The sequence below is a fragment of the Puma concolor genome, chromosome B2 (genome assembly GCF_028749965.1).
Source record: "Puma concolor isolate L17-30 chromosome B2, mPumCon1.1.hap2, whole genome shotgun sequence".
NCBI classification, from domain to species: Eukaryota; Metazoa; Chordata; class Mammalia; order Carnivora; family Felidae; genus Puma; species Puma concolor.
The window spans coordinates 90,939,318-91,069,839 of record NC_141671.1 but is presented as its reverse complement, the minus strand read 5'-3'; the positions used below and the strand labels follow the sequence as shown (position 1 = coordinate 91,069,839).

Genomic DNA, 130,522 nt, shown 5'->3' with positions numbered 1-130,522 from the left:
ATCTAGCAATTAGGCTATGCTGGGGAGTTTAATCTGCAGACCTTCCCTGAGGAACTCTGGGTTCATGAGAATGTCCTGCAAGAAAAAATGATGGAGACTTTACGACTCAGAGTCCAACAAAAGAGACTGTAAACCTGTCTTAGAATGAAAAAGAACAAGGCTGAGAGAGTAAGAAGGTGAATTGGCAGGCAGTCTTAGTTTGGGGTGAAGGGAACAACTGTGGGAAGCTAGGAAGTCACCTGGACCATGGACCACCTGTGGTCCTGGAGGGAGTCAGATTGCTCAGTGAGACTACAATTATCAAAACTATTAGACCATTTAAGGTTGGCTCAAAATGCTACAAGCACTAGGAGAACGAAACTTTCAGCACTTAGAAGTAGCTATGAATGATGGCAGGAACATGGCAAGACAGGTGGTGACAAAAGAGAGGTCAAGTAGTGTCGCTTTTCCCAAAACTTGCACAAGGAGCAGTGGGATCCAGCACCCAGCACATACATGCTAAACCCCTTTGGAACCTGAAAGAGCCTTCTAGAGTCAGGATTCTAGAAACTAACGTGGTTAAGAGACTAGAATAAAAAGCAATGGCAGTTGTTACTAAAGCTTTGATTTTTCCCAAAGTTACTGTGTTCTGGGGAAAATAGGTGCTATGCAGGGATGTAAAACATTGCTGTATTTGTGTGGTCTATATTTTTCCTGAGGACAAAACATAACAAAAGAATCTTCTTTAAATCTTTTAATTTATGTCTGGACGTTTGCTTGAGGAGCTAGAAATGCTATCACTTTGTCCCCTAAATCATGCCTGAGTGCTCTCAAATGAAAACGTCAATATCGTTGCAACTTGTGATCTTAAGAGACTTTCTATTTTTTGATGAACGTGTTTGGATTTGGAAAACGGGAGGGGTGCCATTTGGGTACTAAGGTTGAACATTTTGTTTGATTATGATTTGTTAACAGAGTCATTTTGTAGATAAGCTTCAGACTCCACAGAGAGCCATTCTTTGTAGGTATCTTGCTTTAGAAAATTTGTTCAAGGTGTTCCCACTGTTCCAGTTGATTTCACAATGGATAATTGGAAAGCTTACAGAATGATGTCTGTCCTATGTTTCCTTCCCCTCCCCAACACAGCCACACATATCAAAAGAGTTGTCTCCATTTCCTCATTCTGTAACTTCTCAGCTTACTCTGGTCTGCCTTCCTCCATTATTGTTTTATTGAAACTGTTCTCACCACAGTCACAAATTGACCAGGTGACTATCCCTAGAGACCACATTTCAGCTTTTACTCATTGACTTTGTTGATTACCTCCCTTCTTTTACCTTTCTCCTTTATTTTCAGGACTTCACCCTCTTTGACTAACTGCTCCTTATCAGCTTGAGTTCCCTTTTTTTGCTCTACCCACCTGTTGGCTTTAGTTGGATGGCTCCCTATACCCACACTTTTATAGTCTTCTGTAAATAAATCTTCCTCAAATTATCTTATTTCAGATGTGCCATCTGTTTCCTGTTTGGGCCCTCACTGATGAACGAACTCAATGCCAGCCTCTTCTTAAAACCCTTCAGTGGTTTTTCATTGCTCCTAAGGTAAAAGACCTAAATCCCTCAACATGGCTACCAAGTCCAGACATGATCTGGCCCTGCCTGCCTCTCAAGCTTCATTGTTTATTTTTTGACAAGTATATGCTGGATTTCAGTAACAGAAGAGTCTGTTATAGTTCTTTCGCATTATCTTAAACTTTGCATTTAAAAATAATTAAAGGGGCGCCTGGGTGGTTGAGTTGGTTAGGCATCTTCAGCTCAGGTCATGATCTCACGGTTCATGAGTTTGAGCCCTGCATCAGGCTCTGTGCTGACAGTGCAGAGCCTGCTTGGGATTCTCTCTCTCTCTCCCTGTCCCTCCCCTGCTTTCTCTTTCTCTCTCTTTCTTAATAAATAAAACTTTTTTAAAAAGTTTAAAAATAATTATAAAATAATTTGAGACTTACAAAAAAAGTTCCAAAAATAATTCACAGTGTTCCGATATACCCTTCATTCAGCTTCCCAAATGTTATCTTTGACCACAATACAATAAACCCAGAAAATTAACTTTGACACATTTCTAATTTGTAGATTACAACCTAATCTACAAATCTTATTGAAGTTTTATTAATTGTCCCATTAGTGTCTTTTTTAGGGGGAAACAAGATCCCACATTGCATTAAATTGTCATGTCTGAGTCTTCTTTAATTTGGGACAGTTCCTCTTTCTGTCTTTGTCATTCATGACTTTGAGACTGACATAGCACTGGACATTTGTTTAAAATGTACCTCAGCTTGTTTGTTTTTCTGATTTTTCTTCACAATTAAATTCAGGTAATGTGTTTTTGGCAAGAACATCACCGAAATGATGTGCCTTTCTCAGGGCGTCCTGTCAGGAGACACATGATGTCAATATGTCTTGTTACTGGTGATGTTAAGCTTGATCATTCAGCTAAGGTGGTGTCTAGCAGATTTCTTCACCATAAGTTATATTTTTTCCCTGTATGATGTATCTCACCTTATTGTGAGATACTTTGAGAATATGTACATACTCTGTTTTTCATGCTTCTGCCCGCTAGTTTTATGGTCCATTGATGATTCTTGAAACACTTATGACTGTGGTGTTTGTTTAGTGGTAATTTTCATCATCTACACTTATTAATGGAATTCTGAAAGAAAGAACTGTCCCTTCTCCCCCATTTCCTCATTGATTTAATTATTTATTTTTATTAGTATGGACTCATGGACATTGTCTTATATGGGTTATAACCTATTGCTATCATTGTCATTACTTAAATTGTCCCAGATTTGGCCATTGGAAACCCTTCTCATGTCCTTTCATGTCCCTGCAATTTTTCAAGCACTTTCTCACGTCTGGTGTCACAGGTACTCCAGGCTCAACTTGTATTTGTCCTGATCTAGCCCTAGCATTCAAGGAGTCCCAATTCCTTTTCCTGGAGAATAGTATTTAGAAACCAAGATCTGAGCACTAAGTGTCCTTACATTACTGGGTGTCATTGCTTCTAGATCCCCTCGGCAGACAGAGCTAGGTATATGAATATATATTCCTGCACACATCTATACTTGTTTCTCTCCCCACTCCCAGGAGCCCCCCGTGTGTGTATGACTGTGAATTCATTCTGATACCTCTGATGGCAGTCCAACATCACAGGATTTATTCTAGAATTTCTTCTTTCTTTATTTTACTTATTTTCTCAATCCTAGAATACTCATCATTTCACAATTGCTAACTCATACTCCTATGAGAAACAATTTATTATTATTTTAATTTTAGAGAGTGAGAGTACTTGTAAGTGGGGGAGAGAGGTAGAGGAAGACAGAAAGAATCTCAAGTAGAGGAAGAGAGAGAGAATCTCAGCACAGAGTCTGACACAGGGCTTGATCCCATGACCCTGGAATCATGACCTGAGCCAAAATCAAGAGTTGGCTGCTCAACCAACTGAGCCACCCAGGCACCCCAAGAAACAAATTTAATTTAACCTTAGTATATATAGTTAAAATAGTATTTTCTAAAGTTACATTGAGTTAGTTCTTTTCTTCCCCATCCACCTCAGTCTGGTTATGTTGTTCATTGTAATTAGTTTCTAATCATATGTCTTCAGTTAGGTTCATGTGTTGCTATTTGTATTACTTTTTGGGTTCTCCCTCCCCAACATCCTGGCTGACTTAAATTATTTACTTTTAGGGTATGTGCCATTAACATGTCTCTAAAAGTCAGAACTATACAAGCAGTTCTACTCTGAGAACTGTTACTCCCCCCTGTCCTTTCTACTCCCATACCTCATACATCTCATTCTTTCCACTTCAGTCCCACTTATTCACGGCAGGTACCCAAGTGCATTATTTTTTTGGTTTGTCACATATGCGTGTACATACATGTTTTACACAAATAAACAGATACATGCATATTTTCTTACTTCCTGTCTTGCTTATAAGAAAGGTAGCCAGCCAGAGTAGCGTTTCACTCTTTGTCTCAAGTCTCGGTGTGGTTACATTCCTCTCAGTTCTCCCTCCGCTCAAGCACATTCAAACTCCCTAACCAGCGTCCTGCCTCCCCCACTTAGTTCATTGTACTTCTCCTTCAGGCCTCAGCCCAAGCATCACCTCCTCTCGGAAGCATCACCTCCTCTGGGAACATTCCTGACTAGGGCAGATACCCCTTTTAACATTATACCATTTTCCCTTTTTTTTGTAGCACTTAACATAATTATAGACTTAGATTTATTTGTGTAAATAGTTGATTAAATTCTGTTTCATATACACACTATGTGGGCTGGACCATTGTCCTGTTTTACTGTTATATGCCCTGACCTAGCTCAGTGCCTGGACCTTGATATTTGTTTGTTGAATGGGAAAATGAGTGAATGAAATGCTGGTAATATATTTCAGTGAAATTTCAATGAAGTCAAATAATTTGGATAATCCAACAGGTTATTACTGGTTATTTTTAAATGATAAGCTGTGCACATTTACTTTACCTTGGGGCTGATACTACCTTCACAAAAACCCAAATAAATAAATACAGTTTTTCTTGAGGTTCTGTATTTAATCTGCCTCTCTTTTTAGTCTCAATTTCCCTTATCTTTTCCTAGAATATGGTCTGTTTTCATTTCCAATGCCTGAAGAGTCTCCCTTTTTTTCTTCCCTGTGATGATTTCTCAGTGACCCTCTTTTTTATTTTAATTTTTTTGATGTTTATTTATTTTTGAGAGAGAGAGAGAGACAGAGCACGAACAGGAGAGGGGCAGAGAGAGAGGGAGACACAGAATCTGAAGCAGGATCCGGGATCTGAGCTGTCAGCACAGAGCCCGATATGGGGCTTGAACCCATGAACTGTGAGATCACGACCTGATCTGAAGTTGGATGCTTAACCGACTGAGCCACCAGGCACCCCTCTCAGTGACCCTCTTGACCACCTGCCTCTGTTAATAGAGTTGGCCAAGGCTAGTGAGTGTCCCCTAAATCTCTTCTTCCCTCTGTAGCAACAGGACCCCTTATTTTAGCTACATTTCTTGACCTTCCCTGAAGCTAGATGTGGCCATATAACTTAATTATGGCCAATGAGATGTGAGTGGAAATGGTATGTGTAACTTCCACGAAGTGTCAGTAGGGAGAGTGCACTTTTTCTTGCCTTTCCTCCCTCCAGCTGGCTGAAAGGGGACATGGTGGCTTGAGTTGGAACAATCAGCTCAGACCCAGAGCTGGAGCACCAAGTCAGAGGAGCCTGATAAGTGCATTACTGTATCAGCCTGAGGCTGTCCTCCTCCAGACTTTGATGAAAAGAGAGAGTGGAGGTAGGGAGGAAGGGAACAAGAGAGGAAAGGGGAGAGAGAGAATGAATGAATATCAGCTTGTTTAAACTACCCCTGCAAGGGGCGCCTGGGTGGCTCAGTCGGTTAAGCGTCCGATGGCTCAGGTCATGATCTCGCGGTTCGTGAGTTCAAGCCCCGTGTCGGGCTCTGTGCTGACAGCTCAGAACCTGGAGCCTGTTTCAGATTCTGTGTCTCCCTCTCTCTCTCTGACCCTCCCCCGTTCATGCTCTGTCTCTCTCTGTCTCAAAAATAAATAAACGTTAAAAAAAATAAACTACCACTGCTTGTGTTTTCTATCACAGCTAAATCAAATCTTAGTTTATTATAGTTTGCCTTACCATAACATCCGAACCTAGAGTCAATATTACCATTTAGTGGGTGGGGGTAAATAACCTAAACAAATATTTATTGAAGGGAAGATCCCATGCAAAGGAAAGCAGTGATTTAGGGATCCTTACAAGAGTGGCCGACTTTAGGCACAGGGAATCAGGACTACAGGGGCACTGGGAACAAGCTAAAAGAAACTGCCCATAAGGGAAAAGTCAAATCCAAAATGTGAGACATTCTACAAGTTACCTGACCTGTACTGGGGTGTAGATTGAAAGTGATCAGTGCAATGCAAGAACTTTGATTGGATTTTGAATAGAACAGCAATCACAAAACACCTATAAAATATTTTTGAGACAATTTCATAAATTTGAACATAGACTAGATCTGAGATAACTTTATGGAATTGCTATGAACTGTTTTTTTTTTCTTTTTTTTTTTTTTTTTTAGAGAGAGAGCATGTGTGGACAGGGGAAGGGGCAGAGGGGGAGTAAGAGAGAGAGAGTGAGAGAGAGAGAGAGAGAGAGAGAGAGAGAGAGAATCTTAGGCAGGCTCCATGCTCAGTGTGGAGCCTGATGCAGGGCTTGATCCCGTGACCCTGGACCCTCGGATCATGACCTGAGCCAAAATCAACAGTCGGACACCGACTGAACCACCCAGGTGCCCCCATTATGAACTTTCTTATGTGTGATAACATTGTGTTTTTGAAAGACAACGTCCTTATTCTTAGGAACTGCGTATAGTAGTTGGATATGTAAGTTCTGAAAAACAAGATATCTGCAACTCTCATCCAAAGGATTTAAAAATAAAGGGGTGCTTGGGTGGCTCAGTCAGTTAAGTGTCTGACTTCGGCTCAGGTCGTGATCTCACAACCCATGAGTTTGAGCCCCATGTTGGGCTCTACGCTGACAGCTCAGAGCCTGGAGCCTCTTCAGATTCTGTGTCTCCCTCTGTCTCTGCCCCTCCCCCACTCACAATCTCTCTCTCTCTCTCTCTCTCTCTCTCTCTCAAAAATAAATAAACATTAAAAAAATTTTAAAAAACCCAAAGGGTTTAAAAATGAAAACAGGCCGTATTGTTAGAAAAGGATAAGGAGAAAATGAGAACAGTGGATAAAGACAGGTTAAATACTTTTCAGGAGTTTGGAAAAGCTATATTTATTTAGGTTTCTGGGAGTGTGTGTGCTTGTGTATAAACACAGAGAAAGTATATGTAGTAACATTACCAAATGGTGAATTTTGATGAAGGGTGTACATATAGTCATTGTACTAGTCCATCAATTTTTCTGTCATTTTGGAAGTTTCAAAATAGAGAAAATGTTAATGAATATTGTGATACTGAATTGGTCTAGCAAAGAAATTCTTCATCAACTAATGTGAATCCTGTCTCATACTGTTTTTTAAAAAGGATCCATAAGTAATATTGGCCACTTATTGTAATCTTTTGCTTTTATGGAACACCAGACCTTGTGTGAAGGCCTCTGTGTGTATTATCTCATTTAAACTTCACAGCAGTCCCGTGAGGTAGGGACTGCTGTCCACTCCAGTTTCACAGGGCTATTAAACTGTGTTCAGCATTACACAACTATCAAGATGCAACTAGGATCTCAACCCAGGCAGTCTGATTCCTGAGCCTGTGACCTTCACTACTTTTATACTTGTCCCTGATATCTGTGACATTCTATGGTCATAGTAGTAGTATGACCACACACAACTGGCTTATTATCACATATCTGAATTGTCTGTAGGCAAGGTAACATCTTCAAGCATTTCAGTCAAAACAGAGCTTCACAAGGTCTGTAGTCTGGGCTATTTGCCTTAGTTCTCTTAGAGCTTTGTTACATTTCTGTGACTATAACTACAACATGCTACTAATTGCAACTTGATAAAATGCTTTAAAGACCCAGAATAAAATTATATCCTTACTTTCTATATTATAGCTACAGGTTTTGCTACTGTATTAATGATAAATTGAAGAAAAGTATTAAAATACTACATATCAAAAATATCTTAGTCAAGCAAAAAGTCACAGTGTCAGACACTGTTTGGAATGTCTTTATGATGTATACTAGGGACACTCGAGAGGGTTTCCATGCTACTGTTGACCTGGAACAACATTGAGAGGCATCAGGTAGAGATTTAGGGAGACTGCTGGTAACCAGGCACAGGGGCAAGTTATGCTTACTGGAAATACTTTTCAAACTTGGACTGGTGCGGTCCCTGCAATTCCATAAAACATATTTGTATCATTATAGGCTTACAGAAATAAGTCCAAAATCTAAGAATCCTAAGAAAATATGGATGTAGAAATAAAGATGGAAATAAGACCAAATGGAAGGAAGTACAACCAACACGTAATTGCTTTTATTAACAATGTGACTTTATTAGAAAGATTCTTAGTTGATTATAATTAATGAGATGGAAATGCCATGCAAGCCTTCTCTGTATCAAAAAAAAAAAAAAAAAAGAAAAAATCCTGACACTGAAGATTTGCATGAAAATCAAGCAAAAGAATTTATTGTGAGATCAATAAAGCCTTTGTGTCCCAGCAAGAAAAGGATGAGCACTTATAAATGAGCCACTGTTTAGGAGCTAAAAGGCACCAGTTGGACCCAAAGAAAGAAAATATGTTCTCAAGATGATGTGGCAGAGCTGAGGGGGTGGGGGGGTGGTGCGGGTGAAGAGTTTCAAGGTAAATATGGATACCAGATGTTTCCATTTTGTTAGATTTGAGTTTTCGTTTCTTGTTGACAGAACCTAATGGACATAGAGCTCACTGATATCATGTGAGATCTCCATTTATTTTCCTAACTCTAAGACAGTCTCTGTGGTGTCTGAGGCCTACAGACAGGCTTCTGAGGTTCCAGGAACCACCTGAAATAGGGCACAAAATTGTGTGTGTGACGAGGGCAGGGGGGTGGCACCTGGTTGTCTCAGTTGGTAGATCATACAAGTTTCGATCTTTGGGTCACGAGTTCAACCCCAGGTGGGCATGGAGCCTACTTAAAAAACAGACAAACATTTGTGTTTGTGTGCATGTATTTTTCTGCTGAGGATGTTTCTATAGCCCTCATCAGAGTCTCAAAAGAATTTATGGCCACACAAAAAGGTTAAAATTTACTGTAGTAAAATACTGCAATGGGAAACATAGTCTTTACTTGGCAGAGTATGTCAGGAAAAGAAAAATATGGTCACTCCATCTTTTGCCTGTACCTGTAAAAGTGAACATGAAGACTGTCAAAAGTTGTGAAAGGCAAAAACTGGGATATTTAAATTGCCTCTTTTTGTTTGTTTGTTTTTTTTAGTAGGCTGTATGCCCAATGTGGGTCTGGAACTCACAACTCCTAGATCAAGAGTCGTGTGCTCTACTGACTGAGCCAGCCAGGTGCCCCATTTTTGGTCATTCTTTGATATTGAATCAAAGAGATGTTCTGGGATTCTGGTTTTTAGACTTAGTTTGTCTGGATGGCATGGTGGAGGGCCAGTCTGAATTAATGAACAATCAGATTTCTGCAATATTTAAAGAATTCCGACTGATAAAAAAGATTGCTGATTTTAAATAGAGATAAATAGATTAATAGGTAGATGGCTAGGTGGATGGATGAATGGATGAGAAACACTCAACTACATTATCAAAGAGCTTAAGGGAAGAGCTTTGATGCAGTGTGACCCCCAAGCAGCTCACCTCTCTGCCCTCAGCCACCCCACCCTCACACGTACCACAAGGAGGCACGCAGACCCACCTCCTAGTGACAGGCCTTTGCCCTTGCAGGCCACTGTTTATTTACTTGAGCACCCACAGACCCGTCAGTTTAGGATCCAGAACTTTCCCTGAGAACCAACCAAAGGAGGCTGAAACTTAACCCTTCTAGAGGCAAATCTCTCTGTGCTCCCGAGATGACAAACTGACCCGTTCCAGCCCAGGTGTTACTGCTCCAGGGACCTGCTGGGGACAGACATTTTTAACATTCATTCTTGTAGCCCAGTAAGGGTCCCTGCTAACCACAGTCACTGCCCAGGATTTAGACACCCCATACCGAATCTTTTCTATAATCTGTACTCAAGACTGTTTCTTGAGTTCTTCTTGTCTGACTTAACCTCCCCTCTTCTACACTTCTGCTGCAACCTCTAAGCCACCTTTCATGATTTACCAATTACCCTACTTCTCAAGCCTTCATCGAAGTTTTCTTTACCTCCTACTTTAACTGACCTCTGAGGACTTGATTTCATCTGGAGCCATTTTGAGAGGAAGTTTCCCATTCTCAGAGTTGAGAGATGGGAGTTTGTGTCCTCTTTACTCATGGCCATTACTCTGTGTCACAAAGCTCTTGTGTCTCCAAGCCTCAAGTCTAGCTGTCCTGTCCTCACTACTCTGCTGCCATTCCCCACTTCTGGTCACTCCCTTCAATCACAGCATCTTTTTTTTTTTTTTTTCCTTCCCCTTCCCATGTTCTCCCATTTTCCTGAGAAACTTCAATGTCTATGTGGATGGTTTGTGTCCTACCTCAGCAGCAACAGAACCTTGTCTCTAGAGGCTTCTACCTTCATGGACACCCCCAGCACTTGAAGTCACCTAATAGTATCTGAAATTGTGGACTGAAACATCCCAGTCTGAGGAGGAAGCCTGTCTGAAACTATGATAGAAAACCAAGAAGCCATAGAAGAAAAAAAAAAAAGGAAAAATAACAAGCTGGGAAAATATTTGCAAATCAATTCACAGAGTTTTTTTTTTTTTTTCCAATTAGAAGCTCATATAAATCAATTAAAAAGTTCTTATAACCCAGTAAAAAATGAAGAGTTCACTGAAAAGTCAGTACGAATGTATTTTAAAGAAATGCACCCAACCTCACACATAACAAGAGAACGTAAATTTAAAGCCAAAATGAGGGGCACCTGGGTGGCTCGGTTAGGCGTCTGACTTCAGCTCAGATCATGATCTCATGGTTCGTGAGTTCAAGCCCTGCGTTGGGCTCTGCGCTGACAGCTCAGAGCCTGGAGCTGCTTTGGATTCTGTGTCTCCCTCTGTCTCTCTCCCTCCCCTGCTCACACTCTGTCTCTCTCAAAAATAAATAAACATTAAAATAATTTTTTTAAACCAAATGAGACACTTTTCTCACCTACCAAATTAGGAATGATCAAAGGATTTAAGAAAATGTGTGGTAAGGGGACATATGAGGAAACAGTTTCAAAACTATTGAGAGTTTAAATTGCCCTCTATGCAGGGCAATATGGCAATATATATCATAATTACAATGCATGGCTCCTTTGACCCAGAAATTCCACTTCTAGAAATATAAACGTATGCAGAAGTGTGTATGTGCATGTATAACCACTATATTCTGTGCAACTATAGAAAAAAAGAATCAGGAAGCTTAGAAGTTCCATATTTAAGATAAAAAGGAAAGAAAGTAATGTGCAGGAGAGGCAGTTAATGATACAAATTTGTGTAAAAATAATTTAAAACAATATATGCATATATATAGGTACATGTATGTATAGAAAATGCTTTTGTAATGCATGGAATATCTCTAGGAATAAACACAGAAGGTGATGGCTATATTTGTGTCTGGGGAGGAGAACTGGGTAACAAGAACAAAGTTAGGAGGGCGACTGTGTGTCTTAGAATCCCAGCAAGAGGGGCCCCTGAGTGGCTCAGCTGATTAAGCGTCTGACTTCGGCTCATGATCTCTCAGTTCCATCATCTCTCAGTTCAAGCCCCAGCACACTTCGGGATCCTCTGTCTCCCTCTCTGCCCTTGCTCTGCCTCACACTCTCTCTCTCTCTCTCAAAAATAAATATTAAAAAAAAGAAAAGAATCCTAGCAAACAACTGAAAGCACACTTAAAGTGGGTATTTTGAAGAGGGGCAAAAAAAGGACTATTTACAAAACTGCACCCCAGGGAAGGCATCAGCAGAAGTCATTACCATGGCTCCTGCTGAAGGTGTGTGGAGTTTCCTGAAACCCACAGAAGGTGGCAATGTAGAGGGACCTGCGTGATAGGAGCCATGGCCCTATGGTGACTACAGGAGAAGACACTATGGCTTACTCACAGCTTCCCTACTCTCCTCCTGCCTTCCAACCTCTGTCATGGAGCAAACCGTATGAGGGACGTTTCTATGCATACAACCAAAAGCCACAGTGCAAGGAAATCATTGATGTCCTTCATGAAGTCCAGCCTCTGGGGCGAGGAGCAGGGTGGAGAAGAGAGCACATCTGGAGGCAAGGGGAGAGTCCTGGCAGAGAGATCTACCTTTCATTGCATTCTTCTTTGTAGCTGTTGAATTTTGCACTGTTTGTGTATTTATATTAAAAATAAATGACATAATCTCTTAAGGAATGGAGAAATATTTATTTCCCCCTCACCTTTGCTTTCCACTTTCACGGCCAAATTCATGACGGGTGTTATCTACACTTACCTGCGTCCCTTCATTTTTCTTTTTTTTTTTCTTTTTAATTTTTTTAACATTTATTCATTTTTGAGAGACAGAGGGAGAACCAAGTGTGAGTGGGGGAGGGGCACAGAGAGAGAGGGAGACACAGCATCTGAAGCAGGCTCCAGGCTCTGAGCTGTCAGCACCAAGCCCAGTGCAGGGCTCAAACCCATGAACCGTGAGATCATGACCTGAACCAAAGTTGGATGCTTAACTGACTGAGCCACCCAGGCGCCCCATCATTCCTTCATTTTTCAAACCTAGCTTCTATTCCCTTGACACTTGAATGTGCTTGGCCACCAAGGTCAGTAATGTCTGTGCTGCTGGCTAAATTTATTTTACTCTATTTTTTGGGAACATGTAACACTACTGATCCCACTTCATACTTTCTTGAGACACCTTGGTTTTTGCAGCCCCAACACCCATCTGGCTTCCTTCCTGGCCCTTTCTCCTTCTCAATGTCCTGGATGGGTCTCTCTTCCTTAGGCCATCACTAGATGTGTTGTTTTCAGGGTTCTATCCTTGGCCCTCTCTCCTCTCACACAGCATTGAACTTCACATTCTCATATCTACTCTTTTTGCCTTTAATGACCCCCAGACATTTCTATCTTGGGCCCAAATCTCTTTTCTAAACCTCACAGTTGGAGACATCTCCATTTGAGCATTCTATGGGTTGTTATGGGCTGAATTGTGTTCCCATAAAATCCATATGTTGAAGTACCTCAAAATGCAGCTGTATTTGGAGATAGATCTTCAAAGAGGTAATTAAAGTAGCGTGAGGTCGTTAGGGTAGACCTAATCCAATATGCCTAGTGTTTTTATAAGAAGAGGAAATTAGGACAGAGACATACAGAGGAAAGACCATATAAAGACACAGGGAGAATATGGCCATCAGAAGAAATCAACCCCACCAACACCATGATCATGGACTTCTAGCCTTTAGAACTATGAGGAAATAAATTTCTGTTGTTTAAGCCACCCAGGGTATGGTACTTTGTAATGACAGACCTAGCAAACTAATGCACTGCCCCAGCTCAAAATCTCTAAACTCTTTCCTTCTTTCTTTCCTTGTTTCCTCCTTTGTTTCTTTTTTCTTTTCTTTCTTTCTTTCTTTCTTTTTCTTTCTTTCTTTCTTTCTTTCTTTCTTTCTTTCTTTCTTTCTTTTTCTTTCTTTCATCTTTTTTGAGAGAGAGAGAGAAAGTGCTGGAAGTGAGTAAAGGGCAGAGAGAGAGAGGGAGAGAGAGATAGAATCCCACAAGACGCAGAGAGAGGGAGAGAGAGAGAAGTGGGGCTCATCTGAAGTGGGGCTTGTGTTTGCCTGAAACAGGGCTCGAGCTCAGCTGATGGGGGACTTGAACTAATGAACTGTGAGATCATGACCTGAGCCAAAGTCAGATGCTTAACCAACTGAGCCACCCAGGGGCCCTCCAAACCCTTCTTGTGACCCACCTTCTCAATTGCCCATCACTCATCTGAGCCTAGTTATTATTTGCATATCTTTTCTCAGCATCAACTCCATTTTGCAGAAAATGTTTTCTAATAGTTACATAAAGATTTAGAAGATGCTCACATCCAGCTAATCAGAAAGTAGACAGGCAAAGTCACCTTATGGTGTTATACTGGCTTTCAGCTTTAATGTCGGTGAAGATTCAGAGTATCTAGGTAGGGTGGTATTAGATCTCTTCTCCACAAGTCAAGCCAAGAAAACAGAAGCTTTACAATAAAATCTAGGGTAACATTATCAATTCAATTGTTTATTTTTTGAATAACATTTTAATTTTTAATATTTTAGAGATATTTTAATAAAGTGGCATCTTAAACTTTATTATGTAAAACCAGCAATAGTACCAACATCACATCCACTTATTACCCCAGCAGCAAGGCCTTAAATCTTTTAAACTATATTTTGAAACATAAAGTATCATACTTAAATGAAAATTTTTTCAAGTGTCAATGAAATTTATAAAAACATTGTATTCATTTGTTTGTGCTCTTTGTGTTGGCACCTGAAAAAGGTGCTCTGCTAACGCTAATCTCCTAGGATCCTGTCTCCTCCCCCTTTTCTCCCCTACCACTCCCCCCCACCCCCAACTCTCCTGCCCCGTGACTTCTTCTGTCACCTCATAGCACTTAGGCTAGGACCTCTCACAAGGGATATGTATTACTTTCTCTTCTAATTGCTCTTCTTGAGTCTTGATTCATTTTCTCTCCATGTCTGATTCTGCTGCATACACCCTTTTATATGTATGTCTGGTGTCCAAACTCATCATGAACTGTGACTTGATTGAGTTGGTTAAGAACATGCGTCATCCCAACAGGTGCCCTCCTCAATACCCATCACCCACCCTCCACTCCCTCCCACCACCCTCCATCAACCCTCAGTTTGTTCTTGGTTTTTAACCAATTTGACAATAAATTACATATTAAAAAAAAAAAAGAAGGAAACCCTGTCACATGCTACAACATGGATGAACCTTGAGGACATTATGCAAAGTGAAATAAAGCCAATCACAGAAAAAAAAAAAGAACACGTAAAAGATATGAAATCCAAAGGAATGATATAAAATTCAATATTTTTGCTTTGGAAGTCCTATTAAACTGCTTTGGAAGTCCTATTAAACTAATATTAAAACCAAAAATAAACACTTGCCAATTGAAAAAAAAAAAAGAACATGGGTTGGGGTGGTCCCTTTTGGGCAGACTCTTGGATCCTCCTCATAAGCCAGTGGTCTAGACCACTGTTGTTTTTTTTTTAACATTTATTCATTTTTGAGAGCGAGAGAGACAAAGCATGAGTGGGGGAGGGGCAGAGAGAGAGAGAGGGAGACACAGAATCCGAAGCAGGCCCCAGGCTCTGAGCTGTCAGCACCAAGCCGGACATGGGACTTGAACTCACAGAGCCCAAGATCATGACCTGAGCTGAAGTCTGACACTGAAGTCTGACGCTTAACCCACTGAGCCACCCAGGCGCCCCTGGTCTAGGCCACTGTTAATCAAAGTATGGTTTAGTCTTACCAGGAAGATTGTTAAAAATACAGAATTTCAGACCTCACACCAGAACTACTGAGTTAGAATTTGTATGTTAAGGGACGCCTGGGTGGCTTAGTTGGTTAAGTGGCAGACGCTTGATTTCAGCTCAGGTCATGATTTCATGGTTCATAAGACTGAGACCCTGTTGGGCTCTTTGATGAAGTGTGGAGCCTGCTTGGGAGTCTCTCTCTTTATCTGCCCCTCCCCTGCTTCCTCTCTCTCTCTCTCTCTCTCAAAATAAATAAAATAAACATTAAAAAAATAATTTGTATGTTAAAAAGATGCCATGTATTTCATATGCAAGCTAATGTTTGCACACTAATGTTGGAGAAGAACCGATCAATTGTTTCTTATTTGATCATAATGGCAGAGCTCCAGCTGATACATATACAAGTTCAGGAAGCACTGATTTACTTGTCCCTTGTCATATTGTCATGGCGAAGCATAACATAGGCATAGCAATATTGGCGTAAGGAACTGTCTGAATCCACCTTTCTCAAAAGGTGACAGTATAACTGGTAGGCATTGAGGCTTTAGAACCATCGGATTTAGACATAGTTCAGAACAGAATGGTGTAAAGAAGGATTGCCATGGACAGGGCACCAGCCCTGGCACTTGAGAAATACCCCAAGTGGTAGGAAGCTCAAAGAGCTCCTGGTGTGAGACACTGGGTTTGAATCTTGGCTGTGAATCATTACCTAGCTGTGGGAATTGAACTTGTTAATTTATGTCTCTTTGCCTCACTTTTCTCATTTGTAAATGGAGATGGCAATACTCATCTAATACAGGTTGTTTTGAAAAGTTACTGAAAAAAATATCGACAGACAGGGGTTCAATAAATATTAGTCCCTTCCCTTTTCCTATCTTGTAAAACCTCAATTAGAGTTAGTGAAACAAAGTCCTTTAGAAAGAAAAATAGTAAGATCCCTCTAGTGTGGAGCTTATATCCATGGTCATGACACCAAGGCAGTCAGAATTGATGGCGGTTGCGGAAGGGGTGGAGTGAAGATGTCCATCTGGCTCCCACGGTCTTCATACCATTTCTGTAGCTGAAGGAGTCCTAGGAGGGGAGCTGGAAGTCAGACATATTTAGTTCTCTATACCTTCACCCTGTAGGGCACGGTTCCTACACAGCCCCTGGGGATTCAGCCTGGGATCTGGCTCTACACAGGGGGTTCTGAGCGGCCATTCTTTGAAGAGTCCATCTCCTCAGCTCTTCTGTTAACCCAGTTCTGTTCAGTTCCCCTCTGGCTGTTAGTTACACCACCACCACTGCTCTGGGGCTGAGTCCCTGCCTCCCTTCCTTCTCTTTGTGGCTGGATTGCACCCCTTTGTGGAGCAGCTTTTCCATGTAGGACTCAGTCTGATCTTGCACAAAGTTTGGCTAAGGCTTGCATGGCTGCTGTGCCTTCACAGCTATAGATGCTTTCCTTTTCCTCAGAGCCTTGTTCTCACGTTCTCATACCAAACTTTTGTCCACCTCTTGTATCTATTGACTCCTCAGAGATTCCTGCCTCCTTTCACCTTAGAGAATTAAAAAAAAATTTTTTTTAGGGGCGCCTGGCTGGCTCAGTCATTTTAGTGTCCAACTTCGGCTCAGGTCATATCTCACAGTTCACAAGTTCGAGCCCCGCGTCGAGCCCCGAGTCGGGCTCCGTGCTGACAGCTCGGAGCCTGGAGCCTGCTTCGGATTGTGCCTCCCTCTGTCTCTGCCTCTTCCCCTGCTTATGCTCTATCTCTCAAATATAAATAAACGTTAAAAAAAATTTTTTAACGTTTATTCATTTTTGAGAGACAAAGAGGGACAGAGCATGAATGGGGGAGGGGCAGAGAGAGTGGAGACACAGAATCCGAAGCAGGCTCCAGGCTCCGAGTTGTCAGCACAGAGCCCGATGCAGGGCTTAAACCCACAAGCCTTGAGATCATGACCTGAGCCGAAGTCGGACGCTTAACCGATGGAGCCACCCAGGCGCCCTTAAAATTTTTTTAAAGTTTATTTATTTTGAGACAGAAGGAGAGAGCATGTGCGTGTGTATGCGTGTGTGCTTGCACACACCCCCACACACAAACAGACACACACATGTGGGGCAGGGGCAGAGAGAAGGAGAGATAGAATCCACGGCAAGCTCTGAGTCGCCATCGTGGGAGAGCCTGATTCAGGGCTCGAACTCAAGAACTGTGATATCACGACCTGAGCCAAGATCAAGAGCCCACCACTTTGTGCCACCCAGGCGCCCCTGCCTCCTTTCACTTTTATACAAGCTGAGTTTTAATAATCTTTCTTCTCTGTCACAGGTCTAAAAGCTAACTTTTAATCTGCATCAGATTAAGATTATATTCTAGTTTTTCTCACAGAATTTATTTATACATGCATCTAAAAATAGTTCACCTCATGGTGTCTCTGAAAATGTAAACCACACTTGAGCCAAAGGCCACATAATGTTCAAAGAGGATCTGACAAGTCCAGGAATGTCCACAGGCCCCCAAGAGTGAGTGGGGTAGGTTGGCCTACCAGAAGAGCTGTGACAGTAAAATGCAGTAAGTGGCTCTTGGGATCAGACCATTCAACTTCGTCTGGTTTCTAACTTGTTTCCCAGACACAGATTTTGCCAGTATTGATTCTCTCTTTTGCCTTCCATGAAGGCTTCACTGAAGGTAACTTATGCTCATCCCCGTGACTGAACCTAAACACTCAGTCATAGAGCTCAGTACCGAAAAACAAACGGTTACTTCTTAAATATTGGCTCCACATTTAATGGGAGCAAAGGCTGAGTGCTCTGTGGAAGGTCACAGAAGAAGAATGAAGAATAGCTGGTGTCAGCTCCTTGTCTCATCTGGGCACAGAGCATTTCTGCTCTGATCCCGAACCTGCCCACTCTGCTTCTTGTGAACGAGGCCCCGAAGCCTTCTGGTCCTTCTCCCTGGAGGAATCTGGTGACCACCTGTGTCACTCCAGCAGGCCCTTGGGTTTCACTCCCACAACCTGCACAAAGGAGTTCCACTTCTGAGTACACACACTCCTTCTTCCGGAGAGGTCAGGGGTACCTACACACTGCTGTATGGGACCCCTCCCCAATCCTGGTTAGTACCTTCAGGCTGGCAAAAAGTCCATGTTTTAGGAATATGACAGCATTCCCTGCTCTTCTAAAGGGCTGATGTGGCAGCGGAAGTAGAAGGGAAGGGGGAGCTTTCCTTCACTCCAGCGTCAGCCCTCTCAGGAGAAAGCTTGGAGGGTTCCCACATCCATCCTTTCACCTTGGGAGTGACAGATAAATCCCCGACTTGAATTTCTTTTTCAGTTCCTCCAAACAATTTTAAGCTATCCATGCTCTTGCTAAAATTCATGTGTATATCATAAAACCATGAAACATGACCCTATTGTTTGGACTTACGATCTTTTTAAGTTTATTTATTTTGAAAAAGAGAGAGAGAGGAAGCGCACAGAGACAGGGAGAGAGAGAATCCCAAGCAGGCTCCACGCTGTCAACTCAGAGCCTGATGCAGGGCTCAAACCCGCAAACTGTGAGATCTTGACCTGAGCCCAAGAGTCCCATGCTGCATTGACTGAGCCACCCAGGTGCCCCTAGACTTACGAACTTTTAAAAATGAAATTAACCATGAAGTTAATGGAAGAAAATTGAAAACACACACACACACACACACACACACACACACACACACACACACACACACACACACACACACAGAGTTTGCGAGATTTTCTGCACCGAAAAGAAAAGGAAAACAAACCAAAACACCCACCTCTGCGGGTTCTCCCCATGACTTCAAAGGGGGAAAGACTTGAGCTGGGTCTGCCAGAGGGGAAATCTCTCTAGGGTGCATTGTTGCTGTTACTTGTCAAACCAGACAAGCTCTCCTCTCCGTGAGCACATGGCCAAAGCCTAGGTAACTGTGCCCTGTAATAAGAGTGTTTTTATAAATTATGCAAATACACAGCGCCTTCCTGATGGCCAGAACAATCTTAATTCCCGACCTTAATCCGGGCGTTCGTTCCCAGCCCCCGCCGGGTGGCGTCTCCTGCCTGCCACTCGGCGCGGCCTCAGGTGAGTCCCGCGCGCTCCCCGCTCTCCGGCCTGCGGGAGGGGCTGGACCGACGGCGGAGGGCGGGCCGGGGCTTGGGGGGGGACCGAGATCCGGGCCCTGACTGCAGCTTCCTCCCGGCGGAGCCGCATTTCCAGGCACCTCCGCAGCCCTAGCCCTCGCGCGCCGAGCCGTTCCCGGCCGTGCCGCCTGGAGGCGCGGAGCCCGCCGGGCGCGCCCAGCCCTGCAGCTCCGGCCGGGGCGGAGGCCGCCGGACCGCGGAGATGCGGGGCGGGGGCAGGGCGCGGGGTAGGTGACTTTATCCCGCCTCTGTTTCCCTGCCCCGGGGAGCAATGACATCACGCGGCCTTCTCCAGGCGCCGACACAAAGAGCGGCGCGGAGAGGCCGCTGCGGGGGGAGCCGGCGGCCGCCGCTGCCGCCCAGGGCCCCGGGGCCCCGCCGGCCAGGCCCGCCGCCCGCGGCCCTCGTCCTTCCTGCTCCTTCGCCGCCGCCGCCGCCGCCGCCACCGCCGCCGCCGCCTCGGTCGCCTCCGCCCGCGCCGCCCGCGCCCCCAGCGCGCCGCTGAGCCCGCGCCGGGCCGCGCCGGCCTCTTCCCATGCGGGCGGCGCGGGCCCTGGGAGGGGCGCCCGCAGCCAGCCGCGCAGCATGCACTGGGGGGTTGGCTTTGCCTCGTCCAGGCCGTGCGTGGTGGATCTGAGCTGGAACCAGAGCGTCTCCTTCTTCGGCTGGTGGGCCGGGTCCGAGGAGCCCTTCTCCTTTTATGGGGACATCATCGCTTTCCCTTTGCAGGATTACGGTGGGATCATGGCAGGGCTGGGCTCCGATCCCTGGTGGAAGAAAACACTTTACTTGACCGGGGGAGCTTTGCTGGCCGCAGCTGCGTATCTGCTCCACGAACTCCTGGTCATTAGGTGAGCCGGAGAGAGGGCCCCGCGCAGGGGCGCCGAGAGGGGCATCTGGCCAGGGCAGGGCTGACGCGAGGGGGGACCGTGCCAGCCTCTCGGTCACGCCGCCCAAAATGCCCAAGAATCCTGCCCTTACCTTTCCCTAGAGGCAGTCCGTGGTCACCTGCCCTGAGGGGCAGTTCGGAGTTAACGGGAGAATTAACCCGGTACTGGGAGGGAAAAACATTGGTCTCCCAATCCTTCGGCGCTAAAAGCAAAAATTCTCTGGGTTGTTGTGGAGCAAAATAGTCTGTTATGAAATGCCCTTAGTAAGATCCTAAGTGCAATGTTTGCAACAATAGAACTAGGCCTTGTAGAAATATTAAGTTACACTTTTATGAAATGCCTTATTTGTTTATTGGTAATAATGCTGGAATGTTAACCACTAACCTTATCTTTTACTAGTTCTCCACTATCCTTCCCCATCTGTCAACATCATCAAAAGGCTGAAATTGCAAAAGCTTCCAGAGACCTCCGGGTCCCTGTTAAAGAGGCATGGTCAATTGTAGTGGTGTGCAGGTTTGATGCAGCCTTAACCTGGTTATCTGCTGATCAGGTATTTAACGCTAAGCACCATATTCCGGTTTCAGTGCCATTGTTGTGTGAACAGTAGAAGATCCGAGGGCAGCACTAGCACATGGGCGTGTTTGACAGGAACACGGGAGTCACCCAGTGCCGTAAACAGTTTCATCCCCTGCCGCAGAATGTTTACAGGACTGACTCGGAAATACCAGGAAATGGAGGCCCCTACTGTTGGTACATCCAGAACGACATGAGATCTTTGAGTAGGGTAATACCATAGGCTCCTGGGATGGTCCTTTGGCTTGTGGATACATCGATTTATGGTTAAAATTTCCATGCGCTTGAGCCCTCTGTCCCCGGGAGAAGGCCAGAAGCAAGCGGTTCTCAGTAGCTCAGAAAATCCTTCGGCCAGTATTTTTTAAATAGCGAGAAATGTGTTCACACTGCCCTTTTCCAGCGGGGGAATCCTACACAATAGGCTATAAACAAAGACAGTGACAGGTGACCTTTAACAGGCCTGCGGGGATTCCTGGGCATGGTGACAGGCTAACGTAGGTATTTTGAATATTTCTAGTCTTTGAGAGGGTGGGAAATCATTTAGGTCTGAGGGAAGTACTGGCTTTCACTATTATTTAGCTATAATTGCGAAGTTTTATCTTGAGCGTATTATATACATTGAATTCTCTCAGCACAGTGCCTTGAATCATCTAGTTGAACCAAGTAAAAAAATTGTAAGTGGATTATTTCTCTAGATCATTTCCTACTAGTTTTAGAACTCTATTCCAAGTTAGGAGGCAAGCTGTATGAACAACTAAAACATTTGTGCAGTACTTTAAACAGTAACCCAGTTGTTTCTCAGTTATCTTCCAGCCCAAAGCCTTTTCAGGATCCAGAACTGTGTGACTTCTCACCGGTTTAACACTTTGTGGAGGGGGTGAAGGCACAGCTTCATTGAACCAGCTCTAAACCTTGCTTTAATGACCTTGCAGAAATAGGGAGTAGCCCAGAGCTCATCCTGGGAGCAGGCCACGCCCTGGCAGGTGTGGTTGCTGGACAAGGAAGACTTTCTGCCCACAGAAGTGTCCTTCCCCACTTAGTGGACTACTTGGATACTTACTTAGATCGAGGCGTGTTTAATCCTTGGTTGATTCACTTTTGTTTCTTGACAAATGTTTAAACCCTGGGTAGGAAATATGTTATAATGGGGTAGACAACCCTGTTATTATGCACATGATAAAAATGGCTGCCTGTTTTTGATCCCTTAGTAGGGACTCTTCATAGAAGTGCTTTCCTTGCACTCATTTATCCCTCACAGCTCTCGTTGGATGTTTGATTCCCATTTCGTAGATAAGGAGAGTACAGCTGAGGGAGGTTAAAACACTTGCCCAAGATCACACGGTAAGAGTAGTAGAATCCAGACCTGGGAATGTGTGTCTGTGGAGTCTGTACTTTTTTGCCACTGGCTCCTAGAAAGTACCGATGTGAAATAAACTTGGATGGGGGAAGAGGAGGAGAAATGTAGAGAACTGGGGCATTGCTCAGGCAAGCGAGGCCTGTGGCGGGGACCAGAGTTTTTGACAGCCTCTAGTGGCACAAAAAGATAGGGGGGAAAGACCGAGCAAGGTCTGGAACTGACCATCGGAGGTCACAAGACAGAAACTTCCATTTAGGATGAACTTTAAGTTTCAGTTGTCTCAGTTTAAGCAAAACCAAACAATCCGGAATATGCAGGATGGAAAATACACCTGGAAAAGATCACAATGTCTGAGGTCATGGGCAACGGTAAAGTCGTGACCACTTGAATTTTCTGCTGCATGGACTTAACCCCAGTGTATGGCCAGGTCTCTAGTGTCTAAAGGAAAGCTGGCCAGTGAGAATTATTTAGGGAGTTAAATTCATGAGTATAAAACCAAAGGAGTAGTTTGGATTTTGTGCATGCTTTTCCCGCTGCAGTATTTTTAAACAAATATTGCCTCAACCCTCTACTTTATTTATTTCCTTGAGTGGGGATAGCCTAGCAGTTATCTTAAATTCAATCCATTTAGAAATGTGTTGTGTATAAAGTGAATGACTAAGTGATGATTTCGTTGTTGGTAGCTCATTTGCACGTTGGGCACTTGGGCTCAGCCTGCCCTAGAGAACTTAGGGAATGACAGCAGCCCACAGGTCCACCAACACCTGACCTCCACACACAAACCGCTCACCAGCTGTACACAGAGGCATTGTCATCTGTGACAGCCTTCATGTTGGGAGGAGGGGCTAGTTTTGCTGCTCTGTGGGTATTCTTTATTTTTTAAGATATTGTATTTTATCTATTTTTTAAAGCTTGTTTGTTTGTTTGTTTATTTGTGAGCGCAAGCAGTGGAGAGGAGCGGAGAGAGAGAAAGAGAGAGAAACTCCCCACACAGGGCTCTAACTCACGAAACTGTGAGATCATGATCTGAGCCGCAGTCAAGAGTCGGATGCTTAACCGACTGAGCCACCCAGGCTCCTGTAGATGACCTCTTATACAGCTCTCATTATAAGGCCACTTTAAATTTTTTTTTTTTTCAACGTTTATTTATTTTTGGGACAGAGAGAGACAGAGCATGAACGGGGGAGGGGCAGAGAGAGAGGGAGACACAGAATCGGAAACAGGCTCCAGGCTCTGAGCCATCAGCCCAGAGCCCGACGCGGGGCTCGAACCCACGGACCGCGAGATCGTGACCTGGCTGAAGTCGGACGCTTAACCGACTGCGCCACCCAGGCGCCCCTATAAGGCCACTTTAGAAAATACAGCTATGTAGGTGTTTTATGAAATACCTGCTCCTCTGATCCTAAGTTAGAGAGTAGTTCCTGCTGTGTGGAAGAAGGGCCCTGGAGCCAGAGTGGGTTCAAACTAACTTTGCTTTTAACCATGTAACCTTGAATATGAGAGTAAGCTTCTGGGCTACATGGTTTTCTCATCTGTAAAATGGGGATAATAACAGTAGCCTTCCTTATAGAGTTAATTGAGTTGAACGTGAAATGCTTAGAACAGAGTTTGACATGTAAGAAAGCATTCTGTAAAAGTTGGCCATCATTAGCTATTATAACTTTTATTAGAAAGTTCCAGGCTTGAGCGACCTGAGTCACACTGGCTGTTTTGGTCAAATTAACTAAGAAATTGCCCATTTCAGTGTACTGCTTAAGACCTTGGGATCTGGAGGGGTGGCTGGGTGGCTGAGTCGGTTCGGCTTCCGCTTTCAGCCCAGGTCATGATCTTGTGGTTTGTGAGTTCGAACCCCATGTTGGGCTCTGTGCTGACAGCTCAGAGCCTGGAGCCTGCTTCAGATTCTGTGTCTCCCTTTCTCTGTCCTTCCCTTGCTCACGCTCTATGTCTCTCTCTCAAAAATAAACATTAAAAAAAAAAAAAAATTAAGACCTTGGGATCTGGAGCTATTAATGACCTGATCTTAAAATGATATTCCTTGGACAAGTTATTTAACCTCTGTCAAGCTTCAGTTTCTTTATCTACTGTTTGATACACTAAATTTAAACCCTAACAATATCCACTCGGTGGTGTTACTGTCAACATGAAATAAAATAATATGCATGATGTATACAAAGTCATCGCCATATGCTTGTCACATCCATTCTTATTATGAGATGGCCCAAGTTAACCATTAGAATTAGATGTTTCTGGCCAGTGGAGCAGAAGATTTTATATTTATCTCCCCTCTTAACAATTCTTAAATTTTGCCTGGCTAATTTACATGAAAATACCACTCTGTGACTTGAATTATTCGCCTGGACAAAATCAGCTAATTGTCAAATCTAGTTCATGCTCTCTAGGAATAGTCTAAGTGGCTCCTTGATTTTAGTATCTGACCTCCCCTGCCTTTCATCTAGACGAAAATCTTTGTTTTATACAGCAAATATTGCCAGAAAACAGCAAATATTTTTATTCTTTTGACCTGACCAGTATTTTCAAACTGAGTCATTCTCAACTCTTTAAGTGGAATGGATGCTTTGCCAGTAAACTTCTCCAAAAGAGTTTGTTTCGCTGAACGCAGATACTATAGTAAGTGAGCATCCATGGATGATGATACAAAGAGCTTGTCTCTTGCTTGGGTGAAAGTGGGTGTGGGATTAGACTGGGACTGATGTGAGGGAAGCAGAGGCCCAGGGAAGGCCAAGGAGAAGGAACAGGCTTATCTGACTGGGAAGTGCTTGGGTGGAGGGAAAGAAGGGAGGGAATTGCAAAAGGTTCCTGAGGGTGGCGTAAGAGGGAAGCTGTGTGGAAGATGTAGTTTAAGGAGATATTGTAGTTTAAGGGGATTAAAACTCTGTGAATGAGAATAGATTCTATGACTCCTCTACAGTGTTTGAGAGCTTGACCAATGTTTACAGATTTTTAAAATTTAATCCTCATGATAATTGGTGCAGAACTGATACTGTGTGCACTTTCCATGTGTGAGAGGGAGAGAGGCCTAGGGTAACATGGCCAGTAGGAAGCAGGGCTTGGATTTGTACCCAGGTGTCCACCCTTGGAATCTAACGTTTTCTCTAATATACTGTGTCTGTTGAAAAGCTGTACCAGGGAAATCCTCCCACCGAAAAAAGTAGCCAAGGAAAAGATAGACATGTGGCTGAGGCTGGAGGAAGGGAAGAGGCAGGGGTATTAAGATCTGTGCCTGTGGTGAGAGTGGGGACCCTGGGAAACTGGAGAAGATGAAAGAGAGCTCAGAGGCCGGGTTCCTTGGTATCACACAGGTGAGAGGCCAGGTGAGGGCACACATAGTTTGGAAGAGGGACCAGAATATTCAAGGTCTCAGATTCCCTACAGACTGGTTCATAGCAGAGTAAATCTGCGCTGTTATTCTTGGGTTCTATGGACAGTTTCATGATATAGTCTGGGGTCAAGAGCATAGACTCTGATTGCCTGGTTCAGTCCAGGTTCTGGCATCTAGCAATGTGACCTTGGGCAAGTTAATCCTTTCTGCCTCAGTTTACTCATCTATAAAACATGGACAATAGTAGTACCTCCCTCATAAAGTTATTGTGAAAATTAAGTGAAATAATACCTGTGAACCCCTTAGAACAATGCTTGACACCTAGTAAGCACACAGAATCATTTTTATCCATCCAACTTGTTTGTCCCTGGCAGGTAAACATAGCCAGCTGGAGAAGAGGTGGGCCTGTTATAGAAAGCACTCTTCCTGCTCATAGGGTATAGTTATCATCAGAAGGAGGTTGATATATAGTTACTAACTAAGTCCTCGGGATCATGGTGGTAGTTTGTAAGATTCTCCCGTGTTTTGGCTAAGCTTCTACTCTAAATGCTTCTGGGTGAGGTAAGCCCCTATGACAAACAGATCTGCTTGTTCATGGAGGAGCTACAACCCATCAGGGACCTCTGAGGAACTAAGGGAATTGTATGTATAACATGTGGATTGTTCTTTATTTCTGTTTTGGTTTTGGCAGGAAACAGCAAGAGATTGACTCCAAAGATGCTATTATTTTGCATCAGTTTGCAAGACCTAACAATGGTGTCCCCAGTTTGTCTCCTTTCTGTTTGAAAATGGAAACTTACTTAAGGATGGCTGACTTACCCTATCAGGTACTTGTGAACAAATGTATCCTTTTTTTTTTAAATTTTTTAAGCTTATTTAATTTTTTTTTTTTTTTGAGAGAGAGAAAGAGAGAGAGAGAGAGCAAGAATGAGCGGGGGGAGGGGCAGAGAGAGAGGGAGACGCAGAATCCAAAGCAGGCTCCAGGCTCCGAGCTGTCAACCCAGAGCCCAAGGCAGGGCTCGAACCCACGAACCGTGAGATCATGACCTGAGCAGAAGTCGGGCATTCCGCCGACTGAGCCACCCAGCAGCCCCTAAACATGTTTTATTTTCATGACAGTCATGTCAGAGGGGGAGTTCCTAATCTCACACCGTGGGAAGGACTTGCTCTTGGTGCTGAAGGGGTGGGTGTGACATTAGCAGGGCCCAGTCCTTACTAGATACTTAGGAGAGACTTGATTCTAGTGTCTGTTGATTTTTACATTCAATTTAATGAGGGATCCAAAGGGTATGGACTTTTGTAGGGCTCAGGGTCATGGTATTGCTTTTCTGACATAGAGTAGGCTTTGGTTAAGCTTGGATAGGCCTCTTGGGCAGCTACTAATAAAGGTGGGTGCCCACCTTTGCCCCACGTGGTTTTTTCCTTTAGATTTCTGTTTGACGGCATTATATTTTGTCTCTCATGAATCCTGGGGGGGCAGAGCACCCAGCAAGCCACCAGGGAGATAGTTGTGGATTTTGTGAGAGCTTTTCCATGGGGCTCCATGTTGTGTTCAGATGACTTTCAGTGAAACATTTGCTCATTTCAGCATTAAAGAATGAAAAGAGGAACACAGTTAAAGGTATACATTTTTCTGTGAGTTGTGTCTCACAAATTTGACAGGTTGTATTTTTGTTGTCATTCAATTCTATGTATTTTAAGAAAAATTTTCCCTTTTTCTTTTTCAGCTAAGATCTAGCCACATACAATATTTTAATGCTTTGGTTTTTGTTATTGTTTTTTAACTTTATGATCAGAGCAGATAGTCTCTGTGATAGTGATTCTTTGGAATTTGCTGAGGCTTTAGCCTAATGTGTGGCTGGTTTTTATAAATGTTGAAAATAATTACATATTCTCTGTTTGGGTGAAGAGCTCCCTAGATTTACTTGCTTGAGTGTGTTTAGTGTATTTTTTAGATCTTGTATATCTCTGCTTATTTTTTTAGCCTGTTCTAGCAGTTTCCAAAAGGAGTGGGTTAAAATATCCAACGGTATTTGTTGATTTATCTTTTCTTCCTGCCATTCTCTCGCTTCTTGCTTTATGCAAGAGGTTATATGTTTAGGTACACATCATATGAAAGAACACATTTGTACTCTCTTGTTTCTTTTCCCAGTATATAGCACTCAGCTGAGTCCCCCCTTTAAAAAAAAATTCTTTTTAATGTTTTTATTTATTTTTGAGACAGAGAGAGACAGAGCATGAGCAGGGGAGGGGCAGAGAGAGAGCGAGACACAGAATCTGAAGCAGGCTCTAGGCTCTGAGCTGTCAGCACAGAGCCTGATGTGGGGCTCAAACTCACGAACTGTGAGATCATAACCTGAGCTGAAGTCGGTCGCTTAACCGACTGAGCCACCCAGGCGCCCCTCCCCTCTTTTTGTAATCTTGAATTTTATATTATCAGATATTGAGATTGATTCTCTACCTTTCTTTTTGTTCATAATTGCTTGGGATATCCTTCCCCATCCTCTTTATTTTTTGTGTATTGTCTTTCATGGGCAATGTATTACTTATAGCCAATCTAAGACTCCTTAACCGGTGAGTTTTTCCATTTATGCTTGTAATTATTCTCTTACTATGACTTATTTCTAACATCTTACTTAAAGTTTATTTATTTATTTTGAGAGAGAGAGGGAGAGAGAGAAAGAGAGGCAAAGAGAGAGGGAGAGAGAGAGAATCCTAAGCAGGTTCTGTGCTGTTAGAGCAGAGCCCAACGCAGGGTTCAAACTCATGAGCCATAGGGTCGTGACTTGAGCCAAAATCAGGAGTTGGACATGTAACCAATTGAGTCACCCAGGTACCCCTCTAACATATTATTTAGTATTTTTCTCCTTATCATACTTTTTTTTTCTCATTTCCTGCTTTGTAATGGATAGATAAAAGAAAAACTTTGTCATTTAAAGCAAATTCTATTTATGTCGTTCTGGTGGTTTCTCTGAAGATCCAAATTTGAGTTTACTTATTTCTCCCCATTTCTCAAATGCTGTGTTGGTCCTCTGATGATACGAGTGTGTTACAGGTTCACATGACTCTTGGGTCTCTCTTTTCCCAGCCCTGATCCCAAGTGTGATGTTGTCTAATGTTTTCATTCTGGGATTTTGGAAATCCTGGCTCTCTTTCAGCAATAAACCTTACTAAGTTTCTGACTAGCCTTATTTCCCATATATCTTCTCTGCCAGGATTATTTCTTTTTATTAGAGCAAGTCCTTGATATTTTCCGATTGAGCCTCCAGTGAGGCTTATTATGCAGTGAACTTCTAGTGGCTCTGTGTGCCTGACGACGTCTTCATTATGCCCTCACATTTGACACACATACGTTCAAAGTTCTTTTCCTTCAGGGCTGTAGAAGTATTATTCCTTTGTCTTTCTGCATTGATATTGCTATTGAAAAATATGATGTCAGTCTGATTCTTTTTCTCTTTCTCTCTGGAAGCTTTTAGAATTTGCATCTAATCTTGACATACTTAGATTTCACTATGATATGCCTTGGTGTGGGTCTTTATGTATCTTGTTTGGTCCTTTCTAAACTCTTTTAGTCTGAAGTCCTAATCTTTTTTTTTAATTCTGGGGAATTACTAATTTTCTTCAAATTCTTCTTCCTTTTTTTATTTGTTTTACCCTTCTTTTTTGTAAGTTTTTTTCTTTTAAGTTTATTTGAGAGAGAGAAAGTGAGAGTGTGAGAGAGAGCAAGGGAGGGGCAGAGAGAGAAGGAGAGAGAATCCCAAGCAGGTTCCATGCTGTCTGCACAGAGCGTAACATGAGGCTCGATCTCACGAATGGTGAGATAGATCATGACCTGAGCCAATCAGGAGGAGATGCTTCACCGAATGAGCCGCCCAGGCACCTCTACCCTTCTTTCTTGTGCCTTATTATCCAGATACTGAATCTCTGCCTTTATTTTCTGTATTTTTGAACATACTCCTTCATTCTTCTTCCTTCTGGGTGAATTCACCTTTCTGAGCCATTGTACCACTCTGTTCTCTTCTTGTATCTGTCATACTATTTATCTATTGAGGTCCACTTTTATTTTTCTTCGTAATACTTCTCCTGTGTTTGTATTACAACTTATTCTCTTATACCTTAGATGACATTTATTATGCCAATTAAAACTGTTTGGTCTGTCCCCATAATCCTGCGTCATGTTGTATTTATTCAGTCTGTTGTTCTTCTGTTATAGTGGTTGTATGCCTCAGGTGTCTATTTTTGTTTGCGATTTCCTTTTACCAGAGATGTCACCTTCCCTACCTGGGAATTTGTAGGGGGCAAGGGCGAAAGCTTAGCCTCTGAGGGGATGTAGGAAAAGTAAGGAGGTGAGCCCCAGGCATCCCCAAACCACTCCTCCAAATGCCTCCTACTGGTCTTACAAAGTAGCAGCATTGGGAGGAGGTGGTCTCCTTAGCCAGTAACAGCGGGAGCCAAGCTTTTGGCTTCCCTGATAGTGACGTTACCCCTCCAACTGCTGACGCCCCCAGGCCTCTGCTTTCTGAGCCAGTTTCTCTACAGAAGAGAAGGGGTGGGGTGGTAGTGATTCTCCTAAGGCGGGGCTGGGATGAGAGGCGGGCATCCTCTTGGCTTGGCGGCCCCACTGGGGGTGTGTCGGAGCGGCACCTGACCTGGGCTTCGGGTGAGGGGCCCTGGGAGGGCATGTGGTATTTGGGGGACAGAAGGAGGTTCTTTATGACTGGGAACTGGAATGCAAGGGCTGAGTCTGGAGAGAGGAACAGAGAGATCATTCAGGACTTTGAAAGCAGGAATAGAGGATAAAATAGCACTAAAGACAGACAAATCTTGAACCATCTAAAGGCGGTGGATCAGAGTTCAAAGATCACTGTTCAGCTTGGTGTTGGCAGTCGGCACTGGAAAGCATATGTCACTGAGGGGCTCACACTGAAGGAAGGAACTGCTACCCAGCAGCTGCCTGTCTCTGTCCTATCATCACTCTTGACTAAATCATATCCATCAGCCTTGGCAGCTTTGGGGCAGTCAGGGTGCCAATACCAAACGTTGTGCTCGGTAGCCTCTCGTGGCTCCTGGGTCTCTTGCGCCCCCCCCTCCCCGCCCCCACCGTCGATGAAGCAGTTCTGCTGTTTGCGGGGCTGTGGCAGCTGCCAGGGCGTGCTCCCCTTTCCCTTCTTGTCTTCACGCCTGCAAGTACTGACTGCTGTGGCCCTGTCCTTACCAGTAGCCTAACTACCTTTGTTCGTGTTGCAGCTGCTTTTAGTTAGTGTGTCTGGAGCAGCAGGCACACATCTCACCATGAAGCCTGAAGCTGTTACAGAGGCCTTTGAGGAGGTGACCGCTTACCCCTTGCAAAATTATTATTTCCTGTGTGTGTGTGTGTGTGTGTGTGTGTGTGTGTGTGTGTGTATAATTTTTTTTTTTCTTTTAAAGAAAGGTGTAGGTGTGCTTTTTCTTCTGTGAGGTCTCTATGGAAAATAAATGGAAGGGATGGTCAGATTGGGCGGAGATTTAGGTAACAGAAAAATGGTTCTGTGGTTTAGAAAGGGATGCTCCGTGCCTGTCCCACGTGCCTGGGGACCTGTGTGCCATCAGTGAGGGTTTGTGCTCATGTAAGTGGTGCCTGGGAGGTGCTGGAGGGCTCAGCGCCTGGACTCGTCTGTGCAGAGGCATTTTGTCAGAGATCCAGAGAGCTCTACTCTCTGCCCCTTCTTTGCGCTGTGCCTTAAAAAAAAGAAAAAAAAGGTTAAAATGCCATATTCCTAAGAGCACAACTTTATAGTTGAAGCTTCTTTATTTTGTAACCTAAGAGGGACTGGAATAAATATTTGATGACCATTAGTAGGAACTCACAAGGCCTTTTTTTTTTTTTTAAAGCCTGATCTATTGGCCACAGTTATTATCTTTTAAAAATCAGGCTATAAATATTGGTAGGTCAATTTCAAAAACTTTTCATTTTGTAATAATTACAGATTCATATTGGGGTCCTGCAGATATGGATAATTTTTTTTTTTTCTAAAATGAAAATAGCTTTACTGGTGTTGTTCTGATTACACGTAGATGCCATATAGTCCTGATAAGAATTTCAAACAATACTTACACAAAAGTGTAAGTGGAAAATGAAAGTCACCTGCCATCCTACTAGCTGGAGGTTACCATCACTGATACTTTGGTCTCCCTTCCATACATTTCTCTGGACATGGATAAGGACACCTACATCATTTGCCATAACTGGTTGTAGAGGAAGCATGTATTTCACACGATGATTCTTTTTAAATAGGAGAAAGAAAAAGAAAGAAAATGGCTCCTTAGGAACTCTCTGCTTTGGCTTTCAGCCCTAACTTTTGATGGTTCTGTTTACTTGCTGATCCTGTCTGTTTTCCCCCACCATCTTTTTGTTTTGAAATTTTCTAAAGACAAGCTAAAAGAATAGTACTATAATACCCATATGACCTTCACCTAGATTCACCAGTTATTGCCTATTTTTGCTTTATTTCTCTTTATGTATACCTTTGTGAACAATTTTTTATGAACCATTTGAAAGTAAGCTGCAGGCATCATGACACTTTGCTCTTCAGTACTTCAGTAGGCATCTCCAAAAAATAAGGACATTGGGGCACCTGGGTGGCTCAGTTGGTTAAGCATCTGACCTCAATGTCCGCTCAGGTCATGCCTGCATCAGGCTCTGTGCAACAGCCTGGAGCCTGCTTGGGATTCTCTTCCTCCCTCTCTCTCTGCCCCTCCCCTGCTTGCATGCTGTCTCTCTCAAAATAAATAAAAACATAAGAAAATATGGATATTTTGTTTACAAAGCTACAATACATAGTTGTAAGGAGAAGTACTCAAGTTTTTTCCTTCTTACACAGGGGAAAACCCAGTTTTTCCCTATTGTGTGTTTCTTGTGAGTCTCCTTTACTACTAACATGAAACCCTTCATTTCTGGCACTTCTGACAGATGTGAGGAGGTTCTTCCCCAACGCCAGGCAACTCTCTGTGACACCCTCTGGGTGTCCTACAATCTGATTCAGTTCTGATACTCTACCTGGATGCACTGTCAGATCCCACACTTTAAAGGCTCAGTCTCACAGACTATATCCCTCCCCCTCTACAGAACTCAGGGAAACACTTCTGTTTATCAGTTTATTAAAGACTACAGTAAAAGATACAAATGAATTGAGGTGCCTGGGTGGCTGAGTCTGTTTAGTGTCTGACTCTTGATTTTGCCTTGGATCATGATCCCGGGTTTCGTGAGATCAAGCCCCACGTCGGGCTCTGTGCCAGCAGCGTGGGATTCTCTGTCTCCCTCTCTCAGAAATAAATAAATAAACAAACATTAAAAACAACAGCAACAACAACAAATGAACAGCCAGATGAAGTCATACTTAGGGTGAGGTGTGGGAGGGTCCCAGTGTAGAAGCTTCTGTCCTTGTGGAGTTGGGGTGGGTCACCCTCCCTCTATGGGTGTTTTTGCCCACTGGAAGCTCTTGGGATTTTATGGCTTCCTCACATAGACGTGATCAATCATTAACTCTATTTCCAGTCCCAGAGAGGATGGAGGAGGGGGTGGGGCTGAAAATTCCTGGTTTCTAATCAAAAGGTTTGTTTTTTGTGGTGACCTGCCACCATCTAAAAGCCATCCAAGGAGCCCACCCAGAGTCACCTCATTAACACGAAAGATGCTTCTAGGAGCTCTTGTCCTAGTGCTTTTATCATTTATGAATTTTTATAAGGCTTTTAGGAGCTAAGTTCTGAGAACTGGGAGCAGAGACCAACGTATATATTTCTTATTATTTCGTAACAGTGGATGCATGGACTTTTTTTTCCAATGTGGTATAATCCACAGAATTTCTCAAATATCTGAAATTTAGCCAGTGGGAGACCTTTCAAGATGGCTCCAGGGGTGCAGTGAATGTAATGGATATATATTTAGCTGAAAAGTTGGGGTACCATGGCTAATGTAGCAAGTCAGTGTCCCAAGACTTTGGGATTTCTTTTAACGTTTCACATTCTGCATTTCCAAATGGTGATGGTAATGTTAATACTTCTGATGAAGGCACTTGTCAAACACTTCATTGTGCATTTTCTCATTTACTCCTATGATTCTTGATATCCCCATTGTGTAGTTGAGGAAATTGAGGCCCAGGGAAGATTAAGGGAGACTCAGAGAGGGACCAGGGTCACACTGAATAAATGATGGAACCAGACTTTTAAACACAAAGCCTATGGTTTTCACTGCTTTGCTAATAATGTAGTGTAAGTATAGATTAATCTCACCCAGGGCAGACTTACAGGGGGAAACTTCAGCTCAGAAATAATACAGAGGTTTTACCTCTTCATTTTTCTTCTCAAAATTACTTTCAGAAACTCCCCTCAATGGGCCCAGTCAGACTCCAATTGCTTAAATAAAACAGACCAGGAGTTCTTTAATATATTTAAGGAAGTTAAAGAAAATTAAGTATTCTTTTTAAAATAAACACTTTTATTTTAAAAGTAACAAAACCACATTCTGAAGAATTGAAATTCATGGAAAGATCATCTGCATCTCATAGTCTTGCCGGTTACTTTAGACATTTTTGTGTTTCTTTTTTAAATGTTTTTTGAAAAAATAGAATTCATCTCATTTTTAATTAGGTATGGTCATAGTGTCTCTAAAGTATTATTTTCTGCTTTTTTTTACCTAGTAAGCAAAATACATTTCTTTTTAGCTGGTATTTTGTTATTTTTATTTTTATTGGAGTATAGTTGACATACAACGTTACGTTAGTTTCAGGTGTACAGCCTAGTGATTGACAATTCTACACGTCATAAAATCCCACAGTAGGTGTAGTTACCGTCTGTTACCATACAAAGTTACTACAATACTATTGACTATATTCCCCATGCTGTACTTTTCATCACTATGATTTATTTATTTTAGAACTGGAAGTTTGTGCTTCTTAATCCCCTTTACCTACTTTGCCTGACCCCTACATCCCTTCCCCCTGGCAATCACCAGTTTGTTTTCTGTTTTTATGAGTCTGTTTCTGGTTTGTGTGTTTGGGTTAGTTTTTTAGATTCCACCGATAAGTGAAATGATATGGTATTTGTCTTTTCTGTCTGATTTATTTCGCTTGGCATAATACCCTGTAGGTCTATCAATGTTGTTCAGAGGGCAAATTTCATTCTTTTTTATGGCTGAGTAATATTCCACTGTCTCTCAGTCTGTCTCTCTATCTATGTATCTATCTATCTATCTATCTATCTATCTATCTATCTATCTATCTATTGGTGTATCTATCCCACATCTTCTTTATCCATTTACCTATTGATGGACCCTTAGGTTGCTTCCATACCTTGGCTATTGTAAATAATGCTGCAGTAAACCTAGAGGAGCCTATGTCTTTTCAAATTAGTGTTTTTGTTTTCTACGGGTAAATACCTAGTAGTGGAATCACTGGATTGTATGTTCTGTCTTTAATTTGGAGGAACCTCCAAACTGTTTGGCATAGTGGTTGCACAAATTGACATTCCTGCCAACAGTACATGAGGGTTTCCTTTTTTCTATGTTCTCGCCAACATCTGTTGTTTCTTGACTTTTTGATACTAGCCATTCTGACTGGTCATATCTCATTGTGGTTTTGATTCGTATTTTCCTGATGATTAGTGATGTTGTGCATCTTTTCATGCATCTGTTGGCCGTGTAAGCATCTTCTTTGGAAAAATGCCTGTATAGGTCCTCTGACCTTTTTAAAATCAGTTTTTTAAAATTTTTTTAGTGTTGAATTGTAGGAGTTCTTTATATATTTATATATGACTCCTTATTGCATATATCATTTGCAAATATTTTTTTCCCATTCGGTAGGTTGCCCTTTTGTTTTGTTGATGGTTTCCTTTGCTGTGCAAAAGCTTCTTAGTTTGATGTACTCTCAGTTGCTTATTTTTGCCTTTGTTTCCCTTGCCTGAGGGAACAGATCCAGAAAAATATTGCTAAGGCTGATGTCCAAGAGATTACTGCCTGTGTTTTCTTTTAGAAGTCTTATGGTCTCAGGTCTTACATTTAGATATTTAATCTATTTTGAGTTTGTGTATCATGTAAGAAAGCTGTCCAGTTTCATTCTTTTGCATGTAGGTCTCTAGGTTTCCAGTGCCATTTATTGAAGAGACTGTCTTTTTTCCTTCATATATTCTTGCCTCCTTTCTCATGTAATTAACGGTATAAGCATGGGTTTTATTTCCGGGCTCTCTATTCTGTTCTGTTGATCTTGATCTATGTGTCTGTTTTTGTGCCAGTACCCATAGTGTTTTGATTACTGTAGCTTTGTAGTATAGTTTGAAATCAGGGAGTGTGATGCCTTTGTTCTTCTTTCTCAAGATTGCTTTGGTATTCAGAGTCTTCTGTGGTTCTACACAAATTTTAGGATTATTCATTCTAGTTCTTTGATAAATATTAATGGTATTTTGATAGGAATTTCATTGAATCTGTAGATTGCTATGGGTAGAGTGGACATTTTAACAGTATTAATTCTTCTAATCAATGAGCAAGATGATACCTTTCTATTCATTTGTGTTGCCTTTCAGTTTCTTTCCTCAGTGTCTTCTAGTTTTCAGAGTATTGGTCTTTTACCTCCTTGGTTAAATTTATTCCTAGGTATTTTTTTCTTTTTGATGCAATTGTAAGTGGGATTGTTTTCTTAATTTCTCTTTCTGCTAGTTCATTGTTAATGTATAGAGATGCAACAGATTTCTGTATATTAATTTTGTATTCTGCAACTTTACTGAATTTATTTGAATAGGTTTTTGGTGGAGTCTTTAGGGTTTTCCATATTTAGTATCATGTCATCCACAAATAGTGACAGTTTATTTCTTAACAATTTGGATGCCTTTGATTTATTTTCCTTGGTTGATTGCTACAGCTAGGATTTCCAGTACTATGTTGGATAAAAGTGACAAGAGTGGGCATCCTTGCCTTGTTCCTGATCTTAGAGGAAAAGCTTTCAGCTTTTCACCATTGACTATGATGCTAGCTGTGTGTTTTTCATATATGGTCTTTATTCTGTTGAGGTGTGTTCCCTCTATACCCACTTTGTTGAGACTTTTTACCATGAATCGATGTTAAATTTTGTCAAATGCTTTTTCTGTTTCTAAAAATAAATTTTTTTTTTTTTTAATTTTTTTTTTCAACGTTTATTTATTTTTGGGACAGAGAGAGACAGAGCACGAACGGGGGAGGGGCAGAGAGAGAGGGAGACACAGAATCGGAAACAGGCTCCAGGCTCCGAGCCATCGGCCCAGAGCCCGACGCGGGGCTCGAACTCACGGACCGCGAGAACGTGACCTGGCTGAAGTCGGACGCTTAACCGACTGCGCCACCCAGGCGCCCCTCTAAAAATAAAATTTTTGATGATAATGACCTACTAGAACTTTCATTTCCGTAAGAGTCAGCCACTAATTTTTGCTAATCCAGTTTTTAAAAGCGATCTAGATAAAAATGTACCAAATACTCAGAGAGGGGCTGGTTCAGAAGGAAAGGCAGAGGTACAAACAGTAATATTATAAGAAGAGGGGAACGTACGCTGCATGACAGAAGCATGGAGGAAAGGAGATGATGGTTGCACCTGGGAGAAATAGTTCACCAACAAGGTGAAATTTGAACTAAATATTTTAGGATAGATACGACTTGGCAGAGGTTGGGGAAAAGGATCCCTGTAAAAGGTAAAGAGTGTGCAAAGTCAGAGGGGTGGCAAAGACCTTGACATGGGTGTGGGCAGTTTGAAATCCAGGAAACCGGAGGGGTTGATAGCAAGGGGGCTGGGCAGGTGGGCAGCAGCTAGAGGGCATAGGCCTAGACTGCTATGTGCAAAGGGTTAGAATAGCCCCATGTAAAACCACTGGATAATTTTGAGCAGCACAGAAATTTCTCTCTCTGCTGTTTGCATTGCAGTTTCCTCTGGTGTCAGTGTGCAGGATAGAATCCATCTGCAAATGACAAGAATCCTGAAGGGGCTGTGTTAGAAGGATATGGGTGCTATCAAGGGTGATCTGAAAGAGGTGCTATGTTATATGGTAAATCTAGATCTTTAGTGTACACATGAGAATGTCTGATGTAATAGCAACTTTTAGAGGCATGTGACATTTCTCCTGGTCAACATCAAGGGAAATGTCTAGGGTTGCCATGTATTGTTGTGCAGGTTGTTCACTGCACAACAGAGCCTGGCTAGGGAGTAGGGGCGACATCTGGACCCACTTCTGCTTGCCAAGCTGTGAACCCTGGCATAGACTCTATTTACCCAGAGGATGTTCTGTTTTCCAAATCACAACAAAAACATATGGCTAATAGCAGCCCCAATAACTCCCTTTTCTAGGCTAGGCACAGAATGAATTTCTTTAGAATAAGCAATGAGATACAGCATACCAAGAGACAGGGACCAGTCAAAGTCCCCATTATTCTCTACCAAAGACAGGAGTGGCAACATTTAACTAGTACCTGCTCAACTCTGCAGAAAAGTGATATTACCTCAAAGGTTTGAGAAGCCCAGGATCTTCAAGCATAGTCTAAGCTCAGTTCTGTGGGCTTAAATAGATAATTGCCTTTAAGGGCCATGATATCCAGCTGTAACCCTGTTATCTTGCTGGAGGCCAACATAGTCTTCAGGTATGCTTAGTATATATCACGTGCAATTGGCAAGCAAAATTTCTAGACACAGAGAGACTTGACTTAGAAAACTGGCAACATTCTATGTTTTTATCCCTTGTGGTGAGATATATGGTTTGGTTTTGGGGGAAATTCATGCGCAAACCTTGCTGTGATTTGGGTGAAAACTAGAATGATAGTTACCATTGTTAAACCCAATGGTTTCCCACAAAAAACAGTAGTTTTTTCATTTCTCAGTAAATTTTGGTTTTGAGCCCAAAAGGAGGATTTGACTAGGTGTCTTCTTGAGTGGGGCCCTGGCAGAGTTTTCTGTCATCTTTGCAAGGAGGTATCTACTTGTCCAGGGCTTGATGCAAATGGTAATTTAAGATTATTTTGTTTCTCGAGGATGCGATGAGGGTTACTGGATACCCCTTGAGCAGAGGTCAGCAGGCTATAGGTTTGTGGATCAAATCGGGCCTGTGAACTAGGAAGGACTTTTATATTTTTAAGTAGTTGAAAAAAGTCAAAAAGGAAATGAAAACTTCACTGCCCCCAAACAACCCTTTACTGCCACACTCGTTCGTATCTATATTGTTTGTGGCTGCTTTTATGCTACAACTGTGAAGTTGAGTTGTGACAGAGGCCCCCATGGCCTGCCTGAAATGTACTGGCTGGTCTTTCACAGAAAACGTTTGCTGATCTCTATTTCAGAGAAAAGTTTAAAGATGTAGAGGGTTGATACATTTAAAATTTGTCTCATGCTGTCTTTTTAAAGAAAAAGCTTTATTGAGATATAATGGACATATAATAAGTTGCCCGTATTTAAAATGTATAACTTGGTAAATCTTGACATGTAAATACTCAAGTGAACATCACTATAGTCAGGATAGCAAGTATCCCTTACCCCCCAGATTTCTGTGCTCCTTTGTAATCCTGTCCCTGCCTGTCTCCCATCATCCCTAGCAAATATAGGTTGGCTTTCTGTCACTATAGATGAGTTTGTTTTATTTGGGGTTTGTTTTATATGAGTGGAATCCTACAGCAAGTACTCTTTCTGTGTCTGGTTTATCTCACGTAGCAACATTGTTTTGAGATTCATCTGTGTTATTGAGTGTATCAGTAGTTCATTCCTCTTCATTGCTGAGTGATATTCCATTGTAAGAATATACCAGAATTTGTTTATTCATGTACTTCTCAAGGGCATTTCTGGTTTTTGTTTTTGTTTTGAAGTACAAATCAACCTTCTATGAACATTTATGTACACCCATTTGCATGGGTATATGCTTTCTTTTCTTTTGGGTAACTACCTAGGAGTGACATGGCTAGATCATATGGCCGGTGTATATTTAACTTCTAAAGAAATTGTCAAATGGTTTCAAAGTGGTTATAGCACTTTACTTTCCCACGCACAGTGGTTTGAGAGTTCTGTTCCTCTGCAGGAGCTAACATTGCTATTAGCCAATAGTATCTGAACTATCGACTTGCATGAAGTATGAGGAAGAGTTTGTAATAATCTGATTAATTTAGACTGTGTAGACAACCAAAAAATTGATTCAGTTTTAAAAATTAACTTTGAGGTCTTAAATGACCCAGATTTACTGACAAAACTGATAGAATAAATGCCATCATTACCACAGAATCCTCTCCACCAGCATGGTTAAGATCTTGACGTTTTATATGGCGGGCAGCAAATGTCACTGTAATTCCCAGTGTTCATAAAGTGTATGACCTACCCCCCCCCCCCACTCCACCCCTATCTGGGACTACATCCTGTCAGATGCTGTAAGATTCTAGCATGGGTGTGAATCAAAGGGGACCTTATCACAAACACAGATTTCTGGGCCCCATTCCCAGGATTCTGCTGCAGAGGTCTGGGCTGGGACCCAGGAATCTACATTTTAACCCGCACAGGAGTTGAGTCAAGTAAATTGGATACACATTGATATACCCAAGTGTTATAATTTCTGGGACCACTTGTTTGCAGTGTAGTGGTATTAAGCATTATTCAGGCCTGAGCTGCTGGGTTTCAGATGAGGTCTTTGGTTACCAGCCTGGTCAGTGCCAGCCTCATTATGGTTTATTTACTCGTTTTGGCATTTGTGGATTGTTCATGCATTGTAACTGGACAACTGTTACCAGGATCATTTCAACACTACCTCTGCTCTCTGGTCTTTTTTGTAACAATACACCAGAGCCCTGGATAAAATCTGTGGGAGTAAAGTAGTATCTTCATGTGAGGTAAATCCTTTTTTTTTTTTTTTTTTTACCTCCAAGAGTAACTATTTATTGCCTTAAAGAGTTTATGTGCTGAGTTCATTTACTCAAACGGTCTAATCACTAGACCAATATATATTCCAACCAATATAGGGTTGGAATGTTTGTTTCTGTTAATCATACAGTGAAATTTAAACAAAACATTGCTTTTCTCTTTTTCAAATTTACTCTGCCCAGAATTATTTTGGTGGAAAACTCTCTGCTCAAGGGAAAATGCCTTGGATTGAATATAATCATGAGAAAGTTTCTGGCACAGAATTCATAATTGACTTTCTGGAAGAGAAACTTGGAGTGAATTTAAACAAAAACCTTGGCCCTCATGAAAGAGCCATCTCCAGAGCAGTGACCAAGATGGTGGAGGAGCACTTCTACTGGTGAGTCCCCCGGGCGTGCTGGGTGAGAGCCCAGGGCCTGTCCCCAGCCTTTGGAGGAAGCCCAGGTTCTGTTGCACTTCTCAGATACTCCCCAGCCTTTTCAAAGTTCTCTACATTCTGACTGACTTGGGGTCAAAGCTGTGACCATTAAGTGTCTAGGTCTCTAGACCAGGGGTAGACATTTTCTGTAGAGGCCCAGCTAGCACCTCTTTTAGGCTGAGCAGGCCGTGGCTCTATTGTAGCTGTTTAAACTCTGTCACTGTAATGCAAGTCATGGACGACGTGGAAATGATGAACGTGACTCTGTTTCGCTAAAGCAGTGAAAACACTGACATTTGAAATTTCATTTAATACAAAATGTTATTCTTTTGGACCCCCCCCCCCAACTATTTAAAAACGTAAAATCTTCCTAGCTGGGGTTTGCTGACCCCTGATCTCACTGAGGTGAGGAAGGGATTTCAATGGATTCTGCCCTTTACTACCACAAACTGCTGAATTAAAACAAAGTTACATCAGATACCCAGAGGAGGGAACAGAAGACTAAGTCAGGATAGAAGTCTCAGGTGAAGTAAATTATTCAAGCTTTGTAAAATTATTGCCAGTTTTCCTGAGACGACAAGAGCTTCTCTCGTGTTCCAGAAATAAACTGCAGTACTGCTCTCTGGGTGTCTTTGCCCCGACTGGCTGGCTCCTAGGTTGTCTTCCTTGTCTGTGTTGATGAGTTGTCTGTGTTCTGCATGTGGCATTGTGCTGGCTATGACACGTGAGTGAAATAGATGCGGTTCCTCTTGGTTTACAAAGTCATGGTCATGCGGGTTTTTTTTTTCTTTTCCCTTCATCCATTTTCTGGAGTTTTGTACCTTTCTGTACACTCCAGTGGATAAGAGAAGTTTTCTCTCTGATTTCTGTAAACTTACCTTGTTCCAAAGGTTTAATTAAGAATCATGAAGCCCACTTTTTTTGGGCATTAATTGTTACTCCTGGGTCACTTGCTCACGCAGTAGTTTTTACATCCTCCACTGAGAGAGACACTCAGTGTGGAGCTGATTAGAGAAGTTCTTCCCCATTACCTTCCTATTTCATCAATTCAGCTCTCCTTCTAAATGGAAACTTGCTGTCCCCTGTCTTGGATTTTAAGTGACTCTCTACTTCTCTTTTCCTCTTTCTGCTTGCAGTTCCTGCCCGGTTGATTCCAGGGCAGACCCGAAACAACCACTTCTCTTCCTCCTCTCCTGTGGAGGTGAAAGGGGTGGGAGCAAGGGGGAACCAGGCAGAGAGTGGAGGCAGGGGTGCCGATTAGCATGGAAGTCATCATAGACTCCTCTCCCGGAATGAACCCAGGTGTTTTCCTTTTGAAACCTGTGAAGAACCGTTGGACTTCCCCTCTTAAAGAGTGCAGGGGTTGCAGGATGGGCCAAATGGATGACTGCATGCGATGTGCTTAGCCTCAGGGAAAAGCCTGTGGCACAGAGCCCGTGTCACTTGCTTGCCAGGTTCTGGTCCCCACTTTGCAGCAGTTGAGGGAAATGAAGAAACAGCACAGGGCCACCCTGACCCTCTGTGCCCTCTTTTGATGCAGCCCCCAGAGCATCTCATTTGATTGACGTCCCATTAATGCGGAGAGCTGTCGCTTTGTGAGCTGCCTGAAAAGAGGCTGAAAGTCACCTTACATTTTTATTGGTACTTTTTGCTACAACCGTTTGATTTTTGTAGTGGTTCATAAAGTGTATATTCCAGTTAGAAAGGCTTTGATCCAGCGCGATTCCCAAGTACCACCTGTCACTGCTTTTTGCTCTGGGTGTGCAGATGTTTTATATGTTTGCTCCCCGGTAGAAGTTCACCTTCTGCTCTTCCCTCCCCTTCTCTCCCTGCACAGGCGCCAGCTAATACTTGACGGGAGGCAGCTCTCGGTAGGGGAGGGTTGGGTGTGGGCTGGGAGGTGGTACCCTGGTGGGACGAATCTGAATTTTATGGACCATAAACACCCAAGTGCTTGGGGAGTTGCTTAGGTCATACGTAGACTCTTCTAAGGATACTTTTGCTTTTTCTAATCCACTCTTTAATTACAGTGTATGTTTTTTTTGGGGGGTGGGGAGGAGGTTAGCTACTATTTCTCCTGTGTGCCTCCTCAAAGGTTAATTTGAGGAAGAAATAGTGAAGGTGGAAGGTCAGGTCTTGACTGAGATACAAATATCCAGTGAACTTGCAAAGACAAATGCCTAATTCCTTCAATCCCCTTTGGTCCCTAGCAGCAGAAGGAAAAACAAGCCTTCCTCTGTTTCATAAGGTCTCTTAACCTTTAGCCATGTTCTCGCCTTGAGGAGACCTCGAATGGGCTTTCCCGTGAGCTCTAAATCCCAATGGAGAAGAGACCCCTGTCGCTCCGGTAAGAACATGCCTGAGGCAGAGAGTCTGTGGACATTCTTCCTCAGGCTCCTCTCCTTCCCCTGTCTTGTCTGAGGGCCACACACAAGATGTGCACGCGTAGAAACCAGGCCCGGCCTAAGGAATGGCCCATAGTATGTAGGACAATACTGCAAGTATGAGCTTTTCATGAGAACTTGATAAATCCTGACACTCAGCAAGCTCCAAGGCTGTGTCTGTATTTACAGCGGTGGAGGGGAGGAAATCAATTGTTTGACCCAATTGATTCAAACTATCTGAAGTTTTCAGATACGTTTATTTTGGTCTGAAACTATAAAAGTACTCCAGGTATGATGTTCTGAAAAGCAAAGACAAGGGCAAGCTGGCATTGTTATGTAAATACCATCACATAATTCCGAGGCTCTGCTTCAGCGTTGCTCAAGTAAGCACACTCTGCTATAAAAGTGGGCTTTCTTGCACTTGAAATCCATACAAGCATGTCCAACTTGCATTATAAAACTATTACTGGACATGAAGAAGACAGGTTTTTATCCTCTTCCTTCCACTGGATGCTTACGTTAGATCCAACGCAAGGAAGTTGGTATAAAGGGAAGCATGAGAGACACGTGGTCAAATCAGTGGAATGGCATTGAGTTTTGGTAACAGACACTGCAGCTGCTTTTGTATGAGACACTAGTGTGTTAAGAGTCTTCCAGACCCACAGGGAAGTGTGCAGGGCACTGTGGTCAAGCAATCTAGTCATCCCACTTTGACCCATTAAAATAGAGGCATTAGAACAGGGATTTCAGTTTTTCTTCTAGGTTGGCCATGATTTTTAAATTCTGAGTTTGGCTTTTGGTATAGTTTCACTGATTGGGGGAGGTAGGATCCTTATGAAAATGACTTACCCAAGATCTTGTCTAAAAGCCAGGAGTCTCTCTCTCTCTGATTACAACTGGGTTGATGTGTCCCCCTCTTCCCTGTTCCCCTTACCCCCATTTTAGATGTAGCGAGAGGTCCTGTTTGGAGGGGCTTAGAGTCTAGTGCCTATGCAACGCGGTGAAACCACAGAAGCCGGTCGTATGCTCCTGCACCCTCATGCATGCAGAAGACAAGCAAAAGATGACAGGGATGTAGCAGGACATGGAGAAAGGCATCCTCATGGTCAGGAAGGGCACATGCAAAGACTCGTCAAACGGTAGTTTGCCATGGTGTGTAGTTTCCCACAGGTTAATATCGTTTCTGCCATGGGCAAGGCCTCATGTTAGGTTATAACGAGAGATATCTTCGTGGAAACAGCAGGGTCAGTTCTTTCCTGGCCTCTTGAGCTCCTTTAAAAAGTGTTGAACAGTGTTTATTCTTCTGTTCCAACTAAGCTAATCAATCTTCAAAAGAAACCTTGACCCCATTTTGCAGAAGAGATCAGATATATCAGTTGCGATAAAGAAAATGAGTATCAACTTCCTGAAAGAGGTTCTCAGAATGATGAATTATTTTAATTGTTCAGCCTAGTCTAGTTTCCACATTGGCCCTCCCTGCCCTCTCCAGTTAATGATTCATGAATCCTTGTGCAGTGGGCTTCTTCCCAGTAGAGAGTGACGCAGACCTCAGAAGGGAACATGTCAGCCCCTTCTTCATTCTTCAAAGGCATTTCTCTTTTTCCATCTTTCTGTTTAAATATTGTCACCCCATAGAAACACTACTTGGCAGTAGCTGGCTCAGAAGTGAAGCTTTTTTACATTTCAATCAATAGTTCATTCTTTCAGTAAACTTAATGAATGACTACTTGTGGCCGGGCTCCATGCTGGAGGGGGTGGTGGGGAAGCAAGGTGATCAGATGCTATCTCTGTCCTCAGGTGACTCTTAGGCTGGGGGAGACGTTGAGCCATCCTAATGGTTGGTGCTGGGGTAGAGTTTGAAGAACTGAGGAAAGGCAGCCAGCACCTGCTGGAGTGATGAGGCGAAGGCTTCCCAGAGGACACGGTGTCACAACAGAAGCTAGGGACAGTCAGAGTGGTGGGTGAAGGGGCTGGGTGGCAGGGGAAGATTAGGATATCCAGGCAGAGTAGCAGCATCCGCAACAGGATGAGGCCAGAGAATGGCCAGACCAGGCCTGGGTCAGACTGTGGGAGCAGGGCTGGTATGCAAGCTCAGGAATGGGGAGTTCATGAAGGACTCTGAGAAGCAGCCTGATATGACTAGATTTGTGTTTTAGGAGCTCACTGTGGCTGCCTTGGGGCAATTGGGTTTCTGAAGGGCCTTGAAGGGATGTCAGGAGACCTGTGCTGAATGATGTGCTAATTGAGTTGGAGAAAAGGGCAAATTCACAGGGGGGACTGGCTGTCAGGAGTGAGGGACAGAGAGCAGTGAGGAACAACACCTGGGATTCTTTCAGGTTTGGGCGAGGAGAAGCAGATTTGAAGGGAAGGAAGCTGATGAGTCTGATTTTGGAAATGTGGGTTTGCAGCTCCTGAGGACACCTCACATGGATCCCTGGGTGTCAGGACAAAGGTCTGGGCTGGGTATGGGTTTGGGAGTCATCAGTTTGAAATCGGGGTGTGAATTAGATCACCCCACAAGTGTGGAGTAAGAGGTAGGAGGAATAGCGATGAAAATCTCAGGAATATGCACGAGGGGGCAGGAAACGCAGTAGAGACCGACGTAAGCTGAGGGAGGGCTCTTCTATGAAAGACACCGATAGTGCCAGATGTTGCAGAAAGCTCAAGAAAGATAAATATAGAAAGAGTCTTTATTTGGATTTTGCAAGAAGGAGGTATCGTTGATTTGGAGGAGAGTGGTTTCCGTCAAGTGTCAATAGTTTGCCAGAAGCTTGGTTATGGGAGGAGGTGGATTCTTGGTTGTAATGACATGGAAGCATGTGTAAATGAGGTCTGTTGCCTGCAGTGATTGATTCAGGAATCCGTGAGTTACCCATTTTCTTTGGTATTCAAAGTTTGTACCCACTTCACAGGGGTTGACCCTTATAGAGCCTGGCTGGCCCTCTGCTTCTCTTCCCTGACACTGGCCTACAGTATTGGGCACAGGAAGTGAATGAGGAAAGAAACCAAGAGCAGGGTGGGAAAGAGAACAGAGGAAGACCAGTTTCTCAGGTTACCTCTAGCTATAGACTTCCAGATCAACCCATTGTTCCTTTTACTGTGCCCTGCATTCAACACGCTAAGGCAGGAAGAGAACCTTACACCATTGCATTGGTAGGGTTTCCTACCAGCTTAGCTGTGTGACCTAGAACGGCTGCCTCTTCCAACCCCATCTGCTACTCGAACCCAGTAGTCATCCAAAGCTCTCTCTCCATCGCTGCATCCTCATCCTGTGCCCATGCCCCCATTTTCTGCTCTATGGAGGAAAGTGAAGTCACTAGGCAGGAACTCTGAACCTCTCTGCAGCCCCTCACGTCTTGCGACACTTCCCTTCTCTCCATCTCCAAGAAAGCAGTGTCTCTACTTCTCACCAAGCTGGCGTTTTTCCAGCCTGGCGTTTTCACCTTCTGTCTTGGTCCTTGAACTGTGGATGCCCTATTACCACTCCTTACCCTAGAAACTTCCTTAGGTGACCCATTTTCCTCTGACGGCTTTAGAACTCTCACTGATACGCCCTCACCCACAAATTCTCTATCTTGAATCCTAACCTGTCTCCTGAGTTCTCAACCTCTGGATATTCTCACTTGGGGGTTCCATGGGACCTTCAAATGCAACAGCTTAATGCATCTTTCATCACCTAAATCTGTACCTGATGCGTGCCCGCCTATAAAGGTTAATGGCATTATCATCGTCTCAAACCATCAGCCTGAGAGAAAATACCTAATCTCTCCTTTTACCTAATCCATTGGTCAACAGACTCTTTTTCTCATATCTCAGGGTTTCTCCTCTGCATTCCCTGTACACCCCGCACACCCGCCCACCACCCCTGCCATTGGTCTAGTTCTTGGGTCTTGCCATAGTCTTCTAAGCAGCCTTCCTACCGGTGGTTTCTCCACTTCCATCGACACACCGATTACATTTCTTATCTGCTTAAAATTTTCGGTGGATAAACTTTGCTTCCAAAATAAAGTTCAGCACCCTTTGTCTCAGGCCTGTCCGTATCTGGTCCTGGCCCACCCTTCCAGCCTCTACTCTTACAGGCTTCCCCAGGCCTCCTGTATCCCCTGGCCAGTGCTCTTCACACACACTCCTTCTCTCCCTCTCCCTCTGCTCTGCCTGGTGAGCTTCTGCTCATCCTTCAGGACCAGTTATGCTTATCATAAAACCTGTGTAATTTGTCTACAAAGAAGGTACTTTTTTTTTTTTTTTCCAGATCAACCCGTCAGTGTAGAGCCACCATATTCCTCATTTTTACTCTTTAGATGCTTCCTGGATGCTATTACCTGGTCACACTTTTTGGGATAATTTACTTTTATTCTCAGATCATGGACTTGCAAAATAATCAAGGATGCCATAGCCCTTTTATTGCATTTCAATCTAGTACAATTAGAATCACAGTGCTGAGTTATTCTAATGGAATGTGAGAATGTATACCTTAATAACTGCAGGTGTAAAAAGAAGAACAAATAGGAAAGCATTTAGTTTTCATGTTTTATAAAGAGTGTACTAGAGTAAATGTGAGATTCTCTTATGTCAAAGGATCCATTGACTGCTCTGACTGTACATATTTGTTACTTACCATTGCAATGTACTTTTTCCTGTTTTCAGCAAAATCCATTCCCTGACTCAATACTTTATTTTGAGAAATTTACCAAAAGAAGTACCCAAAGCTTTCTAACAAGAAGTACCCAAAGCTTTCTAACAAGATTTCTAAGCACTTTTAAAAAGGTACTAAAGAAGAGTTACGGTTATAGTACAAAGCGTATGTTGAAATTGGCTGTAGGACTTTTCCAGTAAAAATCAGGAATGCTTAAAGTTTTTTTTTTTTTTTTTTTTTTAAATTTTTTTTTTCAACGTTTATTTATTTTTGGGACAGAGAGAGACAGAGCATGAGCGGGGGAGGGGCAGAGAGAGAGGGAGACACAGAATCGGAAACAGGCTCCAGGCTCTGAGCCATCAGCCCAGAGCCCGATGCGGGGCTCGAACTCACGGACCGCGAGATCGTGACCTGGCTGAAGTCGGACGCTTAACCGACTGCGCCACCCAGGCGCCCCAAGGAATGCTTAAAGTTTTTTACAGAAATCTTCTGTTTCTTCCTTTTGTAGAGAAAAGAAGATGGGAAAGAATAGAATTATATAAAATGATCAACATTTCAGGGACTCTGTTTTTCTTTTAAAAAGACGAGGTAGAAAAGTAGCTATAATTTATTACGATTCCTTGTGTTCTCTCTGCAAACATATTTTTCCAAAGTGGCCATCATTGCTCTGTCAACTAACACTAGGAGTAGAGATGACTACCAGTATATCTTTTATTGCTCATTATGGGGAGAAACTAAAATATCTTATGTCTCTACTCTCACAGCTATACTTTTCTCAGCCTTCAGCAGGAAACCGTTTTAATTTCTATCTACCAGCTTTATTAGCCGTAGAAACAGTCCTGCAATTGCACAAGTTCCGAGAACAAAATCAGTGTCGGCCTGAGTATTGCAGCCAGCACACCGCACCGACAGCGGGTAGCTGCTTAGCTGTCTGTGCACAGAACATGGGAACTCCTGGACGGGAGCGTTTGGCCACGAGCATCACCCAGATGGGAAAAACAACTCAACTAAGTTCCTTTGGTGTTTGTGTTCGCTCTAAGAGCCCTGGAGAAACAAACTGAAGCAGAGTTGACTTTCTGGAGAGCAAATCCTATACGTAATATTTATAATTTATATAGTTTATAATAAACATGGACAGGTCTACCTACTCCCTAATCCTCTGTCAAAAAGGCAAAAGTTTTCCTTTTTAAAAAAACTCTTTGACTCTGTAGAATATAAAATGCACTCCCAAATTGCACCAAATTACAAAAGTGCAGCTTAATTAATTACCACACAGCATATACCTGCATATCCATTACTTAGATCAAGAAAGAGAGTGAAGCCAGCACCGCAGTCACTGTGCCTCCTTCCTGGGGTCCCTGTAGGTACGCACCTAAAAGCCTGTTGTAGTGGGTTTCTAGTATTTTCTGAGGGGTTGCCTCAGAGGAAGCAGAAGCGTGCCTTGGGAGGTGTTGTGTGGGGGGCGGGGGGGGGGGTGAGGGGCGTGGATCTGAGGGCGGGTGCCAAGAGAGGTTTGGTGGCATAGTAGCATGGCATCGTTACCTGGATCTATTTTAGTTTCTCTTCCAGACCCGAGGTCTAGGCCCTGACCAGAAACTGTGGTAATATCTGCCATGCACGCTGCTCTTTGTAAAAGCTGCGCTGACTCATTTCCTCCGGAGCGTGCGAACTTCTGACGCACTCCCTGGAAATGGACTCTGTGGCGCTGACATGTATCTAATGCCCGGTAGTAACCTCTTTCCACACAATTCCAGGACGTTAGCTTATTGCCAGTGGGTGGACAATCTCAATGAGACCCGGAAGATGCTCTCTCTTAGTGGTGGCGGTCCCTTCAGTAACCTGCTGAGGTGGGTCGTGTGCCACATAACGAAAGGAATTGTGAAGCGCGAGATGCACGGCCACGGCATTGGCCGCTTCTCGGAGGAGGAGATTTACATGCTGATGGAGAAGGACATGCGGTCCTTGGCAGGGCTCTTGGGTAACGTACCACACCTTCTATATTCTATGTTTTCTATCCTTGCTTTTTGCATGATTAGTAAAGCACTGTTAGCGTACTGATTTAAAGTTTTATTTTGGTTGGTTGGTTTCTTTGCTTCCACCTGGAGGCTGCAGTCCCGTCCCCCCCCCCCCCCCCCCACCGCATTTAACCAGATCGCCTCATTTCCAGGAGCGAGTGTCTCTCTTCCCAGTCGCTAGGGCGAGACAGTCTCGTGCGGGGGTGGGGGGACCCCGGGGGGCCCCCGCGAGCAGAGAACGTACCGGGGGCCCCTGCGAGCAGAGAACGTAGCACGTGGCGAGGCACGGCTGCCTGGCCGGAAACGCCGCTGGTGTCTCGGCGCGTGTTGTGAGCGGAGGGCGTTTCTGGGCAGGGAAGCTCATTCACGTGTACACAGGCCAGGGTGAAAGGGCTGCTTGTAAGCACGCGTGCTTGAAGCGTCAACTGTGTATCCGGGGGACCTCAAGCTACTAGAAAGGCCGGCGGCGCAGGTTCGTGCACGTGCCCCGAGTCCTTTTTCATGTTTCGCGTTTGTAATCTCAGGCCTCCTCTTACCAGCATGTCGTAACTCTTCTGAGTTTGCGTTCACTGCGCACAGTGGGTTGAACTGTGCTGGGGAAGCCCCTCAGAGAGAAGCCCGGAGCAGCGTAGGTCTGGGCAGCTGAGGCTACCGAGAGTGGAGTTATGTGTCCTTTGTCACCTCGCTGGACACTGGAGGTGGCTGGGCCGATGCGATTCTGTACTGGGCAGAGCTTGAGTCTTAACTATGTCAGCTAGTAAACACGGTCATTTGAATTCAGAAGCTCCTGTGTGTGAAATGATGGTTTCTCCTGGAGACAACTAGTGCATATCGGGAGCCAAGCCCTCTGTGTGACTAGTCATGGGACCTAGTCTTATGCGACTGCTTATTTTGCCTGGGGGACGTGGGTTTTTATTAACTGTCTTTTGGCCCTCTCCATTCTAGAGCACATTGGGTTCCTCATCTCCTCTAGGAAGTGGGGTTTGGGGCTTGGTTTGTTGAAACCCATCTGGTGCTCCAGGAACTGGGGCCTTTGCTGGGTATAACCTGCCCCCTACAGGGTGATTCACTCTGGCTCCTTCCCTGCTCTGCAGGACCTGGAGTCCTCCCTTGAACCCTGGCCTGCAGGGGGAGAATCCCAACAGCATGGCCAGCTCTCTGCCACCTTTGTCTTGTGGGGGGGTTGCTGTTGGCTCCTGCACTACACAGATGTTCAAAAGCACTGCCTGGGTTGAAGACTGACGCTGCCTGTATCTTCTGGTTCTTTGCTTTTCTGGGCCCAGAGGGGCTTGCCTGTTGTAGGTATGAAGCGATTAGCCTCAAGTTTGCCTTGTTCCCGTGGAAACAGTACTGGACTCTCAGCCTCACAGAGCCGACATGCAGTGGGCCATTTTCTCCTTAGTAATGGCTCTCCCTGTTCTCAGCTTCCTTTCTAGCTCATGCTGTGGGAGCCCCAGCAAGCGAGGCATTGAGCTCTCAAAGTTAAGACAGAGATTATGCCAATAAAGTGCTGCTCTTCAAAAAAAACTGAACAGTGTTGGTTTCTTAACCAGGGAGGTGGTGATCATCAGTTTCTGGACAACTTTGTCTGGTTGGGAGAACCAGGGGAGCAGGGTGATAGCAATAAGAATAATAATAACTAGGGGCACCTGGGTGGCTCAGTCGGTTAAGTGTCCGACTTTGGCTTAGGGCATGATCTCACAGTTCATGGGTTCGAGCCCCGCGTTGGGCTCTGTGCTGACAGCTCAGAGCCTGGAGCCTGCTTTGGATTCTGTGTCTCCCCCTGTTTCTGCCCCTCCCGTGTTGATGCTCTGTCTCTTTCTCTCTCTTTCAAAAATAAAAAGAGTAATGGTAACTATCTATGTTTCTCTGGCACTTAATGAGTTAGCAAAATCCTTCTTCCCCAATTATGGTGAGATAGGAGGTAGATCTATTGTTGATGGCTAGGGTGGTTACCTGGCAAGTACTCCAGACAGCATCAAGTCTAGATGATTTCCTGAAATGAGAAATTGATTCAGTTACTTGAAAAGAAGGAGTTTGCTGGAGTTCTGTTCTGTGTGGGGGCCCCGGGAGCAGCCTAGTCTCTATAGGAGAAGCACTTTTGCTGCCTTTGGGGAGGGAGAGGCTCTTTGGCTGAACATCAGAGTTTTTCTTACTAAACGAGGCAAAAACCATTACCTCCCCCCTCCCCTGAGGATATAGCTGACTTTTAAGATGCCTAAGAGACTGAAAATGCATAATGACTTTTGTTAAGGTAGTTCAAGATTTGGGGAAATTGTCCAGGGATGTATTTGACTCATCAGGAGAAATTAATTATTGATGTTTCAGTTCAATTGACTTCAAGGATTGAACGCCTTCTATGTGGCAGGAGCTGGGGAATACAAAAATGAGTAAGAGATTGTCCCCTCTCTCAGATAGCTGATACCTGTTCAGTGGGAGAGACGAGCTTATAACTAGGAGAGATGAACTTATAACTAGAAATAAGCAAATTACGGCCCATAGCTGGTGGCCTGTTTATTTATTTATTTAATCATCTCTGAGCTAAGACTCGTTTTTACTATTAAAATGTGAGGGGGGAAAAATGCAACAGAGATCAAATATGGCCCAGAAGGCCTAAAATATTTACCATCTGATGCTCCATGAAAATTTGCTGACCTCTGCTCTAAATAAGTACCCATGTTCAAGTTGGGCTATGACAAGTCCCATGACAGAGGTCTATGTGTGGTGCTCTGAAGACATGGCAAGAGCAGGGATGAAATGACAGGGAAGCTTGGGAAGCCAGAGTAGAGGTGGCAGTCATGTTGGCCCCAGAAAGTAAACGGTTGTCCCAAGGAAGAAAATAAGGAAGGACCATTTGGGGAAATCATGAGAAAAGGGATCATGAATGAGGGGGATTTTGGAATCATGGTCTAAATGAAGATTAAAAAGTAGTTTGGGGTCATCTTATAAAAAGTAATAATGATGCTGAGAGACTTTATCATACAGAAAACATGGAGGTGGTACAGACTTCCGAGTATAAGAGAGAAAGAGCCATATTTGTGATTTAGAAAAGTGGCTCTGTTGGTGTCATAGTGAATGGCTTGGGCCTGAGGGGGTAGGTGGTAGAGAGAGACTAAAATATAGGCAGTACATATCTACGGATGTAGTTTTAAAAATTGATTAAATTCAAATAAAAATAAAAAATTAAATTTAAACAATAAAGATTAGTTGAGAAAAGATGATGTCTTCATGTTGGGAAGGAGGAGACAATTTTTATTTATAGAAATGAAGAGATTACATAGCTAAAATAATGGAGAATCAATTAAAATTACGGTTAATGGAAAGAGTTCGACAAGTGTACAAAGTTACAGGTATACAGATGGCTAACAGACACATGAAAAGATGCTACACATCACTCATCCTCAGGGAAATACAAATGAAAACTACAATGAGATATCACCTTACACCTGTCAGAATGGCTAAAATTAGCAACACAGGAAACAATAAGCATTGGTGAGGATGTGGAGAAAGGGGAACTCTTGCACTGTCGGTGGGAATGCAAATTGGTGTAGCCATAGTGGAAATCGGTATGGAGGTTCCTCAAAAAAATTAAAAATAGAACTAGCCTGTGATCTAGGAACTGCACTGCTGGGTATTTATCCAAAATATGCAAAAGCACTAACTCAAAGGGATACATGCACCCCTATGTTTATTGCAGCATTATTTATAATAACTAAACTATGGAAGCAGCCCAAGTGTCCGTCAGTAGATGAATGGATAAAGAAGGTTCCATAATATAATGGAACATTATTCAGCCACAAAAAGAATGAAATCTTGCCATTTGCAACAACACAGATAGAGCTAGAGAGTATTGTGTTAAGTGAAATAAGTCAGTCAGAAAAAGATGAATACCATATGATCTCACTCATGTGGAATTTAAGAAACAAAACAAACGAGCAAAGGAAATAAAAAGAGAGAGAGACAGACCAAGAAACATACTCTTAATTATAGAGAACAAACTGATGGTTACCAGAGGGGAAGTGGGTGGGGGCATGGGGGAAATAGGGAATAGGGATTAAAGAGTACACTTACCATGATGAAATAAAATAAAATGATAAAAAGTTTACAAAGTAATAAGCATATAAACATCTTGATATCTCAAATAACCAATTAGAAAATATTTAAAATTTCCATTTACAATAATAAAAAATGAAAATACTAGCAATATGATATATGAGAAATATTCAGGACCTACAGAAATAAAATTAAGCCATCCTAATAAGAGATAGAGGGTTTTTTAGAAAATGGAGAACATACCTTCATTCATTCATTTGAGAGCAATGCCTCTAGAGCCAGAGGTCAAACCTTACCTCCATCGCCTCTTAGCTTTGTGACCTTGGGCCAGTTTCTTAACTTCTCTAGGCCTTAGTTTCCTTATGTATAAAATGGGGACCATAATGGTGAAAAGAAGCACATGTAAAGTGCTCAGAATTGCAGCTGGCACATGGTAAGCAGTCAAGTAACAAGCAAATGTAAAACGCAACTGTGATGAGGGCTGGAAAGAGAGGCTTGTGGTGCTGTGAGAGCCAGTAATGGGGGGAGGATTGCCTAGTGGTCAGTGCTAATCTCCATTCGGTTCTGCTTGTTCCCATGTCCCCTTTGGGAAGGTGGGTGTGTTTGAAGCAGAGATACCACATGGAGTGGATGCCTGATTTTCATCTCATGCAAGAAGTGCATATATTGTCTATTTCTATCCCCTCCCCAAAGGGTGAGAATTAACAAACCATGGAGGATGTAAAAATCAAGAGCAGAAAGGTTAGGTTTTTGGGAAGTAGTTTATGAGAGAAGGATTTCTGGAGTCAGATCCCCGGGGTTTGCATCTTGGACTCCACACACTTAGCAGCTGTGTGACTTCCCATGAACAACTTGAACTTTTTCATCTACAGAAGGGGGGGTCAGGACAATGCCTTCATCATAGAGTACAAGGACTCAATAAGCATTTATGTAATGTACTTTCTATAGCGTTTGGCACATAAAAATGCTAAATATTAGCTATTATCATTATCACTGCCACAGATTTTGTATGTAACACAACTCCATTAAGAGCACTGGTTTTGGAGAAAGACAGATACCGTATGTTTTCACTCTTATGTGGATCCTGATAAACTTAACAGAAACCCATGGGGGAGGGGAAGGAAAAAAAAAATGAGGTTAGAGTGGGAGAGAGCCAAAGCATAAGAGACTGTTAAAAACTGAGAACAAACTGAGGGTTGATGGGGGGTGGGAGGGATGGGAGGGTGGGTGATGGGTATTGAGGAGGGCACCTTTTGGGATGAGCACTGGATGTTGTATGGAAACCAATTTGATAATAAATTTCATATATTAAAAAAAAGCACTGTTTTTGGGGAAACAAGTCTAAAAAAACCTTTCCTCTGAGTTTTAAATTTAGTAGTAATTGTAGAAAGTTGGGAAGGTTCAGAAGAACACTGAGAAGGAAACTACGTCACTGTAATCTTATTACTTACTGCTAACCACAGTTGTCATTTTGGTGCATGTCTTTCCAGTATATATGTGTGTAATTTTGAGTCACGTATATGTATTTTTTTTTCAACGTTTTTTTATTTATTTTTTGAGACAGAGAGAGACAGAGCATGAACGGGGGAGGGGCAGAGAGAGCATGTGAAGGCTCTGACATGAAGGCTTCACATGTGAAGGCTCTGACACGAAGAGCAGCTGGGAGCCTTCAAGGAGTGAAAAGATGGCTGGTGTGTTAGAAACTGTGTGAGAACCAAAGTGTGGCATGAGGTAGAGGTAGGAAGGAGCTAGATCACATGGTCTTCATATCACTTACATAATCTTGGGTTGTGTTCTAACACAAGTTGAAAGTAGGGAGGTGGCTTGACCTTATTTATATTTAATGTGCCAGAGGAACCAAGAGTGGATTTATTTGGGGGCCCAGTGAGGAGGCTGTTGAGGTCCAGGAAAAATAAGATGGCATTGTGGATTACAGCTATGGTGTAGAGTTGGACATAAAATGATGGATTAGAGCTATATTCTAGAGACAGGGTTGATTACAATTTGGGGACTTGATATGTGTGTGGGAGGGGAGAGAGATGGTGATGGAGAGGGCAGGGGTAAGGAGTAACCATGTTCTTGACGTGAAAACTTAGTGAACAAATAACCATTCAGAGTTGGAGAATGCTGGAGAAACGGAAGGTCATGAATTTCAGGTGTGGGTATGCTGAGTCTCAGATGCGTGTGAGGTGGACACAAGTGGAGACAAAGCATATGATAAAGGCGCCCTTTTGAATTGGTAAAAAAACACAAATTAATTCAGTAAGTGGTGTTGGGACAGCTGGCTAACCATGTGGAACAAAATAAGCACGGTACCCCTGCCTTTATTTCATGCACCTGAATAAATTCCAAAGAGATTAAGCATTTAAATGCAAAAAATGAAACCATCAAGGCGTCAGGATAAAATATGGGAAACTTTAATATAATCTTGAACTTGGGAAAGTGTTTCTAAATATGGTACCAAAGGGAAAAGTAACAAAAGAAAAGTTGAATCGCTAGGTTTCTTGAGCAAAATAAAACCTCTTGGATGTCAATAAACAAAGTTAAAATTGAAATGAAAACCTGGAAAAATGTTTGCAACATGTGACAAGGAATTAATGTTACTATTTAAAGAACTTGTACAAATCAGTAAGAAAAGTGAATATTTGAAGGAGAAAACTGGGTAGAAAACATAAAAAGAGAATTTGTAAAAACAATACAAATGATGAATACATGAAGAGCATTCAACCTCTGGTAATCAGAACAATTTAAGTTAACAAATGAGGCACCGCCCTGTCAATCAAATGGGCAAAGTTTTTATTTTTTCTGTTAGTTTTTTTTAATGTTTGTTTATTTTCGAGAGACAGAGAATGAGCAGGGGAGGGGCAGAGAGAGAGGGAGCCCAAGAATCCGAAGCAGGCTTCAGGCTTCAAGCTGTTAGCACGGAGCCTGACATGGGGCTCAAACTCAGGAAATGTGAGATCATGAGGTGAGCTGAAGTCAGATGCTTAACCGACTGAGCCACCCAGGTGCCCCTGTTTTGTTTTGTTTTGTTTTGTTTTGTTTTGTTTTGTTATTTAATGTGGCATGTTGGCAGGGGTGGGAAGGAGGCGCTGACATATTCTGATAGAAATAAAAACTAGTACCTACTTTCTGGAGTTGAGTCCCACAGTTTCAAAAGTCATACCATTTCACATATTTATTTATTAAATAATAAAAAAAAAAAACCCAGGAATCAAAGCTTTGAACCTTAACGGGAAGTCTAATAGGGATAAATGTCAAATTCTGTACTTAGGTCACCAAATTGAATTCCACAAATATAGGGTGGAGAGAAACGTGTGAAAAAGAGACTTCAGGATTTTTGTGGATTTCATTCTCAGTATACCGCAGGTATGATGGACTGTCAAAGAAGCCAATAAAAACCTAGCCTTTTAAATGCCACCCAGTGTTTCAGCTTAAAAGTTGTTTCCTTAAGGAAACCTTTCTGGGTCTTTCTCTCAGTGTGTCGGGCACATCTGTTCCTTGCTTCCAGGCACTTGGTGCTTTCCTCCTCAGAGCACTCCCTGCACCTTCTTTTAATGTTTTAATGATTTGGTTTGACTGTCTCCTCAGCTTCACTGGTGTTTTTATTTCTGTTTCTAGGGCCTGAGTGCCTGGCACCCACTAGGCATTCAACAAGTGTTCATTGAACAGAGAGTTTCAATGTTAAGTTCTGGGATCCATCTTTTTTTTTTTTTTTTTTTCCGAATCCCAAGCAGGTCTTGTCTGCAGGGCGCCCGGGCAGGGCTCCAGCTCACGAACTGTGAGATCATGACCTGAGCCGAAATCAAGAGTCTGACGCTTCACCGACTGAACCACCCAGGTGCCCCTGGGATCCATCTTTTAAAGGAACTTGGTCAAACTAGGGTGTATCCAGAGAAGGGTGGTTAGGAAGGTGGTTAGTCTCAAAATAATTTCAGGCAAGGAATTTGAGGATCCTGGGGAAGGATGGTCTGCAGAAGCCAAGATGTAGGGGTCATAAAGCAGCTTTTTTCAAATATTGGACATGGGTAGTGACTTAGGTGTTGCAGCAGATGATGGACATGTTTGGGGAGAGGGGAGGAGGACAGAGGAGAAGGTGGAGTGTGTACGTGGGGGAACGACCACAGATTATAAGTCAGGGTGAGGCGGCTCTTTAAAACGACCTGTCCTGAATTGGAAGGGCTTGTCTTGTGATGTGGTAGGAGTGGCTGTTCTTTGGAATTATTCCAGGGTGAGCTTGCTGACCACCATCAGGATAGCTGAGGAGTCTTTTTATAGGCGGTGAGATCTCTAACTAGAGATGGTCTCTGGGGGGGGGGGGGGTCCTTCTGGTTCTGATGGTTTCATGATTTTATATTGGTTCTCTAGAGAGGAGAACAGAGGTGACTTTCCAAGCTACAAAACAAGGGAGAGCAGAGGTGACTTTCCAAGCCACAAAACAAGGCAGAGGCCAAAATAGAGATCACTCAAGTTTTGGTTGATCTCTTGGACTGTGTGTGATTTATGGTTGGCTGTCTCTCCTGCCTTCTGAAGGTCTGGTCCCTTAAATGATCTGTGTTTATATGTCTTGCTATTAAATCTACTTTATAAACAGTGGTTGGTTTTCAATAAACCTCCACTTCTTTGGAAGTTATTTTTACTCAAAGGTTTATGAACAGGGAAATTTTGTTTTTAAGTGAGCTTGGAATAGGCTATTTTAATAGCTGCTCTTCCTACCCTGTTTAATTATATTATGCAAAAAACACTCCATTCACATTAGGCATTTAGGCCTAGGCTGGGAGCCACCTGGGACACAGCAGCCACACATGATACCTCCCAGTGAAGGTGATGGGTTGGAGAAGCCTTCTGGACCAGGTATGAGAAAAAGATGAGAAGCGTTAGGTTATATATCACACACGAACACATGTAGCATATGTTGAGGCCAGAGGAATAAAGACATAGAAGTAATTATGCCTGGGGTGCCTGGGTGGCTCAGTTGGTTAGTCTGACTCTTGTTTTTGGCTCAGGTCATGATCTCACTGTAGGTTTGAGGCCTACACTGGGCTCCATGCTAAGAGGGATTCTCCCTCTCCCTCTACCCCTCCCTTGCGTGCTCTGTCTCCTGAAATAAATAAAGTTAAATAAAAGCTTTAAAAAGAAAAAGAAGTAATTATGTCTGTCAATCTAGCTAGAAAAATGAAACACACAGATAAAAGAAGAAAATAATAGACACTAAAGGGAATGTTTTGGAACCTCAAAGCATTAGTGTTTCCTAATGCAGTTTCCAAACCCTTTCCAAATTACTGTCGCCTACTCAGCATAATAGTGGTTCTCAGCACTGATTATGCATTAGAATCACGTCAGGACCTTATAAAACACAGCTGCACAGGCCAAATAATTCAGATCTCTGGGAGGGGTTCTGGGGAAAGGTGTTTTTTAAACTCAGCAAGTGACTAAAATGTGTCTGTAATCTAATCTTGGGCAGCCAGGGAGGTTAGAAAGGCCGACCTGGGTGCTGGGAGGAGGGACTGGGTGGGTAGAGGCCCCAAGAGGGGCCTGGGCCTTGCTTTGGGCAGCTATCAAAAGGGAGGAAATTCAGAACAAACTGAGCCTACTTCATTCAGTAGGGTGTGCGTATGGTGCCTCGCACAGTCTTTCCTTCTTTCCATGCCGAAAATCTAGTAGGCTGATTTTTTGTGTGGATAAATTTTAGACATTTAGATACATTAAAAATATTTTTAAATGTTTATTTATTTTTGAGAGAGTGTGCACGTGCACTTGTGTGAGAGTGGGGTAGGGGCAGAGAGAGAGAATCTCAAGCAGGCTCTGCTCTGTCAGCGCAGAGCCTGAAGGTGGGCTCGAACCTACAAACTGAGATCATGACTGAGCCAAAGTTGAGAGTTGGATGCTTAACTGACTCAGCCTCCCAGGTGCCCCATAGATACATTTAAAATTTTTAACAGCATCTTCAAGATGTTGTATCTTACCACACCCCTGGGAGCTAGTTATTTTACAGATGAGAAAGCCCAGTGAGGGTCAGAGAGGCGAAGGAGTAGGTCTCAGGCTGCTCAGATAACAGTAATGCTTTTCTTTGGCTCTAGTACAACTTCCGTATGATTGCATTGGTGGCTTGTTAAAATCACATGCAGGGATAGTAATAATTTGAGTTGAAAATCATAAATTCTGTTTTTACCTCTATTGATTGGGTTCCAGGGAGTGCCTGAGCTTTTTTGCAAGTTCCTGCTGGAGTCCTGTACTCACCTCCTGAAGTGGAAGTGATTTACTCTGACAGGTCTATACATATTCTTCAATAACTCTAAATTGCTTGCAGGCCACTAATGGGCATCAACGCTTGTTTTCAGGAAGTCTGGACTTCCAGAGGGATGAGGGAGGAATGCATGGCCAGGGGGCTGGGGTATCCTTAAATAGCCAGGGGCTGGTGGGGCCAGGCCCTGCTCAAGGTGTTTGCGCCCTCATGGGGAGTAGGCAGTTGGGGCCAGACTGTGGCTTGTTTCTTTTGCATTTTCATTGTTGCTAACTCAGTAGGTCCAAATATATTGGCTATTCATGAAAACAACCAAAAAAAATGACTTTTAGCAGAATAAAATCAAATGCTAATGAGTACCGAGTTTTTAGAAATCTTTGCGGCTTATTTAGCAACACAGATTGGTTGGTATAATTCTGACAGAAGTGATCTGGTCTCTACTTTACCCTGGGAACATTCTAGCTATTTCTTCCTCTGAGAAAAGTGTGTCTTTGACTTTATGTTTAAAATTTCAGGATTCCAATTCCTGAATGATTAGAATAAAAGAATGAAAAATTCGCAAGATAGCACCGTGTAGATAATACACTTTTCAAGTCTTTGCCAGTACGCATCCTTTCCTGTTGCCAGATGTGGAAGCCCCTCTGCATTTGTGTTCTGGTGGGGTGAGTTGCCTGGATAAAATTCACTGGGTAGACTGCCTAACCCGGGGAGGAATTATAGATAAATGATGACCTGATATATGGCACTACATCATTTTTATTTAAAAATTTCAGTTTGTATTAAAAAGACTAATCAGTAGGGGTGCCTGGGTGCCTCAGTCAGCTGAGCATTTGACTCGATTTTGGCTCAGGTCATGACTGATCGATCCTGAGATCAGTCCCTGCATCAGGTTCTGTGCTGACAGCGTGGGGTCTGCTTGGGATTCTCTCTCTCTCTCTCTCTCTCTCTCTCTCTCTCTCTCTCTCTCTGCCCCTCCCCTGCTCATACATATTCTCTCTCTCTCTCTCTCTCTCTGTCAAAAATAAACTTAAAAAAAAAAGACTAAACAACATTTAAAACAATGGAAAAAATTTTAGATACCATCATTCTGTTACATAACTCAGTAACAATTTTCTATCTTCCTCTATCTTCCACATGCAAATTCTTAGGAAATCTATGTGATGTACACATATCTTTGTATTCTGTTAATTTTTTAAAGCAAATGCTAAAATTAAATATATTTTGGAGTAGTAGACTCAGAGGAGTGAAATTACTGGGTGAAAGGTTATGAACATCATTAGGTCTGTTCCTAGGCATTGCCATGGTGTTTTCCAAAAGACAAGCACAGATTTGCAAAGTAACCAATAAAAGATAGAGGTACCAGTTTCATTGAAGGCTTATGAGTAACAGGTCTGATGACTAAAAAAAAAAAAAAAAAAAAAAGCTGACCACTTTCTTCATTATAGACTGTTACCTTAAGGTTACTTTGTACTCTGATTCTTTAATCACCTCCAAGAATCTTTTCTTCCTTTTTAATTTTCTTGTTTCTTACGTGAATTCGCTGTTCCAATCCTTTGTCCATTTTTCTATCGAACTTGAGGTTTCCTTTAAAATGTAACTGATCTATTTATATCTCACAGATCTATGCTCAGTGATGTTTGAGGCAAGTATTTTCTCAATCTCACTTGGAATCTTAAAGATTTATGCAGATGGACAGCCAGACCCAAGGTTATCCTGACCAAGGTTTCAGTCCTGACCCCACCGTAGGCATCCACAGCGCTTGTGTGGGCCTTTGTCCAACACCTCCCAACCTCCACCCCGAACCCTGCAGTGACCTCTGCTCCTTCCACAGAGCTGCCTGCCTTCTCCCCTGGGCCAGCTCTGGACTCAGAGGGCACCTGGCGCTGTTGACTTCTGACCAGGGCCTCAGAGCCTGTCGGCACACCCTGAGTAGCCACCTCACTTCCACACTTGATCACTGACTGTCTCTGAACCTCAGGCTCCTTTCTCCTTCACCTTCTCCCCCCCACCCCTGCCATTTTGTTAGCCCCCCCTTCCCCTATTCACTTCACTGTCACTCAGCCTAGCCCGAGATCCATGACGGACGCTGTTCTCATCCCCTTGCCCAGCTCTCCTCCGCCTTTCCCATCCTGCAGTGCCCCAGTCAGCCTGGTCAGCTTCAGCCTCGTCATTCTGAGGAGTCCCGCCCCCTCCCATCCTTCCCTCTTTAGGAGTCTGAGTTCAAATTCTCTCTTTCCTCTCTTCACCCTGTATTTCTTTACAGGCTCCTCCTACTTAATAGAAGTCTCTCCCTTCTGTCCGATCCCTTGACTTCCCTTCACAAAGCTCATCTGAAAAGCAGCGATTGTCATACTCACCTCCCATTCACTCTTTGCACCACTGTATCCAGACTCCTAGCCCCCCCCCCCCCCCCCCCGCCCTACCCTGCCCTCAGGTGCTCTTGGAAGGATAAATGGCAACCTGCCTGTTCACCAGATCTGCATAAAAGCCTTATTTCAGGCTTCATTTGGAAGTAGGAAATGTCTACCTGAGGGAGAGACTCTGAGGAGTGTCTCCTGCTGTAAGGCTAATGGAAATGAGGTTTCTTGGATGTGCTGAAGAACAAAGGATTCAGGCTTTCTCTTTCTCTGGAGGCTTCATCCTCCATTTTCAAGTCACAGATTTCTGGGCATCCCCTGAGGAGGCATTAGTATCTTGCTGTTTCAGGCCGTGTCCTAATTGGCTATAACCTACCAACCGAATGCGGGCACTTACTTTGTATGAACTCATTAGTGCTCACAGTGATCCTTCCCATGAAGAAATTTAGGCACAAAGAAATCCCCTGCCCAGGGACACCCAGTTAGTAAATGGTGGAGCTTAGATTTGAACCCAAATGGTCTGGGAGAAGCCAGAAGTCTTTGCAGAACACTTTTTAGCCTTTATCTTACTTACTGGATCTGTCTGACCTTTCTTTCCTACTTTTGCTTTGCAAGTTCCTTAAATACTGATGGTGAAGGGAATGAAAAATTCTTTTCTATCTTTTAAGGTCTTCCAGCTGGACTAAAAATTAAATTTACTTGAGATAGATTAACAGGAGGAAAAAAAAAACAGTTTTATTACACACATGCAGAGGCCCCATAATGAGATTGAGACCTAAAGAAATGACCAAGGCAGGCAGATTGTATATTTTTTGGACAAAGAGACAGTAGATCTATGAGGAATTGATAGAAAAAAGAAAACTTTGGGAGCTTCAGTTAGTAAGGAATTCTAAACAGTATTTGGGCTGCAGTAATAAATTAGTAAAGGTAACACAGGTTGTTTATATGGCCTTCTCGGCTCTGAATTTCCGGTTTCTGGTGGGAGATTGTCTCTTGTCTCCTGGTACAGGGAGGACACCTTTCACATGGGAGATTTATTTCCTGCTTTCAGGGGGTGGAGGATGGTCTGAGTGTCCTTGCACAGGCTTCTCTTAAGTAACTTTTATGTAAAATAATATGCCAAAGTGGCACATTTTGGGGACAGCCTGCCATTGGCCCCTACAGTGGTTCCTCAGATTCCCTTCCCCACATTCTGGTCATCTCCTGAGTCCAGCTGTTATCTTCACGTAGGTGTCCCACAGCCACCTCAAATTCAGCACATCCCCAAAGAACTCCTTACCCTCCCACCAAACCTGTGACTTCTCTGCGAATGGGATCAGCATCCATTCAGTTATTCAGGTCAGATGCTAAAAAGTCATTCCAGATTTCTCCTTTTCCGTTATCTTCTACCTGGCTTTCAAACCCCTATATTGCCAGAGCCCTGCCTGCTTTCCAGTCTCACTTCTTTTTTTTTTTTTTAATTTTTTTAACATTTTATTTTTATTTTTGAGACAGGGAGAGACAGAGCAGGAACAGGGGAGGGTCAGAGAGAGGGAGACACAGAATCTGAAACAGGCTCCAGGCTCTGAGCGGTCAGCACAGAGCCCGACGGGGGGCTCGAACTCACGGACCGCGAGATCATGACCTGAGCCGAAGTTGGCCGCTTAACCGACTGAGCCACCCAGGCACCCCTCCAGTCTCACTTCTTAATCCTACTTGTCCGTTATATGCCAGCTGCACTGGTCTTCTCTCTGCTTCGTAAACCCACCAAGCTTGTTTCCCATCTAGGGCATTTGTCTTAGCTGTTCCTTGTGCCTAAAATTCTCGCCCTCAAGATCTTTGCATTGCTAGATCCTCCTGGACATTCATATCTCTGGGTAAATATCACCTCCACAGAGAGGCCTTCCCTGACTCACAGAACTGTTTAGTGTAGCTGTCACCACCCGCTGTCATGTCACCTTACTTTTATTCTCTGTGTGGCACTTATCACTTCTTGATTGGCTTGTTTATCGTCACTCCATGTGATGTAAACTCCACAAGACCAGTGACCTTGTCTGTTCTGTTAGTCCCTGTTTCCCAAGCCTCCAGAGCTGTCTTGCATATAACCAAAATAATATTGACAAGAGCTGATATTTTTGGAGCATTGCCAGTGTGCGTAAGCAAATAGTAATACAATATATAATACCCTCATTTGGTAGTCCCTACTTTCATAATAATTCATAATTTCATAATAATTTCATAATATGCATAACAATTTCATAATATGCATAATACATAATGCATATTATACATTGATTATATAATAATCTTTAACATTATACTTATTATATATGATACAAAATATCTACTATAAATATATGACACGTACATATAGGTGTATGTATGTGTGTGTGTGTGTGTATCCTCACAGTGATATAATAACTACCTATTCTCATATGATTTTGGTGAGAATTAAATGAGACAGGAACTATTCTCATTCATCCTCACCAAAGGTATATGAGGGTAGGTACATTGTTATTATTATCAGTAGTATTATGCCTGGTTTGTAAGTGAGGAAACTGAGGTACAGAGTGGTTTACTAACTGACCTAAGAGCACATAGCTAATAAGCAGTGGGGTGGGGTCAGGCTTGGACCCAGAAGTTGGTCTCTAGAGCTGAGGGCTCTATCAGTGCTTGCTCACCGAAGGAATGGATACACCTACCTCATCACCAGGGTGCTCACCAAATGCCTTCATCTCCTACCTCCTTTCTGCCCCATCGCTATAGGAGGGGCACCCAATGTCTCTTGCTTAGATTTTGCCGCAGCTTCTTAGCTGATGTCCCAATCTCCAGGTCTGCTTTTTAATTCTGCTAGCGTGTTTAATCTAAGATGTAGGCTTTTAGTGTGTTTAAGATGTAGGCTCTTAGCGTGTTTAATCTAGCTGTTTAATCTAAGATGTAAATCTGAACTGTAGGCTCTCAGTCTTTTAGACTAACATCCAAACTCCTTTTCTTTACAACTTGAATTCTGCTCACATCTCAATCCTCATTTCCTACTTCTCCCTCTCATGCACATTGCTTTCTACCACAGCAAATTACCCTTGGATTCCTGAAGCACACTGTGCTGTTGGACAGTTTCATGTCTTCACATAGGCGGTCTCCCTTGCCTTGCTTAATTCCACAGGTGTGTAAGTTTTATTTCTACTTGGACACTTTCTTGATGTTCTCAACCTCCTCCAGCCCCATGGGGCTGCCTACATTGTATGTTGCTCTTCTCTCCTGTTTCATTTTGTAATGGCTTCCATCATGGAGTACTATATTGTACTTGTCTGGCCTCTTTCTGTGCCTCCCATCCCCCCACCCCAACTTTCCCCAAACCTTGCCTGAGAACATTATTTATTATTTTGAAGGAATTGACTGACTGGCTTCCCTCTAACCCTCGTACCTAACAGAAGGTCTGGAAAATAGTAGGCACTCAGTAACTGTGTGCTGAATGAATACTAACTTCCAAAAGGAATTTGAGGCAATCCACATGTAAGGGAGGGGAATATAACGTATGGAACCATAATTCAAAACTTTCAGAAACTGAGTGAAAAAAATCATGTTCTTGGAATGAGTGTATTCCTGGAATCGGGCACAGTTTAAGTTTTTTTGGCCACCAAGGTAAGAAGGGAAACTTGAGGGGTACCTGGGTGGCTCAGTTGGTTAAGTTTCTGACTCTTGGTTTTGGCTCAGGTTACGATCTCACAGTTTGTGAGTTCACAGTGCTGACAGTGTAGAGCCTGCTTGGGATTCTTTCTGTCTCCTCTCTCTTCCTCTCCCCTGCTCTCTTTCTCTCAAAATAAATAAGATCTGAGATCCAGAGTCACATGCTCTATGGACTGAACCAGTCAGGTGGCCCTTATAGACAGTGTTTTGTTTTGTTTTTTTAATTTTTTTTAATGTTTACTTATTTTTGGGAGGCAGAGAGACAGAGTGGGGGAGGGGCAGAGAGAGAAGGAAACACAGAATCGAGGCAGGCTCCAGTCTCCAAGCTGTCAGCAAAGAGCCCGACACGGGACTTGAACCCACAAAGCATGGGATCATGACCTGGGCCGAAGTTGGATGCTCAACCGACTGAGCCACCCAGGCACCCCTAGATAGTGTTTTTGAATGTAAACATTTATAAAAGTTTTCCTTAGTGAAAGCTCAAGGTCTAGCATTGAATTGCTGTTCCAAAGGCATATTTCTGGAGACCTACTTTAATGTAGTTCCTGTATATTTTTTTTCTGATATAAGTTATTATAGACTTGGAGGTTAGAGAGCCTAAAGGTTTTGATAACTTACCCTATAGCCATAGCACAGGCACCTCATAGACCCACCGTTTAATATAAGATAGTTTTGGGGGCAGAAGTTGAGGGAAAGTTTTAGCTAGCCCTGAGTCAGCTCTTTTATGTTTAATTCTTTTGGTGACTACCAGAGGTAGAGCTCTTCCATGTTATTGGTTTAAGACAGTTCTCCTTGCATTAGAAACCAGGTGGTCCAGGCTTTGATGTTCTCTCATGAGAACTTAAGGTCCTGACTCATTGTGTTACCTGGTTAGAAGGCCATCTTGCCTCCATGGAACAGTGAGCTGTAGCTGTCTAGGACAGGGCCAAATAGTTCTTCATGAACTATTAGCTCAAGCACCTATACAAGCCTTTGGTTGTGCCTCGGAGTTCTAGATGCAAGAGTTCTATGCCATCACGTATGGGAGGGATAACTTTGGTTTAAAAGATTTGATATGTTTACTGAGTACCTACTAGGTGTGGGGCATGGGGCTGGGTACTGGGGGTACCGTGTTAGCTCTCAAGTAGTGCTCATCATCTAGTGTGATTTCTTTCTTCATTGATTTCACAATCTAGACAGAGTCACAAGGAACCATTCTGATGAGACTGTCAGAGCATCTGGGTACCAAATAAACCCCAAGTAGTTCAGTTCAGTAACCTGTTAGATGAGGGTGGTTTAGTATAGTCTATTTAAACATTGAGGTTTTCTGCCAAATGTTATAATGTTATAAGATTTAGTCTAGTTGATACAATTTTCCTCCTTGATCCATTATTACTGAACAAGATCAGATGGTTTTGATGTTTTTAATTAGGAAACTTTCCAGACACAGAAAAGTAGAATAGTAGTCCAATGAATAGCTTTATAATCATCATCTTGATTTAATGATTGTTAACATTTTGCTATATTTGCTTTCGCTATTTTTGTGTGTGTGTGTGCTAGTATTTTAGAGTAAACTACAGATATCATGACATTAAACTTCCGAATGCTTTTGAATGTAGCCCTGATAGATTCCTCCTGTAGTAGGCAGCCTCCAAGATGGCCCCCAGTGATTCCTGCCTCCTGGTGTTCATCCTTTTGTATAGTCCCCTCCCCTTGAGTGTAAGCTAGATTTATTGATTTGCTTCCAACAAATAGAATATGGCAGAAGCGATGGGATATCCTTTCCAAGGTGAGGTTATAAAAAGACTGTGGCTTCCATTTTGGGCATCTCCTCTCTCTTGCTCTTGCTGTCACTTGCTTGCTTTGACAGAAGCCAGCACTGTTGTGAGATGCTCTATGGAGACGTCCATGTGGCAGGGAATGCATATCTCTGGCCAAGAGCCAGCAAGTACCCGAGGCCTGTGAATGAGTTTGGAAACAGCCACCCTGAGTCAAGTCTTGAGTTAACTGCAACCCTGGCCAACTTCTTCATTATAGCCTGTGAGAAACCCTGAGCCTGAGGCACCCAGCTAAGGCTGCCTAGATTCTGGACCCGCAGAAACTGTGAGGCAATAAATGTTTGTTGTTTTAAGCTGCTGAGTTTTGGGTGCTTTGTTATTCGGCAATAAGAAATACACCTACATGGCTCCTGTCCTGTTAATCCCGGCAGGAGACTTAGTGACTGCTGAGTTGTGAAGAGTGATGCCAGGCTGTCAGCAGACCGAAGAGTGCTTATGCTGCTGTGGTGGGTGGCAGGCATCAGATCTCATTTGCCTCAAGTTTTTCAGTAAAAGGTTTTACATCTTTCAGAAGTAGAATCTTATCTTCCCGTCTCTCAAGATACTATTATGATTACCCATTCTGATTCTTAAAGGGTTATTTTTGTCTTGGCTCTGAAGAAATCTGTATCTTTTCCAAAGCAATAGAGCTTGGCACGTGGGAGGTTTCTGTCTCAGGATTCAGTGATCTTGGAGAAAGCAGTCTGCACTGGGGAGAGAGTAATGTGGCACGTTTTAAACCGTGTAATGGTCAGGATACATGGACAAAAGCATTCAGTACAGGAGTAATAAGGTCTCCTATAAAGTAGGATAAGAATTCCGTCCTGCACTTAAGAAGAAGCTTCACACAGAACTCTGATGTGATATTTAGCATGGTCATGGGCATAGCATTTAAGAACATATAGGATTTCCATGTTTAAAGATAAAATCGATAGCTTTGATTTTACCCCAAGGGACCTGTGCCCATTGAGTGAATCTGAGTAAGATCCATCACTCTGGGCAGGCCCTAAACAGTTCTGGTGGTGAAAGATCTTTACCAGTTTTTGGTGCTTGCTTCAATGTTCGAAAATGGTTGAGGATCCTGGGTTCTGACTAAGGTGAAACCTGAGATCTATAAAATGAATAAAAGTCCTTGAGGGCTGTGGAGACTGCTTGCATGGCCTTGATGGCCAAACACAAAACCTCCCATGGGAATCCACTACTAGTCAGTCTTCTTAAAAGGGTAAGTTCCTTATAAAAGGATTTGAACTTAAATTCAATGTGACATTGAGTTCTGTCTGATGTGTTGTTTCACTAACCAAACCAGAATGTGGGGGCTAGCAGAGAGTCCTTATTGAATACAGAGATGGAACAGCAGGTTCCTTTGCCCGAATACAGGGCAGCTGAGACAGAAATGAAATTAAGGGGAAAGCCTCTCCTGGGATGTAGTTTGAGTTGAGTGATATGTATTCTTTACCCTCAGAAGGTGTACTTGGTGGGGGAGCCTGGGTGTCTCAGTTGGTTAAGTGTCTCACTCTTGGTTTTGGCTCAGGTCATGATCTTATGGTTTATGAGTTCAAGCCCTGCATTGGGCTCTGTGGTGACAGTGTGGAGCCTGCTTGGGATTCTCTCTCCATCTTTCCCTGCCCCTTCTCTGATTGTGCTCTCTCTCTCTCTTTTTCTCTCAAAATAAATAAACAAACTTAAAAAAGAAAAAAAAAGAAGGTGTACTTGGGGAAGTGAGGTGAGATTGGGGAGACCCATGTGATTTTTAAACCTTTCAGATTTCAGTCCAATGTGTAGTCAGACTCAGAAGCAACAGTATTGTAGCAACTTTAAGAAGAGAGATGAATAGGGGTACGTGGGTGGCTAGGTTGGTTGAGTATCCAACTTTTGATTTCAGCTGAGGTCATAATCCCAGGGTCGTGGGATTGAGCCCCACCTTGGGCTCCGTGCTGAGCATGGAGCCTGCTTAGCATTCTCTCTCTCTCTCTCTCTCTCTCTCTCTCCCCCCCCTCCCTCTCTCCCTCCCTCCCTCCCTCTGCCTGTCTCTCCCTCTCGCTCTCTGTCTCCCCATCTCTAAAATTAAAAAAAAAAAAAAAAGAAGAAGAGAGATGAATAAGGCCAATCATCAGTGAGTCAGTAACATTACATCATCATTTGAGACGTTAGTTGTAGTTCTTTGTGATTTCCAGGAGCTACTGTTTAATGATATTAAATTATAATAATACGTGAGTTTTAGCAGGCATTTGCCTCATTCTGAGGAGTACTTTCCTAATCTAGATTTCCCATGTGTGAAGTTTTTCCACTTGGTGCAAATCCTTTCTCCAAGTTTTCTAAAGTTACAGTTATACGCCCATGGAGGCTTTGGGTGTGTGACGTTCATAAGGTCGGACACATTATGAACACATTATGAGGACACATTATGAGGACTGAAGTATAGGAGAACAAATGCAACTCGTTCCTTATAGTGGGGATGGTATATACTTCCTGGTCTCATCCATAGAGAATCTGAAGAGCCGGGACATCGGCAAAGAGGCGATGGGGAGGGAGAGGAGAGATGATTGGTTTTGGTCAGTGGGGACTCGGTCAAGATGATTCATACAAGCTGAGAAAAATTCTTTTTGGGTGTTCTTTCAGAGAATCTTACAGAAAATCGCAGGGCTAGCTAGTTGCTTTCTAGAATTAAATCTGAGGAGGCATTAAATTTAGGTTCTTCCTCTGGTGTTCTCCTTGATTAATAACTTCACATATAAGATAGCAACTCCTTTCTCCCCCGTAATGGAAAGAATCACATACACAGCGATTTTAGAGTATGCTGGGAATATGGACAAGAGCTCTTTAAAGGAAGTAGCCCAACAAAGAGGGTCTGGTCAGGAGTGTAAGAGAGAACAGAAAGTAGATTTTATTTTTCCTTGTAGCTTTGCTCTGTTGGCGATTCATATGCGGAAAAAGAGCTTTATGTGTCTTCTTGAAAGTTGGCTGGCAAGATTCTGTGACATGTGCTATCCTTGGGGAAAGTATTCAGTAATTTTTATTTCTCAATTTTCCTCAAATTCCTAATTAAAGGTGAGAGAAGGACAAATAGAAATATTGGTGGTGTCCACATTGACTTCACTGGAATTATCTGCTTGTAAGTCATATCAGTGCTCAACTAGAAGGAAATTCACAATTTCTCTTTATTTCTTAGACTAACAGAAAAATGCATGCTTGAAATTTTTTTGACTTTAATTTCTCTCTTGAACTTATATTTTCTAGAAAAGCCCTTTCTCTCTCTTTTTAACTTTTTTAATGTTTATTTTTAAGAGAGAGAAAGACAGAGTGCAAGCAGGGGAGGGGCAGAGAGAGAGGGAGACACAGAATCTGAAACAGGCTCCAGCCTGTCAGCACAGAGCCTGACACGGGGCTCGAACTCAGGAGTGGCAAGATCATGACCTGAGCCGAAGTCAGACGCTTAACTGACTGAGCCATGCAGGTGCCCCGCAGAGCTCTTTGTCTTAAGCTAAATGGCAGAAGCAGAGTTGGTCATGACCAGTGGAACACGGGAGCAAAATTAGTAAGGGAGGGAACAGGCATGAGTCAGAGGTTCATTTCTGTAGCTATTTCCAATGCCCTGAAGTAAATTTACTACCCACTATTGCATACTGATATATGTGCAGGTGGTCAGCTTTTACTTGGAAATATGTTAGTGGAGATTTATTTTCCTAGGAATGGGTAGAGTAAATATGGCCATAATTTCTGTTGTGATTCCAAAGGAAAGAGCTGGGATGAATGATGGAAGTTCTAAGGAGTCATATTTTTGTCCAGTGTTTGGAACTGTCTAACCATAGAATAGTCTGTCCTGCCCGAGAAGTGATGGAGAAGTCCCCAGCAGGATTGGGTTGGGAAATAGGTGGTGGGAAAGTGGGAGAAGGGATTTCTACACTGGGATAGATGTTGGACTGGTTCTGTCCACAGGCAGGACTTGTTGTGACTACTGGGGTTAAAATAGCAGTTCTAGGGGTGCCTGGGTGGCTCAGTCAGTTAAGTGTCTGGCTTCACCTCCAGTCATGATCTTGCGGTCTGTGAGTTCAAGCCCTGTGTCGGTCTCTGTGCTGACAGCTCAGAGCCTGGAGCCTGCTTCTCCATCTCTCTCTGCCCCTCCTCCCCCTCATGCTCTGTTTCCCTCTGTCTCTCAAAAATGAATAAACATTAACAAAAATTTAAATAAAAAAATAGCACTTCTAGGGGCGCTTGGGTGGCTCAGTCAGTTGGGTGTCCGACTCCGGCTCAGGTCATGATCTCACGGTTTGTGAGTTCGAGCCCCGCGTTGGGCCCTGTGCTGACAGCTCAGAGCCTGGAGCCTACTTTGGATTCTATGTCCCCCTCTCTCTTTGCCCCTCCCCCACTCACACTCTGTCTCTCAAAAATGAATAAACATTAAAAAAAAATAGCACTTCTAGTTTGCAAAGTACTTTCACATTATTTTATCTTTTAATCCTTACAATAGCTCTCCATTCTAAGAAAGGGCAGAGATCAAACATAATTACAGCTATTATCATCTAATTGACAGTTTCTATTGTGATAGGTACCTGGTGGACAGAAAAGTAAACCAGAGGGTTATATGTCCTCAAACAGCTTAACAACTACGTGAGGAGACAGGACATGCACGTAAATAAGACTATGAGATGGCATGTATGAATTACCTGATGAGAGAGCTAGATCAGTGGTTCTCGAAGTGTGGTCCCTGGACCAGCAACATCAGCATTACCTGAGATCTGTTAGAAATGCAGATTCTTGAGTCCCACTCCATACCTACTGAATCAGAAACTCCCAGGGGCGCCTGGGTGGCGCAGTCGGTTAAGTGTCCGACTTCAACCAGGTCACGATCTCGCGGTCCGTGAGTTCGAGCCCCGCGTCGGGCTCTGGGCTGATGGCTCAGAGCCTGGAGCCTGTTTCCGATTCTGTGTCTCCCTCTCTCTCTGCCCCTCCCCCGTTCATGCTCTGTCTCTCTCTGTCCCAAAAATAAATAAACGTTGAAAAAAAAAATTAAAAAAAAAAAAGAAACTCCTGGTGTGGGGGTAAGGGCATCAATCAGTGTTTTTTAAAAGGCCTCCAGGTGATTATGATGTGTACTTGAGTTGAAGATCACCGATCTCGTCCAGACCAATACTTCTCAAACTCTAGCACGATAAGAATCACCTAGAACAGCATCATTCAAAGTGTGGCCCAAGCTCTGCAGGCCCTCCAGGTGATTTTGACTGACCTGAAAGCTTATTGAAACACAGATTTTTCTAGTCTCACTCCCAGACATTCTAATTCAGTAGATGGGATGTGAGAATTTGTGATGCTCATGGTCTCAGATTATTCTTTGTGTAGCCTTGCTCTAAGCCGTTATACCTCTGGGATTTAGCAAAAGAGTGGGAAATGAGAGGTACTCTGTGGGACCACGACAGTGAGGGTGGTCTTCACCGAGTAGAAGAGGGAGGACCTGATCTGAGTCTGATGGGAAGACTTAGGTCAGATAAGAAGTTGTTTGAGGCTGGGGGAATAGGATGAACACTCAGCATGTTTGACTGAAGTAGAGCATGCATACTAGCTAGACCTTGGTGTGCCCAGCTGGGGACTCAGGAAAGTTAGCAGCTGTCAGCTCTCACCCGTTCTCCCCAAGGTGGAGGCTGAGAGCCAGGCAGCAGGCAAACAGCCTAGGACCAGGAGTTCTTTCTTGGTTGCGCCATTATGTGGTCCTACCTCTAAGTGAGACTTTTAAGACCCACTTAGAAAAGTTCTCTGCTTTTCTCCTCTTCCCTTGATTCCCCTGCTCACCAAACCTAGCTTGCTTCAGCTCTACAGCTTGTTCTCTCAGTTTGGTCTGAATCTTCAGGCTTGGATTCTGACCATTCTTCTCAGACTCCATGTTGGTTTAGTTCTCCCTGGACAACTCTGTGGCTTTTTTCTCCATATTCACCCTTCCCCCTCATTTCTACCCATCATCTCAGTCCGTCCTAATGGGGGTGCGGGACCTGGCCAACATGCTCAGTCTTCTTCCATATACTCTCATCTTTGTTGTGTTCTGGTGTCTCCTGGTCAGCCCTGTGTTGCTGTCTGTGACAGGAGAAGTGGAAGATACTGTGGAAAGAGCCAGAGGTCAGGCTTGGACGTCAGGATAAGCAGCCTTATATTAATGGGATCGCAACATTTTGACCAGTGATCTTGATAAAGTCCAACCACAGCTCAAGTCTGAGGCACAAAGAGCAAATATCCTCTAGGGTCCCAGAATATTTTTGTTATTCTTAACTTAGCACCCCCACTCAATTTCTGGTCATCCTTGGGTGCCCCAATGGTTACTGCATCTGCATCATGGCGTTTGTCACGGAGAGGAGCTGCCCAAACCACTCAAGAAAGGTAAGATCAGATTCTAGAAACACCCAGGACCAGCTAGCATTCCCTAGCCCTCAGTGGAGCCAATTCCTTTTGCCCCTGCTGTGGGCTTTTCTTCTCCACGGCTCCTCCCCTCAAGAAGACCACTGGAAGATCAGGGCATGGAGTTCTGTGAAATCACCCTGAGCACCTGAAGTCACCCTCCTGTCATTTGCTGGATATACTCCACACCCTTTTGTGACGGGGGCTCACCCTTATAGTCAGGAGCGCTCTGCAAGGGAGAGGTGTTCCAGGTGCTTGGAGACTGGCTTCTGGTGGAGTATCCCTCAGGGAGTCTGATACCCCTCACCTCCCAGGGTTTCTGATATGTTCAGCCTTCATTTGCCCTCACCAGTGGTTCTGGTCCACGCTCCCAGCCTGGAGGCTGGCAGGGAGTTGTGGGTGCTCAGATATCTCTTAGCTGCTTCTGTCCCTCCCTACAGAAGCTGGTGGGGGTAGTTTACCTACTGAAGATAAAGCTCGAGTTGCCTCATCCCCCAAGCCTGTTCCTTTAGTACCCTTCAAAACTGCCCTTAGTGTTTTGTTTTTGCAATGTCTGGCTGCAAGATCTGGAACTGCTTGGTGAAAGCTGGTAGTGCTGAAGTCTTGAGACCTTAGCTCGGCCTCTTTGTCTCTAAGCAGAGTCAAATCTAAATTCAATTTCCCTCTTAAAATTACTTCCTGCCAACGTCCAAAAGGCCACAACTAGAGCAATTTGAGCAATAAAATATATAATGAAAGTACTGGATTATAAGCCATAGAATAAGATAAGTATTGATGAATACATACTTACATAAATAAATAATTGAATACATTAGTAGATGGGGGATGTAGGGAATAGTAAAATACTAATCAATACAGGTAGAAGGAGTGAGAGAAACAGAAAATCCTGATGAGGCAAACATCATAGTAGTAATGCTGAAATCAGTGGGCCAAAGTTTGCAGAGAAACATGCTATTTATATAGTTTCAAAATAGCTCTCCCAAGATTCTTAATTGCAAAAGGAAAAACAGTACCACTACAGTGAAGAAATCTCACAGGTGCCATCTTTGCCACATAGTCAAGGTTAACCTTACCAATGATAAGACACACAGACATTATGGACCCTCTATTATGATGCCCTGAGAAGGCATATTAGTCGGGGGTTCTTCAGAGAAACAGACCAATAAGCTGTATGTAAATAAATAAATATATTTGGTATATGTGTATTTAGTATAAAGTTTTAGTATAAGGCATTGGCTCATGCAGTTATAGAGGCTGATGTCACAAGATAAGCTGGGTGAGTCGGCAAGCTAGAGACCCCGGGATTGCTGTTGGAGTGGTTCCAATCCAAACGTCAGCAGGCTCAAGACCCAGGATAAGCCAATGTTTCAATTTGAGTCCAAAATCAGGAAAAAAGCCCACATCCCCATTTGAAGGCAGTCAGGCAGAAGGAATTCTCTCTTACTCTGGGGAGAGTCAGAACTTTTGTTTATTCTTCAACTGATTGGATGAGACCCACCCATATTTGAGAAGGTAATTTGCTATACTCAGTCTCCACTTAAATATTAACCTCATCCAAAACACCCCCACAAAAATGTCCAAAATAATGTTTGACCAAATAATTTAGCACTCCGTGGCCTAGTCACGTTGACACATAAAATTACCTATCACAGAAGGGTACATTATTACTTCCATGGAATTCTCGCCAAAAATGTATGACCTAACCTGCTTTTTAAAATTTGTTTATTTATTTTTAAGAGAGATGGTGAGAGAGAGAGAAAGAAAGGAAGAAAGAGGGGCAGAGAGAGAATCCCAAGCAGTCTCTGTGCTGACATGGGGCTTGCAGCCATCAACCGTGAGATCATGACCCGAACAGAAACTAAGTCAGATGCTTAACTGAGTCACCCAGGCATCCCTGCATGACCCAATCTAATCATAAAAAACCTTAGACAAACTCAAATTGATGAACATGGTGCAAAATAACTGACTAGTATTCTTTAAAAATGTTGAGGTTACGAAAGACGAGAGTGAGGAAGTTTCAGTTTGGAGGAGTTAAGGATACAGGACACCTAAATGTAGTGCGGGATCCTAGACTGGCTCCTGGAACACAAGGGGACGTTAGTTGGAAAACTAATAAAATTTGAATGGAGTCTATAGTGCAGTTAATAGTTCTGTATTTGTGTTAATTTCTTAGTTTTGATAAATGTGCTGTGGTTATATAAGATGTTCATATAAGCAGAAGCTGATTAAGAGGTAAACAGGAACTCTATTTTTGTAACTTTTCCGTAAGTCTAAAATCATTTCAAAATAAAAAGGTGTTTCCTAAGTGTTTTTTTAAAAAGTTTATTTATTTATTTTTAGAGAAAGAGCAAGTGGGCGAGGGGCAGAGAGAAGGAGAGAGAGAATCCCAGGCAGGCTCCGTACTGTGAGTACGGAGCCCGACATGGGGCTTGAACTCACAAACCACGAGATCATGACCTGAGCCAAGGTTGGATGCTTAACCGATTGAGCCACCCAGGTGCCCCTCAAAATAAAAAGGTTTTAAAAAGCTTCCTGCCATTTGGTACTTGAGGACTTTTTAATAGCAGAGTATATTTTAATATTCTCTAAATTTATAACGTGTGTGTGTGTGCATACACTTGTAATGTTGTATCTGTCAGTCAGCATTTTCCACAAATGCTAAACTCCATCCATTTTTTTTGGAGGCACCTTTAAAAATCCTAGACTTCTTTTCTTTCCTTTTTTGTTTTTTCTATATTCTGTATTCCTAACTAAAGCCTTTTTTTTTTTTTTTTTTTTTTTTTTTGTAAATGATCACAGCTCAACCCTCCTTCTGTTCCGGAAGGAACATCCCTGAGACTATGTTCTGTGTATATGAGGCATGTTGCAGGGAGCAAAGAGTATGAGGCCAGAGGTCAGAAGATCTGAATGTCAGGGGCACCTGGGTGGCTCAGTCGGTTGGATGTCTGACTTCAGCTCAGGTCATGATCTCGCCGTCAGTGAGTTTGGGCCCCGCGTTGGGCTCTGTGCTGACAGCTTAGAGCCTGGAGCCTGCTTCGGATTCTGTGTCTCCCTCTCTCTCTGCTCCTCCCTCACTCATGCTCTGTCTCTCTCTGTCTCTCAAAAGTGAATAAACATTAAAAAAAAAAAAATCTGATGCCAGCCTTATTAGTCTGGTTCTATTACTAACTCTGTGAACTTTTAGTTTTAATGCTCTGACACTAAATGGGAAATTTGGGCTGAATACTGTATGTACTACTTGATGTACGGATTCAAATGATTTTATATGTATATATATTCTTTTTAATTTTTAATGTTTATTTTTGAGAGAGAGAGACAGAGAACAAACAGGAGAGGGTCAGAGAGAGACGGAGACACAGAATCGGAAGCAGGCTCCAGGCTCTGAGCTGTCAGCACGGAGCCTGATGCAGGGTTTGAACACACAAACCATGAGATCATGACCTGGGCTGAAGTCAGATGCTTAATTGAGCCACCCAGGCGCCCTCAAATGATTATATATTTTTTTTATTAATTTTTTGTTTTTATCAAGGTCCCATGTGCTCTGTTTTTAGGTTTCCCAAGGTTTTGTTTGTTTTTTTAAGTTTATTTATCTATTTTGAGAGAGAGAGAGAGAGAGAGAGCACAAACAGGTGAGGGGCGGAGAGAAGGAGAGAGACAATTCCAACCAGGCTCCAGGCTCCACACTGTCATCACAGAGCCTGATGTGGGGCTTGAACTCACGAACCATGAGATCATGACGAGCTGAGATCAAGACTTGGATGCCTAACTGACTGAGCCACCCAGGTGCCCCCCCCCCCAATTTTTTTGTTTATCCATATGCATTTTTGCCTCTTGCCCCCAGAGTCTTTGGATTCTACAACAGCCATCACAATTTACTGACTTAATTCTGGCATTTCCCTTAGACTCTCTCTCTCTCTCTTTTTTAATCAAACTAAGGGGATCTACAGTTTCTTTTCTTTCTTTTGATCAGGGAGCTACTGTAGTTGTCCTCTATCTTGTTTTTCTTCTTTCTGGAGGGAAGAAAAGTTTTCTTATGTTAGGGCCTTGAATGGGCTGAGCCCTGGCACAATCCTGGAGGGACCATTGGCTGGCACACCTCTCTTGCCCCTGCACAGTGGCATGAGAGCTCTGGGGCCAGGGTGCTTTGACCAACCTGCGTCTCTCATGCCAGCACTAATGCCAAGGCATGGAGCCAGCAGGGAGCGCCATTTAAGAAATAACTGACACTCTTGAGAACAAATGATTTACCCAGGTTTGCTTTGTTATTTTTGCCCAGACAGTATTTTTTCCGTGTGTTCCCAGCATACAGGTAGTGGGCTTTTAGATCCCAGGGTAAGACCCAAATAAGGGAGATGTTGGTTGGCAGTGGGAAACCCCTGAGGGCTCTGGCCTGAACAGCTTGCTCGTCCTCACCAGAAAAGACAATTTGGGCATGTTCAGCAAATTGTAGGGCTTTCCTTGGTCCTTGTGTTGTTGTTTTTAACTTCCTTTTAAAATTGAGATGTAATTGACATGAAACATTGTGTCAGGTGTACAAAGTGTTGATTGGATACATTTACATATCGCAGTAGCTCCGTAGCTTTAGCCTCCAGCTTTACTTGTGCCATGTTGGCCTGTTAAGTCACATTCGCACCTCCAGCCATTTCTCTTCCCAGTTTGTTTACTGTCATTGGATACTTAGTGTTGTCAGCTTGCTGCTCAAGAACGGTGAAGTGGGTGGATATTTTTAGAGTACAGCATCTAGAACCATGCTGGCATGTAGTAAACATTGTATTTGAGTTTGTTTCATAAAAATAAGAAGTTTTTCCTACTTTCAAAGAACTTACCATATAGTTGGAAAGATAAAAACCCACCAGCACAGAGCACACTATGGAAAAAAATGCTACTCAAGAGGCAGGGCGAGAAGAGGCAAGACCCTATCTTCTTTTTTTAATTTTTTTATTTTAGAGAGCAAGCATGTGAGTGGGGGAGAGGGGAAGAAGGAGAGAGAGAATCTTTAAAAAAATTTTTTTTTACATTTATTTATTTTTGAGAGACAGAGCACTAGTGGGGAAGGGGCAGAGTGAGAGAGAGAGAATCCAGAGCAGGCTCCAGGCTCTGAGTTGTCAGCACAGAGCCTGACATGGGGTTCGAACTCACAAACCATGGGATTGTAACCTGAGCTGAAGTCGGACGCTCAACCGACTGAGCCACCCAGGCGCCCCAGAAGCAGAATCTTAAGCAGGCTGCACACTCAGCACAGAACCCAATGTGGGGCTCCATCTCATGACTTCGGATCATGACTTGAACCAAAATCAAGAGTAGGATGCTAGGGGTGCCTGGGTGTCTCAGTTGGTTAAACATCCAACTTGATTTGGCTCGGGTCATGATCTCACGGTTCATGAAATGGAGCCCTGCTTCAGGCTCTGCGCTGACAGCACAAGCCAGCTTGGGACTCTCTCTCTCCCTCTCTGTCTGCCCCTCTCCTGCTGGCACATGTGTGCTCTCTCTCAAAATAAACATTCAAGAAAAAAAAAAGAGACGCTTAACTGACTGAGCCACCCAAGCGCCCGAAGAACTATCTTCTGTGTGCTCTCCTCAGGTCACCTCATTTATTCATCTAAACAACCAGCAATTCCTCCCATTTTGTGGTTCATAAATTGAAGTCAATAGGCGCAAAAGGCCTTAAAGTCCTATAAGGTCATGTGTGTAATAGCAAGATTTGAACACAGAGCTGTGTGAACTGAAAGCTCCCATTACCACCAGAAAGAATAGAGAAAGCTTTGAAAGGAGGCTGGTGCTGGACCTTGAAGGATGGATAGAATTTACCAAATGGAGAGAAGTGGGGGGCACATACAGGTTGTAGGGGGCAGGGAAAGGGGTGGGCACAGCATGGGCAAAGGTGTAGCCTTGGGAAGCACGAAGCGTGCTTGGGAATGGCAGGTGTTCCCCAGGTGTGCTAGCATAAGGGAGGAGTGACAGACAAAGCTGGAACATGGGTTGGAGGCAGAGCATCCTGGGCCTGGAATTCTGAGTTCGGGCTTTATTTCATAACCCATTTTACAGCCTATTGAAGGTATTTGTGAAAGGGAGTGACATGGTGACAAGTCTTGTCATGGTGACTTAAGTTCAGGTGGGATATGGAACGGGCTGGAGAAACAGAGGGGCTGCTGTCATGGAAGCTAATGTGTGAGGTACATAGATATGGTGCATTATGCCATTCAGCCTCACAATACCCCTAAGGGATGGGCACTGGTAATATCCCCATTTTCCAGGTGGGCAAACTGAGGCATTGAGAGGTTAAGTACTGACCAGCCTACCACAGTGAATAATGATGTTGCCAGGATATAAACCACCTGTGCTGCCTCTGTATGCCACAGCACCTGAGGAGACGTCCGGGGGCCATTTTAACAGGTCGTGTGTGATAGTCCAGGTGGCGAGGACTGAACTAGTTCAGTAGTGATGGAAAAGGAGAGATGGGAGCAGCAGTGCGAAACACCATCGTATGTGAGCCTGATCCCAGGGCTGGACCTGTAGCTTCATGGCTTCTGTTTATGTAGTGTTTCCCGCGGAGGCTGGTGCTCAGTGGCGAGAGCGTTGCCGAGACCGTGGGGCAGCATGGACAACCTCGCCTCCAAACTTCCTAAGTAACTTATTTTAGGCTTCTTGTTTTTCCTGAGGAAATGTATTAATCTAAAAAAGCAAGTGCTGAGGTTGGTGTTCTTGGTTTGAGTTACTTTTAAGACCATGTAAGCAAACTTCCAGGTGTTCTCAAGCATCTCAGGCTTTCATTTCTAGCGTTTGAGACAAGGAGGTGGCTCCAGAGGGCTGGGGGTGATCAGATCTCCCTTTTGCCCATGAACCTCCTCCCTCATCTGCTTCTCTTGATATGTTCCCAGTTACTTCCCTGTTTTGCTATTGTATGGGTTGACATATAAAATTATTTAATTTGTTTTACTTTTGTTTCTAATTTTTTTAAGAGAAAGGGGGTGCATGCATTTTGACTCTGCAAAGCTTTTGACACGCAGTTAAATGAACCTATAATTCATATGTGCTGAATGCCATGGTGACTGTGTAGGGCAGTGTGGGCCAGCCCAGTGACCTCTGTGCTCTGTCTGTTGCAGGTGATAAGAAGTACATCATGGGGCCCAAGCTTTCTACTCTCGATGCCACTGTCTTTGGACACTTGGCACAGGCAATGTGGACCTTACCTGGGACAAGACCTGAGCGGCTGATCAAAGGCAAGCCCTACAAACCTCTTCAGGTCTTGGGAGTCGCTGTGGGGTGAAGGCAGGGGTAACACAACAGAGAATTCTAGGCCATTGCCTGTGAGCTTGACTGTGCTTTATGGAGACATCAGGCTGTCGTGTCCAGGGCCAGGGTCAGTTTATTGTGCTTAGGATATGTAGGGGTTGAGGAGACACTGGGCTTCTTACCTGCCATCTTGCGTCAACAAGGTTGATACAAACCGTACCGTGTTTTACACCAGGGCTTTTCTTTCAGCTCCTTACATAGTGGACTTAACACTTGTTGAAACAGGGCTTGCATTCCACCTCATGCACTTGTCTTGTTGGTCTTCCTTAATTTCCTTTGGACAGTGGTGGCTCACCACTTTCTGGTATATCCAGTGCTGCAGTAACCATGGTGGGGTGGGGCTGATGGGGCTCACTGCCCATCTCGAGGCTCCTTTTGAGTCTGAACTGGTCTCACATATTTCACATGTAGGTATAGGAACATATGTTTCTGTGTCATTTGACTTCAAAACATTCTTTTCTCCCCTTCCAGTGGGTGTCTGTAGATGATCCATTGAGAGCAGTAGAGCTAGTAAGTTCAAGCAGTAAAAATGGAGACAATGTTAACCAATGTTTTGTAAGCTTGGTTCTATGCAAAATATTGTTATTATTATTATTAGTAGTAGTTAGTAGTAGCTGTAGCCCTAGTAGTAGTACATTTTAGCCAGAGAAACACAGCCTTGTGTCTCTGTTGTGTGATCTTGGCTGTAAGGCCTACCAGAGTTAACTTATAGTTGGAGGGGTGGAGGTGAGGATGAATGGGACCAGCCTAGAGGATGAATATATGTGTGGAGGTGAAGGTAGGGGTGTTAAGCCAGGAGTAAAATTCACTTTAGCAAGGGAGCAGGGAAAGTGAGCTCAACGTGGTTTGATGTCAAGGGACCAGATCTTGATGTGTGTGTGGGGAGGGCGGTGCAGACTGAAGTGGGGGGATGCACATGGCAGCTGGGCCATCTGGGAGAGTCTTCCCCTGTGTTGGTAGATGGGAGCTGTTTGGAGTCATCTCCACTTAAGTGCCTCGGGCCTGGGGATGTGGGGATCAAAGTCCGATATTTGGGTTTGGGAAAGGGTGTGACAGAGTTGACCAAGGTATTTATACCCCAACTGAGTAGGTTGGGGGTATAGATGAGATCACCAGTGAATAGTATATAGAATGCTTTTAATGTTGGGTGGATGGATGGTTGGAACCAAGCAAGGCAGAATCATATAAGAAACTAAGGCAGGTAAACACTCATGTGTGGTGGTCATAGGTGAGTGGATAGGAAGGTTGGTGAAGGCTGAAGTTCTGTGTGTGCGTGTGTGTGTGTGTGTGTGTGTGTGTGTGTTTATTCATGTGAGGCCCAGAAGCCCAGACCAGGGCATGGACAGCAGGAGTCATTCTCCAGGTCCTCATATTGGTGGTGGTGAGGCTTTAGATACATTACCAAACGTGGTTGAAATGGAGGAAGCATCGACTGAAGGTTTTCCAGAACTTCAGCTGAGTGAGGGTAGGAATAGTATGGACTGATACTTAATTTCCTAAATGATCAACATGGAGATATTCCTTGTCTTGTGATGTGTTGGAACTTACGATACTTATAGTATTTAAAATAGTTTCCCTTTATTTTAATCAGATTTTCCAAGGTCACCTAAAATATATTGGTTCCCTTTAGTTAATTTAGAGGTTTGTTTTATATCTACTTTCTGTTCCTATTACTTCCTGCTCCCTCTCTTCATTTTCCTAGCACACCACTCTTACACACCTATGTACACACATCACCACCTCTGCTCACATACTTTTATACACACACATCCCATACACTTGTACACATAGACTTACATTTGTACCCAAGCGTACAGACACACACACGCGCGCACGCGGCTGAGGTCATCTGGTATTTAGTCAGAGCATTTAGGTATTCACTATCAGTAGAACTCTCAAATTCTATAGAATCCCTTCTTGTAGGAATGAAGCATCTTTATGTTAAATTATTTATGACTTGGCCCTTTTCTCTTTTACTTCCTGGAAGGACTTGAAACATTTAATGTTATTTTTAAAGAAATGACCAGCCTTTTTGGAGGATTGGAAGATTAGAGGATTGATTTTGAGTCCCACCCAAGACCCACACATTTGGGGGAATCTGACACCATCGTCTGTGAGGGACTTTGGCACACAGTTTCATGTACTTTGATTCTTAAACAAGGTAGCAGCTTCCAATTCTCCCTGGGGACTAGCATGAGTCATTAAAGTCCACAGAGGGTCTCTAGGGGCACCTGGGAGTCTGGTTAAGGATTCAACTTCAGCTCAGGTCATAATCTCATAGTTCGTGGGTTCGAGCCCTGCATCTGGCTCTGTGCTGACAGCTCAGAGCCTAGAGCCTGCTTCAAATTCTGTGTCTCCCTCTCTCTCTGCCCCTACTCTGCTCATGCTCAGTGTCTGTCTCTCTCAAAAATGAATAAACATTAAAAAAAAGTCCACAGAGGGTCTTTAAATCTCATTTTGGTCATTGATTTCATGCCCTTCTAAATCTTCTGATTGGAGCTGCTAATAGACTAATATTTTGGTCTCAACTTCTTTCTCTGCCTTTGTTCTTTCTGTGGTGGAGACTTTCCCAAGAAGTAACAAGAGGAAGGAGAAGCAGAAACAACTAAGAACCTGTATGATTTAGAACTGGCTCAAATCCAGGAACGTGAATGGCTTAGATCAGGCAGTTTTCTGCCTAGCTTTGGAACAGCCAGGGCACTTTTGGCCTTGCTACATGTGTGAATGTGTGAGTGTATATATGCATAAATATTAGCTTTTGGTCCTAGATATTAATTACAGTAGGGAGCCACAGAGGCTGCTTCTGGAGCCATCTAAAGTAGGGAGAAACTTGCCTTAATTTAGGTGAGTAGGAGGACAGACTTTGAATATTCAACAGTTCTCAAAATATACATAAGTATGTGTTTGCATATATATAGATGTAGATATATGAAATATTATTTCCTTGCTGGAGAGAATCTAGAAAAAATAGAAAAGTTAAAAAAAAATAACTTGTGTCCCTGTCACCCACAGACAACTGTTAATATTGTGGTATGTATCCTCATCTTTCATCAAATACATGTATGTATATATTTTCAAAATCAGGATCACGGTATTGATACAGTTATAAACCTATAAATTTTAAATAACTGTGTCTTCATTTCTCTTGTCATTCAATGTACCTTAAAACAATATGTTTAGTAGTTGCATAATATCCTGTATCCTATGGCTACATTGTAATTTATGTGATTAATCTTTTTCTGGTCTCATGGGTTATTTCACATACTTGTTTACCAATATTCCGAAGTGACTGTTGTATAAATATATATTCTTGCTTATCTCTGGTTATTTCCTTAAGCTAAATTTGTAGTTGGGGAACTTCTGTCTCAAAAGGTATAAGCCCTTGGTCTGTATGGCTAAACTGCTTTCTAGAAAGACTGTAGCAGTTTATATTCTTGTGAGTACCGTCTGAAAGTACCTCGAATTTTGTTCCCCAATTAAGATTGTATATAATTTATTTTGAAATTTTTGCCATTTTTCCAGTAAAGAATCTCAGTTTTACTCTCAGCAAATTCCTCCTGTAGAGTCCCATTTGACATTTTGTTCAGAGTGTCCTTTTTAGGGAATTGCATGTGGATCTGGGCACTCTTTGAAACAGACATGGAACACTACAGAGGCTGGAAAAGTGGACAGAAGTGCCAGAAGGGAAGGAGTTCTGCGACCTGTCTGCCCGCCTTGTAGCATGTAGCAGGCCCACAGCACGATGCTATTTTTCTGGATGTGTGAGAACCACAACCTTCTTGTGCTGAGAAACACTTTATTCATTAGCTCTTTTACCAGCAGTCATTTGTTACTGTTGGGTGACTTTTTGCTTCTTATTTGATTAATTGAAAGGTGGAAGAAATGCTGGATATCCTTGAGAAATAGCTGAGTCTATCCCCACCCCCCCACACTTACTGTTCTCCGTCTGGAAGTGTTCAGCAAGAGGTCTGGTCTCAGGAAGAGGATGGCTCAGATGACTTTTGTGGGTATTTGTATTTTGAGATCTACGAATTTGTATCCTTTAGCTTCAAGGAGATGAGGGGAAGGTGGTGTCCTCATCACAGCATTCAAGTTTGTTTTGAACTTAAAAAAATTTTTTTTATTAAATATTTTTAAATGTTTATCTTTGAGAGAGAGAGACAGAGCATGAACGGGGGAGGGGCAGAGAGAGAGGGAGACACAGAATCGGAAACAGGCTCCAGGCTCTGAGCCGTCAGCCCAGAGCCTGACGCGGGGCTCGAACTCACGGACCGCGAGATCGTGACCTGGCTGAAGTCCGACGCTTAACCGACTGCGCCACCCAGGGACCCCAGTGCTTTTAAACCAAACAGTAGAATTGCATTATACACATTACTTTGTAACTTGCTTTTTTTTTTTTTAAAAAATTGTTTTTTAATGTTTATTTATTTTTGAGAGAGAAAGGGAGAGAGAGAGAGAGAATGCAAGCACGGGAGGGGTAGAGAAAGAGGGACACACAGAATCTGAAGCAGGCTCCAGGCTCTGAGCTGTCAGCATAGAGCCCGATGCAGGGCTCAAACCCGTGAACTGTGAGATCATGACCTGAGCCAAAGTCAGGTGTTTAACCGACTGAGCCACCCAGGTGCGCCCTGCTTTTTTCACTTAATAGAATATCGTGTCTTTTTAACATCTGCAAAATATTATATAGAATTGATACACCATAATTTATTCAATCGGTCCCTATTGATGGACATTCAGGCTGTTTCCATATTTCTTTTCTTTCTTTTTTACTGACATAATGCTGTCGACGTTGGTATACATATATGTTTATAATACTAGTGCTTTTATTTTAGTAGAATAGAGAACTAAAAGTGGAGTTTTGGGCCAACAGATACATTTAAAATTTCAATAGATGACATCAGATTACTTTCCAAAAAAGGTTATAGCAATCTTATAATTCCACCAGACATGTGCTTACAATGCCTGACCCTCCACATTGGATGTTATCAAATCTTAATTTTTACCAGTTTGATGGATGAAATTGTTACCTGATTATTGAGTACACTTTAAAAAAGTCAGTTTTTCCATTATTTCACAAAGTTTACATCCTCAGCGTAGGCATTTGTGTTGACAAAGGAATATCTCGCACACACACACAAAGCCATTTTCTACTGCCAACTTTTTCTATTCTTTTGGCTGGGACATGTTGAGTCCGCTGATGGAGAATCTAGGCACAGAAGGAATTGGCAAAGCCAGACAGAATTGGCAAAGTCAAACATAAAATTTCATTCTTCGTTCTACTCTTTTTTATCAGTGGCAGGAAATGAGGATGGGTTCGTGAGCTCCTAGTTTTTGCTTATCAAAGCAAACTCTTTCTGGACTGCATGATAGAATGATCACTTCTTGACAACTCATTATCTTTGAGGGGCAGCACCTATCCCCTCATAATTCTTAGTACCCCGGAGAGAATTTGAGAAAAATAATCTGTGACAGGGAGTGTGCATCTATGAATTCTCAAGTCAGGCTGTGAGATCACCAGTGGGGGGGGGGGTGGGGGAGAGGGGGAGAGAGAGAGAGAAAGAGAGAGAGAGAGGGAGAGAGAGAGAGAGAGGTGGTTGGTGGTGAAGGGCATGGAGTCTGGAGACTGCTGGTGTTTAAATCTTGGCTCTGCCACTTTCTTACTGTGTGACCTTAGGCAAGTTAATTAACCTCTCTGTTGCTTCAGTGTTCTCATGACAGATGGGGATCATAATAGTTCCTGCCTCATAGGGTTGTTGCGAGGACTAATTCAACAGATGCATAAAAGCACTTCAAACAGTGCCCGGTACACAGTAAGGGCTATTTGTATGTTTGCTATTATTACTTTTTATTATTGCACACTGAAGTGGTATTAATGTCACATAGTACAAAGGCAGGGCGGCTCTCCTGGAAGAAAAGTGAAGAAACAGGTGGTGGAAAAAACAGCCACAGAAGAAGTGGATAGAATCGTATATGTTGTAGATCCTGTGGCTATTGGGAATAGATTCTGACTTTCTAGCTGCTCCCTAAACAGCTCATAGGGAATGGACGTGATTGAGGCAAACACGGCTGTCCCCAGACCCTGCTATGAAGTGACCATAATCCATCTCTGATTGCCACCTCCCACCAAACCTTGGTGCCGCCTCCACATCTTTATCCGATTCTTGGTTACCAGTGACTGGGAGCCATACCTACTGAGGTGTTTCATGACTGCTTTCCTGAGGGAGGATCTAAGTGAAGGTTTGGCATGCATCTTTTTAAGGAGCAATCCTGTGGCTCCTTGGCTTCTGGCTCCGGGGCGTGTGTGTAAACTCTTCGAGGAAGGGGCAATCAGAATGGGCGCATATATGGTATGAGTTGAACTGTTACGATCTGAGACAACTGAAAATGGTGACCTGCAACCAATCCTGGCTCACTGCTTGATAGGATCTGTGAAGTAGGGGGATTTGCTTCGTTACATTTTACAGGAGATGTGCTTATGTAAGCAGAACAGCAATCAAGTTTTGAAAAATTTTCATGGGAAAATGTATATAACAACATCATACGAAGTAACAGGAAACATTAATAATGACAATAAATAGAAAACATACTGAAAAAGTACATCAAAACGCTACTGTGATTACCTTGGATTGACGAGATTATAGGGGGCTTTTGTTTTCTTCTTTATGGCGTTTCTATATACAGACTTCTGATCTTCCAAAATGAGAATGTATTATCTTCTTTGATAGAAAATAAAATAGAGTAGTTAAAGACTATAGTCAGTAGACCTGTTAATGTAGAAACAACCTAAATGGCCTTGAAGGGGGTGTGGTAAAAACAAAATGAAACTATGGTACATCTGAATAATGAACTGCTGTGCAGTTATCAAGGTGATAGTGTGAAATTGACAGTTTTTCATTTTATGTTGTTAAGTGGAAAAAAGTAGCATAAGGGACAATATATAGCAAATGCTAAATAGCAAATGTAAATATATGTAAATGTATATCCAAGGATATAAACAGAAATGTTAATATGGTGAATGTGATTATTGGTAATTCTTTTGTTTTCTGTGTGTTGGTATTTTCTAACATTCTTCAATAAAACCTGGGTTACCTCTATAATAAGTAGATGTTTATATAACTTAAAAAAAAAAATCCAAGGAATATTCTTAGGGCAATGAAGTCCGGTAAGGGAGTGCCAGATCATGTATTCGTAAGCAATAGTGCCATCTGGTGGATCAAAGGCAAAAACTCACCCTCTTTATTTTTCATTTGGAATTTGGAAATGAAAGTCAATTCTGTGTCACGTTTCAGACAAATGCCGGGACAATTTTAGCAACTTAACAGAAGTGTTCTTTTGATTCACAGGAAAAAGAAGTAGCCCAGTAACTGAGTTGGGAACCTAATTATAAGTATAGCCGTTCAATTTTATTTAAAAAAAAAAAATCTGTTTTACTAAATGTGCCTGGGGGGGGGGGCACACTCATCTGTAGACAATTCTGAATTATCCATTTTATTTAGGATCATTTAGGGCAAAATTTGCATCTTAACATAACTTTCTTCAACGACGTGGCATAGAACCCAGCCCTTAATAGCACCACCAATATTTGTGGAAAGAGGAATTACTTCTGGCTGGCTGACCTCGCGGACAGTTGGTGGATTTACATGGGGCATAACTTAATTTAAATATGAACCAGTGGAAGTTCCAGTTCTCTTGATAAGCAAACACAAAATACTAAAATGCTTGACAACGCTCAATGGTGGTAGTTGAGCTGCCATTCTGGATAAATTACCACCGCCACCCCCACCCCCACCCCCACCATCACCCTACGACTCCCTGCCCACTCACACTTCACTCACCCAGCCCACTCACACTTAACTTTTTCCACTCGCCTTTCTTCTTCTGCGCGTGAAAATCTAAATATCTGATAGTCCGTCTTTGGAAAAACACTGTTAAGGTCTACCCCACCGCGTTCTTCCCAACCCCGCAGAAGGCCAAGCTGCTGGCAGATTGCTGCCTTTGAGAATTAACCCTGGCTTTCCTTACCACCCCGCAGGTGAGCTCATCAACCTTGCCATGTACTGTGAGAGGATAAGGAGGAAATTCTGGCCTGAGTGGCACCATGATGATGACAACACCATCTATGAGTCCGAGGAGAGCAGCGAAGGGAGCAAAACCCACACGCCCCTGCTGGATTTCAGCTTTTACTCAAGGACAGAGACCTTTGAAGATGAGGGAGCAGAGAACAGTTTTTCCAGAACCCCAGACACGGATTTCACCGGACACTCGCTCTTTGATTCTGACGTGGACATGGAGGACTACACAGACCACGAACAGTGCAAGTGACGTTCAGCCTCGCTGACCCTCTTCTGCCAGAGTGGCCACTCCCTGGGGTTGGTCCGATTTCCCAGGTGGAAATCCATCTGAGCTGGGAGGAGATCTTCGTGCTCGACACAGTTCTCACGAGCTAACTGGACGATAGCAGCCTTATTTCTTTTTGTACAAACGAGACACAGAACCATTCGGATGGCTCCATTTAAAACAAACAGGCAAAAAGGAAAAAAAAAAAAAGTCAGCATGGTTCCTGAAATCCATTTTTGTTTTCATTAGAAAACTAACACTGTGTGGCAGAGCAGGGGCAAGAGCAGATTGTCTGCGGATTGTGTCTATGTAGATCGTCTTCAACCCGAGGGCTTATTTGTGAGCTGGATTCTCGAACGTCCTTCACCCACCAGGGTTCCAAGTAATGAGAGAAATCATCGGGGGAAATGTCCAAGAGACAAATATCCTATGGTGGCTGCTTGTATTTTATGTGTGTATATTGTATGTTGAGATAATTCAAATAAAAATCCATAGATATTCAGTGAACACCTACTATGTGCAAAGCACTGTGCTAGGTGCTAATCAGTATAAGATTTATTCTCAGTCCTGCCAGTGACTAGCTGTGTGATTTCGGGCGAGTCCCTTAATTCTTGTGTGCCTCATTCCCCCACCTGTAAGGTGGGGATAACGATACTCTCCACCTACCTACCTCACAGGGGTGTTGTGAGGATTCATGTGGTAGCACCTCTTGGAAGAGGTGTGACATAAACACAACATTTTATTCTTTATTGTGCTTCCTGCGTATGAACATTTGAGGGCAGAGGAATTCCATATCCAGCCAACAGCAGCCACAGTCACTCGCCAAAGCCGAGCAGACGAAAACACACGCAAAGGCGCAGTTAGGATTCTGTCACCATTCTTCTTTGTGATCTTGCCTGAATGGAAATCTTTTACTGAAAGACGTTTGAAAATGCTTTCACAGAGCATCGACAGCTACACACAGTCTTCAGTTCTGTGTATTTGCAGACGTCTTTCTTCCGTTGCCTGACCGCACGCTGGAATGTTGTCCTTTGTAGACTCCCGAGTGTTAAGTTGCCTGTGTTTGATTTATTTGAAGGGAATAAAGCTCAGGAATATGATGGGTTTCGTAGAGGTGAAGGGGAAAGGATTTGACTGATTTTTCTAAGCAGATGCTTGCCAACGTGTAATGTCTTTTTGAAAACAAACCTTGCAAGACGTATCGAAAAGATGAAGTCTGAAGAGGATCACGTGACAGGTATCAAAGCACTTTGTGCAGTGTAGACTCTATGCAGTTTTACTAATGCAACTTTTCTGGCGTTCTCAGCCATTGCCCCATGAGAGGAAGGCAATGCTGGGGACAAATCTTAATGTTTCTTAAGGATCTCCCGTAGCTGCCCTGTGCTCCCTCTCTGTCCCTGTAGAGCACATGGACCCTTGGGGTTACTGTATTTACTAAAGCGCTCTATCTCTGAAGACATCCTTTTTGTTGACTTAGAACATTTTCCAGTGAAATATGGGGTGAAGATGCTGGGGTGACGGCCATGGATTTGGGCTAGGAGAGTCGGTGTTACGATTTACAACCGCAAGCACAGCTGCTTTGCTTCTGATCTCAACGGACTCACTGGGTAATGGTTATTCATGGTGGGGCCAAAGAGGCATTTTTCAAAAGAGACAGCAATTTCTCCTGAGAAGTTCGTGTATTTGCTTGAAAAAGACTCTCTTTGAATATGGCTTTTGCAAAACAATCCTAAAATGCTGCGGATTCACAAAGAGGTAAAGGGGGAGAATTACTGAGGCTGTTTACCATTGGAGCCACAGTGTAGGACCTGTGTAACTGGGGACAGATGCTGAGATACCCTCAGTTAGAGATTCTCATTGCACAGGAAACTCAGTCGTTAGTTTCTTATTAAAAGCATTCATCTTTGAGAGGACTGTTTGGTGCCTGATGAAAATGTGGGGGAGAAGATATGAATGGATGAGCGTGTCGTATCTCCAGCGACACTTGGGAGGACTCTTCACCTCGCCTGTCTCTAACACGTGTGTTCCAAGGTCAGCTGGTGGTAGTTCTGTGTGACTAGGGAAACTTCTGGCTTGCAAATGTGAATGTAATAACCAGCTAGGCTGTGGACCCGGCCGCACAAAGACCAAGTTGACCTATCCCCATCCATAGCTGGAAAAAGTTGTGTTTGCAATCTTGCCTGCAATTTATTCTCACTGTATAGCACAAAGCGTGTTGTGTCTTCGCGTCAAGAATGATTTAAGTTATGGCTGTGCAGAGTCACACATCGTTTTACTGTGCATTGCTTGCAGGGCAAGTACATAGAGAGCCAGTGTTCATCGTGAAGTTGTAAAATAAGTCATTCTTTCCAGGTGCCTCTCACAGAGGCTTGAATGGACATTACCACTTGGAGTCTTGGGTACTAGCCTGCCAGCTCATGACTGGGCACTCAACATTCCGAAGGTGTAACTTGATTTGGAACCCTGGAATATACCCAGGTTTTACCTTCCCAATGTGGGTTATGGAAACAAAACGATCAAGACAAAATCACTGTCGTGTGGATGACCTAGGTAGTCTTTATTGGAAGGGCTTTAATTTTACCTGGTTTGTTCCTAAGTTCCCCAGATTTGAAGTGTTCTCCAATATGGTGAACAGGTGCTACTTAAAAGAAAATATAACAAGAAATTAGGGGACATTTTGGTCATCTGGCTTACTTATTCAAGTTGTGTTTCTTTTTTTCCTGGAAAGTGACTTAAGGAGGTGTGATCTTTAATGTTAACAGATGTTTTTTGGTTGGACAGAAGCCCCACTAGCTGCCCGGTTTTTTTGTTTGTGTGTTTTATTTTTTACCTCTCAGTGTAAAAATAAATTCTGCCCCTCTATCCACTTCCCTTTGCCCCTCATCAGGATTAAGGAGCAGTAGCAGTGTGATTTAATCTGCCTGTGTCAGCTAGGCAGAGGTAAGCTATATTGTCAGAGTTGACCATTTTGTTGTTGTGACATAATGAATTGTGAACAGTGATGCTATTGTTGAGGCCATGAGCTAGCTACCCTGGTGACTGACCACAGACACAAGAACTTGAATCATAGCTGTAGTCTGGCTCTCCAGTGAGCCCGGCCTGTTTATACTGTGGCATTAGGTATTAGGATACGTTTGCTTGAAATAGTTAGAGTTCAAGGAAGGGAAGAGCTAGGAATTTTAGCTTTATGGGTCTTGCCTAGGTTATTTAAGAGAAAACATAAAACCATAAGAATGTATATAGCTGGGTAATGGATTAGTTGTAGAAAGCCCCTTACAAGAGAGCCTCTGAGGTTCTTATTGGCTCCATATCACACGCATATTCATTTGTAGGCAAGACCTGAACTGAAGTCTTTCACCTTGCCTTAGATGGTTCTTGCCGTTACGTTACTTTGACTTTGTTTCTTTTTAAAACCCACATTCCCTGAGAAATCAGTCCATGCTCATGGAACCAGCACATCCCCAGCCTCTCTCAAAGAGTGCTTGGAATCTTCCACTCTTGCTCTCCATGTCTGTTCAGCCCAGTCCAGACCAATTCAAGAATTTACTCTGTGCAAGGCACTGCTAGACTCTGAATGATACCAAGTCACCAAGACTCCATATTCTTTTTTATCTTTTAAAGAATCTATGCCATATTATCACTCCTTGGGTATTTACTGAGCACCTGTCCTGTTCCTGGCCCCGAGATCCACAGGAGATCTAGAGGGTGAACAGAACAGACATGGCACCCTGATTTTAGGGCATCCGCTTTTGCCCAGACTAATGCAATGGCCTCTTCTAAATGCTTGGTCACTTCCCTGATCCATTCCACCCTACACCATTAATTTTTAAAAGAATTTCTGGCCCTGATGGGGTGCCATATTGCCTCAGGATGAGGGTCACTCTCTGGGCCCTGGTATTCTCAGCTCTTCCTTCATCTTGTTTCCTGGGATGTCTCCCAGGGCTTCTCCATATGAGCCATCCAGTGCATCCTGGTTGGTCTCCTTGCCATTGCCTAAACATGCCTCATGTCCCCACTCTGCTTCTGCTTATGCTAGCCTCCCTCCTGAAAACCCTGCCCTTCCTGTCCACTGGCCCAACTCATGCCCACCTCCCAAGGCCCAACTTCATCAGTTCCGCAAGAAGACTTCCCAGCTCATTATAATCTCCCCTTCCTCTAGAAACACAGCACACATCGTTGGCTTCCCTGCTGGCTGCATGGGAAAGGTATGCCTAGAAAGCAGGCCACACACTAGAAAGTAGTGCTTTTAAACTGTTTGCGTCAGGGATTCCTTTGATAATCTAATGAAAGTCCTATACCTTATTACCAGAAAAATACATATATGCAAATACACAAAATTTTACATGTAACTTCGGATTTAGAGACCTGAAATCATCCATGGATTCTTTAGGGGGCTCATGGACCCCAGTGGAAGAAGCCTTCTAAAGAGTCTTTAAAAGCTACTGTTGTTAGTGTTCATTCTTTCTTGCCTTTGACATATGCAGAGAGTAGAAAATTGGTATGGGATGTGCGTGCAAAAGCAATCTCTGTTATTATCCGTGTTGGGTGTGTGTTGAGTGACAGGGAAGGAAGGAAGAAGAGCTGTCTTACGTTAATTGAGAGAATATCTTTGTTTTGACAGGCTTGGCATTTTGAAACTGACAAGGTTTTATTGTTATTGTTCTTGGTTATCTGTTAACCATCCAAAAAGTTGGCTTATCAAAATTAATTCAGGGCCAGGTAAGCTTCATTTCAGGCCTCAAACCCACCACTTCTGCAGGAGTAGGCTTTGGCCTAGGGTTATTAAGGTAGGAGAGAAGAGGCTGGATTTTTCCTTATAGGAAAAAGATCGGCACAGTCAAGTTTTCCTGTATTCATCATTCATTAATTCATTCGTAGGATAACTGTTGAGTGTATTTTCAATAAAAGGATGGTGCCTTTGTTGATAGGTAACTACTCAGGTTCTTCTTTGTCGTCGTCGTCTTCTTCTTCTTCTTCTTTTTGTTTTTTTACAGGGTGAAGTTATTTTTATTGTTCCTGACTATGATCCAGGATCCTTTGTTCTCCTTTATGTGCAGTGCTGTTTAAGTTGAACAAGAACCAGTGAAAAAACATTCGATGACAAATACTTCCAAGTCTGAATGCTGAACTTTGGCAACACATCTTTAATAGGTCCAGCCATCAATTAATGTGTGATTGTGGAGTGCTTGACCTTTTTTCAATTGCTTCCAGTGGTGAAACTGGGTGAAGGTTGAAAGGATCCCCTTGGTATGTGGGGCAGGAGGTCCCTCTTTCCCAGAGTTCTTTTGCTAGTACCAGTAAATGTCAACAGATGATGAATATTTTCTTCATTTGAATTCCTTACCAGAAACTTGAGTTTTTAGTCCCTGAATTTAAAGGATATCCTAAAGACATTTAAAGTTCCGGGGGCGCCTGGGTGGCTCAGTCGGTTAAGCGTCCAATGTCAGCTCAGGTCATGATTTCGCTGTTCCTGAGTTCAAGCCCTGGGTCAGGCTCTGTGCTGACTGCTCACAGCCTGGAGCCTGCTTTGGATTCTGTGTCTCCCTCTCTCTATGCCCCTCCACTGCTCACTCTCTGTCTCTCAAAAATAAACATTAAAAAAAAAAAAGATATTTACAGTTCCTTAATGTTTAGGATAACTGGAATGGATAACTTACTGGCCTTGCTCCTTAGAGATGGTTACAGAGGAAACTAAAAAAACGCTTAAAGGAAAGTGACTCAGCTCTTTTGGGGCTGACAATGGAACCTCCTTAACCATGCTGGCTCCTGCCAAGGCAGGGAACCTGTCCCCACAGCAAGGCTCTCTGAAGTTTCTGTTGTTGGCTAGATTATGACAAAGTGGTGATGTTCAAATTTCAAGAAGATTATGCCCCAAATTGTAAAACGTGTAGATAGATAAAGGGTCCCATCACAGTAATAAAGTAACTTATGAATGTGGTCTAGCCAGCACCCACACTCCTGATCATTTTAGTGGAAGAAACAAGTTAGAGTAAAAGATTGATACAGTACTTTGGTGTTCTGTACACAATTAAATAATGTCATCAGTGAACGTGATGGCCTTCATGAAGTTTAAAAAATTCTGGTTGTCCCTAATTACAACTTTATATTTTGAAACAATCCACTAATTGTAGAGCAATATATATTTATGATACTGGTTAATTTTATAAAAAGTAGTATTGCTACATATGACCATTCACCTCCCTCCCTCCCCATAGCAAGCCATTTTTTTTTTTTTTTTTTTTTTACTTTATGACTCTGGAATAGAATAACTTTCATTTATCAATAATATTTAAACCTTTGGTCTTTCTTTAGTATTTTATGCACCTACCTATGTCTTTAAAACCAATAGGAGTCAGCTGCTGAATTGCCATGTTAATTGGCTGTGACTGAACAGGTAGCAGAGGGAGTACAGTTGTTCAGTGGAGGGCTAGGAAAGAGAGCTGCTTTGGATATTTACCACCCCCCTCCTCTTAAAAAACAAAGCAAACCGGGGCGCCTGGGTGGCGCAGTCGGTTAAGCGTCCGACTTCAGCCAGGTCACGATCTCGCGATCCGTGAGTTCGAGCCCCGCGTCGGGCTCTGGGCTGATGGCTCAGAGCCTGGAGCCTGTTTCCGATTCTGTGTCTCCCTCTCTCTCTGCCCCTCCCCCGTTCATGCTCTGTCTCTCTCTGTCCCAAAAATAAATAAAAAAAACGTTGAGAAAAAAAAAAAATTTTAAAAAAAAAAAACAAAGCAAACCCCAAACAACAATCTGTGGACTTTTCCCTTTAACAGTTGTTCAGAATTGAAAGTGTTCTGTCATATTTGCTTCTGTCTCTCCACAAGAGATCGCATTTGGCTTATGCAAACACAAACCATGTCCAGATGATTGTATTTTTACCTTAAACAAATTGTACCTGAATTCTTTTGCAGCAATAAGATTAAAAACCGTATCAAACTTTCAAGGAATCTCTGCTTCAGTAGGGGCGACATGTTTGTGTTACTCCTGTCAAAATGATTACCTCATGTGATCAGTCTCATGGGATCATGCTTATTGTAAACATGTGTTTTCCCCAGGAATGTGCATCAGGCAGCGTGTCTCACGACTCAAACGGTAATGATGGCTGGGAAGAGGGGGGTCTGAATCCTTCATTTGGCGATGCTAAGATTTCACTGAGTGGGAGGAGAGAAGGAAAGGGTGACAAAGGTGGCCTCTTCAGGCAGCACGTGGTACGGCTGTGTTGGAGACGTGTCAGGCACCTCGCAAGTTGTCTAAGGGGTGGCGTCAGTAACATAATACAAAATCCAGGTTTACAAATCAAAAACAAATGCAATTTGTAGGGAAGGATTGTTTGTGGATGTATGAAAGACCGGTGCAGGAAGCACTGAAATAATGTTGATCTTTGTCTTAATTTATATGCTCAAGTGCTGGGATTGTGCCATCTGAAGCCAAGCCTGGGAAATGGGAGAGCAGCTGACAGCGATGGCCTGTGCTCAGTTCCTTTGATTCTGGAACTTTCTTCTATTCTCTCAAAAGGGTTCGTGGCATATGGTTTCCATCTCATGAATATAAAATGTACAAAGTAACGTATATTTGTTTGATAGATGCCCTTTAAGTGGAGACACCCCAAATCATTCATATTTAGGTAGTGGTCTCCAAACCTTTGTGCTCATTCACCTCATTAGTAAAACTTTCTGAGCATGCCCTTTAGCATATTTATTTATAAACACACACACACACACACACACACACACACACACACACACACACAGAGTGCTCATACTGCAGTACTGATGTGTACATTAAAAACCATGGCAAACATAGAAATTTTCAAAGGCTGTTGTTCTGGACTCAGTAGAGTTTAGGGAATGGGGCAAGGAGTACTTACAGGCAGCACCTAGAAAGCTGCAACTGATTAAAGAATGTGTATGTAACATTTGTGGCAAAGTGGATGTAAAATAGGCATGGGCGCATGATTTTAGGTCAACGAATGTATGTATGTATGTATGTATGTATGTATGTATGTATGTAAGTATTTTTACTTAAAATGGGCATTTGGGGTTGGGGAAGAGAATGGTGAATAAATAGATGTCCCCTTTACAAGAGCTATTTTAATTCTGTTTTTGGGACCACATGATCTAGAATGTTTTGAAAATTTCTGAAAGATTTCACAGTACATGGACTTAAGCAAAATAAGAAAAGATCGGAGGGGAAAAAGCAAATAATGCAAATACGAGATGCATTGCTTCAGAATTTCAATACCAATCGGAAAAGCATGTTTTGATAATTCCTGGTAACCAACATCTCACTGATTATAAATCTCTCTTCTGTTTGTTTATAATCCAATGTCACCAAATGTGTGGAAGGTGCACAGATTTATTTTCAGAGATCCGAGATGGGAAGGACCAATGTTGGTATAATTTGAACCCACATTTCAGCTGCTTGGGGGCTGATGGATGGACACTGCCCGGAAGCATTTACCTGCACCACCTGTTTTGCAAACACAATGAATAGCATCTTGCTGAACAAGGGCCTCAATGTTGAGGTGGCATTCCAGTGTTTATTTCTGGACCTATGAGTTACTTTAGCACAGTTATTGTTAGTAGTTTATAAAGCCATATTTAAACTTGTATACTTGATTGTAAGATAGATTTGAATTGTGCACTATGTTGATTACTGTATATAAATGTGGAAATTCTGTACATTTGGTCTTCATGCTGTATGTATTTGATGTGTAAATGATAACTAATGGTTATGAAATAGCTTGCTGTGAATGTCTTTATTCCAATTTGCTTCTCTCTTTGCAGATTTGAGTGTTTGAACTTTACACTCATGAGGAAAATCTGAAATCTTTGCATCGAACATACTGTTAAGTGGTAGTCTCTTAGATGATCGGGAAGGTATTTTTCTTGTAAGGTTCTTGTGTAATTAAAGCAGAGGTAATTAATTTTTTAGGCATATAATTTTCAGATAGAAATTCAACGGAATGTTTTTTAAGTAGAAAACAGGTCTTTGAATATGCTCTCCTACCCTCTCCTGCCTTTTATTAGTTCTTGCCCAGTGTGCCCCTCGGAGCTTTTGGGGAGTGATACCCACTAGTAGAGAGAAGAAAAGGGGGAGGGGAGCAGGACACACGCTAAGACCTTTGCTGTGGGTATGAGGCCTGATGATAGAGCAACTTCCCCTTCTGTTAATAGTGTCTAAATTAGTTTTTGTACCTCTCCAGTGAAGTAATTGTGATGTCCGTTTTGTAGATGAGGAAGGAGGCTTGGGGGGTAAATTAGGGTACAGTGGCTAAGACATGCTCAAGTCATTGATTTGCAGTGAGGTTTTAGAAATACAAATCTTACTTCCTAGTGTTCTGTCCATATGTGCCTAGTGATGAACCATGAAAGACAGCTGGATCTAAAGGCATGTCAGGATGGATGGAGACATTTAGGGTGTTTGAAATCCTATCTAGAAATTTGAGCAACTATTATCCAAATATTAGCTTCTTAGCATTTAGGGCAGATTGCAATAAGGTAACATCTAAAATTCCAAACTTCCCAAACCATGGGACTATCTATTAAGTGGAAGATGGGAGAACCCCCTAATCCCACATTCTAGAGGTAACAGTTTGGCTTTCAGACCCCCATTCTCCCTTGACTAATAAATCTCAACCATTCAGCACTGCTTATTAACATAGACCCTTATTACATAGGCCCATAATTGAAAATGCTTTGAGACAATGTGTATCCACTTCAACTTAAATGAGCTCTGGACCCTTCTAGAGCTTGTATGGGGGCTTTGGACTCAAGCCTGGTGTCTGTCCCACTAGGGAAGCTTGCTCTCCTTGCTTTCAGAGGCATCAGAAGGAAGGGAGGTGTTTGCCTTTCCAACATGCTGTGCTCTCAGAAGTGTTAAGAGAAGTATCTTGTTGCCAGTTGTCCTGAATATTCCATGACTTGATTTTTCATATTTTTGTCCTCCTTTCCTTTTAAATTTTTTTTTCAACGTTTATTTATTTTTGGGATAGAGAGAGACAGAGCATGAACGGGGGAGGGGCAGAGAGAGAGGGAGACACAGAATCGGAAACAGGCTCCAGGCTCCGAGCCATCAGCCCAGAGCCCGACGCGGGGCTCGAACTCACGGACCGCGAGATCGTGACCTGGCTGAAGTCGGACGCTTAACCGACTGCGCCACCCAGGCGCCCCAGTCCTCCTTTCCTTTTAGAGGAGAGGCAGAGCAGTTGGTGTCCTGGCTCTCTCAGGGGCCGCCGTTTTGTTTGCACAGGATGCCACTGTCAGCACCCATTAAACACTTCCCAGCTGGGCTCGTTCCCATTAGCAACAGACTTTTCTTTTGAAACCTACCAAGGTTAAAGTCGCTTATGCTGTGGATGAAAGCAAACTCTGGAAAACGAAGGGAAGAGAACCAGCGTCCTCCCTCACAGTGTGGCTGCCTTGTGTGTCCAAGAGGTACCTGGTCTGTTTTCATGGTGGTGCACTCATTGTGAAGGCTTAGGGGTCCTCTCCAGTTGAGGGCCTGTTAGAGTTGAAGGTTCACCTTACCCAGGATGGGCGGACACCCTAAGTGACTCATTGTCAACATGTATCCAGGTAAACCCTGATTGAAACAGCGTCACAGGGAACCTCGAAAGGGAGGAGGAGAGTTGAGGGAAGGGCTGTGGGTGGCAGGGAGCAGCCCCGGACCCCTTCCCCAGCCCTACTGTATCCACACGTTTATTGTGTGCTGCTGCTTCCTTCTCCACCCTCACAGATCTCCCTCCAACTAGCTGGTGCATTTAAAGGCAAATGGTGGAAATCTTAGGGCTGCTCAGGGATGTCAAATAGTCCAGATTCACCAGTGGTACAAGTGTAAGATGGGAGGTAAGTGGGGAGGCAGCCTGGGCCACACTGTGTGGAAGTCATCCCTATAAGGGTGAGGAGGTTTTCTGAGCAGGGGACTCACACGAGGAGAGGATATTTAATTCAGGTTTATCTGATGACAACCTGGACACAGGACACCTCAGAGAGGAGGCCACAACAGAGCAGCTGGGCAATCTCAGTGGTTCCCAGAGAAGTCAGAAGTGGGGCAGGGGGCGCAGGGTGAGTGCGGAGGGGGAGATGCCAGCCACAGAGCACAAGGACATGCCGAGTCTTGGATGCAGGGAAGGAGAGGGCCAAGGTAATGAGGTCTTGCTGGGAGCTGGGGGCTGCCAGGTGTAGGAAATGCGGAAAAGGGACACGGTCCGGGGAAAAGCTGTGTTTGATTTTAGCCGCACTGAATGTGAGGAACCAGTAGGGGGTGCAGGGCTGGAACTTGTGAAGGGGGTAAAAGTGGAAGCAAATGGGCTGGAGAGAGAGAGTAAAAATCTTTAGCACCTGGGGCGCCTGGGCGGCTCAGTCAGTTAAGTGTTGGACTCTGCATTTGGGCTTAGGTCATGATCTCGCGGTTTGTGAATTTGAGCCCCGCCTTGGGCTTTGAGCTGACAGCATGAAGCCTGCTTGGGATTCTCTCTCCCCCTCTCCCTCCGCCCCTCTCCTGTTGTGTGCTCTGTTTCTCTCTCAAAATAAGTAAGTAACTTGAAACAAAGGTCTTTAGCACCCTGCATTTGTATGTTCCACTGTCTTTAGGGTTAGTCTCTCAGTAACTCCTTGACCATGTCCCCTGGTGTCCTCGTATATGAGGGGTCTTGCAGTTTGATCTTCAAGCCCCTCCTCGCTCAAACCTCCTTTCATTGTTCCCAATGGCTGAATACCACTTAATACCAATAAACACCGATTCCACCTTCTGCTTTGTTGATTCTCATAGTGTTGGAAAGAGGAATTTAGTGACCAAATCAGCCAGCAATAGCTGACATTTACAGATCACTTACTATGTGCCAAGCACTGTGTTCTTGGCAACCTATGTGCAGCAACTCATTTAACCTTCACAGCAGCCCGGTGAGATAGGTACTGTCACTGTCACCACTGCCACCATCATAATGACCGCCACCACCACTACCATCATTGTCACCACCACCTTGCTCGTCAGCGTCACCATCATCACCATCTGTAGTTTATAGATGAGGAACTGAAGCAAAGAGGGGTTTAAGTAACTTAACCCCGGATCTCTGCCAAGTGAACAGCGGAGCTGGGGTTCAAGTGCACGGTCTGTGTTTAAGAGCCTGGCTGTGACACCGCTGTGCCCCGCTAGCTCTATACCATTCTAGCATTTGCACCCCCAGACCACACAACCTCTCGAGTACAAGGCTGTGAAGATGCAGGGTGCTTGTGTTGAACCAGAAATGGCTTGACTTAACTCACTTCTCCCGAATCATTCCCAGCCAGCCCTGCGGGGTTTGCCTTCTTACAGAACACACACAGACCCTGTCATCAGGTCCCTGATCCATGTTCAGACAGACTTTGGTTCTCTGTGGGGAGCTGTCTGGTTTCCCTGGTCAATTCGCTTTGCTTCTGGTGGTCACGGCCATTGGCCCCACACACCTCGTTCACCTTGACTCCTCACAGAGGGGATTCCTGGGCGAATGACTGCAAAAGGCAGGATTCTTAGGGTGTCTGCTGCCTGCTGCCCAGAGGAGCTCACCGCGCACATTGTTCTGCACTGCCTATAAGCAGATGCTGCACACGTCTCCACCTCTCACCCCAGACCTTGCTCCTCATTCTCCAGACCCACGTACACATATGCCCGTGGGACGCTGCCTGTGGGTGTCTCCACGTGTCCAGATGTGAGCTGTCAACTCTCTTTCTCCCAGTCTACCATTTCTCAGTGTTTCCAAGCCACCGAATGTCTAAGCAAGACCCCTGTAGTCACCCAGTCCTGTGGCTTCTGCTTCCTGAAAACAGTTTAAATGCATCTCCTCCCTCAGCTCGGCCTGAACTTCCGGGGCTGCGGCCTCCCACTAGGTTCCTTCCTTCTGGCTTCCCCCGTACCCGTTCTCCACCTTGCTGCCAGGCGAGTCGAGAATTTGGGCGTCATCCTTGTGCAGGGGCCGTGCTAGCCTTCTCTGTATCCTTCCAATTTTAGTATGTGTGCCGCCGAAGCCAACGCCGTCAAGCTACTCAAAAAGGGAAACTGTCCGTGTTGCTTCTGTAGCGTTCAGGACGAAGTACGGGCACAAATGGCTCTCCGTGACCTGGAACCCGCCTCCCTCACCCACCGTGTTTCCCACCGCTGCCCTTCCCATCTTCACACACCAAACTCCAGATCTACCAAGATATGAAATTGCCACTTTGTTTTACCTGTCATTCCACCACTGAAGGAACGATGCTGTGTCAAAAAAATTTTTTTACTGGCATCTTGTGTCTCTTTACACTGATAATAAATGGTTGACTGTAGTTGATTTTTTTCTGTTTTCTCTGCTGAGTGCTTCCTTTTGCCAGACTTTCCCCAAGGAGAGACAGCCAAGGAGAAAGGTGTTCTCTTTCATCTCCTGACGTGGTGGGGGCTAGAATGATAAATCAGACACTGACGCTACCCTCAGCGGTAGGTGAGACATGAACACATAAAAACTCTGGCAAAAGATAAATGCTGATAAATACCCCAAGAGAGGGACAAATAAGATGGCTTGGACCCTGTGGTGGGGAGAGTCCCTCCGGCCCAGGAATGCAAGACATGGAGCCCACTGTGCCTCTCTCCACTGTTCCCCTGCTCTCGCAGTCCTGAAGGTAACGCACTTTTCCAAGTCATGACACTTCCCGAGGGGCCCTCTTCCCAGCACAGAAAGGAGGAAACAGTGTCTTTCTTTGGCTAACAAGGCTTTCAGGAATCTGGAGGTTTAAAAATGGTGGTCCACAGACCATGTGATCTGAGTTGTAATAGGCGTAAGGAGCACCAGTACGGCTGGATCCTCATCTTTCTGAGACAACCCCCACTGTCAAGGACCCTCTCTCCACCATCAGCATCTCAGACAGGTAGATGACATTAGTGCTGAAGGGGTAAAGGAGGCAAAGAGGTGTCTTTAAAGAGTTAAAGTGGACGTGGAACACATCTGTGGCAGGGAAGGACAGGGCATTACACCAGCTGCTCAGAGGCAGGTGGTGTGGGCTGACTGGGTGGATGTGCCCTATGTCTTAGCATCAGCTAGATCACCCCCTTCTCCTTAAAAGCAGCTTTTGCAAGTCACTGTCGCGAAGCTTTTCCTATGAGCGCATATTAGCTTTGGGACACTCTTAGGACGGAGCACCGCCCACAAACGCTTGCGGTTGCATCCTTAGCAAACATTCGCTTTACTTGCTGTTGCTGGGTATTTATTCCCCAGGCAGGGCTCTCCAGTGGTTGTAGAGTGTCCAGTTTCGGGTGTTGGATAACTTTAAGATTCCTGTGCAGTAGGTGGAGGCCCAAAGGGAACCGCACGTTCCACCTCTTCCACAGCATGATACACATAGTAAATGCTCAGTAAAGACTGGTTACAGGAATGGACACATCCTCGGGTAAAAGACAAATCAAATTGCTAAGAAATATCCAAAGTTTGAAGTTTGCAATGACATACTGTGCAGAGGCAGCCAGTAAATTACTCATAGAACAAACCACAAGTGACTGAAATATGGGGTAGTAATTTTTGTAAGCTCAAGTGGTTTATGCAGTCCTCAGGATCTCTCGATGGAATTATAGCCCTGTAATTCAAATAGCTCCCATTTTCTTGACACACAGACCATGGATCTGAATCCCAAATCCTGCCCATGGTTGGTATACTGCGTTTTTCCCCACCCTTGCAGTCTTATGCTGCCCAACAAAATCTTTTGTATGTACCTCTCGAGTGTGAGGTACATTCACCTCCTCTTTGTCTTATGTTGTTTTTCTGTATTATAATGTATTTAACTTATTAATGAGACTACATCCAATAAAACTGGCTTTCTTACGGGGTCTTGGAAGTTTATTCCTTTTAGCTACCAGCTTTTGAATCCTATAGGAAGCAGAGTGATGTTAGTGGTGCTTTCTTTGCTCAAGTATTAGCACGTATGGACTTAACCTGATCTCTGCACACAAAAGTAGAGGGAGAAATCCCTGGTAGGTAGGAGATAAGGCTTCTTCTTTACTTTTTTCCTCTCCTGCTTCAAGCCTTCCCTGATATGAGGAATTTGAATTTATTGTAATTGAATAGCTATTGTTGTTAGCTCTCTTTCCTATAGATGGTCTTATACATATGCAGCTAGTACTTTAAAAGCAGACATGTCAGGTACAGTTATAAAGCAACTTATTGTTTTTTTTTTTTTTTTTTTTAACTGGCTTTGCAAAGTTAGCCACAGTAGGACTAGTTGCCCCCCTAACACTGGGTGAAATTTTAGGCAAGTGTCATTGTTTATCTGCTTACTCTTGCATGGTGAAAAGTTGGGGGTCTCTTTAGTCTCTCAAAACAGGTGCAGTTCTGTTATGGACATGTGTAGTTGTGTAATAATCAAAACTCTGAATTGCATTCAACGCTGAAGCTGCTCCCTTGCTTTGCTCGAATCTCCACCAGAAGAGAGCATGGTACTTTTATTTTGCGTCTTCTGTCGACCTGTACCTCCTGACCCCTTTCCCACCCCATACGTGCATTGGCTAGCCATAACTTCTGACCATTCTAGGGTTAGAGCAGAGGAATGCAGAGGAAAACGTGTCTAACTTGACTGCCACCAAAATGGTTGCAGATATTTGGAGATGCGTAAAGATGCCTCTGTGGTGGGCACTTTCACAGAAATTTCGGAGACCTCCCTGGTACTGGGAATCTTTCATCTGGCAGTTTCCATGACAGGCAAATTCATCTCCCCTTGGTTGGAACTCTACCGCTTTTCCAAAAGTGTCTTGAGCAAAGTGCCTTGAAGATGGTGCCATTATCTCTGTCTCTCTTCATGCTAAAATGTAGACCTCTCCACTAAAATGTTGGGCTCTCTACCAAACCCCAAGGGTGATTGGAAACTACTCCCACCCTTCCCCCACCTCTGCTAGACCTGCTTACGTGGTTTGAGACTCCACTGCAGAGTGGGATTCGTTGGAGCCTGCTGTCCTGGGGCCTCAGTAGAAAGTGAGCATATGCTCCCAATTTTATGTCCTGTAAAACATGGCATATACCTGTGAAAGAGAATCAAATAATTTTTATGTGGGCTTGCTAGTCATAAGCCACCGATGTCCTCACCTAAATGGGCAGGACTTTGGTGTCTCTCCTCAGGCTGGATGTAGGAGGCTTTTATCACAATGGCTGTGCTCCAAGCAGCTGCACCTTTCCTGTTCCTTCTCATGGGCTCCTGCAAAATAAGAGAATGAAATATTCTCTGTTAGTCCAGTGAACTGGTTGATCTTGCTCTCAGATCCTGAGGAACTCTGAAGCTATCTATCCCCTTGGTATACAGGAATATTTCCAAGTGTCCTTTTCTTTCAGTAACCTAGAATGAAATTAACATCCATATATAAAAATTAATCACATAATCAATCTATAGGTATCTATTGCTCACCTTGTGCTTTGTTCTGTGCTAGTGATTTGGAGGGGCTAAATATATATGAGAATATAAACTATGTATATGTGAAAAGTATCTGGCAAGTGGGCAAGGGGGACTGTCAGGGGGCCTGGGTTGGTGACTAGTAGGAGCCCTTGGCCTTATGGAAAGCTGGTGGAATTTGATGGGAAAGATTAGTTATTAAAATTTCTCATCTAAAGCCAAGAATGAAGGATAAATTTTTCATAGAGGTTTATTCCCAAGTTGTGATTCGGGGAAGTTGAAATGATTTGTGTTTTAATTATGCCTATGTATTAGATGAAGGTTAATCTAAGACTTATAAAAATAGTAGAAATCGATGCTTTTAAAGTCTGGGTGTTATGTGCTGGGTGCCATAGTGGTGCCCCTGACTAGTTGAATGCGGTGGAGGGGTCCTGGTGAGAGTAAGTGGCAAATGGGTTTGTAACCAGGTCTGTGAAAGACACTAGAGCATGGTGGATGCCAAAAGGAGGAGTTTGGACTTGGTGTGGGATGCAACGGGGACTTTCAAGTGGAAGGAAGATCAGCAAAACGATAAAGGAAGATTAATCCAGCAGCATTGGGTTTTAGAAGGGAAGAATAGAGTGTCTTATAGAACAGAGTGTTCCTTCGTTTTTATTCACATTGTTGCTCTCAACTTCTCAACTTGGGTCCTTATTGCTTCTTGTCAGAATTTCTTGCTCTGATGATTCCTTACCCCCCCTACAGAGTAATCTCAACTCAGTAGCTTGATTGTCAAAGGCTTCCGATATCTGGTTCCTAAATTATTATTTTTGTGCTCCTCTATGTGACGCTTTTTGATATGAACTGTATTCTCCACCTAAAAAGCTGCATTATTCAAAATTGTGTCATATCCTTGGCTACCTTCATGCCCTGGTTTATAGAGTTTTCATCCTTAATGGCTTGTGTGTTTCCATTCCATGCCTTATGGCCATACCAAATTCATCCTTCTCCAGGAAGTCTTCCTGCTTTGAGAAATGGTTCCTTCTTTTTAATTTCTGAAGTAATCACTGTTTGTCGGTCCATTGAGCACACCTAGCATGTGCCTATATGCTTTTCTATTTATCTCGTGTTGGATACCACATCCTACATTCTAGATTATAAAATTCCAGAGATGACACCTGAGTTTCCATATTTAAAAAATTTTCCTCTAGGCCTCAGTAAATGTATGTTGTCCAAGGTAAAGACAGTGGAAGTAGAGGGGAAGATACAAATGCATGAATGATTTTGAAGGAAGAATTCACAGAACTTTGTGATTACTGAGTTATTGAGATCCTTCTTGGGGGCCTATTTTTATTTGTATGCTGTTTAAACTCTTGAGATAATGGGTTCCATATACATCTATACTCCTGTGCAAAGAAATTCTTCCTTTTATTTGTCCTAAATTGCCCTTTATACTGATGATCCTATTTAAAGCATAAGGTCTATATGCCTTTTAAAGGTTAGGGCACTGTTTAGCCAGACGCCCAAATATTTATATACTGAGACCTACACGAGTGTTGTCTGATTAATACCTGTCTTCTTGGGAAAGCTGTGAATAATGTCAACATGAACTACATTATTCCTGCTAAAAATTCATCCATTTAGTTTAACTTGCATGTAATGACACCTGAAAGTCAGGAGCTGTTTGCTGAGCGCTGTTGCAATACTGTTGTAGCTCATTCATAACGAATGGCGATGAAGTACCCTCAGCATACCAAATGGGAGCATCAGCATAAATGGGAAATTTAGGGGCTCCTGGAAACCTTTAATATGTGATGAATATAAAAGGAAAATGCAGTGGGTCTCAGAGAAATCCTTGTTTGGAAAAAAAGACGCTTTCAGTAATAAAATTGAATTGGAAGTTAAAACTATGATATTAACCACATGCTTTATGTTAACGCCAGCTGAAATTTATCAAGATAGCTGAACAATGACGAAGGTGGAGCTGGAGCTATTAAATAGACTGAGGAGGGGCTGGGGAAAGGCGGAAACTCTCCATTTTCTTTTCATCCTTCTCCTTCCAATTTTTGATTCCTTCTTTTCTCTCCTGTTGTAAACATCAGCCTGTCCTCTCTCCTCTCTCTCATCTTTCCTACCCTGGGAGCCTACCTTCCCTCCTCAGCCGTCCTATTCCCTCTCTGTTGTAAGTTACAGAGTTTTGCAATTTGAGGGACCTTGAGACCATCTGATTTAGTCTCCTCCTTCTCATAGATGAGGCTAAAAAGCCCAAGAGGAATTAACTTCCTCGCTCAAGCCAGCCAGTGAGTGATAGGATCTGCCTGGGAAGCATCACATTTTAGTATCGAAAGGGCCTGGAATGTCATCCATGCCACTCATCCAACCAATGCAGGAGCACGTTCTAAAATATCTAGAGTTAGCTTGGTGGAGAATATTTCCAGGGAAGGTAGCCTACTTCTTGGTTAGACGTGTTATTCTGTTGTTGGAACATTCTGATAGAAAGCTATGCTTTAGATTAAATTCTGATTCCCTTCCATTTTCTTCCACTGTTCCTACTTCTGTCTACTGAGTTTCAATGAAGGTTTCCTTTCCTGTGTTTGGTCTTTAAATTTGTGATGAAGGAACTGCACTTTTTAAACCTTATCTTCTGTAAACCAAACACCCCTGATTGTGTTAATGGTTCCTCCTGTCACATGGGTTACGCTTTATCTCTTACCGCTTTAGAGCCCTCCCCTTGGTGATCTCTAGTCAATGTCACCCTTAGAGAATGGCAACAGATTTAGACACAATACTTCAAACAATATTTAATCCACACAGACTGCAGTGTCATCATTACCTATCAAGATCTGGAAATTTGATCAGTTTATTAGTGCTCATCATGTTAGATTATTGGGAGATTAGACTCAGCTGAAACCCTCATGTCTTCTCCATTTACACAGCCAACAAGCCAGATCTTTCCAGCTCCTCATATCTGATTATGTAGATGATTATAACATTAAGTCTTAATCGCTATTCCCATCAAATTTGATCATTTTGGTTTTGTACAATTTTCCCCAGCAACCTCGGTTCTTTCTGGATTGGTAGCCTTCATCCACATTCCCACGTTTTACAGTGTGCCGGCAGCTTCCTGCTGAACAGCCAACTTCAGTCAAGGTGTAAGTTTATTTGTAACTACAATTAATTTATTTCTAACTACAGTGATATCTGCCAGATAGGATGTTGGTGACAGAGTCACTTGATACAGAGTGGAATGGAGTACTCGTTTGCCTATATCAGTTAAGGTTCATTTGATTATAAGCAATGGAAATCAACTAGAAAAACCAATATATCTCACAGAGTTAAAGGAAGAATGGGACAACCAAATCTCAGAATGGGCAATTCTACAGGTAAGTGTTCGTGATGTCTTCTAGAGATTGGTGACTCCTAGTCTCTGGGTTTTTTTGTTCTATCTTTCAAAAGTCTTCATGAAAAACATCTAATTGATCCCACTTGGGTGCCATTGAGGTCCCTGGAGCTGTCTTGGTCCCTGGACCCCCCCACTCTTGGTTGACTCACTCTGCTCTGAGTCATGGAGTCAAAAGTACAAAATTTTCTTCCATATACACAGAGCCATCAGGACCCAGCTCCTGTGCCCTTGACTTCCTAGCAAAGAGGGAACAGTATAGGCTGGTAAGCCCCACTGAGGCCTACTAAGGGGACAGCAAAGTATAAAGAGAGTGCCAAAGGAAGAGAGTGCGCTCACTGGAATATATGAGAATGGAGCTTCATTAGTGTATAACACAGTAAGGTCAGGACAGTAAAAAGACTTTTGCAAACAGCTCTGCAGTGCTGGAGGGCAAACGTGGGAATAGTGGCAGGTTTAAAGACGCTACCAAATGGAGTTTTACTGTAGGGGTGATTCTGCCATAATTTTGCTGACCTCATTCGCTCAGCAAACAGTCATCAAATGCTTATTATGTGTTTACCATGTGTGAGTCATTACTACAGGGTTAGGAAAACCATGGTGAATAAGGCAGATATAGTCTTGGTCTGGTGGGGCTTATCATTTAGTGTGTGTATGGGCATATAATAGACAAGGAAACAGGATAAGAGTAAATGTTATAAAGAACACAAAATGGGGTAGTGTTAAGAAGGACAACTGGCCTGGCGCATGGTCTGGGAAAGCCGTTCTAAGAAGATGACGGTTGAGCCGAGGTCTGAACATCTCAGGAGACTGCCATGTATTGATTTGGGGGGAATAGTGGTATCTGACTTGTTTAGTGTTGAGTCCTCCCCAGTAATTCTAGTATTTGAAAGTGAATCATAAACACGGCACGTCTGAGGGCCCAGCTGTAGGTACGTCGCTATCAGGTGATGACTCTTGATGTGGCTCTGAGAACATGGTGGCTTTGGTGGCGTGAATGAGGCAGTAGTCCTTGGAGTTACCCAGCTTGGTATGGATGTATGAAGAATAGGCAGAAATTTAGATTTAGTTTCCCAAAGCTTCATAATAAAGAGTGGGAAGTTCTGATTCCCCCCCCCCCCCCCCCAATTGCACTGCTCTGCTTTGTCCTCCATTCTCCCATTGGCTCCCTCCTTAGACACAGGTCCTGGAAGGACTCAGAGAGTTCTCAGAGATCAGCCTGCCAAAATCTGCATTTGATAAATGAGAAAACTGAGAGGTTAGTTGCCTTGTCTAAGATCACACAGGTACTTAGGGCTTCCTCTGCGGATTTGACTCAGGTTTTCTGTTTCCTGGTTCAATCCTCATTCTTTCAGATCACCCTGGCCCTGAAGCTACAGGGGTGTTTTTTGAGAACTGCATTTCAAACTAGGGTGGGATCCAGGCTCACATTTAGTGTTAAAAATAATTATTTCATAAAACTTCTAAAGATGAAATTAGTATTAGATAAGAAACTTTTATAATCAAATATTGTATAGGTCAGTAAAATATATTATTGAGAACAATTAATAAGTGACGAATATGTTATAAAACTATTAAACAGTTACGGAATTACTCAAAGGGCCAATTGACTTTATAGTGGTGGGGAGTGGGAAAGTGGATCATGGGAAACTGCAGGGAGGAGCTCATGATTAACCTGCGTCTTAAAGGAAAAGTAGTAATTCACTGATGTAGTGGAGGTGGGAAGGACAGGAGAGCCATCCTGGAGAGACTAGTGTAAGCGATGGGTTAGGGGACTACGTTATTAGGGAAGTTTGGAGAAAGAAGCCAGACAGGAGAGTAGGAAGGCAGATAGGACTAGGGTGTTAAGAGCCTTGTTTGTTTTGCCAAAGGCTTTTAGCCATCCTATGGAAAAATGCTGTTCAAAACTACTGATCACTGTCTGTGATTTTGGACACGTTTGATATTTGTGCTGTCCAATATGGCAGCCACATGTAGCTCCTGAGCCCTTGAGTTTTTTTTTTTTTTTTTTCTTTTTAGCTACTGAGCGCTTGAAATGTGACCAGTGCAATGGAGGGATTTTGATTTTAGTGAATTAAAATGTAAATTTTGGGGCGCCTGGGTGGCGCAGTCGGTTAAGCGTCCAACTTCAGCCAGGTCACGATCTCGCGGTCTGTGAGTTCGAGCCCCGTGTCAGGCTCTGGGCTGATGGCTCAGAGCCTGGAGCCTGTTTCCGATTCTGAGTCTCCCTCTCTCTCTGCCCCTCCCCCGTTCATGCTCTGTCTCTCTCTGTCCCAAAAATAAACGTTGAAAAAAAAAAAAACCTTAAAAAAAATGTAAATTTTAATACACACAGTTAGTGGCAATCATATTAGACAGTGCAACTTTAGAACGTGTGGGGCCGTAAGCAGTTCTAGGTAGGTGAGTGATACAATTAGATATGTGTTTAATGATTCCTCCAACGGAGGAATTATTACTATGAAGCTATATTTATGCAATTCTATGACAATCAAATAAGGAAAAAATAAATTCATTGATTTTTGTATCAACTAGCCTTAAAATGAAAACAATGATGATTTTGGTTTGGAGGAAGCTCAAAAAATAGGCTCTTCTAATGCGTATACTCCTGGGATCAGAAGGAATGCTCCAGTAATAGTGTTAGTAGCCATTGTATTGTGACATATCAATAAAAAGATAATGGCACATAAAATACTGTTAAAACTTACGTTATTATTTTTTTTCTAAAGTAAGCTGTGTGTCCAACATGGGGCTTGAACTCATGACCCTGAGATCAAGAATTGCAAGCTCTACTGACTGAGGCAGCCAGCTACCCCATAAACACTGTTTTATTAAGGTCCCCTTCTTTCCTTAGATTGTTAGAATGCTGCATTTCTGTAAGGTTTCTGAAATTTCATGTATATATTAAAATGTAATAATTAAAAAAAATCCATCCTAGTTCATTTATCTGTCACTAGTTAAGTTGCAAATTACGTGGTGGCTAACAGGGAAATCTTAAATCTTTCATTAGCACAGGATAGTCTCCAGAGAGACTGTGACTTCAACACACATTTTGGATATATTCCAAGCTAGGGAAGATATCTTTCAACATTCCTAAAAACAAAACAAAGAAATCCTTTTAGCTCCTGAAGGGCTAAGGTCTTGTTTGGCCCACTTGGGGTGGGACTTGGGCTGCGGCGGGGGCATGGTGTCTACTTCCCACCCAGACTACAGTGTGAATTCACCTCCCCTCCTGTTCCCTGGAGCCTGGTTTGGTTGATCTAGTTCAGGATTTCATGACAGGCCTAAGCCCCTGATCTCAGCTACTCTAGAGAAGATGTAACCCCCAGAAATCGGTCGTGGAATACCTCATCCTGCTATCTGTCCCAACCCCCAGCCGCCTTGACTGGCCTAGGGTTAGGCCAAGAGTCCAGATCCAGATCGGTACCATAGGAAAATTATACACCATGACGAATCAGAGCTTTTCTGTTTGTTTTGTTTTGTTTTTGTTTCTCTTCCTTCCCCTTTTCCTCCAAAGCTAAGGATATACCCAGACTTCCTATGGGTACCCAAGGCCCCATCCAGAACTAGGCCGATTTCTGGGCATGCAGGATGGTTGGGGACCAGGCAGACGTGCAGTTTTTCCAGTCCTTTGAAGAGGTGAGCAGGCCTTTTGGACATCATATTTATCCCCCCACCCCCTGCTTCTAATCTCAGAAACCAGGCGGAAAGGATACCAAGTCACCCACAAGAGGGCAGCAAATGATTTCCATTCCAGTTTTGTTTCTCTGCCACAGAGCTTCTATTTAGTCAAGAAATAAAAATTTGATGCTGACGGGAGGAATGGGGCCCGGGGTTCATTTCCCTGTGCAGCTTTTGCACAATTCTCATGTACCCTTGTTAGTACGGCTTATTGCTGGAGTGTGGCAAGTCCCGGCTGGTGGTCTCCTGGCCCGAGCAGGCAGGATGGGGAGGCCTGTGGGACCTGGCCTTCCTCTCTGCTCAGCATTCAAGGTCAGGATTTGTTCCTGAGGAAAGGAACAACACAGACCTGCATTTGGTATTTTTCTTGTTTCAACCTCCTTGTTGTGAAAGATTCCTCAGTTTGTGCTTCGGCCCAAATTATCAGATGCTGGTCAGTTGCCAATGTGCCCAAACAGGAGACTGAACAGGTAGAGATGTCTCCAGGCCAGAGGACTTTCCCTCATTGGTCATCATGAGGAATACTGCCCTGTTGGTGAATGGAGTGTGATTATTCCCGTGTGCCCGCAGGGTGAGACTCAGACAGGCCTCGGTTCAGTTGTGAGATGGCCTAACCCGGCATCCTTTGATCACCTCCTTCTCTCTGCCCTTCTTTCTCATGAGAGGGGCTTTCTGTGGTCTCCGGGTCCAAACCAACAAATATTTATTAAGCACCTCCACTGGGTAGGTGCTCAAATGACGCTAATAACAACAACTTATTTATTTATACACATTTGTGTATGCCCAGCTGATATCATGATGTTTAATGAATCCCCTAAACAACCCTATGAGGTAGGTATTATTCCAAGTTTATAGATGAAGGAATCGAGGCTGTGAGAAGTTAAGCAGTTTGTCACTTAGCTAGCCCAGGGGAGGAACAGGAATTCGAACCTACGCGTGACTGATTCCAGTACCCTAACTGGGGTGCCCATTGGTTTTCTTCCTAGAAAGGCCTTTAGTCTCAAAGACCTTGTAATTTAATGTGGTGGTTTTCCACTTGAGTGCACATCAGAATCATCTGGAGGGCTTTTAAAAGTTTTTTTTTTTTTAATGTTTATTTATTTTTGAGAGAGAGAGAGAGAGAGAGACAGGGTGTGAGCAGGGGAGGGGCAGAGTGAGAGGGAGACACAGAATCTGAAGCAGGCTCCAGGCTCTGAGCCATCAGCACAGAGTCCGATGTGGGGCTCGAATCCATGAACCGCGAGATCGTGACCTGATCTGAAGTCGGACGCTCAACTGACTGAGCCACCCAGGCGCCCCTGGAGAGCTTTTAAAAATCCCAATGGCCAGGGTCCTATCCCAGGCCAGTTAAAGGGGTGTGTGTGTGTGTGTGTGTGTGTGTGTGTGTGTGTAGGTGTGTGGACGGGGGTGATGTCATAGGCACTGACATTTAAAAAAGCTCCCCAGGTGAGTCCTGTGTGCAGCCAGAGTTGAGAAGCCCAGCCCTTGTGGACAGGAAGGGATAGGTGATGTGAAGTCCAGGCAGCCAAATGAAGAGAAGGGTACACTTGTTTAGGTAGGGATCAGGGGTGTTGCACACCCCTCTCCAGCAGACAGTTGACTGTTCCTGTGGAGGTGGGTACTTACATGTGAAAAAAGCTCCCCTTTGGTAACAGTGACAATAACATTTTTTTCAAGCACTGGCCCCTCGTAAGGCAGTTTTACATTTTGACCATTATTAACGCTTTTAATCCTCGCAACAAGCTAACACAGTAGGGCCCTACCTCTTCATTGAGTCTAAGATGCTGTGGGTTCTAAGATGCACCATCATTTTATGTACACTAAGAAAGAAAAAAAAAACACTACCAACTAGTTGTACGTCCCTGTAAATGATGATTTTTTTTTTCAGAGATGTTAAAATGTGAGAAAACATGCATCTTGAAATTAATGAAGCATGGTGTTGTTATTTCCCTTAATAGATGAGGAAATGGAGGCGAGGGAAGGTGAGTGTCCAAGATCATCCAGGCAGGCAGGCGCATGAGCGTTTACCGTACCGTCAATATTCTGCCTCAATGTAATTTGTAATGGCAGGATTAAGTTTCATATAAATATGCCCTAATTACTTTAATTACTTCCCTAATTTTAGTTGATTATATCTTGATGCAGGTTTTTATATGTGTCTTTTCCCAGGGCACTGCCAACCATACATTAGGTGCTGACTATTTTACAGCCAGTGATTCCGTTAAACCACCCCCACTGGTTCTCATGTGTCCGGTGTGAGATTGAGGCTGGGACCTCGCAGGCCTCTTGTAGAGCTTTCGCATTTCACCACTTCATGATGAACTCTGTGGACGGTGGGATGCCGATCGGCTGCACATGGCTGCTTTCTTTGTCCAGCCTCTCAGGTCTCAGGTCGGCCGGCCTTGGATGGTCCTCCGCTCTGCACTCACTCGGCCGCTCTCTGGGACTAATGACTACTGGTTGCCTAGTGATTCAGGTCTCGGGTGCATTGCTTCCCATCGAGCATCGGAAAGTGAGTGGATGGTTGTGACCTGAAGGCTGGGCGCACTTGATGATCAGGAAACAGTTGCTGGGGCTTTTTGATTCTGACAGAGCCAAATGTTTTCACTGCAAACATCTGTAGACGTTCCTCATGCATGATCCCTGATCAGATCTTGGCACTTCTACAAGAAGCCTGACCAGTTTCTGGTAGAGCCTTTCCTTCTCTTCTGAAGCCTGGGAGTTCAGACGTTAATGAAAGTGGCAAAGTTTATAGTTTAGGGGGGGAAGGTGGCAGGTTATCTCAGCTGCTTGAGGGTCTGGTTGGCCATACCTGAAAACAGTCAGTACCTCACTCTGAAGTAAGTATAGCTGGACCCCGACCTCCCTGTCCTTTATCAATCCTCATCTGTTGGTCTGGGTATTACAGGATTTTCCCACATGCACTGGGACCACAACTGAGACATCATTCAACTGTTGGTGGGTCACGTGGACGTGTTGCTTATTTTCTTTCACAGGAAGTAGATTACTAATAGGTAGGGCTAGCATCTTGAGATTCCAAGACCATTCCTGATTTAGCAGAAATACATTGTTTTGGTTATTTATTGTTGTATAACAACCTCCCCTCCCCCCAAATTTAGGAGCTTAAGACAAAGGCCAATTTATTAGCTCTCATTTGGTTCTGTAGGTTGACTGGACTCAGCTGAGCAGTTCTGCATGTGTCACTTGGAATCTCTCATGTGACTGTCGCCAGATGGTAAATGGAACTGGAGTCATCTGAAGCCAGACTTGGGAGCTGGTAGGACTGAGCCTCCCTCTCTCTCCATAGTCTCAGAGCCTCACCTGTTCATGGAGATTCTCCACCAGGGTAGACAGATTACCTACATGGTGACTCAGGGATCCCAAAAGAACAAAGATGGAAGTTCCTGGCTTTCTCAAGGCTTAGGCCTGGAACGGGCCTAGTGTCATATCTAATCATTAGAAATGTTAGTTAGAGGGCCAGTATAGATGCAAGGGGTGGTTAATAAATGACACTTTTATGGAGGGAGTTACAAAGCACTTTCTGCTGTCTTTAGTCTACCACATACGTTCACACTTTGCGTAGTGATATGGGTGAACGTAGGCAAAGACATACATCTGACCCCAAGGATTTTAGGGTGTGAATGGCTTCTCTATTCTTGCTTTGATAAAGATGACAAATGGGTCTGTGTCCACTGGCAAATGTTTTATTAAGAAGAAATAGGAAAGTGTAGTGGGTGAAAAGGGTATTTGGTGTCTCTTTGCTTCGGGCATTGACCATCTAATCTAAGTACAGAAAGGAAACTTAGGCACCTTTCCTAATTGACAATGAGATCTTACCTCTAATAGCTATCATTTTTTTTTTTTTTGTCATTTTTGCTGTGTTTTGGCTGGTGAAGCCCTTTTCTCAAGTGTTGGTGCCCTCGGAGAGCTCACAGCAGAGCCTCCACTGGGGTGAGTGAGAAGAGAGAGTCTAGCTGTCCCCATTTAGACTGCATCTCCTAGAGGACAGGGACTCTCACCTACCCTTGTAACCATAGCACCGGACACAGGCTCTTCCTGAGTAGACAAGCGGTTAATTGGTTTTCACCAAGCCACCAGTATAAGGAATGAGACAGGGCAAACCTGGGCAAGCATGGATAATGACAAGCACAAGAGACAAAAGAAAATGTAATGTCTTCCTACACACAGCTTCATATTCTATGAGAGGACAAAATAGCCCCAAGGGAAATACTTGAGACTGAAATCAGGACAGGATCACTAAGAAAATCTTCAGGGATGCTCGTAAAAAGGGAGAGAACTCAGGAGGGCCAAGTGAGTGTAGGAATAGGGAGAATGTAGCGTGGCTCAGCCTTCTCCAAGTTGTGTGTGCGGGGAAATGGGGAGGAAGCCCTGGTAAAAAGCAAACTCTTATTTAGTCGTGTGGGGTGGGGTCCGAAAGTCTGCATTTCGAACAAGTTCCCAGCTCTTGCTGATGCTGCCAAGAAGGATCGATGCAGAGAAGAAAAATCAGAAAAGTTTTCAGGATGGAGAAAAGGAGGTGAAGTTTGGAGGTGTTGCTAGAGGATCCTGCTAATGGAATCACTTTTCTGTGGACAGCTCTTACCTTAGGAATACTTCTGTAGCAGGACTGTGAGACATCATGAGGCAACGCCCTTCTGGAAGAAAGCTGTGTGGGAGTGAATGGGAGAGCACTGTCTCGGGTTTTGTCTTTTTATTTCGTATAACGCCAGCAAGTTGAATTCAGATATTTTCTTAAATATTCCTTGCTCCGCACTCCCCAGTATATTGGGATTCGATTTTTCTCGTATTACCTGTCAAATGGTCTCAGGGATTCATTCCTGGGGGGCAATAGGGAATTTGCTAATTTTGGTACTGCTGAGAGATTATGGACAGATGCTATGATAGCCCCAAATCCATTTGAAGATGAAAATGATGTATCAAGACCTCAGATGGTCAAAAAGATGAGAAATGCTTGAAAAATCTATTGAAAGACCGTTTCCTATTTAAGGTTATTATTTGTTTTCATTTTTCCTGCGTGGCAAGACTTTAACTTTTTTCAGTTCAGTATGGTAACCATTTGAAGTTACCATACTTCTGCTTCTAAGAATATGCTTTTAGGCTCCCAATAAAATGCTGTTGATCATAGGGGCACTCAATACTGATGGACTACAGGGGATATTATACCCGAGAAACCACTGGCCTCCACTGTAGCTACATGGAGTTCCATGTCTCTATTCTATCTGAGATGGATGGGTGCATGGCCACCATTATCACTTCCATGGTGCGGGCTGTTATAGACTGTAATGGGAGGTTAATACCTGTGCCGATTTATGACCTCCAACCACCCCAAGTTACTGTTCAGGTAGACAATATCTCTTCTTATCACATCTCTTCTGTTATAACGTGGGAGATAGTGACCTGGGTCCAGACAAATAATACCACTTGAGTTCAATTAGTGATTTTTCTGTCATAGTAGTTATTTCACGTGTACTCTCCCAAGCTCTGTGAAATGTGGTCTCGTGTCTTTCCTGTATAGGAACTGTTGATTTGTGACACTCATTTTCCAGATAATTGTTTTTCTTGGTCTTGTATTGCCACAAACCACTCCCTAGAAAGCTGATCCTATATCTTCTTCTTTTAAAGTGGTCCAGTTTAGATAAGGAAACATGATTTCAGATTCTTATCCAAAGCCTATGCAAACCACTTTGGTTGAGAAAATTGGTCTGTAAATCTTACAGGGTTCGGGAGCTTCTTAGGCACTTACATGGGTTCAGGTGGATCAAAAATATTGATACAGCCTGTCCTTCAAATTACAGCATGGCTCCTTGAAGCCAGCCTGTAATTGCAAATACTGAGCAGCGTTATAAGATGGAAAGGACAGATATCTGGATGTTCTGAACTCTGAAAGGAACTTTAATTTCCATTTCAGCTTCAAGTTAGTCCTCTCCAAAGGCAAAGCTTAGTTTGTCCTCTGGGGCTCACCCGGCCGTGATAAGAAACAGGGCCACAGCTCCAGGGGCCACAGCTGAAGGCAGTCAGGTTGAAGTAATGCTACATCTGCCTCATCTGGCTGAGTTGAACTGCGTGGGGTGGTTGTGGTAGCCAGTTAGGGAGAATGGTGTACAGAGCGCCGATGTGCATGCCCTGTTGGGGAGAAAATCAATGGTAACTGCTACTATTTATTGTACGCTTACTGAGTGCTGGGCTCCGTGTACTCATCATCTCATTTCATTCCCTCAGTAGCCCTGCAAGATAGGCATGATCATCCCCATTTCCCAACAGAGAAAGCTACAGCCTGGAGAAGAGAGATCTTCAACTTTCTGCCAGGACGACAATGGAAGGTCTTGTCAATATGGCTAGCTTTAACAGTGACAAAATAGCAATTGGATCGGTCTCCACCTCCAGCCTCATCTATCCTTTCAGCTTCTTTGTCCTGCCTGCGAGCCTTCCCTGCCACCCACCCGACCCTGCTTTTCCCCTGGGGGAATGCAAGGAGGGCAAGATTTGAAGAGGGGGAAGGAGCAGAGAAAGAGAATGATGTTAGTGGTTTAAGCTAAGAAAAGACCGCACAGACTGAGAGTGGAGCTGAATGGAATAGAGTTGCCCCATCTGGATCCTCTAGGCCCATTTTTTCACAGGAAGGAGACACGAATGGCCCAGCCAAAGAAGACCCAGTCTTCTTTGCCTGGTGAATGGCAGGAGGGCAGGAATGGAGGAGAGGCTCCCTGGGGCCAGCTGTCTTTGGCATCATTGCCAGCACCAAGGATGCTATGGGGTGGAAGATACAAGAATCTTGCATAAGTGTAGGGGGCACTCTCCTATTCTTGAATTCTGGGACAGTGGCTTCTATCTCATTAGCATTCAGAATTCAGATAGTTTTTTCACTCTGTTTTCAATACAGGGATCCAGACTTTGGGGGAGGTCCTTCCTTTCCTTTGTCACATCTACAGTGTGCCCTGGGGGTGGGGGGTGGGGGGAAGTGTGCTGCTGCACGGTGCCTCAAGGAGCCGCGAGGTGAGGCACCATAGACCCTGGTTCTGAAAAGTCGAGTCTTCCTTCTGGAATTCTCCATAGCGGCTCTGGGTTTGCAAGGCAGCTTGTCTCCCTCCTTTGAAACTGGGATTATTTGCTAAGCAAAGGCAGCACCATCACATCTTGCTGATGCTCCGAGCAAACATCAGTAGCAAATGATCCTCTTAAGCAAGTGCAAGTGGCTGGAGGCAATGCTGAGGGCTAAAAATATGGAATGGACTAAAACCAAAACAACCGCTCAGCCTCAATGCCACTGCGTCCGGAGGACCCCTTTAGAATACTGATGTGGGGAAGGTGTCTTGAAACCGCAGGCTGGAGGAGTAGGAGAAGGCGCTCCTTTCCCTCTGAGCAAATTGCTCACATCCTGGGGCGCCGACTCAGACTTTCAGCTTTTCTGCTCTGTCTTTGTGGCTGGAGAGAGGCCCAGGCTCTGAGACCAACTTGGATGAGGGTATAAGAGGACTATTGAGTGGAAAGGCAAATGCCTTCTGTACATTCTGGCTTCTTGATTTCAGCAAGCCGAACTCCTGTGAGCCCAATGGACCATTTCCCATTGCTTTCAATGGATGGCAGAAATCCCTGCTACTTGAGTGAATGGCCTATGTCTCGAGTTTGGAAAAGAGAAATCCTTGGATACCTTTCACGTAATCCTTGCTCAGTCTTAGCATTCCTGTCAGCAGTTTATTCTAAATCACAGGAATTCTCTTTTCTGACAGAGGCCTGGGACAGGGCCTCTTTGCACGGAAGGGAGTCAGGGAATGTTGATGGCTGGTGGCACTTGTGTTATTAGGTTACTAATGTCACTAGGTTACTGACGTAATTGGAGCACATAGAAGTGGGACCACATGAGGGTTCAAGCTTCTCAACTATAGAGCTATTTGTCAGGTGGATATGTTTTCAGATGCTTGTGGTGCTTGTTGGAATTGCCCATGAGATGTTGGTGTTTGCGTTTTTCTGGAACCTGATCTCAGTTCTCCTTTCTTCTTACTGGAGTCATTAGGGTCCTGTTTGCTTCCCAGGCTGTTTAATTTCCAGCCTCTGTTGGCTCCTCTCCCCCAGGCTGGATCTTCCTGAACACATCTGTAGTCTCAGCTCTGCCCTGGGCCCTAGGACGAATCCCATTTCCAGGTAGGAGAGATTTAATGAGTTTCATGTTTCAGCACGAGTGGCCTTTGGTGCGAGTGCAGCCATGACCAATTCTGATAACCTGAAGTTGTATGCTGGTCCAGAGACAACATCTCACTCTGTGCCCTAGGTCTGAGAATTGATCTTCTGTCTGGTAGTTGTTGCTTTTTCATTGGAGAGTTTAGTTTTTGTGTTATTTGCCTCTTACAAATTATTGTGTCGACAATCTGCCATTTGTTTTGGTTTCTCCAGGATGTGAGCTCTTCTCTTATTAGATGCCTCCCTGTTCTTTCTCCCTAAATACCTTCTACCTGCTGATGGATAGCTCTGGTGCTGCCTGCCTGTTGGAGCTGCTGAGTTTCTTTTGTGTTCCTCATGTCCCCTAATTGGGTACCTTTATTGGTAGCATACTATCTCTTTACAGACTCTGACTAAATGCCCATCCATCCATCCTTCCACCCACCCACCCAACCACCCATGCACTCACTCATTCATCCATCCATCCATCTAGGAGTTACTGAGTGTCTACTGTGTGCCAGGCATCATTTTCTGTGACCATGCAATAAAAAGAGAGAGAGAGAGGATGAGAGAGAGAGAGAGAGGAGAGGGGCAGAGGGAGAGGAGGACAGAGGATCTGAAGTGGGCTCTGAGTTAACAGCAGAGAGCCCGATGTGGGGCTTGAACTTATGAACCGTGAGATCATGACCTGAGCTGAAGTCAGATGCTTAACTGACTGAACCACCCACGTGCCCCTCATCTTCTGTAACTATACTCTTTAAAGAACACATTGCACCCAGCGGGCCATATTTCCTTCCAGTGCTTATAACTAGGTCTATCCTTCAATTCCATTATAGGGATTCAGTCATGGGACATTCTTCCCTGATGTCAGGCCCCTCCAGCTGCTCTGTCTAGTTATACTTTATTGAGATTTCTTAAAAAAAGTTTTTTTAAGTTTATTTATTATTGAGAGACAGAGACAGAGCATGAGCAGGGGAGGGGCTGAGAGACGGGAGACACAGAATGTGAAGCAGGCTCCATCCAGGCTCCGAGCTGTCAGCACAGAGACTGACGTGGGGCTTGAACTCATAAACTGTGAGATCATGACCTGAGCCGAAGCTGGACGCTCAACCTGACTGAACCACCCAGGTGCCCCACTTTACTGAGATTTCTTATTTGACCATTCATGACAGGGTCTTCAATTCAGCTTTTTCATTCTTTCTTTATGATTCTGATCACCATATAAACATATTTAGTTTACCATTTTGAATTCAATTATTACTAACTCTGTGGTATTCCTTGAAGTTTATTAAGAGTCAGACTCTGGTCAATGTAAACATGATTCTCTTATTTCAGGTATGTTCAAGCTCCTTCTAAGTTGTGCAATTAGTTCATATTAATTCCACTCCTACTTTCACCTTGATAAATTTCAATGTGTCCTTCTGAGAAATTTTATACCGTTTTGTCAAAATCTCTCATATTTTAAAGACACTTATGGAAAAAGTTGTGGAAAACACAGAGAAAAACAAGGTGAAAAGGAGTGTCTTGCCCAACTCAGGCAACCTCAGAGAGCAAGATCAGAGAGAAAGCCATTCACTGCTCTCTCTTCAGACTCCTCAAAGGTAATTATTGTTCAGCTTTGCAAATCAATCGTTTAACATTATTTTCTTTGAAGTGGTAAATTTGTTCTGCAAAACAGTCAAATGGCAGAAAAGAGTTAAGAAATTAAGGAGACATAACAAAATTAGTTGGTTTGAAGGAGCAGGAAAAGACACTTAACAGTCTGAAAACGTGGTGAAGGAATTTTTTTTTTAAAGTTACAAAAATTAGTGGCGTGTATAACAAATTAGTCCAATAGCAAGTGCTAACATGCCAATTAAGTGCTAAACTCAGTGAACTGGTAGAATACATAAAGATCTCAGGTGAGGAGATTGGTCCTTTCTGAGGAAGATTGTTGGACGATGGGGTGACATTTTCTGGCAGCTCGGAGGTCCCGGGGATTAGGGTGGAGACATTTAAAGCAAGCGGACCCCACTGGAATCCTGGGCACTTTCATTTAAGCTTCCAGACCGTGTGTTCTGAACAAGTACTTGAATAGCTCCTCTGGGCAAAGTCCTTAGATGTGGTGGCTGAAAGCCAGTTCTATTATCTCCACAGTCCTCCTTCTCTCTGTTAACTTGATAACAATTCACTTGATTCCCAAATGAAATGTTTCTCACCCGTCAGAGTCTTTGATCTGGCATGTCAGCGTCACATCAGATTGCGTCACCTGCTCTCTTCTCTCCTTGCTATATCATCTTACTCTGTTTCCTCTGAACTGCGTGTCCCTTCACATTTGGATGACTATGTTTGAAAACGTGGCCTCGACATTTTCCCTATTGTATCATGTGTCTTATGCTCCCGCTCTCTGTTGGAAAGGAGAATGCACAGTGAAAAGAAACCCAAACATTTTAGTTAATAAGACAGGACAGAAACCTCCCTATTTGTGCCACGCACTGGAATTCATCTGATGAGGCACCCTTAAAAAATCCCTCTTCTTTAGAGCATTGCATATAATTCATTTAAAGTAGTTTAATTTCAAGTCTAGAAAACTCTGAAGTCCGCATAGACTCTGAATGGTTTACCCTCTTCTGCTCTTTTGGCAAATTGTTTAGCTAAGACCTACCTGCTAAGTTATATGGCTCTCTCTGCTCTTTATTACACCATGATATACATTATTTGTTATAGAAAAGTGTTATAGTACATGTTACCTAAATGTGACCACCATCATCTGGATCCTCAGCAAATTTACAATTACCATTGGTCATACTTACAATTACAAATACTTACAATTGTCAAATTTACAATTATCATTGGTCATAGAGTGGTTTTCAAACTTGGGTGCTCCTCAGAATTACCAAGGGAGCTTTTACAAATCCCAATGCCCAGGCCACACCCTAGACCAATTAAGTGAGAATCTCTGGGAGTGGGACCCAGTCATTAGTATTTTTAAAAGTGTCTTGGCAAGGTTCCAGGGTCAGCTTTGGGAGCCCGTGGTGTAAAATCTACTCAGGTCTTGGTCTGCATCCCAGCAGTATTGGTATCACCTGGGAGCCAGGCAGAATGCTTGGGCCCCATTCCAGACTTGATCTGCATTTTATCAAGATCCCAAAATACTTCACCGTGAACTTTAAAATTTGGGAAGCACTGAATGGCACGGAAAGGCACTTGACGAAGCATTGTAAGGTGATTCATTCACAATTGATTACTTCCATAGTGTGCCAGGCACTGCACAGGGCTCAAATTCATCACCACCCAGCAAAGGGGTATTTGAGCATTATATTGTGAGGAAACTGAGGTGTGGTCAGGCTAAATATCTCAAAAGAGGCTCAGCCAGGATTTGAACTCTGGTTTCTGTTACTCTAAAACACAAGCTTTTCCCACTGCACCGAACTGCTTCTAAGTATAACTCTTGGATAGTTTCTACAGTAAACCAAGTAAACAATACTTCCTAAATCTTTCCCTTACTAATGACATCTTTAATCTACTTCTCAAGAGCAGAATTAAAGGTTAAGATTGCCTGGTGAAACATGGAGTTCTTGCCAGAGAAACATAGTAAGGTGATGAGTTGTATGTCAGTCACTGATGCAGAAGGCAGGAAGCAGGACAGAAATATTCCCCATTGGTTATGAGTGCATCTCAAGGGACACACTGAATATTCATTTTAAAGAGGAAATATCCTCAGTTAGTTATGCGGGAGCTCCTGTGTGCCTGACTTCGGGTAACTGGTCTGGAAGAACCAAAATTGCCTGTGGGGTCGCTTCACGTAATTCAACATACACTCTTGTCATCTCGCTCAGTTGTTTGCCTCAAGGGCATCATTCTGGGGCTACTTGTTCGAAGATTTTGTGTAAACAATTCACGGGGACTCTAGTAGCTAGGATGTGAGGGATATTTGATATGACTGAAAATGTGTTCAATGATGTATATTGCATGTACTGATATTATTTCAACTAAATAATAATAATTTGCCACTGTAGTTCTCTTCCACAAATCTAACTCTTGGCTATCTTGTGTCAGTTTCCTTCCCAAATTAGAGATAGTTTTAGTGAAACATTTCTGAGCTATGTTAGATGTAGTAAAATGGAAGAGGTAAAATAAACATTACCTTTTCACTCAATCTTGGTTTTTTTCCTGTCATTAAAAACCATAAACATGCAACAGATTTTTAAAATTACTGTTTAATATTTTTCATGAATAATAATCTAGGGTGAAAGACGTGAAATCTTCTTCCCTCCATATCCACACCAATTCCTGAAAATGATTCTAATTGATTGTGTTTATGTCATATTTCCACCCATGAGTCAAACTCTATGTCCTGGGCGATGTATATTCTGATTGGCCAGCCAGAACCATGTGCCCATTTCTGGGTTTGAAAATTCCATCAGACAGAAGGGAAGCTACCCAAAGAAAAAGCTGGACAGACAAAAAAGTAAATGTGGAAGACAGAAATCATTCCTTGCCTCTCTGGGCTCCAGTTTCTTCAATAGTAAGACAAAGAAATTGGATGAAAGAAATCTCTAAATAAAAAAAATAAAACTGGGGACACACCTGGGTGGCTCAGTCTGTTAAGAGTCTGACTTCAGCTCAGGTCATGATCTCATGGTTTGTGAGTTCAAGCCCCACGTTGGGCTTTCTACTGTTAGCACAGAACTTGCTTTGGGTCCTCTGTCCCCTCTCTCTGTCCCTCCCTAACTTGTGTACTCTCTCTCTCTTTCAAGAATAAATAAATATTAAAAAAAAGAACACAAACAAACAAACAAACAAAACAAAACTGTATTGACTTACCTGATTCCCAAAGTAATATACGTTGGTGTAAAAATTAAAACAATACACAAATTTATGATGTAAAAGAGGGAAGGTTTTACCTAATCTCCAATTTAGTAGATATCTTCTAGGCTTTCTTCCCCCATATTTGTTTTGTAAAATTCTACCTACTGTTGAGCTGTTATAATGAAATAATATAAAGAACAGAAATTTACTGCTTATAGTGCTGGGGGGCTGGAAGTCCAAGATCAGGTGTCAGCATGGTCTGGGGAGGGCCCTCTTCTGGGTTGCAGATTTCTCATTGTATCCTCATATGGTGGAAGGGATCTAGGGATCTTTCTGGAGCCTCCTTTATGTGAAAAGCACTAATCCCTTTCATAAGGGCTCCATCCTTATGACCTAATCACCTACTGTAATCACCTCAAAGCCCCTCCTCCTAATACAGTCACATTAGAGGTTAGGATTTCAAAATAGGGCTTTTGGGAGAACACAAGCATTCAGTCCATAACAAAGGGTATATTCATTTCAAATATAAATATATGATGTCAAGTGACTCATCAAAAAGTTGTATGAGTTTATATTCCCTCTGACAGTGATTGAGAGGGCTTGCTTCCCTACAACTTCATCAACAAGAGGCGTGTCTATTTTCTTAATTTCTGCCAATCCAAGAGATAAAATATATTTTCATGTTATAATCATAATCACTATTGACCAAGTTCTTCAATTTTTCTTCAAGTCTTGCCACAAGGTGATCCTGGCTTATAGGGCCAATGATCACTTCTGTAATTTCATGCAAATTTGGGTTAATATGGTAACATTTTAAGGATTTTGAAGGTTTGCACATGAGTCACAACAGAATAGTACATGACTGTAGCATGTAGCAGACATTTCTGCATTTATTAATTCATTCAGCAACAATTTATTGAGAACCTACAATGTGTAAGCCACTATGTTCAGTAGTAAAGATGTAGAAGTGATTAAGGTAGATATGATTCCTGTCCTTTTCCTTCAGGAAGGACAATGGATATTGAACAATTGATTACCAAAAGGAAAATGGGATGCATTGGTATTTAAAATAGGGGGACCAGGGCTTGTCTGGAGAATTAATTAAGCTTGTTTGAGAAAGTGACATTCCTATTGAAACCCAAAGGATGGGGCGCCTGGGTGGCGCAGTCGGTTAAGCGTCCGACTTCAGCCAGGTCACGATCTCGCGGTCGGGGAGTTGGAGCCCCGCCTCTGGCTCTGGGCCGATGGCTCGGAGCCTGGAGCCTGTTTCCGATTCTGTGTCTCCCTCTCTCTCTGCCCCTCCCCCGTTCATGCTCTGTCTCTCTCTGTCCCCCAAAAAATAAATAAACGTTGAAAAAAAAAATTAAAAAAAAAAAAAAGAAACCCAAAGGATAAGTTGGCTATAGGAGCAAGGACAGAGAATATTCCAGGCAGGAGAAGTAGCTTATGGGAAACATGGGGAGGACTTGAACTGAGAAGGACCCATTTAAAGAAACCCAGTTTGGCTGGCACAGACAAAACAAGAGTGGTACAAGTTGTGGCCAGTTAGGCAGGGGCCAGATCCTGTAGGCCTTGTGGGCCATGCTAGACAGTTTGAGTCTTTTTCTAACGGCATGGGGAAAGGTTTTAAGCAGCAAAGTGACACGATTATAATGCATTTTATTTATTTATTTTTATGTATTATTATTTTTTAAGGTTATTTATTTATTTTGAGAGAGACAGAGACAGCATGAGGTGAGGGAGGGGGCGGTGGGAAGAGAAAGAGGGAGAGAAAGAATCCTAAGCAGGCTCCGCATTGTCAGTGCAAGCCCGAAGCGGGGCTCTAACTCAGGAACCCGTGAGGTCGTGACTTGAGCTGAAACCAAGAGTTGGATGCTTACCCCACTGAGCCATCCAGGCGCCCCTATATTTGCATTTTAAAAGACCCCTCCAGCTGAAGTGTAGGTAATGGGTAGGAAATGAGCAAGACGAGAGTGTGCAATTTAGCAGGAGGCTGTTGCCATGGTCTAGCAAGGCAGGGTAGTGTCTGGACCAGGTGAGCACAGTGGAGGTAGAGAAATGGGGAGAGACACGGGAGACGGGCAGGAGAGAGAACCAACAGGACTTGGATGCGGGGGTGCAAGAAGAGTAACGGGTGTGTTTGAAACAAGGTTGGCCTAGATGACATTCAGAGTCCTTTGCTCCTCTGAAGTGATAACATTCCATAAGCCTTGGGCATATATAAGGTCACACAAACTTGAAAACTTTTTGTTAGAAATGCCCTTGGCTGTAGGGAGAAAATGACACTCCTCCAACCCTGGAGGAGTTCTCAAAGCCAGCAGAAAAGTAAGCATGACAATGATGATAATAACATTTGTATATTACTTTTTCAGTATTTAGTGCTTATTTATTTTGACATAGCTTTATTAATATATAAATGACATTCAGTAAACTGCATATATTTAAAGACTATACATTTCATAAGCTTTGACCTGTATATCCAACCACGACACCACAACAATCAAGATACTGAACATATCCATCACCCCCAAATGTCCTCTTATGCTTCTTGGGAGTCCCTCTCTGGCACCTCCTCCCTGGGCAACCTCTCATCTGCTTTTTGTTCCTATGGACCAGTTTGTATTTTTTAGTTTTATGTCTATGGAATCATACAATATTGTATTCTTTTGTGGAGGAAATTTGTCTTCATTCACGAAGCTCTTTTATATACATTATCTTATCTAATTATTATGTGGATAACTCTATTACCATGAAACTGATATCCAGAGAGGCTAAGTCTCAAGGTCACCCAGCTGAACAGTGGCAGTGGAGCCCAGGCTTTCCCCATTGCTGTGCACAGCCTGGCTGGGACACCCTCACAGCACGCACAGTCTCTGAAGTGCTACGTCGCCATGGCATGAGTCTAAGAGCAGGGGCTGAGCCCGTGTCTCATGGGTGTGTGAGCCTGGAATCATGACCTAAAGATCTGAAGACGAGCCTCTTACCTCCCACCACTGTGGACATGTGAAGGATTCTAGTGCCGGGGCAAACAGACACTAGTGGCCCAAAATTTTGCAAGATCTTTGTTTGTGAAGGCCCCTGGAAACCCGGGCTGGTGGAAACAGAGGGTCAGAGGGGGGAGGGGGGAAGATGACAGACTCTCTTGCTTTTGAAACAGAAGCCAGTGCAGATCTGAGTTCAGGGACAGGTGGGAGGAGGGCTCTGGCTGCCCACCTCCACACCAACCACGGCAGCTCTGTTCTTACCTATTTCTCTTATTGTGCATCTGGGGAAGGGTTCTTTTGACAGAAGAACTTTGTCCTTAAAGGAGCTTGAAAATCAGTGATCTGGCTTAATATTCCATTTAGATGGGGAAACTGAGGCCTTGTTAGGGTTGCCAGATAAAATGTAGGATACCCAGTCAAATTTGAATTTCAAATGAACAAAGAAGAATTTTTTTTAGTGTATCTCAAATATTGCATGGCACATATTTATGTTAAAAATTATTTACTTTTGGGGCGCCTGGGTGGCTCAGTTGGTTGGGTGTCTGACTTCGGCTCAGGTCATGATCTCACGGTTTGTGAGTTTGAGCCCCGCATCAGGCCCTGTGCTGACAGCTCAGAGCCTGGAGCCTGCTTCGGATTCTGTGTCTCCCTGTCTCTCTGCCCCTTCCCTGCTCGCGCTCTTTCTCCATCTCTCTTAGAAATAAACATTACAATAAATTAAAAAAATATTATTCACCTTTACTGAATCTGACAACCTTAGGCCTAGGGAGCATAGCTGCCCTGCTCAAGAGGAGGTCAGGGCTGCTGTGGTGTAGGAGGAGGTATGGGGCTGATTGGAATGAATAGCCTCCCCCCCAGAAATGGACCTTGGTCGCCTACATTGTATAACAGTACAAAGCCTCCCTTTGCTGGAGGCCTACATGCTTATATCAGAGCCACACCTGTTTAGGTGCTCGCACGAGAGGGGCTAGAGGGGGCAGGCCTTGGTTAGGCCAGTGGCCCTGTGCCATCCACTGTGCCTGCCTCTTCCCTGCGTGTCATCCTGTCCGCTTCCCCTCCCAGCTGTGACCTGGGGTTTGGGGTTCCGGCAGCCCAGGACACTTGGGGCGATGAGTTTTGTTATGGCTGAGCATTGGTGCCTGGTGAAGGGGGACACTGAGTCCTCATCCTGAAAGCTTTCAGCATTCTCTCTGGAGCACGGGAGAGAGGACAGGCCTGAAAGTTAACAAGCAAAATCACTCAAATGATCTCCCTTCTTACTCTTCC

At 43.4% G+C, this 130,522-nt stretch overlaps 1 protein-coding gene and 1 pseudogene across 9 annotated transcripts; one reads left to right on the top strand and one right to left on the bottom strand.

The window, feature by feature from the left end:
* The first annotated feature begins 19,176 nt into the window (after positions 1 to 19,176).
* Positions 19,177 to 98,614, top strand: FAXC (failed axon connections homolog, metaxin like GST domain containing). Of its 9 annotated transcripts, none has more exons than XM_086707476.1 (8): positions 19,180 to 19,198; positions 19,987 to 20,108; positions 26,109 to 26,244; positions 30,665 to 30,745; positions 40,476 to 40,672; positions 49,486 to 49,709; positions 81,347 to 81,463; positions 89,569 to 98,614. In XM_086707476.1, the coding sequence occupies exons 2-8, from the start codon at positions 20,002 to 20,004 to the stop codon at positions 89,856 to 89,858; spliced, it is 1,152 nt and encodes a 383-aa protein (XP_086563602.1). In that variant the 5' UTR covers positions 19,180 to 19,198; positions 19,987 to 20,001; the 3' UTR covers positions 89,859 to 98,614. The 9 variants fall into 9 exon arrangements, 5 of the variants coding, with proteins under 5 accessions (XP_086563603.1, XP_086563602.1, XP_086563599.1 ...); XR_015251418.1 differs by lacking the exon at positions 19,180 to 19,198 and having other exon boundaries at positions 19,281 to 20,108; positions 89,569 to 91,110; positions 94,868 to 98,614; XR_015251417.1 differs by lacking the exon at positions 19,180 to 19,198 and having other exon boundaries at positions 19,281 to 20,108; positions 89,569 to 91,628; positions 94,868 to 98,614.
* Positions 98,615 to 102,793: 4,179 nt separating this feature from the next.
* Positions 102,794 to 102,884, bottom strand: LOC112862977 (U6 spliceosomal RNA; annotated as a pseudogene).
* Between the last annotated feature and the right edge of the window lie 27,638 nt (positions 102,885 to 130,522).

What these genes read in the sequence shown, in the direction of transcription:
- FAXC (XM_086707473.1), top strand. Translation starts at nt 19,843, where the DNA reads ATGCACTGGGGGGTTGGCTTTGCCTCGTCCAGGCCGTGCGTGGTGGAT. An exon ending in GTGGAGGAGCACTTCTACTG is followed by an intron (nt 40,673 to 49,485) that starts GTGAGTCCCCCG and finishes ACACAATTCCAG; the next exon opens with GACGTTAGCTTATTGCCAGT. An exon ending in GTCCTTGGCAGGGCTCTTGG is followed by an intron (nt 49,710 to 81,346) that starts GTAACGTACCAC and finishes TGTCTGTTGCAG; the next exon opens with GTGATAAGAAGTACATCATG.